This window comes from Molothrus aeneus, chromosome 24, assembly GCF_037042795.1.
Source record: "Molothrus aeneus isolate 106 chromosome 24, BPBGC_Maene_1.0, whole genome shotgun sequence".
In the NCBI taxonomy this organism is placed as follows: Eukaryota; Metazoa; Chordata; class Aves; order Passeriformes; family Icteridae; genus Molothrus; species Molothrus aeneus.
In genome coordinates this window covers 246,647-384,637 of record NC_089669.1, presented here as the reverse complement: position 1 = coordinate 384,637, position 137,991 = coordinate 246,647, and the positions used below count along the sequence as shown (strand labels likewise).

General features: G+C 52.0%; 8 protein-coding genes across 14 annotated transcripts in view; 5 read left to right on the top strand and 3 right to left on the bottom strand.

Annotated features, from left to right (window-relative positions):
• CTTNBP2NL (CTTNBP2 N-terminal like) overlaps positions 1-893 on the top strand; it is a 23,245-nt gene extending 22,352 nt beyond the window's left edge. For both annotated transcript variants that reach the window (XM_066565345.1, XM_066565346.1), the window contains exon 5: positions 1-893. This exon is cut by the window's left edge and continues 3,460 nt beyond it. The gene's annotated coding sequence lies outside the window, so the exon portion shown is untranslated.
• A 27,443-nt stretch (positions 894-28,336) lies between these two features.
• On the top strand, positions 28,337-44,336 carry WNT2B (Wnt family member 2B). The gene is made up of 5 exons (XM_066565193.1): positions 28,337-28,500; positions 40,441-40,661; positions 42,184-42,461; positions 42,810-43,074; positions 44,025-44,336. Exons 1-5 carry the CDS (start codon positions 28,337-28,339, stop codon positions 44,252-44,254), a joined length of 1,158 nt encoding a protein of 385 aa, XP_066421290.1. The 3' UTR covers positions 44,255-44,336.
• Positions 44,337-51,670: 7,334 nt separating this feature from the next.
• On the bottom strand, positions 51,671-72,874 carry ST7L (suppression of tumorigenicity 7 like). 2 transcript variants are annotated; one of them, XM_066565209.1, is made up of 16 exons: positions 72,673-72,874; positions 71,308-71,390; positions 70,213-70,372; positions 69,670-69,724; positions 69,029-69,144; positions 67,090-67,168; positions 66,486-66,640; positions 66,266-66,363; positions 65,742-65,856; positions 63,935-64,007; positions 63,123-63,225; positions 59,858-60,008; positions 59,626-59,718; positions 56,905-57,044; positions 52,474-52,543; positions 51,671-52,241 (listed from the first exon to the last, which is right to left on the bottom strand). In XM_066565209.1, exons 1-15 carry the CDS (start codon positions 72,872-72,874, stop codon positions 52,490-52,492), a joined length of 1,677 nt encoding a protein of 558 aa, XP_066421306.1. In that variant the 3' UTR covers positions 51,671-52,241; positions 52,474-52,489. The 2 variants fall into 2 exon arrangements, with proteins under 2 accessions (XP_066421306.1, XP_066421308.1); XM_066565211.1 differs by lacking the exon at positions 52,474-52,543.
• Positions 72,875-73,398: 524 nt separating this feature from the next.
• CAPZA1 (capping actin protein of muscle Z-line subunit alpha 1) lies at positions 73,399-83,854 on the top strand. Its single transcript, XM_066565299.1, has 10 exons — positions 73,399-73,469; positions 76,778-76,841; positions 77,097-77,148; positions 77,969-78,032; positions 79,390-79,596; positions 79,984-80,063; positions 80,490-80,568; positions 81,039-81,110; positions 81,700-81,762; positions 82,353-83,854. The coding sequence occupies exons 1-10, from the start codon at positions 73,431-73,433 to the stop codon at positions 82,491-82,493; spliced, it is 861 nt and encodes a 286-aa protein (XP_066421396.1). The 5' UTR covers positions 73,399-73,430; the 3' UTR covers positions 82,494-83,854.
• A 1,023-nt stretch (positions 83,855-84,877) lies between these two features.
• On the top strand, positions 84,878-91,391 carry MOV10 (Mov10 RNA helicase). Its single transcript, XM_066565321.1, has 22 exons — positions 84,878-85,011; positions 85,717-85,810; positions 85,900-86,033; positions 86,115-86,353; positions 86,434-86,674; positions 86,860-86,982; positions 87,071-87,224; positions 87,313-87,467; positions 87,588-87,764; positions 87,854-88,001; positions 88,087-88,248; positions 88,343-88,446; positions 88,679-88,776; positions 88,868-88,987; positions 89,076-89,178; positions 89,380-89,503; positions 89,583-89,774; positions 89,918-89,992; positions 90,104-90,229; positions 90,409-90,497; positions 90,648-90,769; positions 90,868-91,391. Exons 1-21 carry the CDS (start codon positions 84,878-84,880, stop codon positions 90,760-90,762), a joined length of 2,907 nt encoding a protein of 968 aa, XP_066421418.1. The 3' UTR covers positions 90,763-90,769; positions 90,868-91,391.
• Positions 91,392-91,783: 392 nt separating this feature from the next.
• RHOC (ras homolog family member C) lies at positions 91,784-99,972 on the bottom strand. Of its 2 annotated transcripts, none has more exons than XM_066565109.1 (6): positions 99,853-99,972; positions 98,290-98,554; positions 93,498-93,655; positions 93,130-93,250; positions 92,707-92,837; positions 91,784-92,567 (listed from the first exon to the last, which is right to left on the bottom strand). In XM_066565109.1, exons 2-6 carry the CDS (start codon positions 98,309-98,311, stop codon positions 92,394-92,396), a joined length of 606 nt encoding a protein of 201 aa, XP_066421206.1. In that variant the 5' UTR covers positions 98,312-98,554; positions 99,853-99,972; the 3' UTR covers positions 91,784-92,393. The 2 variants fall into 2 exon arrangements, with proteins under 2 accessions (XP_066421206.1, XP_066421207.1); XM_066565110.1 differs by having other exon boundaries at positions 98,330-98,554.
• A 1,709-nt stretch (positions 99,973-101,681) lies between these two features.
• Positions 101,682-110,429, bottom strand: PPM1J (protein phosphatase, Mg2+/Mn2+ dependent 1J). Its single transcript, XM_066565383.1, has 10 exons — positions 110,170-110,429; positions 108,786-108,912; positions 108,002-108,325; positions 107,458-107,570; positions 105,789-105,873; positions 104,348-104,466; positions 104,110-104,173; positions 103,835-103,942; positions 103,537-103,688; positions 101,682-103,273 (listed from the first exon to the last, which is right to left on the bottom strand). The coding sequence occupies exons 1-10, from the start codon at positions 110,427-110,429 to the stop codon at positions 103,126-103,128; spliced, it is 1,500 nt and encodes a 499-aa protein (XP_066421480.1). The 3' UTR covers positions 101,682-103,125.
• A 5,606-nt stretch (positions 110,430-116,035) lies between these two features.
• On the top strand, positions 116,036-130,921 carry TAFA3 (TAFA chemokine like family member 3). Of its 4 annotated transcripts, none has more exons than XM_066565374.1 (6): positions 116,036-116,135; positions 120,271-120,355; positions 120,478-120,741; positions 127,054-127,203; positions 128,169-128,293; positions 129,633-130,921. In XM_066565374.1, the coding sequence occupies exons 2-6, from the start codon at positions 120,322-120,324 to the stop codon at positions 129,642-129,644; spliced, it is 585 nt and encodes a 194-aa protein (XP_066421471.1). In that variant the 5' UTR covers positions 116,036-116,135; positions 120,271-120,321; the 3' UTR covers positions 129,645-130,921. The 4 variants fall into 4 exon arrangements, with proteins under 4 accessions (XP_066421471.1, XP_066421473.1, XP_066421474.1 ...); XM_066565376.1 differs by having other exon boundaries at positions 116,108-116,135; positions 120,623-120,741; XM_066565378.1 differs by lacking the exons at positions 116,036-116,135; positions 120,271-120,355 and having other exon boundaries at positions 120,532-120,551; positions 120,623-120,741.
• Positions 130,922-137,991: the final 7,070 nt, after the last annotated feature.

Here is a 137,991-nt window from a genome sequence, read left to right as displayed (position 1 = left end):
AGGGTTCCTTGGGCTCTGAGCTCGCTCTGCAGGACAGGGGAGCTCAGCGCTGCTCGGGTGGCTGCTGTTGCACTGACCCCACGCAGCCAGGGCAGGGGTTTAGAGGCTTGCACGGACCTTTTGGTAGCCTTTTAGGCAGTGGTATTATGGGCTGTTGTTCCTAATCCAGTGGAACGGTCTGTGCATTAACAGCAGGGACACAGAGGCAGCCAGAGCTGAATGGGCAGTGGCTCTCTTGGAAGCACATTTATTACTTTATTAACTAAGTGTCCACAGCAGATTTTTTAGCTCTTGCTGAGAGTAAAAATGGATGGGCAGATGGATTTTGGCCCATGTATCCCTTCTGACTGAAAAGTGAGGCTTTTGTATACACTGCTTTAATGAGTTTCTTTACTTTTACATTAATCTGACTGGTATTATCCCCCTTCTTTATTGATAGCTCTAGAGAGAGAGATACTATGATGAAGTCTAATAGGAAATGCACTGAGTACTGTTTCTTTTAAAATATAATATGGGAAGGGGTATGCAAAAGAATGTATTTTTGCTAGTAGACTAACTTCTGAAAGAAACTAAGCACAAGGGATTAAAATGGATCCAACTAATTCAGTAAGACATTTAGAGTTAGTATTTAACTGTTGATGTAGATTCTGTGTGAAAGCAACTAAATATTTCTTCTCTAACTCACATGTGTCCTAAGCAGACATTGTTGCAGAGTTTGTCACTGGCTAATGGAGTATAATGAAGTGCAAAACATATAACACTAGTATTAATTCATTAACACTTGTAAATTTGTAAAGCCAAATGTACCAAGCTAAAGTCTTTAATCATTTTTATAGCTGATGGCATTAAACATGTTAAACATTCATATTATCAATAAAGGATTTTATTTTTAAGATGTGCAAATTGCTTAAGGAAATGTTTGCAGTTGGGGCTGCCCAGTAGGAAACACTCCTGCTGATGGTGACTGGGCATCTGTGCCCACCTGGAACCTGGAGCTGTAATGGAAGCTCTGAAATGTCAGAAGAAAGAGAATTTCTTGTGAGCACAGTGGGTCCCGAGCAGTCTTGGCTGCTGCAGCCAGAGCACATTGCTCCTCCATCTCCACAACCTGGGTGCTGGAAGCTGGGAGGTGCCCTGGGGCAGCTTCAGGTGGCACAGCACACTCTGCAAGCCCCAGACAGCTCTGGCTTTTAGTACTTGTCAGTAAAAGCAGTTTTCCTGGAGTACCTGTTTGCCACAGTGTCAGGATTCTGAATGGATGGAGTTCGTATTAATGAACGCTCTGGGGCTTGGGCAAGGAGACGCCCCAGTCCCCTGCTGGTGTTCAGACAGGATGCATCTCATGGAAACTCCCTCTGCAGCCGAGGAGCGGCTCAGGTGTGTCACAGGACAGAGCTGGGAGCAGAGCCTGGCTGCAGGAAAAGCTGCTTTGCCTGGGACGCAGCAGGTCCAGGCACAGAGCCCTCACCCCCGTGCCCCGGGAGCTGGGGCTGCTGCGGGTGCCTCCCTGCCCTTGTGCAGGGCACAGCCGCAGCTCCCGCGCTGCCCTAATGTGCCTCCACGGTGCCCTGATTTCCTTATCTTTGCCTGATTGCCTGCTCAGTGGAACAGGTTTGGCAGCAGCTGGGAAGGAGCTCCTGGTTCCTCTCTGCAGGCTGGATAACATCCCGAGCTGGGCCAGGGCCGGCACCAGCCCAAAGCCACCAAACTGGTGCTGCTCCCCATGCGGGACAGCCGGGGGTGCGGAGCCCTGCCCGGGCAGGAACGGGAGCTCAGCCTCCGCCCCGACGGCTTTTACAGCAGCGGGTCCTTGCCCAGGCGGGGAATGCTGGCAAACCCTGGCTGCGCCCCTCCGAGCCGGCTCCCCGTGCCCCACCGCGCTGAGAGCCGGGCACGGCTGTTCCCGGCCCGGTACCAGTCCCGATCCTCCTCCTGCTGCCCGCTCGCAGCCGGCTCCTGGGACACCAGGCATTCCCGCAGCCCTAAAACGCATCCACGCCGCTCCGGCTTCCCGTGTGCGGGGCGAGGAGGGGACCCGGGGTTTGGGGGGCACAGAGAGGGGTCCCAGGTCTCCGCAGGGCAAGGAGGGAGCACAGGGGGCCTGGGGGTTTGCCACCCTCTGCACATGGGCTGCGGGCGCTGCCGGGTGTGGGGCTGTGGCTGGAAGCGTCCCGAGCCACCCCCGGTGACTCCCCTGCCTCCAGCGCTCCCGGGCCGGGCAGGGCAGCTCCGGGCAGCCCGGGAGAAGGACGGGGAGCCCAGGATAGGGCAGGGGAGCCCAGGAGCGGGCAGGGATGCTCAGAACAGGGCAGGGATGCTCAGAACAAGGCAGGGGAGCCCAGGAGCGGGCAAGGATGCTCAGGACAGGGCAGGGATGCTCAGAACAAGGCAGGGGAGCCGAGGAGCGGGCAGGGATGCTCAGGACAGGGCAGGGGAGCCCAGGAGCGCTCAGGGATGCCCATTGCAGCCCTCGACCCGCGCCCGGTGCGCTGCGCAGCGGGGCCGCTGGAGGGCGACCGGCGCCCGGGAACGGGAATGGGAACGGGAATGGGGACCCGGCCCGGGCCGCTCCGTGCGAGGCCCCTTTGGGCAGCGGCAGCACCGCAGCCCGGACGGGACACGGGCCCCGCCACTGGAGCCCACTGCCGCACCGCAGGCAGCCCGCACCGAGGGGCGGATCCGCCACAGCGCATCCCTGCTGCAGGGCACCCCCATCGCAGGGCATCCCCCGGGAAGCGTGGCTGCCCCCAAAAGCTGGGACCCACATTTCCGTCAGGAAAAGCCCTTTTGCCTTGGCGTGCCCTCAGCCCGAGCACCAGCTCCGGCCCGGTTTGTTTGCACAGCGCAGCCCTGGCTCTCCCTCCGCCGGGTGCTCGCCGCCAAGGAGGGCTTCAAGCGCTGAGTGTTGCTGTGAAGAGTTTTCATGCTGCGGGTTCAGCACAAGCAAACATGCCGAGAGGCTGAGCTCTGCTCACCCCACTTCCCTGCCCGCTAATTCCGCCTCGGCCACCGCCGCCGATAACCCCGGGGCAGCGCCCGGCGCCGCGCTCAGCCCTGCCCCGCCAGCCCGGGAGAGCCAGCCCGGCCTCCAGCAGCCGCTTAAAGCACCTGGGAAAATCCCTCTCATCATCATCATCACCTCTTTCGGGATGAAGATAGCGAAGGAAGCACACAGAGGGCTTGGTTTGGAGGTTGACACAACGCTTGTGCTTCAGCTGCAGCTCTCTGCTTCCAGTTTGTACATCCTCCTGGCATGTATCTGCTGGGCTAATTCCGCCTCGGCCACCGCCGCCGATAACCCCGGGGCAGCGCCCGGCGCCGCGCTCAGCCCTGCCCCGCCAGCCCGGGAGAGCCAGCCCGGCCTCCAGCAGCCGCTTAAAGCACCTGGGAAAATCCCTCTCATCATCATCATCACCTCTTTCGGGATGAAGATAGCGAAGGAAGCACACAGAGGGCTTGGTTTGGAGGTTGACACAACGCTTGTGCTTCAGCTGCAGCTCTCTGCTTCCAGTTTGTACATCCTCCTGGCATGTATCTGCTGGGCCTGGGCACAAACTGGCCTGGTGCCCCCGTGCCATGGGCAGAGACCCCTCCAGAGCCCCTGTGCTGCCCAGCAGTGCCCAGAGCTCCTGGCTTGCCCCCCGTCCTGGGATGATCTGGTGCTGCCAGCCCCTGCAGCCAGGTGCCAGAAATGGGAAAGTGGTGCCTGCTGGCTGTGAGCTGGTACAGCTGCAAACCCCAATAAACCCTGGTGGCTGCAGGGTGAAGAGTGGGGTCTCCGGGGTGTCCTGCAGCTGCCCACAGCCAGGTTTTGGCCCAGGCACAGCACTCAGGGTGTTTAATGCAAGGTCTCACAAAATAGACCCAGACAGAGATACGGCCTGGCGTGAGCGAGCAGCGGGCAGGTTAGGGTCAGGGTTAGGGTTAGTGCCACTCTGCCCTACAGCCCACAGCCACTTCCTGCGAATCCCTTGGTGTGCAGCCTGCCCAGACCACGCTGAGCCTTCTGAAGGCACCGGCTGGGGCAGCCCGTCCTTGCCGGGCACAGACAGAGGGACAGAGGCTCTGCCACAGCTGCCTCTCGTCTGCAGGAGCCTCACGGGCAGAGCGGCCTCGGCCGGTGATTAATCTTTTGTCACAGAGGAATCGGGAGAAGCAGCAATTAATAAACCCTGGCTGAGGCAGGGACACGGCTCAGGATGTGCCGGCGGCCGGGCACGGGCGCAGCGCAGATGTTCCCCAGGGAACCAGGGTCAGGACTGTTTGACGAGGAGGAATCACCAGCGGGAGGATGTTTGTTTTTGTAGCAGCTGGATGTGTCTCGGGGAGGGATGGGAACGTCTTCTGTCACTCGTGGGCCGGGAGGAGGCTGGCAGGGCAGGGATAAAGCTCCTGACAAGTTTGGACTAGCAGGCGAGTTGATTAGCTGAGAGATGAAAATTCACAGCTCGGCTCTTGCAGGGGCCGTGAGCTGCTGGAGAGATGTTTATGGGAGGGGAGAGCACCCCGTGCCCGCTGCCCCCGGCGCTGCTGAGCCGGCGGTGCCCGGGGGTCCCGCCCATGGATCTGCAGTGCTGAAAGCCGGGGCTGTGCGGGGCAGGCAGGGACAGGGGAGAGGAGGGGACGTGGGGCAGCCTTGAGGGTGCCCTGACTCCTCCACAGGCCACCGTGGCCACCTGAACACCTCCACGGTAGCCTGGGCATGCCCCGTGTCCCCCTGGCCGCGGGCACTGGGCTCTGCACACCAGGCACTGCCCCGGGCGTTAATTTGAGGGGAGGGTGACAAAGAAACCCGGCCTGGCAAGTGCAGGCAGTGTCAGCTGAGAGCCCGGGCTGGGCTGTGTCTGATGGGACCGATTACCCGATGATAGACAGAGATAAATGTGTACAGCTGCAGGCAGAATAAATCGATGCTATATGTTGTATAATTGTCTTGAAAATAAGGTAATGCCGGGCTCTTGGAATGCTTTGATCTTATCAGAAAGACAAGGAATACACTAATGGCTTTAATTAGACTTTGGGGATGAAATGAATTTGGCCTCCTGGGTGAGCTGGTTTCTGGAATTGACCACTGGTGGGGATAGAAAGGCTTTAATCAGATTTAGGCTCTTTAATACCCACAATAGTGCGTGTCTGCATGTGTGATACAGACCTGCTGCCCAGGGTGTTGTGGTGGGGGCTCTGAAGGCTGCAAGTTCTTGGGCTTCCAGTGACATTGAGAGCTGTCTTCAGTGCTCTTTTCCAGCTGAGTTTGAGCTCAGCAGAAGCTACTAGTTTTATTTATTGACTTCTAAGTTGAAAACAACTTGTCAAAAAGCAGTGGAAAGCTGGGAATCATTTAGTTTCCCAACAGGAGGATCATGGCAGCTGCTCCGGCAGCAAAGCAGCAGGCTGGTCAGGTATTTAATTGTTAATCACTGCAAATGCTGGCTACAGTCGAAGCAGGGGAAAAGCTTCTTGTCTCTCCAGGAGCAGATCTTTGTGTTGCCCTGTGAACACTCCAATAAGCAGCGTGTAGTGCTCCAAGGGTGAGCAAGGTCTGACTCAGCCGTGACTCAGCGGGTGAAGCCGTGGCTCGTCCCCCGGCCCATGCAGAGAGAGAGGGGTGGGGATGTCCCAGCTCTCGGGGGGCTCTGCCTCTGCTCCCCCACACCTGTGCCAGGCCGTGTCCCCAAGTGTCCCCTGAGCAGCCTCACACCGGCATCCCCGAGAGCCTGGGGGTTTGGCTGGGGTTTTTCAGAGCCTGCACCTGACGTTCCCTTGGTTATTTCCCAGCAGAACTGGAGCACTTGCCTGGCAGCAGCAGCCCAGATGCTGACGCTGAACAAGCTGCAGTTATTCCTCCTGGGCTGTGTTTATGCCTTCCCTGCTGTAACTACAGACTTGGATTATTTTGGTCGGCTGACATTATCTGTTGTGCTTCCCTTATGTTAATTTGCTGGGCTTAGATGAGCTCCTGAAAAGGATTTAATAGCAAGAGCTGCTGCCAATGAAAGCACAACCTTGCTCAGCAGCGCCTGTGCAGCCAAGCCGAGCCTCCAGGCGTGGTGTCACCTCCCTGGGAGCAGCTGAGGCTTCGTGTGAGCACAGCAAGAGCACAGCGAGGTCAGGGCTTCCCCCCCAGCTAAAGGGGGTGGGTCCCAGCCCTGCCAAGCCCTGAGCCCCCCAGGAGCACCCCAGTGGTGCTGGAGGCAGGGACAGCCCAGCTCAGCCTCATGCAGAGGGCACCAATATTTGGTGATTCTGGCCCAAATGGCAGGGCCGTGGCAGTGGCCCCCAAATTAGGGAGCAAGGGCGAGGCCCCTCCTTTCCCAGACCCCCGGGGATGCCCATTCCATACCCCTCATCCCAGAGGGGTGACCACACACCAGCGTGGTGAGGGACCCACCCTGGTCCCAGGGGAACACCCTCGTGGGTGCCACCCCACCAGCAGCCCTCTGGTGGGAGAGGAGGAGGCAGGAACAAGGGGAGGAAGGGCACGAGCTGCCAGGGACAGGCAGCACCAGGGACCTGTCCCCCCACAGCACCCCAGGGTGTGAGATGCCCCGTGTGTGTGGGAAAGCTCTTCACCTCAGCACAAACACACACATGCTTAGTAACATAATCTCTTAAAAGCAAAATCCCAGAAATTCCTTTTTCTTCGTGGAAAATGTTGCCTGGGGGAGAAGCTCATAATGAAGGATGAAAGCTTAATCCTTGAAGCAGAGCAGGACTGGGGGGGAAGAGTATAAACATGACAGTTGTTGCTCAGTGAGTCGGAAAAAAAAGGTGAAGGGATGAAAGTTGTGGTGGGGCAAGAGGGCGAGGGCTGTGGGGATGGGCTGTGGGAGCCCAGCAGCGCTTCCTCCCTGCCCGGGTCATATCCATCATCCCGTGCTGGCCCTGACAAATGCACAGGTGATTCTGGCAATTTCAGCAACAGAAAAATGCTCTGTGCTCTGCTGAGTGAAGGTGGGAGAGTAAATGATGCTCTGTGCTCGCGCAGTTCACTGCTGGGGACAGCCCTGGGTTACCAGGTGTCAGCGCTGGCAGCCCTGCAAAGGAGCTTTAATCAACGTCAGGCACTGAGCATTATGAAATAAAGCACCAGCGTGTGTCAGATTGGTTCTTCCACATTTTCTGAGCTGTCAGCACGGACACTGTGACCATGCTCAGAAGAAATGCACTGAAGGAAGCAGCTTTGCAGCCCCTCACTGCCATGCCTCAGTAACCACTGCTCTAACCTGCCTCCTGCAAAGCCACAGAAAACCTGTTTAAATCAAAGTGAACCCTTCTGCAGTGCTGCCTGATTGAGGCTGAACCTCCCTGCCAGCAGGCAGCGGGACAGGCAGGGCGGCGGCAGGAGGAGAACACAGCTGGGGACAAGGACATGGGGGCTGTGCACTGGTGGCCACGTTTATGGTAGGGGAAGGAGTTGGGCTGATGGTTTGGGGCAGAAATGGGAATTTTCCACAGTGGCTCTTGGCAGGTCCCAGCAAGCCAGGCCAGGTCAGAGCCATTGCATGTCCCAGGAGGTCCCCAAGACAAAAATCTGTGCAAGGGGTTTTCCTTGCAGGGCATCCCTAGCCTGAGAGGGAAAAACAAACAAGTTCCACTTCTGTATTTTTAATTGGCAGTGGAGCAGCAGAGGTGGGGTTACACTCTCCAGAGCCCAACCTGCTCTGTCTTTGCTCACTGCACAGCAACGCTGTTTATGGACTCAGATTCCAACCTTCTCCTCTCTCGAGGCTGTGAAGATGTATTTCCTCTTGTGCCATTTCTCCTTCTGGCAAGCAGGCTCCCAGGTGGGTCTGGAAAATGTCAAAGTGGGAAATAAAGTTGTTCGCTGAAAAAAAAAAAAAGAGAGAGAGAGAGAGAGAGAGAGAGAGAGAAGCAAATGGGAAAGACAAAAAGGAACAAGCCCCAGAGGAGGTGCAGGGTGAGGTCTGCTGGGAGGAGTGTGAGGACTCAGGCATGGGGCAGGATGGAATTCCCACTCTGTGCCACCGCTGCCATGTGCCAGCTCTGGGCACCACAGCTGAAGGCTCTGAACTTCTCATCCCTGGAGCAGGCTAAAAACACAGGGCAAGACAAAAAGGAATAAAAATAACCCAAAGCTGACCTCTCTGGCCTCTAAAGGACAGCAAGCAGCAGGCAGCAGGCACCTGCTCTGGTGATGGGTGCCCTGCACCACTTCTGCCTGAGGCACCCTCACCCTGCCCAGGCAGCGGGAGCCCCAGGCACGGAGGTGACAGGTGGCACCACCACAGTGTGGCCAGGCTGCTGGGGCAGGGCCACCTCCACCTGGAAAGCTCAACCTGCACATGGTTCTGCTCATGAGCCGGGGCAGAGCGGGCCAGGGCCGCCCGCAGCAGCGCCGGGGCTGGGCACAGATGCTGCAGATTAGAGAATTAGAGAAAAGCTGGGAGGTTTCTGCTGAAGACATTTTTCCATTCGTGAGGCCATGGGGTGGAGCGGGCGAGCGGGGGGGCAGCGCCTGCAGCAACAACAAAAGGCAGAGCAAGGGGGAGGGGAGCACGAGGGAGAGATTTTTGATTCATACTCAAAAATTACCCAAACTTTATTGCCAGAATGTCTTCATTTTTATGTGCTTAAGCACAGTGAGTTATGGAAATCTTAGAACAATGGAATGATCTCCTTCATTGCCCTCAACGCACTCAAAGTCACCACCCCTCCTCACCAAGAGCAATCTCTTCTTCTGTTTTACTGACTTACAAAAATGCCTCTGCTATCAACACCCTCCACGTGCATCTCATAAATACCAGGGTGGGACACGGGGCTATTGGTGGGTGTTTTTTATAAACTCATCTCTGCCCCAACCCTTCCTCAAGAAAGTTTTTATGGCATGTGGTTGATTTGGCAAATTTTCTGCTATAACCTGCCTGAACAAGAGGGGCTGCGAATTCCTTGATTCAGGTCCAAGCTCGGAGCTTTGTGGTTCCCTGCTCTTGTCTTTGCTCTGTGGGAGTCCCTTATCTGTCAGTCACATACTGATCTTATAAATCCTCTGCCTCTCCATGTGAGAGCATTGCAGGGCGTGCCTTACACGCTCCATCTGCCAGGTGAGGAGCAGCAGCACCAGCAATCCAGCTCCAGCACGTGCTTTGCAGCCCTGAACGTGCAGAATGAAGTAGGTTTGGGTGGGTTTTAGCTCTGTAGAGCAGGCATGGAGCAGAGCCCTTCATTCCTGGCAGCAGCAGGGAGCTGTGGATGCCCTCCCAGCCCATCCATCCTGGGCAGCAGCAGGGAGCTGTGGATGCCCTCCCAGCCCATCCATCCTGGGCAGCAGCAGGGAGCTGTGGATGCCCTCCCAGTGCATCCAGCCTGGGCAGCAGCAGGGAGCTGTGGATGCCCTCCCAGTGCATCCATCCCGGGCAGCAGCAGGGAGCTGTGGATGCCCTCCCAGCCCATCCATCCCGGGCAGCAGCAGGGAGCTGTGGATGCCCTCCCAGCCCATCCATCCCGGGCAGCAGCAGGGAGCTGTGGATGCCCTCCCAGCCCATCCATCCCGGGCAGCAGCAGGGAGCTGTGGATGCCCTCCCAGCCCATCCAGCCTGGGCACCCCCCAAGCAGGGATGCTCTCCTGCAGGGAAAAATCCTTCACACAGCAGCTGTGCCTGCAGGGAGGGGTAACAGAGCGTGTGTGCAGCAAGGGCCAGCAGAGAGCACACGCCAGGGTGGTTTCCTTTGCTGCCGAGATAATTCCTCCCCACCCGTCCAAAGCTGCGTCCTCCTGGGCTGCACAGCCGGCCACACAGGCCTGGGCTCTGATTTACAGCCTGCCAGCTGACGGAGCTGCAGGCAGAGAAAGTGCTGAGGTGGGAGAAAATGAGCGCCAGGCCAGGAGGGGCGGGCAGGGGGTGCTGGGGAGGCTTCGGGAGCCAGGCTCGTCCCACCTTGGCTGCGAGCACCGGCCGGGGCAGCCGCGCCTGGGGCTGTGCAGGGAGCAGGGAGCAGCTCCGCAGCCACCAGGGGAACGGAAACAGACGGGAAACCCCGATGTCTGCACGAACCCTTCTGATTTCCCTCATTTCCCAGGCTCATCCTGGCCATCCTGCCCTCGCTGGGGAGAGGGAAGCTGAGCGAGCCACTGGGAAACGTCTCCAGCCCCATAAACCCACACCATTGTTTATAATATTCCTAAGTGCCATTGCGTGATGATAGCTGTGCTCTGACAGAGAAAATTTACTTTTTTTCTTATTTTTTAAATAAAGTTTGGAAGTTGCAAGTCCCCCAGAAGATGCTTTGGCCATTATCCGGGGTTTGTTTGTTTTCCTGCTTGCCCTAAGTGACACGGGGAGGGCCATGTCCTGCTGCTGATGTTCTGGTACTGTCACAGCACCCACAGAATCCACAGCACGGTGCTGTGCTCAGCCTGAACCAGACAATCTGAATCCCTGCTGGTACCAGGCTGGCAGCCAAAATCCCAGGACTGAGGCTTCTACCAGCATCCATCCTTCCTTCCTTCCTTCCTTCCTTCCTTCCTTCCTTCCTTCCTTCCTTCCTTCCTTCCTTCCTTCCTTCCTTCCTTCCTTCCTTCCTTCCTTCCTTCCTTCCTTCCTTCCTTCCTTCCTTCCTTCCTTCCTTCCTTCCTTCCTTCCTTCCTTCCTTCCTTCCTTCCTTCCTTCCTTCCTTCCTTCCTTCCTTCCTTCCTTCCTTCCTTCCTTCCTTCCTTCCTTCCTTCCTTCCTTCCTTCCTTCCTTCCTTCCTTCCTTCCTTCCTTCCTTCCTTCCTTCCTTCCTTCCTTCCTTCCTTCCTTCCTTCCTTCCTTCCTTCCTTCCTTCCTTCCTTCCTTCCTTCCTTCCTTCCTTCCTTCCTTCCTTCCTTCCTTCCTTCCTTCCTTCCTTCCTTCCTTCCTTCCTTCCTTCCTTCCTTCCTTCCTTCCTTCCTTCCTTCCTTCCTTCCTTCCTTCCTTCCTTCCCTCCTTTCCAAAACCTCTGGAGCCACCACTGCTGCACTTCCTGGGAAAGTGGCTTGGATTTGAGGGATGAAAATCAAAAGCTGTTGATGCACTGGATGAAATGTATCAGTGCCCATTTCACATCCCTGGGGATGGAGCCATCACTTTTTGTCGTTGCTATTTGTGTGCAAACACTCCTCCATAGGAGTCGGCACTTTGCTGGGGGCACTGCAACTTCCTCCAACCTCCAGTTTGCTTATATTGCGCTAAAACCAAACAAACAATCCCTGGAAGGCAGCAAGAGCTGCAGGAATCTTCTAAAAAATTGCAGCAGGGATTTATCAGGGCTTCAGTGTGGGACACAGCAGGGATTCTGTGAAGACACTGAACCCCCTGATGGGCACCTGGCAGAGCACCCAGGGCTCTGGGTGTCAGCAGACGTGGCTGTTTCCATGGTCAGGGATGGGGCTGACACCTCACTGACCTGTCCTTCCATCAGCCGAGGCAAGACAAGTCACAGAATTATGGAATCACAGAACATGCTGAGTTGGAAGGAGCCCACAAGGGCCATCAAGTCCAGCTCCTGGTCCTGCACAGCACATCCCCAAAACAGGAAACAAGGGATAGGACATCTCTAAACACACTGAAGGTGGTTTAGGGAAAAAAGGTTTTATAAAAGCATCCTGATCACACTCCTTGGTCACCGTATGATTTTGATCATAAATAAGAAAACGAGCTGGAGAACTGAAGGGAAGGGAAAGGACAAGAGGGCAGTGGGTTGGTATAGAATCAGTATGGACATAAAAGTGAGTTTGTAACAGCAACCAAGCCATGTCTGATGCACAGTCAAGCACCTCAAAACTTGAACAAAGTAATTGCAGAACCCATAAACACTGAATACAGTGCAAGCATCATGAGTCTGACGCTTAGCTTCTCCTTGCTGAGCTGCTGGTCCAACAGCTCACAAGCCAGAAGTCAAGATTCCCTGTTCCTCTGTTTGATATGCATCATTCTCGTTTTTCCACGTTGTTGGACACAAGAAGGAAGGAACTCCCTGTGAATGAGCCGGCAGGGCGGGACTCTGGTTCTTTCCCAGCTCCTCCCTGAGGCACCCGCACCCAGCCCAGCAGGAAAACAGGACTGAGAGGGAAAATGCTGCAGTTTGGGGTGGATAAACAGGCTCTGGAAAGGCCCCAAATGTGAGTCCTCAGTCAAGAGCTGCCCGAGCTCTGTCGCCATCCCCGTGCCCAGAGCTCCCAGCCCCTCGTGGCTCCACATGCATGGGCTGACTTGGCAGGCATTTCTCTATCCATTACCAGTGAATGCAATGGAACTGGCTGACAATGGGCTCAGAGGCTGCCAAAATCCAACATGAGGGCTGCAGATGTCCCTGGGACCGGCAAACCCTGCTGGAAGATCCCTGTGGAATGAAAGGTTACCCTCAATTTGCTTCAGATGCTGCTCGCACCGTCCGACAGCCATCACCGGAGGAGGGGCCTCCATCGGAGAGAAAAGATAAATCCAGCTCTGTCTCCAGACTGTTATTGTCTCCTCTGGTTCAAATTAAGGGACTCGGGCCATTTTTTATATGTTGCCATTTGTCTTTTACCTGAGGGCACTGCAGAAAGGAAAAAAGAAAAGGTGAATCTAGCACGAAAGCAGGGAAGGAGCAGAGTCTTTAGCAGACAATTAACCGAACTGACATCGGGTTCTCCCTCAAACATCAAACTGGAGATTAAATGCAGGCAGACACAGCCAATTCCTTGCAGTGGGTCCAGTGATAAATCAGCACGGTGGCCATGGCTGCACAGCAGCACCCAGCCCTGACCCCAGGGATGTTCCTGTGAGTGCATCAGGGCAGCTGAGCTCCCCACAGAGCCCCATGGTGCCACAGCCCTGGGAATGCCCCGGCACAGGGAGAAAAAGCATTACCTTGCCATGAATTTTCCATGCAAAAACCAAAATAACTGTTTCATTGGAAATATGGAATGAAATTTAGACCTATGATCTGTGCTACTTTTATCAGAACACAAGCAACTCTGTCCCAAAGCAGTCTTAATGTATTTGGTGATTTAATTTAAAAAAAAAATATTTTCTCTTTGTCAAAAGCAAATTCATCTCATGTTTCCCCTGAAAGAAAATGTAAGCTTTTAGAAAACAACAGTTTGATGAAAATCTGTTACTCCTGCCCTGTTCGGAGCACTCAGGGAGAGCTCCATCCCCACACCCAGCACTCAACCTGGCTAACCACAAACCACACGCCTGCCTTGGGTCAGGCTCCTTTTTTCCAGCACTCTGATTATTTTTTCTCCTGGGGACAGGGCTGGGAAGGACTCAGCCTTCAGCTCAAGACAAATCCTGCCCTTTCAGTAAAGTGTAATAAACTTCTTCCCCTGACACATAGGAAAATGTTTTAAGGCAAGACTTTATAGAGAGCATCAATCACTTTGGAGGTGATGGAATTGCTGCAGAATTATAAGCAAGTCTGAAGTGTCTACAGAGGACTCTAAACACTGTCTTCTATTTATTCTCTGTGTCCTTTGTAAATGTAAACTTCTGTGGAGTTCAGAGGCCCTTCCGTCTCCACGGCCTGTCAATCCAGCACCTTTCACCACCGCTAAAATCACAATTAAAAAAAAGGAGGATTACAAAAACAAACACAGAGCTCGCGCGCGCGAGTGATGGCTGCAGACTGTTGTGGGAGCAGCGCTGGGATCCTGCCCTGGGCCCACATCTCCACAGCTCTGAAGGAACGGGAGCCCTGAGCCTCCTCCTGCCAGCCCTGGTGCAGGAACGGGAGCCCTGAGCCTCCTCCAGCCAGCCCTGCAGGAACGGGAGCCCTGAGCCTCCTCCTGCCAGCCCCAGCCCCAGCCCTGGTGCAGGAACGGGAGCCCTGAGCCTCCTCCTGCCAGCCCTGGTGCAGGAACGGGAGCCCTGAGCCTCCTCCTGCCAGCCCTGGAGCGGGAACAGGAGCCCTGAGCCTCCTCCTGCCAGCCCTGCAGGAACGGGAGCCCTGAGCCTCCTCCTGCCAGCCCCAGCCCCAGCCCTGGTGCAGGAACGGGAGCCCTGAGCCTCCTCCTGCCAGCCCCAGCCCTGGTGCAGGAACGGGAGCCCTGAGCCTCCTCCAGCCAGCCCTGGTGCAGGAACGGGAGCCCTGAGCCTCCTCCTGCCAGCCCTGGTGCAGGAACGGGAGCCCTGAGCCTCCTCCTGCCAGCCCTGCAGGAACGGGAGCCCTGAGCCTCCTCCAGCCAGCCCTGCAGGAACGGGAGCCCTGAGCCTCCTCCTGCCAGCCCCAGCCCCAGCCCTGGTGCAGGAACGGGAGCCCTGAGCCTCCTCCTGCCAGCCCTGCAGGAACGGGAGCCCTGAGCCTCCTCCTGCCAGCCCCAGCCCCAGCCCTGGTGCGGGAACAGGAGCCCTGAGCCTCCTCCTGCCAGCCCCAGCCCCAGCCCTGGTGCGGGAACAGGAGCCCTGAGCCTCCTCCTGCCAGCCCCAGCCCCAGCCCTGGTGCGGGAACGGGAGCCCTGAGCCTCCTCCTGCCCGCTCCCCTTGGGCAGTGGCACCTGTGACAGTGGGCAGGAGGCAAGGGACGAGCAGGAGTGAGGATGGAGGAGTGCTGGCCAGAGCACCCACAGCTGGGGGCTCTCTGTGAGCCCATCCCCACCTCTCAGAGGAACAGGAGAGGGAGGGAAAGACCAGGATGAAATTCCAGAGAAGACAAGGATGGAGACCCAGCTGGATGCAGGGAGTTTTGCCCCTTGCTGGGCGTGGGCAGGTTTTTATCTCCCCAGCCACAGGCAGCCAGGGAGGGTCCCGGTGCCCTCCTGCATAAACAGCCACCAGGGCTCTGGAGGGCTCGGGGAAGATCACGCAGAGGACAGTGCACTGACAGCAGGATGGAGCTGGGTGTGGGAGAGCCATCCCAGCTGGAACGCTGCTCAGGGGATCAAGTGGGAAGTGACTTTTTCTTCCACAGAATGAAAAAAGAGATAAAAGCTCTATAAAGTTAGAAGATAATCTATATTAAAAACTTCTCTTTGACAAAATAGCTGGGGAAATTACTTTATACATTGAAATATTCCACAGCTGCTCCAGGGGGAAAATAGTCTCATTTGAAAATCACCTTTAATGAGAGGCTTCCTCTGACCCTGGAGCATCCTGATCCCAGACTGTGGACACAGAGACTGCAGGGGGACAAGTTGCAGTGTTTTGCCCCTGCCCGTGAAGGGTCAGGAAAAAAACAACTGGGAGCCTTTTGGTTATTTGCAATAGCAAAGGTTTTGGTAGGTGCAAACAGCTCTGCACAAAACTGCACATCCACAAGCATCACTCTAACATCAAGTCAAAGAGGGAAATTCCTGCAAGGGTCAGTCCATGACCCCCCTTACCTGTGCCTGAGGGACTGTCCTCAGTCCCACTCCTGCCTTGCTGGGAATTTACTTTACCAGTTGATGTGGCACCGGTTCTTGCCAGCATCTCTAGTTCTCCCAAAAGCCCTTCTCTCCAAACTCACATCAAAACGCAATTGTTTCAGCAGAAAAGCAGCGTTTTGGAGGCTCCCCTGTAACACCCTCACTAAGTCATGCTGACAGAGCTCAGAAAGGCAAAGCGGGGCGAAGCGTGGAGAGGTCCCCACGCACCTCCTGATGCTCACCGGGATCCCCCATCCCCTGCAGGGCCGGGGCCTCAGAGCCGTGACTGGCGCATCTCCCGCAGGTGCGCGTCCCCCCCGGCACGGTGGCCCCGCGGACCGGAGCGGGCCGGGCCGGTACCACCGGGGCCCGTACGCGCCGGGCCGGAGCCAGCCGTGCCAGCCGTGCCAGCCGTGCCAGCCAGCCGGGCCGGTGCCAGCAGGTAGCGCTGCAGGTCCGTGCCTGGCCCCGGAGCGCCCTGCGGGGTCCGTCTGTCCGTCCCGACCCGCAGGAGCGGCCGCTGCCCCGGCGGGCACCGGGCAGGCGGTGCCGAGCGCTGCCCCCGGATCCCCGGGGCCGGGCCGTCCGTCCCGTCCGGGGCTCGTGCCGGGGTGCCCCGAGCGGGACCCGTCCCTGGGGCTCCCTGGGGTCCGGCTGCTGCCGGAGCTGCGCGGACCCGGAGCGGAGCGCGGCCGCCTCTGCAGCGGGTCTCGCTCCCGGCGTGCTCCAGAGCGCTGGGACATTCCAGCGGCGTTCCGCTGCCTCCTGGCTGCGCTGCAAACAGCTGATCCCTGTAGGATCGCACCCGCAGCCTTTCCCAGCGCTGACCTGCAGCATCCCTGCCTCCCCAGCCCACCCCGTGGCCTCCCGCCCTGCCTTCAGCTGGTTTGTTTGCGCTGAAGAGTTGCTGTAGCAGAAGTGCAATTCCAGCAAAAGCTGGCAGGGAATCCAGGGGCCAAGTCCGGAGTAAATTCTGATAATGCTGTGTTTACATCAGGAATTTCTTTGGCAGATAAATCACATGAATGAAGGAGCAGATGGGAACTGGCTGCAGACACTGTGAGGGAATTCCAGCGCAGGGCCAGGCTGGCAGCCCGGCCCTGGAAGCGCCACTGCCGGGACCAGGAAGCAGGCCTGAGGTCAAACAGGGATCAGGGCTCCAGAAAAGCAGCACCCAGAGGGGAACTCTCCTCCAAGAGCCACTCGAGGGCAGCCAGGGCAGCAGCTCGTCCCCTGGCACACGCCAGCCTGTCCTTCCCAGGCTCGTGGCATCCAAGAAATGATGGGTATCAAGGGCATGGCTTTAGGAGCGGTCTCATGCTCCTGCTGCCAGCCTCACCCTCACCACCTGCTGGTTCTGCCAGCTCCAGACTCAGGTTGCACTCGACTTTAAAAGTACACAAGGTCAGAATTCCCCAGGGAGCAGGTGACCAGCTGGGCACAGCCGCCTGTCAGTCAGTGCAGGGCACACACAGCCACCACCACGGCTGCCTTTTTATTTCCCAGCAGTTGGGATGCCAAACTTCTCCCAGACTGGGGAATTATTCCCAGAGCCAGGCACTCAGGAACGTGCCACGTGCCTGGTGAAGCAGCCATTTGCATCAGACTGTAGCTGTGCCTGTGTGCCTGCCTTGCCAGGTGCTGCCCCGAGGAGTGACAGGCTGCCCAGTCTGGTGCAGGGCAGGGGACGGAGCAGATATGCTGTGAGCAAGACCACAGGGCAGAGTGTGGGGAGCCTTCACTGGCCACAGAAGGCTGTGTGTGAGAGACAATGGTCTTCCTACGAGCTGCTCCTCCATTCAGAACTGTGCAGTCACCTTACAGTGCCTGTGTTTCCCCAGGGAGCTCCAAAGCCAGGCACCCGGGGGGGCAGCACCCGTGGGCAGATGTGGCAATGAGCAGCCAGGAGCACGGGTGCTTGGGGAGGATGGGGTCTGTCTGTGCTTCACATGGGTTTAACTGCACCCCAGGATCTCATAATCCCTCTTGCAGTAAAGCTGCACACGGATTTACTAAGCATGGTTTGTGAGAGCCAACGGGCTGTTTCAATGACACAGCAGCTTGCTGAGGAAACACCACTACTCCTGCTCCTGGGTCCTCCCAAAATGCTCCAAGAGACAGCCCCAAGTGAGGGACATCAATTAGATCACAACAGTCTCTTGCAGAGTAACAGATTCAGGTTAGCCAGGGTAGACTGGAGATACTTTGATCTCTTCATAAATCTTTCCAGTCTGGCTGAGTGCTGCCTGCAGAGCTCACCAGTGGCACTCACCCTGGAGCTGCCAATGCACACGTTGCCCATATTTCTGCCAAGCTCTGGGCTGCACCAACAGGCCACAGCAGGGCTCTGGCTGCCCCAGCAGGAGGGACACGTGCTCAGGTGTGCCCCGGCCCTGCTCCCTGCCCAGTTCCTGAGAGCCAGGCCTTGGAGCCAGCAAAGCTTCCTGCTCTGTGGCCAAAGGAGCAGCTCTGCCCTCGGGCTGCAGAGGCGAACATATGGGAGCCCTCAGCTGGGAGCACATAAAACTCAGCACTGCATTAGCCATCAGCTCCCTCGTGCTCCTTCCTCTGCTGGGGGACACGACTCTCGCAGCAGCGCCGACAACTGCTTGTGTTTCTGTCAGCTCCAATAAACAGCCGTGCTCAGTGCCACGAGGGGAGAGGGCCCGGGAGCTCCATCCAAAAATAACAACTTTTGAGCCTGAGATCCTGGCCAGCCCAATGGCTCCATCTCTCCACCAGTTTGCCAAGCAGCGCCGTGGGGAAGCAGGGTCTGAGGGCCAGGATGCCCCAGAGTGAATAAAGCTCTGCCCCCGTGCCCACTGCATTGCCGCATCGCCCGCTGCATGGCTGCATTGCCCGCTGCATGGCTGCATTGCCCGCTGCATGGCTGCATCGCCCGCTGCATGGCTGCATTGCCCGCTGCATGGCTGCATCACTGGCTGCATGGCTGCATCGCCTGCTGCATGGCTGCATTGCCCAGCATGGCTGCATTGCCCGCTGCATGGCTGCATCACTGGCTGCATGGCTGCATCGCCTGCTGCATGCTGCATGGCCACATTGCCTGCTGCATTGCTGCATTGCCCCCTGCGTGGCCGCACATGCTCCAGCTCCAGAGAGGGGAATCACACTCATTAACATTCCCACAGTGACATCTCCAAAATACTTCAGGGATAAATTGTTTGCTGGCTGATTTGCAAAGCATTTAGGCAAAGTTATCAGGAGGAAGGTTGGTGGGGAGCCAGGAGCAGGACCCCGAGGGAGGCTGCGTGCTTGTGGGTCGCTTGGATGCTCATCCCATGCCTTGGGAGCCCAGCCTGGGCCCCACAGGCTGACAGCCTCACACAGCAGCCAGTAAACGTGGTGTAACTCACCCTCATAAAGGGCCCTGGCGCTGCTGGATAAACAGGACCATTCTGAATGCACACAGTCACCTGGCAGGGCCCTGGAGGCATCTCAGCATCTTCACAGCAGTCACAGCATCTCCCTGTGACTGCGAGTGGCACCAGAGCCCAGTGCCCGCTGCCATCCCATTGCCTGCCCACAGCCCTGGTCACAGACAGGTGTTGGTGGGCAGCATTCCAACAGCCAAGGGGGAATTGGTCGTCAAAAAAAGCCAGGTAAGAAAGCAAAAAGCCCTCACCATGTTTTGCATAGCCACAACTCCACATACCCCGTACACACCAAAGCAGTGGCTAACAGCACCCATCAGTCTCCTCCAGCCCACCCTGTCTGGAGGTGATGTGGAGTTCTGGGCTGTTACAGGGCTGGAAAGCTGTGCCTGGAAAACCTGAGATAGGAAGAGAAATGTCGCCCCAAATTTATTGTATTTACTTTCTCCAGTGTTTTCAGAATTTTTTAGTCTTCAATAGTTTATATTATACACATTTATCAGCTTTCCTTCAGGCTTTTAACCCCAGATTCACTGTCTCAGGTTATAGTGGAAAGTGATGAAATGGGCATTCCTGGAGCATCTGCTCAACGGGAGGGCTGTGGCCAAATTTAATCAAATGGCCAAAATGAACCCGTGCAAGGCTGCTGCACAGTGAAACCTTCAGTATCCCTGGCACTGTGGGCTTCCCATGGATCTCCACACCCTCACAGCTGCCAGAAGAACCCACTCGTTTTATTACCAGCTCTATCCACATATTCTTACTCATCAGCACTGGAATTTTTTTTTTTTTCCGGTGGAGAAATACGCAAACCCACATGTTATCAAAAAATATTTGCAACTGAAATGGCCTTTTCTGTAGCAATCTTATTTTTAAAGAGCATTTTCAACACTCCAAGAAGCCAAGGCAGGCAGCAGTGACACCAAGCCCACCACGGTATGTCCTGCCTGCAAGACCCAGCCACGGCAGGAGGGCAATAGTCCTGGAAATAAGGGGAAATCACACAAATGAAGGGAGGACGTGAGCAAAAATGGCATTTAAATCCTGGCAAATGTATAGATAATGAGTAAATTAACTCCCTGGCTGTGATCTATTGACCAGCAGAGCCCCAAAAGCGGACAAAGGGATCAAAGGCGGAATTTGCCCGTGCTCGGGCCGGGGTGCCGGGCTGCGTGCCCGCCGTGCCCGGGGGCCCGGGCTGCTCAGCAGAGTTCAAAGGAGCCCACACAGCCTCGCACAATTCCCGGGTTTTGGGGTTTGCTTCCCGGGGGGAGCAGAGCGGGGCTGGCAGCGCTGCCCGGCCGGGGACAATGCCGCTCCCGCTGGCAGGATTAGCCATATAGCAGGACAGCTGAATCAGACGCTCAGCCCTTAACAGGATTACGCTCCCGGGAGCTCCAATGAAAATACAGACACCCTGCCCACGGGCAGCCCCCCTGCCCGCTGCGGCCCCGGGCTGGGAGCCTCCAGGGCTGTTAAAGCCGTGACAAAGCGTGGGGCTGAGCTCTCGTGGACCCGCAGGGAACGGGCTCCGCTTTCTGCCAGCCACAGGGGACTTACACACGGAGCAGTTTTAACTGAAAGAGCAAGATTTAGATTAGATGCTAGGAGGAGATTATTTGTGCAAAAATGCCCTGGCACGCGTTTCCCGGAGAAACTGTGGGTGCCCCATCCCTGGAAGTGTCCAGGGCCCGTCTGGACAGGGCTTAGAGCAAACTGGTCTAGTGGAAGGTGTCCCTGCCCACAGCAGGGCTCGGAAGGAGGTGAGCTTTAAGTTCCCTTCCAACACAAATCATTTGAAGATTTGTATGGCTCAGGCTCCTCGGTGTTCAAGCTGCCCCCAGCTTTGCAGCTGCCCCCAGCGCATCCCAGCGCATCCCAGCGCATCCCCTGCAGAAGGAGGCTGCAGCCACTGCAATGGCTGGAGCTAATTCAGCACCCTGCGTCAGCAGCAGAGCAGCACACGCTGCCCTCACCCTGACCACAGCAGCCTGACTTGCTGAAACCCCCCTGAGCCACAGCTGAGGTGTCCCCCTGGCAGCAGGGACAGCGTGGGGCAGTGCTGGTGGAGCCGGGATCCCCTCCCAGTGACACCAGGAGGGAGCTGGAGCCCACTGGGAGCACAGAGGCCGATGCTCTGGGATCTGCAGGGCGCTGGGCAGGGAAGGGGCGTCCATCAGGACAGCAGAGGGGCAGGAGAGGAGCTGGCGAGTCCTCTCCACTGCCAGGGCTGAGGGCTCTGCTACCAAGTGGGGGTCTTTTAATATTCTTCTTTTGGAAGGATCAAACCTTCCATTTCCATGGAAACACAAACCTTTAGGTGTCCAACCTCAGGGTCTTTGCATTCCTCCAGAGAGGCTGGATGCTTCTCAAGTCACACTCCTCACCACCAGGATTAACTGAATAACCAGGTCAAAAGCAGTGCCTGAATTCAGCTCAGCAAGGGGCCACTCTCATTACATCTCTATTTCCTTGAAAAGTGGATTTGCACCAGACCAGACATTTTTAAGGTATGGGGAAGCACCAAGCTAAAGAGAGATGTACATTTTCCAGATTAACAATGATTTTCACCTGCTCCAGCCTGGAATCACCACAATAGCTCTTGACAGCAGCACACAGGTTATCAGAGCAAAGGCTGAAAGCACAGCTTGCTGCCCTGACTCCTTGTTGGATTTCTGAGAGGCTGGCAGCTGAAAAGCTGATCCAATTTATCCACAGTTCATTATCCAACATAGCATGGCATTGGGACACTCACAGACATAATCCAGCTTCCTCCTGCCTTGCAAGATGTATTGACCAAAGGCAAGAAAACAGAGCATTAATAGCTCTCCACTGTGCAGCTGAATCTGGGCAGCAGCAATGAGATTCTTTGGGCTATTTCTATCCAATCTCACACAAGAGTAAATCAGAAGCTTCTACAGACTTTCATTAAATTTCTCCCCATTAATACCAACATAGCAGAGATCAGAATTTATGGGGTTTTTTATGCTTTTCTGATATTTTAAAAAATGCTAAAACTCTTCAGCTTCTAGCTGAGCTTAAGATAAAAGTTAACCTCTGAACCACAGCAGTACCTTTCATGTAAGGCACAATACAGAGAGGGCTTTTTACAGTGGGTTTCTCTCAGTAATATGTATTTCAGACTGTGTTTTCCCCCATCCTCACCTGACTGTGGGAGGCAGGGTACAAGGAACCACACAAGAGATTTCTGAAGGTGGCAAGAGGCACCGAGTGCCCATGGAATGAGACTGGCCAGGAGTGAGTGTGAACCTTGCTCCATTCCTGGAATTCTTCTAAGCCAGTCTGGACATGCCATGGAGCACCCTGTTCCAGTGGGAAGTGTCCCTGCCCATGGCAGGGCTCAGAACACGACGATCTCTGAGGTCCTTTCCAACCCAGCCATTCTGTGATTCTGTGATCAGTAAGAGGAGAAAGAGGCCCTGTTCTCTACCCCCTGACCACCTGAACCACACCTGAGAGACCATATTTTATGCTTCCCAGCCCTGGCTGCTGCCCTGGCAGATGCCCCAGGGCAGCACGAGGGCTTTGTAATAACCTGTTATCTGATCTGAGCTCTCTGGCCTTTCCTCTCTGGCAGACAGTCCTTCAAACCCATTCAGGGATGATGAGTCACTGAAGAAGCACTTAAAATCCATCCTGGATGATAAGGTTAGAGCTATGTGTGGTGCATTTCCTGCCCTAGTTTGGAGTTATGCTGGAGCTCTCCACACTTCCTCGCTTATTCCACTTTCTTTCTCCTTCCAAATCCCCCACCATGCTAAGCTGAAAAACCTCAAGCAGTTCAGTGGAGATTCATCAGGACTCAGTGACCGCACTGGGCTCCATCAGGGAGCAGGCAGCAAGGATGGACCAGGTTTGGGGAGGCACAGCATTACCTCTTCAAAGGGCAGAAAACACCTGTGGAACTTTGACCAGGAGAGCTGCTGCAGTGATGCCACCAGCCCAGGAGCTGCTCCTCGCTCGGCCGAACAAAGCAATAATCTCAGCCACTGTATGGCTCTTTCAGACCTTTCACCATGCTCATGTCCCTCATTTGGACAGTCTCTAACAGCTTCATAACTTTCCTGTACTGTGGTGCTCAGATGTGCCCCAGGACTTGAGGCGAGGCTGCATGAGCACGGTGGGTCACCTTTGCCCAGGTGGGTCACCTCCACCCAGAGAAGGTGACCCCTGTGCCCAGGAGCTGAGCGTGGGCTCATGACAGCAGCATTAAATCCTCATCTCTGCCAGGCACCCATCTGAGCCATGTCCCTGGCTCGCAGCATCCTCCTCACTATCAGCAGCGTAGGATAAGAAATTTGCCTCACATCAGTGAAATGATTATTTTTAATACTCAGACACTGATCATGTTCCTGAGGAAAAGGAAACATAAATCCCTCCCTGCAGTGACAGCAGCAGCCCGCATCCCTAGATAGGAGCAGCTAATTAAACCTGGTCACTCCAGCCAAAGCCTAGCCAGCGTGTTTGTGCAAGCTCTGCGGTCAAAGCACGTGAAGGATTTGGCCCAATTTCCCCATTTTCATTAATCACAGGGAAAATTCTCTACTTAGAAACAATGCTGGAGATATACCTGATAGGGCTTTTTTTCTCCCTTGGCCACTTCCCACTTGGCAACAGGGATGAAGTTCTGCCTTTGCAAAACATTTTGAAACCTGTTTCTGTTCCAATTCAGAATCACCCACCCCAAAGCTTTCCAGGTTATCTGTAAAATAAAACCTAGAAAAATTGATGGCTTGAAATACTTCAAACTGATAAACTCAAAATATATTATTTTAACTGTAATTTTGGTTTGCGTTATAAAGCAGAGTGAAAATGTTAAAGCCCATAGAAAATGGTTATAAAGCAGAAAATGTTAAAAAGCACAGAACAAATAGCCTTTGGAAAATGGGAAATGTTGTTTTGAAATTGAAGAAATAGAATGTTTTTGCCCTGGCGACCACCTTCCCTTTCCTCCAAAGCTTGACAGAGTTTCACAAAACATTTCAAGTTTGATGTGCTGTGTTTTGGGGGGAACTGAGCTGTGTGTGCTGGGGAGGGTAAGGAGAAACTCCAGGAGCAAAGAAAACAGCTGGAATCCAGACAAGGTGCCACAGTGGGATCAGTCCCTCCAGCTGGGCTCCAGGGCTGGTTTAGGTTTGGTTTTGGGTCCCCTGAGCCCCATTTTGGCTGCTCAGGAGTGTCCAGAGGAGGCAGAGGCGTGCAGGGGAAGGCAGAGCTGCTCCGGGATGAGGAGCAGGCAGCCCATGCTGCTCCACTCCTGTAAAAACCCACCCCAAAGCCTTCCCCGGTTATAAATAAAGCAGCCACTGACCTGGGAGATTAATCAGTGGGCTGGTGTCTCTGCGTGATGTCACGGCGTGTTTTTCCACAGGCCTGTGGAGTGTCAGCCCGTCTGAGGTGCGGATGGCAGCCGCGCGGGGCAGATTGATGGCCGCGCTCTCCCGCACGCACATGCACAGAGGCCTCTGCAGGATGATGGAAACCGGGGCTGCTCGGCGCACCGTGGGTATTTTTAGGTGTTATTGAACCATTGCTGGCCCTTGGTGACTGCCATGGCCAGCACATCTGGATTTGGGGTGATCCGTCCGAGCCTGGGTGCTCGGGCCTGTCGGTCTGGTGGGCAAGGAGGGGAGGGATGGAGTCAGGTCCAAGCTGATCCCACAGCGTGGGATGGATCTCGTGATGGGAAACCAGTTCTCTCCAGTGCACCACACCTGGCAAAGGCCTCGGGAAGGCACAAAAGGTCCTGGTTGGAAACCCAGGTCTGACATCAAGGTTTTAATTTCACTATTTGACCTTTACTCCTGCTTGCATTTGAACCTACAGCCTGATCCCGTCCCCATGTCTGCCAGGCAGGAGCTGCTCCGCTCCAACCAGTGGGCACAGCGTCCCCTCAATGTCTGTGCCCAGATGGCAACAGAGGCCAAGGGGTTGCACACACCACATGTCTGCGAGGCCAGGCACTGCATGTCCACACAGCAATTCATCAATGAATCTGAGAAGGAACCGGGCAATTAACACTGGGAGCAGGGGATAGACTAACTAAGCACATGCTGTCACTCTGCTAACAGGGCTGCCTGTGCCTGTTTGTTTGGCTCCTGTTTCTATGGAGGTGGGGGCCATGTCGAAGGGTCAGCTCATTGCTCTGGTTATTTGTATCTGCCCAAAATGCTTTCTTACCATCTCAGAGCCTGAGGAGATAGCCAGAGGCTAACTGGGGATTGCTCAGCCTTTGGGAGCTGTGTTCTTTTGGGGATAAAAGAACACAGCCTTCCAACCACAGCCACGTGCTGGAGTCACCAGGACTCAACATCGCCTTTGCTGGACCAGGCGCAGCTCGCAGAGGGCCCTGGGCTCCCATGGCCCTCATGTCCTAGAGCTGTGCCTCAGCAAGGAGCCCCTTACCCACCCCAGAAAGGAGCCCCTACCCCATCTCCTGACAGCTGGAAATGCTCCTGACCATCCTCCTTGGCACAACCTGGGGAACGTAGGGGTCCAGGGCCCGCTCTGCCAGCTGCAGACACCCCAGCATGGAGCAGGACTGCCTGTCTCAAGCCCACCTCTCTCCCGGGGCTCCACTGGTGCCACTGTACTGGGCAGTGACAATGTCCAGCACTGTGTCCCCTGTGTGCTGTGGCTGCAGAGGAAATGAGCTCGACAGAGGCTGCAGTCCCAGCAGCACACAGCCCCTCACCAGCCCCTTCTCTACGAGTCCAGGAGCTTGGTCCAGCTGCATTATCAACCCCAAAATAAGTTCCCAATAAATATGTCAATAAGAGGTCTCTGTTCGCTCAGAAAAAGGGCTTCCCATGAGGTGAGCCAGCCTGGCACTCAGGGTTATCCCAGGACAGTGATTTCTCCTCTGGCCGTGATTATGCAAGGCTCAGAGTTATTCCTGGGGCTGCCACGTGAGAGGTGAGCTCCTGGCAGGGAGGCACAGCAGCAATCCCAGCACCACCTCCACTGGCAGCCAGCACCTGTGCCTGCACAATGACAGCAGGAGCCCAGCCCAGGAGAGACAGCTGAGGAGGCAGGGGCGGGCGAGATCCCTGCCTTCAACTCCAGCAAAGATGGGGCGACTTCTGCAAGGGAAGGGGCAGACCTGGTACACACCCGTGGCTTGCAAACCCTGTCTGATGGTGCCTTGAGCGCACTGCAGGCTGGATGCCACCCATGGAGCAGCTCTTTGGAGCAGGGAATGCTGCAGACCAGTCTTGCCCATGCATTTACTTACCCTGTTCTCCTCCTGAGGCATAACACTGACCATGGACTGTTCCTGTGTCCCTCGCCACGGTTCTGTGTGTGACACCGACCCTGCAGCAGCTGCCCCAGCGCTCTGGCATGACCAGACACCACCTTCAGCACCCAGAGTAAGTCTGTGGAATGACCGACCTGCTAAGAAAATAGAGAGCCCGTTCCTTTGAAGTTAATGAATTGTGAAAGCCTTTGAAAGCAGAGCCTTGTTTATTTACTCACCACAGCTCATGTGGATGAAGCACCCAGTCACCCTGAGCGCTGCTAATTTGAATGGAAGATCAAACTTGAGGCTCTGCCCCGTTGGAGGAGTGAGAGCTGCCCTGGCCTCTTCACTGCCCAGTGCAGGGAGAGCCTCCTACAAACCCAGGGCAGTCCATGGGCTGTCAGGTGGGGTTTATGGAGAAAAGCACCAAATAAGCCACAAGGCTGACAGAGAAATTCAGAATCCTGGGTGCAAAGCTCTGGCACCCAGTCTGAGCATTTCACTTCAACACTAAAATTCAGCTGTGATCCCTCCTCCCCTCCCAGGGCTGGCACTGCTGCCTCTTGCTCTCATTCTGAGTTTCAGCCCCAGCCAGAGGTCCCTTGCCCAGCACCACATCACAGCCACGACCTGCACACTCACAGGAACATCGTGCTTGTCACCTCCTCCCTTTCCCTTCCCACGAGAGCAGGATACTCAGGCTCCCGTCTTTGTGTGGAAACAACCCAGTAACAGAGAAAAGAGCACAAAACCGGCCACAGCAGAGCATCCAGCATTCTGCCCACTGTGATGGGTCTTCTAAACAAATTCACAGCCTTCCACAGTCTATAAATATCATCCTTTTCATTGCCACCACTCTGGGGATAAGCTGTAATGCAATATTCTGTGTGGGCACTCGGACAAAAGGACAGCACCCCACCAGCACCAGCTTTCTGTCACTGCAGTTTTCTGAAGTATAATTGGATTATAACCATGTGTGAGCCTCTAGCCCCTGTTTCTCTCAGGCTGGGGAAGTCTCTCTCTGATCTGAACAACAGGAATAGGAAGGAAAGAGCAGAATGAGCTGAGCTGGCTCGTGGGGAGAGGGCAGTTGAGGGCTCTGGCAATGGGGAAAGGACTTTGGTGGATAATGGGGTTTACAATCACAGTAATTAATCAGGTATATCACCAAAGTGCTGACAATGAGAGGTGACCAAAATGCCTGCTCACCTCCCTGGTGTGGAAGGACCAGCCAGGGAAGAGGAAACTGCCAGGCAAGGTTGGTTTTCACAGCTGTCAGTCACCAGTTTTAGGGCGATGAAGGAAGGAAAGCTGAGAGCCCAGGGCAGCTCAGCCACTAGCTCTCCCTGTCCCACAGCCGCAGGTGACAGAGGCTCGTGGAGAAGGGAGTGCAAAGGGCTGTGTCTGAGCTTAGGCACTGGTACCCGCTGGCGGCTCTCGCTGCGGCCAGCACCATCGCGGGGAGTGTATCTGTGTCCCTGTCCCCAGACCGCTGCCTGCAGGTCCCCGGGCACCTGTGGGGTCCGCACCGCCTCCGCCCCATGCGGGGGACCCTCGCGGCCGCCCCGCCAGCCCCGGGCAGGGCGATCTCGGTGCGCTGCCCGCTCCTGCCCGCACCGGGCAGGCGCAGCCGCCGGCGGGCGCGGAGTCCCGCGGGGCCCAGCGGAGCGCGGCTCCCCCGCGGTTTCCCACCCAGCAGTGACACCTGGCGGGGGCAGCGCGGGCGGAGCCGGCCCCGGCCCCGCATCCCGCATCCCGCATCCCGCATCCCGCATCCCGCATCCCGCATCCCGCATCCCGCTGAGCCCCTTCCCCGGGCGGGGCCCGACGGGGCGGCCGCGAGCGGCGGCTCCCGGCGCATCCCCGCGGGTGCGGGCGCGGCGGTGGGAGCGGCCCCGGCGCGGGGCGGCGGCGGGGGCAGGAGCCCGGAGGGGGCTGTCCGCCGTGCCCTCGGGGAGGCGGGGGTCGGTCCGGCCGGAGCGGCGGCTCCGCGCCTCTGACTCTGCCCAATGAGAGCCCGCAGCACGGCGGGCGCCGGCAATATTTGGCCGCGGCCCCCGCGCTCCCATCCCCAGAGCGCCCTCGCCCTCCGCGCAAGGCCCTCCATGGCCCGGCCCGGCCCCGCCGCCGCCCGCCCCGCGCCGCTCGGGGGGCGCGGGCCCCGCTGAGCGCCCCCAGCCCCGCGGGGAGGGACCCCCGCCCGCCGCCCCCCGCGGCAGCATGAGCCCGGGCGCGGGGGCCCAGCCGGGGCTCGCTCAGCAGCGCGGAGCCGGCGGACGCGCCGCGGGGCCGTGACGGGCAGTGCCCCGAGGGGAGCGCGGGCAGGACCCCCTTCCCCGGTCATTTCTCCGTCTGGACCCCGCCCCGGAGAGATATGCTCAGCCCAAACCGCCTGGAAGCGTCTCCTGGGATTGCCGTGGCCCCCGGGCGTGCGGAGTGCGGAGCCTTCCCTCGGACGGCGGGCGCGGCCCCCCGGCTTTGCCTTCCCCTCGTCCTCCTCCTGCTGGCCCTGACGCCTCGCGCCGACTCCTCGTGGTGGTGAGTGAGTCCCCGCCACGGCGCCGCCGCCCCGACGGTCCCCGGGCACCGCGGGCGGGAGCCGCGCGGGGCGCGGCCGTGGGACGGGGATGGAGATGGAGACGGGGATGGAGATAGGGATGAGAACGAGAATGGCCGGGAACGGGGACAGGGCGGGGACGCGGATGGGGACGGGGATGGGGACGGGGAAGACCGACGAGGGGACGGGGCAGCGCCGGCGGGAGCGCAGCGAGCCCCGCAGCGCCCGACGTGCGGCCGTGGGAGCCGGCGGGACCGGCCGGGCCGTGCGGGCTCCCCGCGGCTCCACCTCCCGGAGCAGAGCGGAGCGGCCGGCGGCGGCCGGACCGGGGCCGGTACCGAGTCTCTCCCCGGGCCGCCGTCACCGCAGCCGTCACGGGCAGCCCGCGCCCCGAGAACGCCGCCGCTCCTTCCCTGGGGATGGAACTTGTCGCGGGGACCTCCGGGTCTGTCGGGGGGCCGAAGCCCGTGCGCTGTGCCGCCTCTGACAGCCTTCCCTCCCGGACACGGCGAGGAGGAGGAGGAGGATGAGCCCCTCGCTACGGTTTGGGCAGGGGAAGCGCCGGCGGCTCGGATCCCCTGATCCACCCTGGCCCCGCCGGAGCTCCCATCCCTGCCGGCTGCCGGGCTGCCGCGCAGTTATTTACTCTGCTCCTGGGAAGCGAAGAAAGTTGATGTCCCCCTTCCTTTAGATAAGATGAGGCTTTGTAAGAGACAGAAATGACGCCATAACAAAAACCTTCTGGAAATCAGTCCCCTCCTGCCCCGGTTCGTGTAACAATGAAAATTCATCTATGCAGAATGACAGTAATTAGGAAAACAAGGATCGAGAAGTTTTCCAAGTGACCCTGTGCTGTTTCAGTAGTTCAGCAACACTGGAGAAAAAAAATAGTTGGCTGCAGTAAAGTTCTCAGTGTCCCCCACCCTATAAAAGTCCTCTCTAATCTTCTGGAAAACAATGTTTTCCAAGCCAATCTCATCATCATTAACAGATCACGGTGGATGAGGCAAAACTTAATCAAATTCAACTCATCTGCCACTGAAAGAAAACGGTAGTTTCTGGAAATTCTCAGCTACCGTGGAGCACTCTGTAAGGGGCCGGGAGCACTTAATAGTCATGCAGATAGCACAAGTATTCCCGGTGTTTGAGAGCACGTCTGGGCGTGTGGCGGCCCTGGCCGGGCTGGCATCCCTGGGAGAGCGATTCCAGGGTGAGAGGGGCTGGTGGGAAAGCTGTGGGGCTAGGAGGGAGCGGGAGCTCAGGGGACAGGCTGCTCGGGCACCTGGTGGTAACCAAGCACAAAAGCAACTTCTTCAAGAGACCAGAAAATGCTCTGGGGGACAAATGGAAAGTGGAAAGAGCAAGGCTGTTCACAGCCATGCCTAGAGGAACTTTCCCGAAACCTGGTCAGCTGAGGGGAACTGGAATCACTGGGAGAGAAAATGAGTCACTGTTGGGGAGTCTCAGGTTGATACAAGCACTGACCTGGCTTCCAGAGCCAGCTCTGCCCCAACCCAGCAGGGCAGGTGAAGGCAGGATTGCTTCTGTGGGCAAGGTGAGGCTGCTAAAATGTGAAAAGCTGAGGAAGGAAGGAAGGGACAGTGGAGAAGTTGGATTATTTCCATTATCACAGAGGCTGGAGCAAGAGAGGTTCGTTAGAGCTGAGGAGTGGGTGCGTGGGATAACATGGCTGGGAAAAAAGGAGGAGCAGAGCAGTCGCAGCATCGTCTGCCCAGGGATGGGCAGTTCTGGTAACACACGTGGATGCTGCCTGAAGGGTGAAAATTCCCTCTTCAGGAGGAGCATTAAAGCCACCTATTTCCCGTGCTGCGCCCCGCTGCTCCCAGCGCGGCTCGCCGCGGGCTGCCCTCATTCCAGGCGCGTGTCCCTTCCCAGCAAGCGGGAGGAAAACCAGCCACGTTTAAAGCTCGGTAGCTGTGGCTTGTTTGGAGGAAGCTAGATTTAGCTCCCACAGCAGTTTGTGTTCTCAGCTTGCAGGCTGATCCCGGCTGGCAGCTCGAGGGGACAGGAGAGCCCAGGGAGCTGCGCTGGGAGCTGGGCAGCCCCAGGGCCCCAGTGCAGCCAGGCTCCACCACGCCTTTGGGCATTGTTACCAAGCAGTGCTGGTCCCAAGCACCTCAAATACATGACTTTTGAAACAAAAACGATTAGAAATGGAATATATAAAACTCTTAAAGGTTCACACTTTCAATTGAGCTTTCTCTTCTGGAAAGCAGAGCATTCCTAAGAAAAGCCTAAATTGAACCGAGCGCTGTTGTGCTGGACGTGTCAGTCCTGATAAAATAGCGTGTTTAGATGAAATTGCGTTTTACTGAAAATGGTTTCAGCCAGCTGTGGTTTGGGAAAAAAACTTATTCAGTGATTTGCATAGCTTTCCAAGCACATCTTTAACACCACTGATATTACAGTAAATGCATTTGGTGGTGCATCATCCTTCCTTATTTTAATTATTATTGCCAAATTCTTCTAGGGATTCACACACAATAAACTTGGGGAACTAGAGGAAATGTTTCTCATTTTCAGAGTCAACTTTTTAAGTAGTTTTATAGGAAAAATTGGGTCTCCTCTGATCATAGTACATGGAAAGGAAATATCAACCAAATGTTTCTTCTAAACAACTGCAAATTATTAATTTTCAGTGACGTCAGGCATGGCCCAACCGCTGCACATAAACGCCAGGAATTGGTGAACTTTGGCATCCAAAAGAGTGGCTGTGTGTGTGTGTGCACGTGCTCAGAGCACAGCAGAGGGGACAGGTTGGGGACAGTGTGGTTTTGGCCTGTGTGGTTGTGGCCGGGCTCTGTGACTAACGGTGACAGTGGGGTGGCTGTGGCTGTGGCGAGCAGCACCCTTGCACAAATGCTTCCAAACTCCAAAGTGTTACTTAGCAACAAAATACCAGCTGAAACACAGACAGAAATTAGGAAGGAATGCAACGGGAAAATCCCTAAATCCCGTTTACACTTGCATGCACTGGCAGGGAGAGCAGCATCGTCTGGGGGATGGCGCTGGCTGGGCTGTGCCCTGCGCCGCCAGAGCCCGCCAGGCCCCGAAAGCGGCCCCCGAAATTCCTTGGGAGAGATTTGGGAGATTAGACAAATGTTGCTTATAAACATAAACTGTGCAATAAACAAACTTGTTGTAAATAACTAAGTAGAGTTTACTCGTTATTGAGAGCCCGACGAGCCATTCTGGTGTGGAAAGCCATTCTAAAATTAAAGGTTTGGTTAAAGAAAAATGTACACAAAGCCCTGCATGCCCCCCTGCATCCCACCCTCACACACACCCACTCTCCTGCAACCCATACAGGACCCCCCCAGCTCCCCCAGCACACCAAATCCTTGTTAGCTAACTTGTTTATTGCTAACCACAGCCCTTGGAAACTACAAATATTTAATTTCATTTGGCATTGGAACAGATGGGAGGCATCAGGCTCCCAAAGAGATAAAACAAATCTGTGGAAGGAAGAGGATTGCAAGTTTGGGTGTGGGTTGGAGAGCGTGTGGGAACCTGGCAACCACATGGGACTACCCATGGTGCTGTCAGGATACGGGGGCTCCAAGAGAGCTGCTGCGTCCCGGGCTGTGATGCACATATGGGGATTTTGAGGGATGACCAGTCCAGAGCCAGGCAGCCCTCATGGTCCAGCTCCCTTCCTTGGCCGGGGAAGGAGGAGTGTGTTTATGGGCATGGAAAACACACCACGGGCAGATCATGAAGCAGGAGTGCCCGTGGCTCCCTCTGTGCCAGAGCAAGCCCTGGACGTGGCTCTGGCCAAGTGTTTGGCAAGGAGATCCCCCAGTGCAGATGGAGGAGACATTCCCACCAGGATGGGCTGCTGGCTGTGCTCCCACTGGTGCTCTCCTCCAGGATTTGCCTGCATTCCCACTGAGACACCAGTGCTCCAACTGCAGGATGGGCACGAGGAGTGATGGAAAAATGGAGCCACACGTATGTGTGGATACAGGATACAGGAGAGAGAAGCTCATTCAAGCAGGCATCATACTAAGGTGTGTGGGAGGGGAAATAGCATCAACAGGAATGTTTGAAATCAAGCCAAGGGAAAGACAGCTGCATGGATGGAGGAGCTGCACAGCCCGCGTGTGACCCTCTGGGGGCTGCTGCTCCTCCCCTCCGTGCCAGCCTCAGCTGGGCAGACCCACAGCAGCCCGGGGCCTTTGCTCACACAGGGTCTGGCAGGCTCTGTGGGGGCTCCAAGGGCTGTAGCTGTGATCCCATCCTGTGCCCTGCGGGAGCCTCTGCCACCAGTGCCGAGCAGCTCATCACCCTTTCAGTCTCGGCACTGCTGCAGGCACGATACAGAACCACAGAATCACAGAATGGTTGGAAGGGACCCTAAAGCATCCAATTCCAGCCCCTTTGCCACGGGCAGGGACAGGGACAAAGCTCCAGGAGCTGAACTTGCCACCTCCAAGGGGAGAGGACGTGCAGCCCTCGGGACACGGAGATCTGCGGTGCTGCCGGTTTGTTGTTGCAGAGCTCTCTGCATGGCAATAAAAGCAGGAGGTCAGTGACCAGGAAGTCTTTATCCTGAGGCGCTCCACAGCTCCGGCTGTCCAGACAGCCATGCTGTGAAAAATAAGTTTTAAAGTAATGTCAGGCTGATGGAGAATGAACCCCATGGCCTTTGCAGCAGCCCTGGTGTTCTTGGTTAGGGTGGATGGAACAGATGGGTTCTCTCAGTCACTCTGAACAGTTATAATAATCCTAACTGTGCTGCTCAGTCCATTTTTCATTAGGGTCACTTTCACCTATGGGAAATCGTTCTCAGAAAAAAATGCAGAAAGAAAAAAATCCTTCTGCTCTTCCAAACTCATTAGCTTTTGCTATTACCAAAAGTGATTTCAGCAGTGCCATGAGGAGATCTGTGCTGGGCCAGAGCCTATGGAATCACAGCTTCTTCTTGGAGCAGCTCACACCTAACACACAGGATATGCCACGGAAAAGAGAATTGTACATCCAGCTTTATCACCTGAGGCTGTCTTACCTCCCCACCTTTTAGCAAAGGACTTTGAGATTTGGGGAGAAAAAAAATTGGTTCTTAAGGGTAAAGCATATTTTTAATGAGCAAATTATTTTGTATTCATGCGCCAGCAACAACGTCCCTGAGGAACAGCTTTAACCTAGTGCTGACCAAAGTTTTCAAACCTCACTTTTCAGGTTACTGTTATGCAAGATGCCAACAGCAAAATCTCCCACATCTGCCCAGGGGACAAGAGACTGCAGCACCCATTTGCTCCATCTCCCCAGGAGCACAGTGCTTCAGTCCTCCTCACAGAAACTACATCCCAAAGATTGCACGGGGTGCAGGAAAGCCACAGAGAGGGGACTCTGAGCAGGATCTGAAGGCAGACAACTTTAAAAGAGGGATGCACAAGAAAGCGAAAGATGGTGCAGAAAATAAAAAATGTCCCCCGAGTGGCACTGCTAGTGGCTCAGCATTATGATATTAAAAATTATTGAAGTGAGACTAAGGCTCTCAACATGCAGAGTAGTGGCTGTAAGTGAGGAAATTAGGACTATTAATCACTCAAAGGCATTAACACTTCCAGCAGGCCAGGATGGCCCTGTTCCCAGTGGGGCTTAATAAAATACTCAGGGTTTGTAATACTAAAATAATATCTCAGATGTTTATAGCACCTTGCAGCCCAAAGTGCTTGGCAGTCGGCTGTAAATTGTCTGCCACGGCAGGGGGAGCAGAGGAAGGAAGGTGCAGCATCCTTGGGAAGTATGCAAAGAACTCGAGGAGGTGAGATGCTGCCAGGCGTGATGGAATTTGCTCTTTAGCAGGCAAAGAGGGATGTTGGATTTGATCCTATCTGCACAAGCTGTCTCCAATAGCTGCCATGGGCTTTCCAGCCTCCCTCCAAAATACAGATTTCATGAGGATCCAGTAGGATGGGAAGACACCAGAAGCCAGGGTAGTTACAGAGCAATGGGGAACTGAATCACTCTTCCCAGGGGATGGACTCCAACAGCCTCTGATGCCACAAAGAAGCCAAACCATGTTCTCTTCTCAGCCTCAGACCTCTCAGCAGACCTCAGAGACTGTCCAGAACCCCTGGGAGCAGCTGGGGGTAAAGCCGTGACAGTGGTTTTAATTAAGCTTAGCTTCTATTAATCTAATTTAAAACTGCGCCTTTAATGGTATTGGTGCAACCCGCAATAGGAATTTATGACATTTCAAGCAGCTGTTTTAATTCAGAGCACTAAAATGTAGATTTGTCTGAGAATGGCAATTCCAAAGATTTCCCTATTAAAATCAAGTCTTGTTCAAATAGATTTTCCAATGCCTTATGAAATGGCGAAAAATCAAGTCTTAGCTAAAGCAGTGTCTAGTATAAATTTCATTGGAAACTGAATTAGGGCACTCACTTTGCAGGAATATCTTCGTATTACAGAAGAGCAACAGGACAGTTTCCGATTCCATGTAATTTTCTGAATTCCCATTAAATTGATTTCTTTATTTCAAAACCTCGTTTTCCAAGAGACACTTCCCAGCTGATCTCTCGGGAGGAGCTGCTCAGACTGTCAGCAGAGCAGGGGGCAGAGGTGCCACGAGGGCCACAGGAGCTGAGGGTTGGTGTGGGAAGCGCAGGAGCTGGACTCGGAGCCCAGCCGTGGAGGGGCTAGCGCAGCCTGCACGCCACCAGCTAAAGAGATGCGTCTGCCTCTGATTTGCATGTTTATCTTAGAAGCAATTTAGGTTTCTCCTTGTTTACAAGAGCCAAAGCCAGCAGACTCTGCACAAGAACAACAGCTTGGAGGCAGCGCGTGACGGGAGTCTCCTGTTCCACTCGTGGATCTGGGATGGGCTCTGCATGCAGCTGCACCTCTGCATGCAGCCCTGCAGCTCGCAGGGAGGGACAGGAGGCCTTCACCTCGCAGGCTGCAGAAGCACCTGCCCTTGGAAGATAAGGTCTCCATCCTCAGCTGTCTGTGCTGCCTTGTGAGCAGCAGGGAAGGGAGGGAGGGAGGGAGGGAGAGGCGGCGCAGTTCCCACAGCACGGCCCCGCACACCAGCTCAGGGGAAAAGGGGAAATGCAACTCGGAAAAGCTCAGAATTGCACACCAATGGGCAGGAGGTGACCCTGCAGCACCCCCAATTGCACACCAATAGGCAGGAGGTGATCCTGCAGCACCCCCAGTTGCACAGTGATGGGCAGGGGGTGACCCTGCAGCACCCCCAGTTGCACAGTGATGGGCAGGGGGTGACACTGCAGCACCCCCAATTGCACACTGATGGGCAGGGGGTGACCCTGCAGCACCCCCAGTTGCACACCAATGGGCAGGGGGTGACCCTGCAGCACCCCCAGTTGCACAGTGATGGGCAGGGGGTGACCCTGCAGCACCCCCAATTGCACACTGATGGGCAGGGGGTGACCCTGCAGCACCCCCAGTTGCACACCAATGGGCAGGGGGTGACCCTGCAGCACCCCCAGTTGCACAGTGATGGGCAGGGGGTGACACTGCAGCACCCCCAGTTGCACAGTGATGGGCAGGGGGTGACCCTGCAGCACCCCCAGTTGCACAGTGATGGGCAGGAGGTGACCCTGCATCACTCCCAATTCTCCCAATTGCACACTGATGGGCAGGGGGTGACCCTGCAGCACCCCCAATTGCACACTGATGGGCACGGGGTGACCCTGCAGCACCCCCAGTTGCACAGTGATGGGCAGGGGGTGACCCTGCAGCACCCCCAATTGCACAGTGATGGGCAGGGGGTGACCCTGCAGCACCCCCAATTGCACACCAATGGGCAGGGGGTGACACTGCAGCACCCCCAATTGCACACCAATGGGCAGGGGGTGACCCTGTATCACTCCCAATTGCACACTGATGGGCAGGGGGTGACCCTGCAGCACCCCCAATTGCACACTGATGGGCAGGAGGTGACCCTGCAGCACCCCCAATTGCACACCAATGGGCAGGAGGTGACCCTGCAGCACCCCCAATTGCACACTGATGGGCAGGAGGTGACCCTGCAGCACCCCCAATTGCACACCAATGGGCAGGGGGTGACCCTGCAGCACCCCCAATTGCACACCAATGGGCAGGGGGTGACACTGCAGCACCCCCAATTGCACACTGATGGGCAGGAGGTGACACTGCAGCACCCCCAATTGCACACTGATGGGCAGGGGGTGACCCTGCAGCACCCCCAATTGCACACTGATGGGCAGGAGGTGACCCTGCATCACTCCCAATTCTCCCAATTGCACACTGATGGGCAGGGGGTGACACTGCAGCACCCCCAGTTGCACACCAATGGGCAGGGGGTGACACTGCAGCACTCCCAATTGCACAGTGATGGGCAGGGGGTGACCCTGCAGCACCCCCAGTTGCACACTGATGGGCAGGGGGTGACCCTGCAGCACCCCCAATTGCACAGTGATGGGCAGGGGGTGACCCTGCAGCACCCCCAGTTGCACACTGATGGGCAGGGGGTGACCCTGCAGCACCCCCAGTTGCACAGTGATGGGCAGGGGGTGACCCTGCATCACTCCCAATTCTCCCAATTGCACACTGATGGGCAGGGGGTGACACTGCAGCACTCCCAATTGCACAGTGATGGGCAGGGGGTGACCCTGCAGCACCCCCAGTTGCACACCGATGGGCAGGGGGTGACCCTGTATCACTCCCAATTGCACAGTGATGGGCAGGGGGTGACCCTGCAGCACCCCCAATTGCACAGTGATGGGCAGGGGGTGACACTGCAGCACCACGCAGCCCGGGATGGTCAGAGGGATTGTGCCAGCCCCTCACCCAAGCTGGGCAAAGAGCTCTGCACTTGGCAAGGGACAATGCCAGGGCTTCACACACCCTCAGGAGGCAGCAGCGTATGGAATCCTGTTGGACAGGGTGGGGGATTGTTATCCCGACGTGCACTTAATTATCCACTCCCTTTTCCCTGCCTCCCAGCTCCTCCTCACTGCAGGCTGTCCAGCTCCTGCCTCTCTCCTCCCAGCCCTGAAGTCCAGGCCTGAGTAGCCTCCAGCATCAGGAGAAGTTATCTCTCACAGACTTTTCTGAACTCAGGGCTTGGGTTTTGTGGGTTTTTCAGCTACAAAAATGCAGATTACCCCAGAGTACAACACTGCAGCAGTGTGCCACTTCCAGCACAGCTTCATTTGATTGAAAAGGAAGTTCTGATAAGGCAGCTGGGGACTTCTCGGAACATCCATTGTCTTTCTCGCTGCAGTATTTTTAAAATGTCACAGATTTTGAGAAATAAAATTGGAAGGGATGCTTTCATCTATCCAAAACAAATGTTTGGGTTTTTTCCCTCCCAAAACTCTGCTTGGCAGAATTTTCTGCTGTTCCTCGTCTTGCTCCATTTCAGAGTAACTGAACTCTACTGGAGCATTTCTCACCAAGTGGAAGCTTTCGTCTTTGCCGAGACAACCGCAGCCTTTCCAGGTCATGGGAGGAATTTTCCCTTTAGTTGTGTGTTAGATTTTAGTACATAAACTCTGATGGAGTCCTGTAGGTGCTGTGGTAAATGTGCTGCCACAGGCAAAGGGAGATGCAGCCACTGGCCCTTATGGGATGCTCATGGTGAGCTGCTACAGCAGCAGTTGGTGCCCTGCGCTCTGCTCTCCCTCCACTTTCTCCTGCTGATAATGTTTGCTCTGATCTGGGTATTTGGCAGGAGAATTAAGGAGAAGTAATTAGCTTCCAGTGTGAAAAAGGGAGTGCCTGGTGTTTATCTTGTCTGGAGGGTTTCCCTTGATCTCGGTCTCCCAGGGGATGGTGTTAGAGCTTTATCCATCACTCTCAATTCTGGGAGGCAGCTCTGCTGCCAGCTGCTGTGTCCCAGCCCGCTCTCAGCTGGGACTGGAGTGCTCCAGCCCCACAAGGTCCCTGGTGAGGTGGCCTGTCACAGAACATTTTACCTTTCCGAGCATCACTTTTCTCCAGCAAAGAGGAGCTTTGGCTACTTCTGAACTTCCATCGTGCAACGTGCTGCCTCGCAGCATCTCATCACTGCCTTGCAGCACAGGCAGGGGTAAGCCAGCCACCCCCATCCTTGCTGGGCAGAATGAATTCAGGGCTGGGGAGCTGAATTCATGCCTCTGGGGAGGAATTCTGCAGTCCCACTCCATGTCACAGTGCCACCATCCCACCACAGTGGGATGCTCCCCTGCCCTGTCCCCATGGGAAGGAAGGGGCTGCTCTCAGCCTGGCACGAGCAAGGCACTGAAACATCCCCAGTCAGCAGTGCTCGAGGAGCTCCTGTTGGCTTTTCCTTCCCAAACAGCTTCTGCCACTCCCCTGTTCCTCTGCTTCAGGATGAAAGGCTGGTGAGCATGCTTGTGACAATAAAGCTCACTGCCCCTTGGAGTCTGGGTTTGCAAAGCCGTGGGGAGCTGGGTTTATTATCCTCAGCTCCAGCCCGGGATGACCTTGTGCTTCTGCCAGCATTTAAACAAAATATTTTAAAAGAGGGAGCAGATCCCATTGCTTGCAGGGCTTTCCTGAGCCTGGGAGCTCTCTCTGGGGTGGATAGAACTGAGAGAACATGTCCAGAGACAGACAATGAAATATTGTCCAAGCTTATTGCTTTTTATTATTATTGAAGGAAGGTTTATGCTTCCAGTCTGGGTGGGGGTTAGAAAAAATCTGAATATCACCCAAACCTCATCCCTTCCAGCCAGAATCCCAGCTCTGTGCTCTGCAGCAAAAATCATCCTCAAGCACAAGCAGCCAGAGGGGTGAGCGGGTGGTGCAGGCGGGAGCCGACTGGGATGGAAAATTCCACGTTGCTGCCATTGTCCGGGATGGGGAGAGAGCGGGGCAGAGCTCAGGTCCCTCCCCCGTGGCTGTGGAAAGCTGCCCATGGGCTCAGCCAGGCTCTGGCAGGCTGCTCTTTGTGTCTTGTCTGTCTGCTCCGAGTTCTGCTCTCTCCCCACGGCTGCGGGGAGGGGAGCAGGGTACAGGTGGGATGCAGGGAAGACAGGAGCCACAGCAGAGTTCTGCCAGTTGTGGAGATTCAGGACACGAGAGTAAATGTCCAGGAGATGCACAGAGAGAAAGCGACAGCTGGGGGATGACAGTGTGTGTGAGGAGGGCAGCACCAACTGCTGCAGCCTGCTCCTCTTCCTCCCTCACCTGCGCATCCACAGGTGTCTGTGCCATGGACATTGCTGACAAATGCAGGCAGGAGAAAGGACAGAGGCTGCAGGAGCCACCCTGGGCTCAGCTGGGCTCCATCCTGCTGTGCTCAGCAGGGCTGGGTGACAGCACGGGGCTGGCATGTTGGGAAGAGGCTGGGAGGGAGGTTTTGCACATCAGCAAGTTTCTCTGCTGCTGCCCCAGGAGCTGACACAGGCCAGGCTTATGGGAGACATCCCATGACTCACAGCACCCAGAGCTGGCTGTCTGCTGGGGGAGATGGGCTCCACAGACTCCCTGCCCCTTCCTGCAGTGATGCACACACTGAGAAAAGCTCTGCTTGCTCCTGGCTCATGCACCTTGGGATTACTTTATTAAACAAAAAGACTCATTGGGGTCTGCAACTTTCTCCTGAGGGGTAGTGGAGGGGCAGCTCTGATCTCTGCTCTTGGTGACCAGGGACAGGAACCAAGGCAATGCCTGGAGCTGTGTCAGGGGAGGTTTGGGCTGGATATCAGGAAAAGGTTTTTCCAGAAGGTGGTGGGGCACTGAACAGGCTCCCCAGTGCAGTGGTCGTGGCCCTAAGGCTGCCAGAGCTCAAGAAGTGTTTAGCCAATGCTCCCAGTCCCAGGGTGGGATTTTGGGGGTGTCCTGTGCAAGGCCAGGAGTTGGACTGGATGATCCTTGTGGATCCCCTCCCCTCAGTGAGGCTGTGACTCCCCTGTGCAGGCGGGGCAGTAACGCGGCACCGTTCTCTCCCGCAGGTACATCGGGGCACTGGGCGCGAGGGTGATCTGTGACAACATCCCCGGGCTGGTGAACAAGCAGCGGCAGCTCTGCCAGAGGTACCCTGACATCATGCAGTCGGTTGGGGAGGGAGCCAAGGAGTGGATCCGGGAGTGCCAGCACCAATTCCGGCACCACCGCTGGAACTGCAGCACCCTGGACCGCGACCACACCGTCTTCGGCCGGGTCATGCTGAGAAGTAGGTCCTGCCCTGTCCCCTTGCCACCACCCTGAGACTTCTCTTCCTGGGAGAGTCTCTCCTCCCACTGGGCTGCCATGCCCGGTGGCTTGGATTACTCCCTGAGGAGAGCTTTGCCTTTCCTTGTAAATTAATCAAGTAGTAATGGGAGCAGAGCAGTGCGTTTGGAATAGCTGCACCAGATGAGATGGAGCAGGGGGAGCACTGGGGGAGAAGGGGGAAGGAGGAGACACCTCCGGAGAACAGGCGCATATGTAAACAGTAATGGGATATATAAATATTTGGAGAGCGGGGTTGGCCAGGACTCAGCAATTCACGTGGGAACTGGCTGTTCCCTCGCATGGCAAGGGAGGCAAGGCACAGATGCAGCTCCAGTCCCTGCTTCAGGCTCGGAGGTGTAGGAGGACCATGGCTGCGGGGCAGGTGCCAGCCCCGCACAAAGGACTGGGCACGGCCCTGATGGGAGAGACCTTCCCCCTCCAGGTGAGAGACGGATACAACACAAGGAGGGACACACCCAGGAAAGGCACCCAAGGAACAAAGAGGAAAGGCACGATGGGGACGGGGGTGAGGTGGTTCCAGAGCAGGAGCAGCATCACGGGCTCCAGCTGCCCAGGGAGTGCTCTGGGAGCAAACAGGCCCTGGGAGCCAGCACAAGGCAGCAGCACTGCAGGACAGATGCTGCTGCATCCCATGACGTGCTGGGAGCATCCAGCCATGTGGCCTCCGAATCAAAAGCGGCTGGGAGAGTCTTTCCACTCACAGCTCGTATGGAGGACACGTGAGTGCCACAGAAGGAGCCGGTGAGTGGGGGGGCTTGCTCCTCGCTGGCGGGGGGATGGAGCAGCTGCCCGTGGGGTGGACAAGCAGCAGAGCCACAAGCCAGATGCCTGACCAAACTGGAGGAAGGGGCCTGGAATGCTGAATGAAGCTTTCACCCCGCCATGCTGCAGCCTGCTGCTCAGCCTCTCTGTTCCCATCACAGCACCTTTTCTCCTGCTCGCATCCTCTCCTGGCAAAGGATGGGGAATGATGAAAGCTCCTCGCCACAGCCCCATCCTGCGAGGCCCAAAGAGAGCTCTGCTGCCTTTGAAGTTGCTTTCAAAGGCTCTCGAAATGAAGACTAACATGGTTTTGATTTGCAGCTTCTTTTACAGCATTATAAAACCAGCTGCGAACTTGAACCAGAGACACAGAATAGCAGCAGCAAGCTGTGCTGTGCAGGGGGAGCCGCGCCCGGCCCGAGGGAGGCAGGGAGGGAGGCAGGGAGGGAGGGCAGCCGCCCTGGCCCGAGGGTGCTGGCTGCTCTCACCACCCGTGGGCATCTACCCTGAGCACTGCAGTCAGCCTGAAGGGCTCCCGGGCAGCCGAGGCCAGACGCTGTGGTCAGCAGAGATGGTTGGGCTTGGCTTATCCACACACAGGATGGTGTCGCTCCCCAAGGCCCGGTTCTTCATGGGCTGCAGGCACTTGGCACAGCCTGGCATGCTCACTCCCCGTTCCTGTCTCTCTCCCGTGGCAGGCAGCAGGGAGGCCGCCTTCGTCTACGCCATCTCCTCGGCCGGGGTGGTCTATGCCATCACGCGGGCGTGCAGCCAGGGGGACCTCAAGGTCTGCAGCTGTGACCCGCTCAAGAGGGGCCGCTCCAAGGACGAGCGCGGGGAGTTCGACTGGGGCGGTTGCAGCGACAACATCAACTACGGCATCCGCTTTGCCAAAGCCTTCGTGGATGCCAAGGAGAAAAAGGTGAAGGATGCCCGGGCGCTGATGAACCTGCACAACAACCGCTGCGGGAGGATGGTGAGTGCAGCCCTGGGAGCTCTGGGACCTTCCCGAGGGACTGGGCAGCCAGAACAGCTTGGCCAGAGAAACGGGACCTTGGGCATCTTTGGAGGGCAGCTCCTGCTGTGGATAAGGCTGGATGCTGCCCTGCCTTGCCCTAGGGAATGGCAGGACCTCGCTCACCTTTGCCTCCTGTGTCCTTGCTGCTGCTGGCATTGGTGACCTCCATACACAGCCCTGTCTCCCATTAGGAGCCCCATCCCACATAGCCAGGGGCTGGTAAGCTGCACCAGCAATGAGTAGACACTGCTGCAGTATCTGATGCCCAGGGTGACCACTGGTCCTTACCCATCTCTCTTCCCACAGGCTGTGAAGCGCTTCCTGAAGCTGGAGTGCAAATGCCACGGGGTCAGTGGCTCCTGCACACTAAGGACTTGTTGGCTGGCAATGTCAGATTTTCGAAAAACAGGGGATTACCTAAGGAAGAAATACAATGGGGCCATCCAGGTGACGATGAATCAGGATGGCACTGGCTTCACCGTGGCCAACAAGAACTTCAGGAAGCCCACAAAAACAGATCTGGTGTATTTTGAGAACTCACCTGATTACTGCGTGATGGACAAGTCAGCAGGTAAAACCTGGAGCTCCAGTCATTACCCAAAAGCATCTCTTCCTCCCCAACAGGCCAGCAGCTCCCAGCTAGCCCAGCCTGGGGGCTCAGCTCCTCCACTCAGCCCCACTCTTTGGAGAGGGGGCTACCCAGACCCAAGACTCCCCACAGCACTCCACACCTGCACAGGCAGGACTGCATTGGTCCAAGATCCCCAGGCTTTACACCAAGGCCCCAAACCCCTCAGGCTTCTGATCATCACAGAAGTGGAGTGTATCCTCAGAGCCCATCTTCTGCAGAGCAAAGCTCCCTTGAACAAGCAACAAAGAGCCTGTTCCAGGCACAGGCTGCTCCTCTGAACGCAGCCTGAGGTTGGGATGAGAGCAGGGCAGAGGCATCAGGGCTGCTGGACTCCAGCAGAGATGATCAAGGGTTTCTCAGCCTGGAGCATTCCCAGTTTAGTTCACAGCAGCCATGGGAGTTCAGTGGGGAGCACATGGTCCTGCCATGCTCAGCCTAAGCAGAGAGGGCATTTTGAGCTTTGCCAGCTGCAAAACCTGGCTCGGTGGGCACACAGTGCTCCAGGGGTTCCCCAAGGCACAGAGAGGCTACAGATCCCCATCCCTGTCCCCTACTGCTCTTATGCTCTGGCAGCAGCAAACACAGGCTCTAGCAGTGGGCATGGGAAGGGGGCCATGCAGATTGCTATGGAAACCCAGAAGGTTTTGGGTTGAAAGGGATGTGAAAGATCGTCTCATTCCAACCGTCCATCATAGGGGACATGAGAGACACCAAAGCTGCATCCCTGGCCAGGCTTGTGGCATCCCACGTCCATAAAGCAGTCGCACCCAAGGTCCCCCCTGCAAATGGAGATGCCCAGGGTCCCCAGTAAGCCCTGGGGTGGGTGGGCGGGCAGGGAAGGGCTGGGACCCGGGGAGAAGGGCAGCCTGACGCGCTCTGTTCCCCCGCAGGCTCCCTGGGCACGGCGGGCCGGGTGTGCAGCAAGGCGTCGCGCGGCACGGACGGCTGCGAGGTGATGTGCTGCGGCCGCGGCTACGACACCACGCGCGTCACCCGCGTCACCAAGTGCGAGTGCAAGTTCCACTGGTGCTGCGCTGTGCGCTGCAAGGAGTGCGAGGACACTGTGGACGTGCACACGTGTAAAGCCCCCAAACGGGCCGAGTGGCTGGACCAGACCTGATGAGACAGGAGCACTGAGGGCAGAAGCCACTGCCACCCCCCCTTGCAATTTTTTTTTAAACCCCTGTGCCCTGAGGGCCACGATGTTCTGGGAGCTGTAGTTCAACTGCATGGCTTTTATTTAATTAATTCTACAAAGCACTAAGGAAAGGACTGCAGTTTCCAGGAGGTACTGTGGGCCCTTCGATGTGCTCAGCAAAACTAATCCCTGACCTAGCAGGAGGCTGCGATCCTTGCTTAAACTGTGAACCTGCAAAGGTTCTCTTGGCAAAGGGATGGTGCGACCAACAGAGACTCAGAGGACTGACTGTCAGGACGTGATGGCTGAGGAATCCTGCACCTCCCCAGAGAATCTGTTACAGTAAAGCTTCACCAGCGAAAAACCCTAGTTCAGAATAATCCACTCTTGCAAAAGCATTCTTGCTTTTTCTTTTTTGCAAGGCCAGAGGAAGGGTGTTGAGAATCCATAAGACAGTTCCATGATACCTGTGTTTCCCTCGAGCAGACCTGATACATCACTAACCCCACTGAGCAAGAGTCACCTCTGCACAAGGCTTGTCCCTGTGTCCCCAGCACAGGGAACAAGTGGAGCTGTAACCTGGAACTGAACTCTGAAGGACTGCACAGAGACAAAGGCCACCTCTAGACGCTGGTGGACACATGGGGCTTGAGAGAGCAAAGGAAACCTGTGAACTTACTGGTAGGTTCTGAAGTCAACCATACAACAGCATCTCTGTACAACTCACGTGTATGTTGTGTATACTGCTTATTATTTTAAGTCAAAATTAATTATAAACCTGTACCAGAAAATTATGTCCTTTGCTTTTTGAATTCCTACTCACTCAGCTGAGCACGTCCCCAGAGCAGGAACCAGCCCACAGCGTTTCTCTTCCCCGCTGTCTGCAGCTCCTGCTGTCCCAAAGCTTCCTACAGAGTCAAGCATCCAAAGCCCCAGGGAATCCTTTCTCAGCAGGATCACACTTCAGGATGCCCCATCCCCAAAAGTGTTCAAGGCCAGGCTGGACAGGGCTTGGACCAACCTGGTCAAGTGCAAGATGTCCCTGCCCATGGCAGGGGGTGGAACAAGAAAGGTTTTACAGTCCTGCACCACTCAAACCATTCCATGGCTCTATAGCACGGGGTCAAGCAGGAGATGCTAGATAAACTTACAACTCTTTCCCATTAAAAACCTCCAAACACTCAAAACATAAGCAGCTAAAATTGAAGCTGATGAGAGGAGGGGAAGGCAGCTACAGAGCTGCTGGTAGGTAAGTTACAGGGATCCACACATAACCTCTACAAATTTCCTCTTTTCTCCACCAATTTGAGCAAGCAGACATTACAAAAATGCTTTACTTAGTGTACAAATATTTTATAGAGTCTGGTCAAAAGGTCCCAATCCACACAAACAAATGCAATGTGTAACAGTTGAACCTGGAAACTAAACTGACCCAGGTAAAAAAGAAAAATTATCCTAATCATTGCAATTCCTGAGGCTGAGTGCTCCTCAGTTCCCCCACCAGAGCCAGGCTGCACATTGCCCCAGGCACGCAGTGCCCCCTCCCTTAGCCAGAAAAATGGGGTTAACTTTCCTAATACTGCTCAGCATTGTGCTGATGAGCAAGGATGTTCCACACAGAGGAAGTTTTCATGGAAGTTCCAAACTTGTAACAATAAGAGAGGCCAAGTCAGCAGGGACATTCACCTGCTTTTTGCTGGGGTCTGCTTTATGGCAGCCAGAGGCCACGCCAGAGGTCTCTGAGGAGCTGGGGTTTTCTCGGGAAGCAGTGAGATGTGTGGGCAAGGGAGCTGAGCAGCTACAAGAGCAAAGTCTGAAGGAAGGTCAAAGGAACAGGATGGGATTAAGGCAAAGAAGATTATTCTGGTCCTAAGCCACCCATCGGCTACTGCACCAAAAGCATCTCTGAACAGGGATCTTACTCAATGGCCCTAGGAAATAATAGTTTAAGTGGAGAGAGAAATCCACTTTAAAACCAGTTTTGATGGGGGAACTGCTCAAAGAATTAAAAGAGCCTGCCACGGGCTGGATTAAGCACCTTCCTCCATGCCAAACCCCTGAGAGTGCTCATGCAGAAAAAGGACCTTCAGCAGAGCTGCCGCAAAGCCACAGCCAAGCCAAAAGGTGACATTTTATTGGAGATCTTGAGAGAATTACAGGAATCCCACCTCCCCACTGCCTAAACTGTTTCTTACAGAATTAAACCAATTTCCTGACAGCACAAGAGGGCTGTGCAGCACCTTCCCTGCTCTTGCACTGGAGCTGGTGTTTACCCAGGAGACTTCTGGTCTTCCCCCAGGCCCTTCCAAGACCCTCCGAATTTCAGGGAGACAATTTTCCCATCCTGGCTGTACTGAGGAATGCTGGCAGGTGAGCAGGAGGTCTGAGGCAGGCCCAAGGCATCCCGAGCCAGTGCAGCATCCGTCAGCACAGGCTCATCAACCGGGAAGAGCCTCTCATTTATCTTCATTACTGCTCCACCTCCTCTCAATTTACGACAGACTTGAAAAAAACGCTGCCCCCTCAGCCATCAATCCAAGCCTCCCTCCCACAGCAGGACACACTCCCTGGGCTGGGAGGGACCCAGTGCCTGGGGACCCGGGGTCAGCCGTCAACAAACACTTCTTCTTTTGCAGAGGACCCTGGGGGGTGTCTGTAGGAGATCTGTGGGCCAGCTTGATGAATGACACCTTAATCAATGGCTGCTGCCTAAATATATCCTCCTCTTGAATGCAGAGGTTCATATTTTAAAACAAAGAGGGAAACTCCTGAGGATAGGTTGTCTTTGGTTTATTGGCTTCCCCTCTTCCTGGCTTCATCACGGAGATGCTGAAATTGGATGCCTCCAGTGCTCTGTAGAGTAACCACAGCTGAGACAGGAAACCTCCCTAGTTCTGCCAGGTCCACCTGTGCAGCTGCATTCCTCTGTCACAGCAGTAAATAAGAGGAGTAAAAATACTTGGATCAAGTGCAAGTGCTACAGCAGTACCTGGAGCAGTCCTGGGACAGCCCACCAAGCTCAAGTCCACCTGACAGAAGAAGTGACAGTTTCTTCTGCTAAGGACTACGCAAGGCTACACTCATTTATCAACAAGCAATTAGCAGAAAACCACAGAACTGGAACAGAAATACACCAGTCAGCCAGAGCAAACTCCCAGTGCTTGTACAAGGTCCCACTGCAGGCTAAAGGAAATTCAGACTGGTCAGTGCCCTACTGCAGATGAGCCCCATGGAAGTCCCCCTGAGCACCCTCATCCTTGGCAAGCAGCTGCTTTCCATCTCTCATTTCTGAAGGTTACAGTCTCATCAGGGAACACTCAGTCCCTCTTACAAACCCCTCTGAAGTAATCTGCCTAAAATGTGAAGGGAGCCTTTCATGCAAGTTCATCTTCAAATTATCTTCCAGTCAAAAGCATGGCTGCACTCAAGGACAAGGTGCAGAATTAATTCCTTATGAGCTTCTGAATATATTACCTTCTCTGAAGCAGCTGGACAGGATACACAGGAGGAGGCAGAAGGCATTGGAAACATGGAATCATGTGCAGGGCCAGGAATTGGACTTGACATCCAAATGTTCCTTCTGGGTCTCTTCCACTGTCCAGGAGATTCTGATTCTGATTTTCTCCACGTGGGTGAGAACAGGCCTTAGCCCAGGTGATACCACCATTTTTTGGGATGGAGGTAACGGCAAGATCTGTAAATTCTTGAGCTCAGCAATGCAGGTGAACACATTGCCAAGCTACATCCCAATCCCAACACGCCCTTGTCTCCCCACGGGCCTTTTCTGCTCTCCATTGGGTTCCTAAAGGCACAGAAGGCTTTGCTCAGGTACCTGTGACCAGTGTAATCCATGGGGGATTACAAACCTGCCATAACAGACCCAGCCCTCAGGGGCAGATTTATTGTGGCATTTGGACTAACATTCACACAGCCTGTCTGTGCAAGCTTTCACATCCCATACTCCCGAAGCCGAGTCACAGAGGGCTGCTCCAGCTAGCAGCAGGGGGGTCACTGCTCTGGAATCACAGCCAGTGAGTCAAGGCAGGAGAATGCAATAGTCACATACTGTGTCACCCTGTTTTATAACTGATGAAAGCCCACAGCCAAATTAGCAAAGAAATCAAGAGGCTGTTAAGAGAAGGGTCCAGCCGATGAGGCCGCACTGCGATTGCACAACCCAAAGCATCCAGAGTAAAAGGAAAATGCTGCTGGCCAGAAAGAACCAATAGGGGAAGATCCCAGCGGAGGAACACGCTCATCGTGGTGGATGCACCCTGAGCGATGCCGTCAGCAAGGGTGTGTTATCTCGCTCTCCCCGATGATCAGACTCACTGAAGGTCCCACCAAAGAGCACAACAGAGCAGTCGAGGCTGGCAATGAGGAGAATTCCAAGCACATGAGCAGCATCCCTGATCACGGCCTTGTCCCTCCAGTAAGGGCTGGGGCGTGCAGAGCACACCCTGCCAAGGAGGCTCCAGACAGGGAGGAGGCAGCCAGGAGACAGAGCTGGAAACGAAGCTGCCTTTACTCTTTATCCACCTTTACTGTAAGATGGGTGAATTCAGAGCACAGGACACTGAACACAGAAGCCCACTGTGATTGCTACTGTCATCCTGACTGATCTGTAGATATTTTTCCCCAAAGCAGGTGACAACAGCTCATCATCACCTCTGCAGCCATCCTAATGAAATGCAGACAAGAGGAGTCTGTCCCTCTTAACAGCAAAACAGGGCAAGCTGGGCACTGCTCAGAATCTGGTAGAGTAGGAATGCTGGACAAGAGGTTCAGGCTGGCTATCAGGAAAAGGTTCTTTCCCCAGAGGGTGGTCAGGCACTGAACAGGCTCCCCAGGGAATGGTCACGGCCCCTTGGCTGCCAGAGCTCCAGGAGCCTTTGGACAGTGCTCCTCAGGCACAGGGGGGATCACAGGGGTGTCCTGAGCACGGCCAGCAGCTGGACTTGAACTCTGCAGGTGCCTTCAGCTATTCCATGATTCCATGAACCCCACAGTGCCCTGTGCCAAGAGCACAGCCCAGCTCACACGTGCTCCTGGCCTGCACAGCTGGGCCCATTCTGACACCTCAGCACAGCCTCACTGGCTCCCAAACACACACCCAAACATTAGTGCTTGGGAGGTGCTGCTCCCCTCACTGTCTCCCCTCTGAGCAGGGGGAAGGGCAACAGTAATTTATGTCTGGCCGAGCCCCATACATACATCTCCTTCCCCTAAGGGAGTCTGCTCTCATATTTAACCTCTTCATTCTGCTGGCACTGGAGGTGGATGATGCAGCTTGTGGAGAGGTGCAGGCACTTCCCTCTCCCCCTCCTCCTGGAATCTTCCTCTCACTTGTGGTCCTTGGGATTCACCCAACGTTTCTCAGGAAAAAGAAAAAAAAAAGAGGACCTCTAGACAAGTATGCATTTAATAAGCAGTGAGACAAATAAGCTCCAGTTATCCCAGCAGAATTACAACACCAGAGAACAATTTTCTGCATTCCTCTGAAGGCCTGAAGGAACCCAATTGCATGCTCTCAGGCTAAATAGGTACCAGACACCAAGCGCTCCATAAGCAAACAGAGCCCCCAAAGTGCAAAAATGAAATAAGTAAAAAGCTTCACATTACATATAAACCAGCCGTTTGCACCTTGTTATTAATGGTCTCAACTATGACCTTTACACCCTGCCTTGCTCAGAGTCATGGATCTATGAGGCTTGGCACCCTCACAACAATTCCAGGATGAGGAGCAGGGAATAAACTTGCCTAGCCAGTGCTGGAGAGATGCAGGAAGGGAACTGGCCTGTGACAAATCTGGATGGAGAACCACTCCAGGGCCATCTCCATATGAATTTGTCCCCATAACCTCAGGGACCAAGGTGTCTGACAGCATGAAAAGTCCTTCTGCCACAGACATACATGCATAAAAGCTACTAATAGGCATCTATTCCAATTTTCAAAAATGAAGGGCTCCCAGCATGGTAAATACCTGTCAGAGATTACTCCCCAGAATTCTGATGTGATTTATACCCCACATGAACTAGGGCTGCAATGAACAGACCTTGTTACCCTGAAATATTTATTAGTCTGAACTGCCTCACCTCTGCCACATAAAGCCTTGTGGAAAAGCTATTGCCATCCCAATGGCTGTAAAGTCACCACAGCCCTTGTTTCAAAGAAGTTACATCAATATTCATCTTGTCCTGAGTAATAATTGTAATTTTGAATGCATATATGCATACAGATGTATATGTGTATATACACACACAATTGATATGGTATTGCTAAGGTATGGGTCATGTGTCTGCTCCTAAGTGGCAAAGGAACACTTCCCAAAAACATGGACAATCCTGCATAGACAGCACTCCTTCCTAGGATTGCTGGCACTTCTAGAGACAGGAAGATTTTCATTACACAGCCTGCTGCCAGCTCTCCTTTCAGAACAAGCCCATCCCCTTTCTGTTACTGTTATGTCAAGGGAGGACAGTGAGAGAAAGCAGCTCTTGGGATGATACATGGGAGGCAGAGCTTCATTTATAACCCCACACAACTGCTGGAAAAGGTTCAACTTTAAAAAGCATTAGGCTGGTTACCTTATGGGCCCCTGCAGACCACGAAGTGAAATCACATGAACACAACAGGCCTATTAATCACCACAGTGATTCCAAGGTGAGAAACAGCCCCAGTGACCAACTGGAAAAAAAGTTGAGAAAATTACATTCTAGTAGTTAGGTAAGTCTAAAAAGACTGGTAGTATCTTTCTGTAGGGCTTCCCTTTTGATTCCTTGATGAATTCAGTTAACCTGGATTTAAGTCCAGTCAACAGAAATATACAGTGGAGAGCAAACAATGGCATTTCTACCCAAGCAAGTATGTTTCCCTTCAGAGTTATAAATAAACTACATTTACATGAGATGCAGAGGTGACTTTCTGCTTCACAGAACTTGGTTTACAAAGTAAAGAAGGATTTGAAAACAAGCAAAAAGAAAAGTAATTAATTCTTCTTTTGCTCTAATGGGAGAGTAGAAATGGAAGTCACACCAATTACCTCAAACCACGTGGCTGCCACAGCCATCTTTTCACCTCTGCAGTAAGCAAACCCTCAGGGCTGCTCTGTATGTGAAGCAAATCCTTTGAAGAGTTTTCCACATCTCCGTTCTCTTCAAGTCTTCATAACAACACTGAAACTACTTTGGACTAACACTTGAAGGTTCAGCTCTCCCAACAGACTCCCCTGCAGATACCACAACACTTTGGGCAGTTTCAGAAGCCATCCTGTCTTTCAAAATGCCTTGTCTTAAAGAATAAAAGATGCACAATTAAATCTAAAGAAGTAGTGTGAAATAGAGGAGTTTACCATCTCCTTGAGTAATGCAAGCTCATAAGATAGAGAAGAAACAAATCTTTGTTTGCACATTGTAATCTATATTTAACAGACACTTAAGAAGTCAACAAATTCAATGCTTTAAGTAGCAACCTTTTAATAAAGAAAGCAGAACCATACTTTGCTGTTAACAAATATTTTGAAAAAGGCTTATGAAATTAAATCTAAGCCAAGTATCTGGTGCATCTGCAGCTGAGAAGGAAGCATCAGTACTCCCAACACCTGCTCAGTTTGTGTATTCTCCTTTCTTACAGAGGAAGTATGAGCTTCCAGTTGTCCAAGTGATTTAGAGAGCAATAAACTATTGTTCAACAAGAACTATTTTCTTAGATGATTACAGATTAAGGCCAAAGGAGAAATTCATATGTTAAGCACCATCAGCATGGAAGCCAGTCAAGGATATCAGTTTGAAGAGCCCAGATTTCTTCCTTGGCTCCCACAACTGGGAGGGAGGCTCATAAGAATAAAATCAAACTATCATGGAAAATACACGCCAGTCACACCAGTCAGCTGATGCCAGGGGCTGGACAGCAGCAGGTCCTCAATGTGTTCCAGAGTGAAGATGAAGGGTGAAAGAAGAGTCCCAAAGCACTGGAAGAAACAGAACACAACCATAAATCAGTTCAGTTTCCTAACCAACTTCCTTCTGCAGACTCAAGGTATGAGCAAAAACCACCCTGTGTCTTGCCCTCAGGGCAACAGAATTCCAACCCCTTCACTGCTGATGCCATGAAACAGGCTTGTTGCAAACATTAGAGATGAATGAAGACACACAGAAGGAGAAGCAGCCTCTGGAAGGCCCAGCTCCAGGCCATGCACTCACCCCTGGCGCAGTCCCTTCAGCTGGAGGCCAGAACACTGGGAGCACTCACTGGCCACAGCACCCGCAGCACCTGCGCAGAAGCACAAGGGTTAGCACGGCATTCCTCCACACCAGCACTCTGCCAGCTGCTCAGCACTGTGCCTTCAGGGCTCAGCAGACCAGGGAGCAGCGGACAGTGGATTTTCAGAGAATCACAGGAAGGCACCTTAAAGATCACCCAATTTTTTCAATATTCAGGCATAGATTATTTAGAGGTCACTGACCCAAATGGAACAGCCCATCCGCCAAGACCAGTCTGTGCTTCCAGATGGGATCCATATTCTAGATGCCATCTAAACAGTTCCAGAAGTAAGATTAGGCTAAAACAAATCGTGCAAACTCCCCTGCACCTTCTCAAACCATCCCCCAGATATTCTGCTGGCACTCAGGTTATCCTTGTGCAAATGCTCATTTCATGAGTTAGCAACAACAGGACTCATTTACTTTGAAAGTTTTACTTTGGCCCTCCTGGCTTCTATCATAACCTCAAATATTACATTAAAAAGGCTTTTAAAACATAACATTCACAGCAGTGTAGGTGCTTTTCCTTGCAGTGGGCTTCTTCCCTGCCTGTTAGCATGTGGCACCTTCACATTAAGTGCATGAGTTAAGATGTAGATTAGCAAGGCAAGAAACCTTTGCCCTTGGCATCGACACTCAGCTCTGACAGGAAACTTCAGGCTTTTTTTTCCCTACCAAGTGTAGAACCACTCATTACACATTGGCAGGGAAGTGCACATCTCCAAACTATACACATTTTCTCTTAGATAAGCAAAAGACTCAAGTGTTTATAAATATGAAAAGTTCAGCAGCTGGCTAAAAAGTTAATTCTCCAGTCTCACTTAATGAGCTTTGGGGAAAGTGGTAGGGGGATTTGTTCTTAAAGTAAAGCAGAGTGTCACATAAAGCAGGACTTGCCAGACACGGCTCTGCTTTGCCCTATTTTCTGTCCCTAGACGGCTGCCACAGACCAAATGGCAAGGAATCCTCCAACAGGGAGCTAGGGAACAGCCAGAATGAAGAATGTTTTCTCCTAATCTTGCAATCATAAAAATTAGCCAATTTTTAATTTAAATCCCATGACTTCTTTCTTTGTTGTGAAAGTATCAAGCGATCCATATAAAACCACTTTGGAAGAGGGACTGTCTTAGGATTTTGTCCAATTCCCTGAAAAATAAAGTTGTTTTCAGTAGGATACAGCAGGAACATTGCTGCACTATTTTTTCAGTACTTTAATAATAATTTACACTGGTCTATTCCAGTAACATAAAGTTCTGATGTAAAAAATGGGATTGACCTGCTTGGAATTGTCCAGAGCAGCTGTGGCTGCCCCATGCTTGGAAGCGCCCAAGGGCCAGGCTGGATGGAGCTTGGAGCACCCTGGGCTAGTGGAAGGTGTCCCTGGCCCTGGGCAGGAGGTGGAACTGGATGGGCTTTAAGGTCCCCTCCCACCAAACCATTCTGTGACTCTATGCAGGCATGTTCATTGTTTTCAGGAGCTTTTGAGATCTGTTTACAGTGCCTGCTATCACTCTGTGTCACTGGTGTTCTTGGTGTCTTTGTATTACAGAAGGAATTGTGCAACCTCACTTTTGCAAGATGATATACGTCCACCCAGTCCTCCATCTATGTAATTTTTAAAAAATAAAAATTCATACTGAATACAAAAACAATCAGACCCTTTTGTCTGCAATTTCGACAGAAGTTGTTTTATCTAGCAGCATTTTTCAGCTTGTTCAGACAGTTCAGATTATTGTCATTTGCATACCTTCCTACCTTCTGTCACTTACTGCAGCTACTTCAGAAACAGCTGTCTGATGATCAAGAACAGTGATTCTCCAAGAGATCAGAAATCTGAGTGAAACAAATAGTGAGGCCCAGGGAGCACCTGCTGGTACTGCAGCCCCTGTGGATCTTCTGCCATGGCCTGGCCTCACCAGCACCAACTCACACAGTTATCACAGAATCACAGAATAGTTTGGGTTGAAAGGGACCTTAAAGATCACCTAATTTCAACACCTTGTCAAGGGCAGGGACACCTTCCACCATCTGAGGTTGCTCCAAGCCCCATCCAAACTGGCCTTGGATTTGGCAGCCACAGCTGCTCTGAGCACCCTCACGGGCTCTCAGTGCATCAGCAAATGCTCCAGGTTCTGCCAGCAGCAGCCCCCAGCACCTGCAGAGCCCCGGGGCTGCAGGACAGCAGAAATCCCCGTGGCGCCGGCTCGCAGGGCCGGGGCGGCCGCGCTCCCGCTGCCAGCGCTCCGGCCGCGGCTGGATCGCGCTGTGTACATTGGAACCACTAAACGCTTCCTTGTGATTTTTGGCCACTTGGAATATTTTTAGCAATTTGCCAAGGTTTACCCTGTGATTTATTATGGAGGAAACAAACTCAAGCACTAACAAATGAAAATATGTAAACTCAGACTTTTCAAGTCCATAGAAAGGTATTCAACTTCTTAAACCCCTTCTGAGGCATTCAGCTGGCTGTGGATTCAACTGCTGGAAAAAGAGTTTGATTAAGAAGTAACTGAAATGTAATCTAAGGAGTCACTGCTTGGAGATTTACAGTGAAAAATTCCATATACACACAATACTTTCCAATTGCCATTCCTAAAACAGTGTTCTAGGTTTCTTGGAAATTCAAGAGTTGGAAATACATTTTGCATCGCTTTTATCTACAGCCAAAGCACTCCAGATATACCAGCTAGAACTTTATTATCTCAAATTACTATATTTAATAAGTTAAAGAACAGTAAGATGAAAAATACTTGAAGTAATGAAATACATAGGAAAAATAATTTTAAAAGTCGAAGTACTGGAATTACTTGAAGATATAATGCTCAATATAACAAATAATAATTGCTTTATTAGAGTACACTTGAGTGGAAAGGTTGGTATCATTAAATAGAAGATAATCTTCCATTTTTGGTATGAAAATTCAAGTAAATGCTACTACTACAGACCTCCAGAAGACAAGAAAGTATGTATAAAGTGTTAGCAGCCATCAAAGCATTATCTGTAGTAAAGCTATTGAAGATATCTACTAACGGAAATAGAATCACAGAATGGTTTGGGTTGGAAGGGACCTTTAAAGTCATCTAGTTGTAGGACCCCTGTTTGTGAGCAATAAAAACAGAAATGTTATTTTGATGTTGAGTACCATTGTTTCTTACAAGTTCAAGAAACCCAGCAGAGAGAACTTCACCAAGCAATTCTTTGTTAGCATAACATTTGACCTTGTATCTCTCTGGAAATCATACAGCTTTGCTAATGCAGCCCTTACAGAATTAATCAAACAAATAGTTAGCCCCTAGTTACTATGAACCCAGCCAATTATGAGCAGCACTGAAATTTGTCACTGGCATGTCCAACTACGTTTTCCAGCATAAAGATCAACACCACTGTGTGGAAATGAGGCCCCACTCTCCCACCTGCATGGCTTGGACACTAGACTGGGCTCACCAGTAAAGCCAACATTTCTTACAACAAAGTATTCTCAAAAAAGAAAGGCTTTCCTCCTGGGTCTCCATTACCTGTTGCATTAAACCAGCCAGGATGCAAATGTCTTTTGCCCTCTATTTTGACTAGCAAAGCCAGAATAAATGATTCCCTTAAGAGTTCAGAGCTCTTGATTTGCTACTCTGCTCTACTGCACAAGATCCACAGTTCAGTAAAGGCCAAACTTACTGCCTGGAGTAGTTTGAGAAGCTGGAGCTGGAAGCTGCCTATGCACTTTGTTTCTCAGCTTCCAGAATCCAGGGAAAGATGACGAGGTTACAGACAGCAGATGCTAACAAATAAGTAAGGCAAAGAAACCCTAAAAATAGATATACAACCACTGGCTGAGCTCCTGAAAGGTTAAGTGACAGCTAAACTCAGTTCTGAATTTGGTTTGAAGTCATCAGCTCCTTTACCTGTTCTCATCCATTCCACTTACATCATGCTGTGGGTTTTCAATGCTCACAGAGACCTGTTTCCTGCAGTTGAGTCTCTCTTTTACTCATTTTACTCATTTTGCTCATAATCTCCAGTCAACAAATTTATTTTTGAGGCTCTCCCACTGCAGTTGTGCACTTCCACGAGGATAAAATCCATACTCACCACAGTGCTCGGTGGAAAAATTTCTCTGGCGCTGAAATGCTGCTCTCTAACCATGACAGAGCAAATCAAAGCCATGGTATGTAGCAGTAATAGTTGATCTCTTGTCAAAGTAGACATTTTGCCCAAATTTCAACATGTGTTTGTCACTACCAAGATTCTTATAAAAGCAGATAAAATAAATTATGCTCCACAAGCATGAGATTGACTAGAGGCTACTTGGCCCTGGACCTCAAAATTCCCAAAAACCCACAAGATACCTTAGCAAGCCCCGTGACACACAGTACTTACAGCTTTTGCAAAAATGACCATCAGCTCAGGAAACTGGTGGGTAAGGAGGGCCAGCATGGCAGAAAAGGAACACAGGCCTGCTGTGAAATGGATGAAAAAGGGAAGTTCCTTCTGGGGGTAAACGGAGACTTCGTGAAATGCTGAAAGGAAGAAATGAAGAATGTTGACGTTTGATAATCAAGAACTGCTTTCTGAATTATTTATGGCCTTGTAACTAATTTCTGAACTTTCAGAAGGAAAGACTCCTGCTGCACATCTTAAGTTCCAGCACCTTAACTTCTTAAAAATTTTTCCACTACATCACATGCTTGTTTTCATTATGAAGAGTCTTCACATATTTGTTCTCATTATTAATATTCTCTTCCCAGGCTTCTTTTTCACTTGCGTGGGCTTTATTTTTGAAGTATTTAATCAGGCTCAGTTTTTGGTACCTACTTTTCTAACAGGACAGAGGAAACACCTGTAAAGTTCACAAGCTGTCAAAATTACCTGAACCAACTAAACAGTTCAGGTGTTTTCAACTCTCTAGAGCTCTAATCCTGTTACCTGAAAAGAACAACACATCTCCACACCCCATAAGAAGCTGAGCAAGTACAAAACAACCAGCATGCTGCATACACATATATTTCCTAGTACTTCTTGAAGACTTCTGGTTGTAGACTACAGTAAATCTGTTCAGAGCAGCTGACAGAGCAGACCTCAAAGAAAACAGTGCCAGGACAGGGTTATAAATTCTGTACATAGCAGTTCCTTGCAATTTCCAATCTCTGGTAACAAAATCCAAAGCAGGTGATTAGCCAGGCTAAGGGTGGCATGTGGAGCTTTCAGCACTCACAACACTACTACTGGTCACTCGCCGAGGACCTGCTGGCTGAATTTGCAATTACTGCCTCTGGATACCCAGCTCTGATTTCTATCTAATGATTTCAGAAAACTTTTAAAAGAAGAAAAAATAGTTTCTATAGACATAAGTAATCATAAAAGGACTGCCCTTCTTGACAAGCTGTTTTTAAAATCTAACACAAACCCAAAATTATAAATGAGCCTTTTTTTGTAAAATGAGAAAATACAATTGTATTCTTTCTTAAACTGAAGTCTGTGGAGGAAAAAGACACTTTACCCTCCCAGTTACTGCTTCTGAATTCTAAGACATTAAAGCACCATTAGAAGAGTAAACCCAGCAAAAGTGTCTTGTACTCTTGCAATTCATTAATGGCAAAGTACTCAGGGTTTGTTTTGGTTTTAATCATATGATTTTGGAGCACAATTACACAGACTATTTGGAGATCCATGTCTAACATCCATCAGAGATGTTAATGGTACCCAGAGATTTATATTATATAGAAACTCACCTCATTTCTAAAACATGGAGCAATAAAATTTAGTAAAGTGCTTAAAAAATAGCAATTAATTCTTTTTGCAGTAGCTTTTCCTACACTGGGAAATTAAAACCAAATTCAAGATAGGTAAAGACAACTAAAGCTAATTCTATACGTTCACAGACATTTGAGAAGTGTTACTCATCAGACCAATCCAGGTTTTTTGAATCAACGCTTTGGTCAACATTATTTTAAATAGATAATTTTTAAAAAAATTAAGTGTCAAGATTTCTCGAAGAAGTACGGCAATAAAAGTGTTAAGATGATTTTATTTATAGGTAGTTCTATATTTAAAACAAAACAGGAATGCGTGAGTGATCCTGTTGAAATATCTGCATGTGTTGGTGTTTAATTATGCTGGGAAGTCTACAATTTAGGGTTAGTTGCTAACCAAGGAATTCCTTGTGCAATATCCTGCATAAGTGAGAAATGAGTAATTTAAAGCAGTCTGGGGGCAAATTTAAATTACACATTTTAAATATAACTTCAGGCTTTTAAATAGAAACAGGTCTGTGCAGTTTTCCTTCCACAGCTGTGGTCTCTGTAGGGCTGCTGGTGCTTTTGCAGTAGCCCTTTCCAGTCCCAGGGGAACTGTGTTTCTTCAAGATATAGAAGTTCAACCCCAAAGGAATTCAATTAAGATGTATAATTAGCAGCTCAATTCTAATCTAAGTTAATGTTATTTTCCTAAATATCATGAGTACAGGCAGTAATGATATAGTCTATTTGTAGAAAAAAACCATGTAGGCCTATCACTGCATAAAGTAACGTTGAAGCAAAGAGCAGCTGGAAAAGACTTACTTTTCAGTATCAAATGTTAGTATAAACCCATAGAAATACATGTAGAAAAAGTTCCAGGAGGCAGCCAGCAGATCAATACAGACCACTGAATTAATGACAGAAAGCAACACATCTTCTATGAACCTACAGGTTACCCAAAGATTCTCTGCAAGGTCACAGGCAGCTTTTACTGGATACCCAATGCCGGACTGGAACCATGGATTGACTCCTTGCTACAACCAAATCCATGAATTCTTTTAAAAACAATTTTTAACAAATGGTCAACTTTGTTGTTCTCAAGGTTGGCCAGACTCAGTCTGAATGTACCACACACAGATTTAATCTCTGAAGGACTCAGGTTATTACTGCATCAAGCTGACATTTACCACACACACAAGTTAAGTGCTTCAGGATCTGCTGGGAGGGACATCAACAAATAGCTGAATCCCCTTCGCAGGAAGCTCAAACTAAAAAAATCACAGTAAGGTAAATACAAAATACCACAAACTGAACATGTCCTTAGCCTGTGTTTTATTATCATTACTGCTTAGAAACCACTTACTTGGCAACAGTTCTCTGTCTGCTGTTTCTGTGCAGCTCGGGTAGGGATAGAAAAGATGTCCTTTCTCTAATGGGTATGGGATCATCCTAAATGCTGCAAAAAGGGTGAGTGATATTAGATCTGAATCTAACCAGGCAACCAGCTTCTCACAAAGAGAACCAACCATGTCTGAGGGGGGTAAAGGCAGAGAGACTAGTCTACTGTACAGAAAAGAATAAAAGGAGATACTTACTGCCTTCCCATGTGCAGTGCAGTAGATTGAGAGCCCCTTCTATCCTCTTCCAGTGCTGGAGGTGAAAAAAAGCATATGCTACTGCCTCACTATCCCCCCGCTTCAGAATGTGCTCTGGAGGCAGCACTAGGCTCTTCATTTCTAGTAAATACTGAAAGGAAAAATGGAAAGTACACCTGGTTACACAGAATGTTCCAAAACCTTTGATTGTGAAACATAATTGATCATTTTAGGCGTAACTGAGTGCACAAGGGGCCAGGGCCAGCTTCTGTCACACAGCAGCCAGGCTGCACTAAGTGAGAAATGAAAAGCAGCAAAACACACTCCCTGTGTATATGACTCTTAAATTAGGCTTTCACACACACAAAAAAAAAAAAAAAAATCAAGAAAAACATACAGCTTCAGTAAGACAAATAAAAATACATTCTTGTGGAACAGACATTAAGTAAAATGCTGCAGGTGCAACACCAATGAGGGACAAATTTAGGCTGATAAAAAACCCCAAACCAGCAGTATTTTTGCTCATTACTTCATCTCTGAAAGTTTCAATGTAGGTGGTTGAGGACTTGTTAGCTCTGAAGTATGAGCAGCAAACCTGAAAGTGTCAGCGTGCTAACCAAAAGAAGAATAATAAACCAAACCCAGGAAAATCTTTCATGTGGTCTTACTGGGCTACCACAAAGTATCTTTGATTTCAGATTTTTTCAATTTCAGCCCTCTTCCTCCATCAGCAGAAAATATGATGCTCAGAGGGGTCAAAGAACACAAGGATTAATCATTTCCTATTTCTTTGCAACACAGAACATGCAATTTTTTTAATGTACCATGTTTTCTCATGGCACATTAAAAAAGTCAGGTATTCATTTGAACTTAGCTTTTAAAAACAGATGACTACTTTTTACAAGAATGAAATGACAGTTTCTGCTCTAGTATTTACCTGTGAGCTGTCCTCTCCTACCATGTAGTGTCTCATTCAATAACAGCCAAAGTTAATCCACATCTTTGATCAACGTAGCTGGCAATTCCTTGGAGTGTCCCCCAAAGTGTAAGAATGCAGCTAACTCACCGATTTATTTCAGCAGATGCCACAAACTATGAGATTATTTACTAATCCAGTTTGAGGGCTTAACTTTTCCCATTCAGACTCTTCAAGGAATGTAGGAGGGGTTGTGCCCCAGCCAAATAAAGCACATTTGCTGCCTGGCTAGGTTCTTCTCTCAGTGCCTTGGGCCTGCACTCCGGAGGGTAATATTCTTGCTAATCCTCTCTAATCCTCTTCATTTTATTTTTTTTTAACACAGTAAAGGATCACTCACACAGCACTGCTGTGGGAAAATGGTCTCAAATATCTGACCCCTGACCCAATCCTCATGCTCTCCACAGTGCCCACTTTTCCATTATGCTAACTGGGAATATAAACCCAGCAGTGGTGGTGAAGCTCCTCTGAAAGTATTGCCACAACACACCAATGCTCAACTCCAGGCTTTGGCTCTCCCGGAGCCCACGTTACCACATAAACAGAAAAATTCCAGTCTGGCAGGTTTTCACATCCATGTTTATGCATAAATCAGGGAAGGTGTCAGTACTGAAGGTGTCTCAGTACTGAACTGAAGGTTTTGAAGTCTTTATACACAATAAAAATCTCTAAGATATTCAGAAGATGACTGCAAAAGACTGTTTCATAAAGTACCACAATGCAGTTACAGATTTCTAATTTGTAATGGCTTAAGAGGACCACTTTTCTAGCTGGTTCTAACTTTCCAAACAAACCCCAATCTTGTAAAAGCAGGACAAAGAGAAACAATTTATTTTCCTTATGCAAAATGTTCTGAACAAAGACAATCACTTTCATCCAATGTGCGAACAGAGGGATTTCCTGCTTTACACACTCCTTTTTAGTCTGTGGGATAGAATAGAGTAGAAATTCAAAGATCAGATTTTCTTCTCCCTCTGTGATCCACTAGGCAAGCTGCTTCACTTCTCTGCCCTTATTCACTTGTTTGCTCTGACCATAAACATTTCAGAGTTCTAAACAGCCTGCACCAGTAAAATTCTGCTCTGTCATCTCACCAATTGGTGCCTCAAGGCAATGTTGTAATAAAAAACCCATGAAGAATGGATAGATGTACAATTAGAAGAGAAAATCAAGTTACTGAAACCTGGAATCAGTTTCTGCATGTGTCTGCAGAACTACAGACCATATTTTAACAACAGCCTGTTTGAAACCATCTCTGACTTCTTTAAAAGGTATATGAGGTTCCAGAAGCAACTGGAGGATACCCAAAACAAAAGAACTTTTAGATAATGATAATGCATTATAATCTTCTGCCCCTAAAGGCAGGGGCTAAAGAAAAATCTGTCTGAGACTGTCTGAAATGAACTTGCTACGCTCTTGATCAGTCATGCAAAGAAGCAGCAATTTCTCCCAGCAATTAGCTTCCTCAGTGCACATTCTATTGGATTGGACAGGCAGACAGAACGGAGCGGCTGGATCATTCCAGCCTCCCCAGCAGCAGCCACTGGGGCTCCAGCATCATTTGCAGAGGATTAGACCCTGCACTGAGCCAGCCTCCTGCTTCAAGGTTCATACTGCAAGCATCCCCAGTACAGTAAAAACCAATGCAAGACTTTATTTTCACCCAATGTTCTGTGCAATCTGCGTTTTGATGCCAGACATTAAATTACAGCCTGTGGTGATACAGACTCCTAATCTTGTTTACACGTGGATGAAGAAAATAAGTGACTGCAGATCTTTCAATAACCATGGAGCCATGGTTGGAAGCCCAGCAGAATAAAGGGGTTTGGAATACTAGAGTGATTATTGTTTGGAGAACTTAATTTGGCTTTAGGGACTTGGAAGCAGGGTCCTGGAATGAGATATCTTTAAGGTCCCTTCCAACACAAACCATTCTGTGATTATTTTATGACTTTAAGTATCTACATTTATATTTATTAATGTCCACCCTTATTGAGAGTAAAGGGCCTTTGGTAATACATTATTGGAATTTCCAATGAGTTAGGAAATTTGAAGTTTAAATTTTTGTGCAAAAAACCCTGTTTGAACATCAGCTATTATTTTAAAAAAATCTGGCCATAAAATATTTATTATATAAATACTAATGTTTTTAACAACTCCATAGCGGGAGTTATAACCAAATTCAAGAAAATATGGGGCTAGAAAGGCTCCAATAACAAAACTACATTATAATACGGTATTTTTCAGAATACATTACAAGTGGTCCGGTAGGAAATAAAATACTCTTACCTTTGGAACATGAGGGTTAAATTCCACAGCTCTGTGAATTGCTTCCACAGCATTAATTTCTGCTGTACTAAGTCCTCTCCTGGAGGCAGTTTCTGGGGAGAACCTGAAGGGAAAAAACCCACCTTGAACAAAAGTAATAAATAACAAATGCTAACCAGGCGTTTATTTGCACTGCAAGCTTAGAGTTCATTAAAAATTGGCTGATTTATCAAGAAAGATAAACAAACCCCTCTAGGAGAAAAATGTTCATGTTAAGTCCGGTATCTTGACTGCTACCCATGACATATGACACATGAAAATTCACGTTGATCCTGACTTGCAGCTCCCTGTTACAGCATCACCTGCTGGGAGGTGGGGCTGGGATCAGACCACAGTGAAATGCCAGCATCAACTACCACAATTATCCAAAACGCAAATCCCAAGCAAAACACTGGAAACAGAATTTACACAAAAATGGCCAATACACGGGCTTGTGAAAAACATCCTCCCCTGTACCAACTTCATGGATGCTTAAAGTAGTTTTAAATTGTATTTCATTACACACACAAATATATGTATATATATATAAATACACTCAACTTGCTCTTAGAAATGTAATTGCTACATAATTAGGCATAACCAGGGATGCAAAAAAAGACTAAAAATTTTAAATAATCCTAAAGACTAAATAATTTAAATAATCAAAGCAAAGACTTCTTTACAGATTAGAAGTAATTTTAAAACATCAAGGATTTAGACCTTTTTCCTTCATATTTTACATCAAACCCAAGATATAGGAACAAACCATTGTTTTCACACATGTCCTTGCTTACCTTTCTGAAACAGCTCTGGCTTTTAGCAGAGCTGCTGTGTAACATATTGCTGCTGATTTGGGAAGACTGATATCTGTGATAAAATAAAATAAGCAAGCTGTAAGATTCTAAGGCAATACAAACATTTTAAACCCACATCCTTTGAGTTAAAGATTTTTCCTTGGGTATGGGAGACAATGAATTTGACATCTGGAACATTTCAGCTGTGATTAGAAACTTTGAATTTCTTTTTTCTGACAGTCACCAGTCAGTCTCAGATTGAAAACTCAAAGTTGTATTTAGGTGATAGTCACCTTTTGTTTCTAAATGTACCAACACACTGAAACAGAATCCAAAGAGAAATGTGCATTTAAATACACTCAAGAACAGAATGCACTTCCTGCATTAACCCACAAAGATCTAAAGTCAGCTTCTGATCTTTACTTGATTTTGCAACTGTACATTAACACAGTTTTGTACAATACTGAGAGACTGACCAGAAGCTGACTGCAAAAAATTGCATTACAGACAGGTAGATGAATTTTAACAAAAACGCGATTTCCGTTCTCCTGCAGTTCCATGGGGGAAAATTCTGTTAGTTGTAGCTTTGTAGCATATCTGAAGCCAAGTTTGAGCTGACAATTACAGATTAGAAGGTTAGCACTCCACAGTGCAAGTTTACTTTAAAAGCAGACAAAGTCTGGGGTCTAATTCCCAAGTACCATGTTGTGTATAGTCAGAACGTTCTTGCTTTTTTTGTAAATCCCATCCTGGGCCTGTCCATCACTTACTACAAGTCTGGCTGTTGTGTCAAGCCAAACACAGGGGTGCTGCAGGGAGTTTGAAGCTTGTACTCATTTTTCCAGATGCTCAGAAAAAAATCAGCAATGCTTTCTTAAGAAAGTGTCACAATTCCTGGTGTTAACAGAAAGAAGCACTGGGCAAAGGGCAAATGGTTTTCATAAGCTAAAAAGAATCCACCCAGAAGAGGATCAAGGAATGGGAGCAGGGTGCTAGGCTGGCCATGTACAAGTGGCACAGGATTTGGGCAAAAATATGATACTTTTGATTCCCTGAGGTGATAAAGAATTGACATAAGAGAACTCAACAACTTCTGACAATAACTGTCATAAAATACTGCTATGTCCCCTCCATTCCAAAGGTGATTTAAGGCCCTCCTTTGACAGCAGCCTTTTGTACACTCATGAAGTGAGCACTATCCAGGTGGCAAAACTGAGGGTAATAAAAAATAAGTATATACTTTATCAACCTCTATTTAGACTTACACAATATCCGAAATCAAGACAGAAAGTGAAAGCAAGCAACACCATTTGATGCACACCAGTGATCTCTGGCAGCAGCATGTTTGCACACTGCTAATCCCTGACAAGCAACCTCAGTATTACAGAAGCACAAGGCCAAGCCTGGAAGATGACAAAAAGGAAAATGACCTTTTCCAGCTTATTTACATCAATTACTTACAGGGCTATGTGCTGGCTGAAAAAGGCTGATGAATTTAGGCATATCCAGGGATGTAGAAGAGATTAATTAAAATAATCCTTGAATTGAAGCAAGGATTTCTTTACAGATTAGCAGTAACTTAAAAACACAGAAAGTAATTCATATGCAATTTAGTTTGCCTAAATTTGACCTCAGCAGTCAAAAGGAGAACTTGACCTGCACTCCACAAGCACCCATTTGTTACTGAAGGGAGTCTGCTCACCTTGCTGAGGTCATGGTCACTCTTGCCTGTGGACAGACAGCCCCTGCCCATCTCACTTATTCTCTTATTCAAAAACACCCACATTTTCCAACAGGCATCACTTACCATCGTACTTGGCTAAAACTGCCTGGACATCTGCATAAGCCTGTAACTCTAGAAGGGCCTCCAGGAGGTTTTCATGGATATTCAGCATACTGAGAAGCGGAAACTCTTTCATCAACTGCAAATCAGTAAAGAGAAATAAATTACATGTAGAATTGCAGTTGAATAATTGAAATCCTTAATAGAAATCAGTACAATAATCTAGGGCTTTTTAATGTCCTTTTGTCTCAGAGCGTTAGAGGCTGGCACGGAAGCAGCGTGAAAAGAACTGCATTATTTCATAAAATCACAGAATGCTTTGGGTCGGAAGCAATCAAAGCTCATCTCATTCCAGCCCCATAGCTGAAGGACAGGGACATCTCCTACAAGACCAGGTTACAGAATGCCCCATTCAATCATGTGTGAACTCATGGGAAAATAATTCAATGAGATTAATTATGATGCCTAGAAATGAACTTAAACCCATCAATTAGAACAATGTGATTGAAAACAATTGTTAACTCAGTTTTTTTTTTACTTTTACTTACATCTCTCATCATTTTTACTGCTTCTCGTATTCTCCCAAGTTTCCTGGCACACATAGCTAGTCTCCTTTTCACATACACCAATACATTGGTGTCTCTTCCTGATTACAAAGACAAAAAGTATTAGTCTATCAGTTTCAATCCTTACCTCTCCTAATTATAACTTTATTTTTACATTTCTGCTCACACAAACCCAGGAGTTCATGTGATTCAAAGTCCTTACTCAGCTGTGCTTCATGCTGGGGGCTCTGGGAATGGCAGTTCTGAGATTTTCTGTAAATCATTTCTCCTGCTTTCAGAGCCTGCTTGAAATATTTCTCAGCATCCACAATAGTTGTTGCTTCTTCCTCAGCCAGGAGGACATATGCAGTAGCACAACTGAAATAAGAGAAATAACAACATAGCAAAGCATATCACAGTTATGGGTGAAATTCTTTGGTTTATGCTACAGAGTATTTTTAATTCCTTTACAGGAGTGGCATCTGTGAATTCCAAATACAGTTCTACCACGATACCACCCCTGAAATACATGATCTTATATCCAACTAGGACTGCTCCATAGCTGAATATGATTTCTCATTTGTTATTGCCACTAACACAGCGATTTAAGAAAAAAAAGCTGCACAAAAGATGTTTTTAGTAGAAGAGTTCAATATTCCAGGGCAATTTACAGCCCCATGTGCAATTCCCAGTCTGAAGAGTCTCCCTTAAGCATTCAGAACTTTGCTGTAAGTGAATTATTAGATGAAGAAACTGATAGTGTGCTCAGTATCCTTCCACTTAATCCTTCACAACAGGAAATACAGCAACTGAATGTACAAACTTACTCATTGTTCAACTCCAGAGCTTGATACGCTGCTTTAATCCGGGCCTGCGGGTTCCTCTCTCGCCACGCTTTCTGCATAACTGCAGAAAACACATGGAAAAGCTGTTAGGGACACAGACACCTGTGAAAGACCTGGGAGCCAGCAGAGGCAACACTGGCTGCTTGGAGCCAGCCCTAATTAACATTCCCTTCCAGTCTGAAAATTCCTGTTTGCTGTATGATTGTTATAAGGAAGAACAAACATGTGTTTGAATTTCAGCCTGTTCCTACCATAAGCATCAAATTCTTGCAACAGCTCATTACAGCCCAAATTTAGTTTGAGAAAGCAACACCACCAGGAAGATTCCTCACTGACCATTTCAGAACTCCTACACGGAGCACAGACACACCTTACATAACCAGGCAGATGTACAATTTCTAAATTGCTACAGATTTTTGGAAATGTTTCCCAAGACTTGTTGAAAGCTTGGCAGGAGCAATTGTTAAACACAGGTTCTTGCATAGACCTGCAAGGAACTTTAATTTAAGCTTTCAAACAGAACTTCAAAGGAAACAGTGATGGAGTAAGTGGTGTCTTGCACAGGTAGAGTTTTATACTTAAATTAAGCAGCTGTGGCTGCCCCTGGATCCCTGGAAGTGTCCAAGGCCAGACTGGACAATGGGGCTTAGAGCACCTGGGCTAGTGGAAGGTGTCCCTGCCAAGGCAGCAGGTGGAGCTGGATGAGCTTTAAGGTCCCTTCCAGCCCAAAATATTCTGGGATTCTGTTTCATGATTATTTTCCAACAACTGTCAGATCATGAAGGGTTAACAATTTATTTTTAAATTTACAAAGCACATTTGAGTGGCATCACAAGGCAAAGCCAATTCAAGATATACATTTATCAGTTTATTTGGTTTGGGAACAAGTAAAAAGGGTGAAATCTATTCAGAAGTGTCCTTTGAACTACAACTTGAATTCAAGATTATTTCAATGCAATGACTCTAAACCCCTCCTACCATGGTTCCATTTGGTAAAACTGGAAAACACAAACTGAAAACCAGCTTCAAGGAAAACAACACATTCAGAGCTACCACTTTCTATGCAGGATTATTAACTTTCACACTAAAAAACAGTCCTGAAAGAACTCCAAAACCTTACATTCATTGAGTTCTATATCTGGCCTATCTCAGGGACGATAAGAAAACTGAAGAATCTATACATGTTTCTTTTGGAACAAAACCTCCTGCTGTCCAGCAAGAATAACGTGGAAAAATATTTGAGTTTTCTTTCGGAAACAAAATATTAGTCTTGGCTCAGCAAGCGAGACAATTCACTCCCTTTTGTGAAATAAAAACACATCTTTCATATCAAACATGTCACAGCCAGCTGACAAGGAACACCTCTGGAATGTGACAAACTGACAATAATTCACACCCACTCTGACAATAACCAGGTAAAGAACATTTTCTGCACTGAACACGTGGAACACAAGGAAAAAAATCTGGAGACTGCACTATTCATTACTAAGGTTTAAATGAGACCACATTTTGGCTGTTGAGAATATAATCCAGGTTTGCAATATTGTGTTAATTATTTGAAATGCGTGCGATCTTAAAAAATATCAGGACTGTGACAGCACTAAAGCTGTAGAGAATGCACAACGTAAAACAACATCTTCCCACTAAGTTTCACTAAACACTAAATTTCAAGGGGCTTGGAGCAGCCTGGTCTAGTGGAAGGTGTCCTTGCCCATGGCAGAGGGTGGAACTGGATGGGCCTTAAGACCCCTCCCAACCCAAACCACTCTATGATCCTCTACATCTATTAAACCTCTTGACTAGCTGAGAAAGGCTGTAGTTTCAGGAAATATTTGACAACAACTTGCGCTACTTTCAAGTTCACTAAAAGCACACCCTTGACCCTGTCCAAGACTTCCACACCTTACACACACATCAGTACCTGTGTCTGAAGGCCGGAGGGCATCCGTGTCACATGTGAAAAAGGTCTGATGATCTTGAGCAGACAAATTCATGTCATAGTAAGTTAGAGGCTCCTTCCCAGTCACCCACATGTACCTGAAAGAACACATTGCAGTAAGAGGCATTCATAGCAATTAGCAATGCTGATATCAAGGTGATATCTGATGTGCCTAGTACAGAAAATCTATAATAAAAGACTAAAGCTTCCAACACAAAGTTTCAAGTACTACTGTTCAATAACCTGTAAAGTTCTAAACAACTTGGGAACTGGCTTCCTAGAAAGCAGCTTCTCCCATGAAGTAACACTAGGAAACTTTCAATATAGTTTAATAAAAGAGAATTTAGATTGATAATCACTGTCTCAACCTCTGAATAAAGGGTTTTTTCCCTACTTTACGCTCAAAAAGCCCTGATGTTGCAGTAATATTTTTGTTCTTAACATTGAAACTGCCAAAGCTTGGCTTGGTGCCTTTAAAATACAGAATTGGTATCAATCACCCCTATAATCTTGCAGGTCTCCAGCTGTCTCCTGACATTACCAGTGCAAGCTCTGTGAAGAAGTCACGTGCATGCCTCTGATTAAATTTAAAAATATGCAGTGGAAAGCAAGAAAATTAATACCTGCTATACTCTGCCCCTCTGAAAAGATTGAGAGGATTTCGCCACACTTTGCACTCTGAGGAATAACAAAATAAAAGTATTTTTTAAATTAAAAGCACAGGAAATACTACCTTGACATTAAAATGCAGTGATGCAAATCAGTTGTGTTTTCAAAAGCTGCTTTAATTTTATTATTATGCAATCATCATCTTCATAAACTTCTGCTATTCCATAAATATTTTTGCTCCCCAACATTGCTGGGGTACAAAAGCACAGAGCAAGAAGATTAAGCAATGCATGTACACTCATGCAATATTTATCTTTAGAACAGTAAATAACTAATGTTACTGAAACAGTTTTAGCTAAATGTATAACATTTTCTAAATCATATCTTTAACAATGAATGGTTTAGAGTGAAAAACCATTATTATTTAGTTTATTTTTAGCACTACTAACAAAACACTTTGTAAGATGTAGGTTTTGCCCATTTTGTACAAGCACTTGAAAGCCATTAAAAGCCAACTCAAAGCTTAAGGAAAGCTCCTGGGACACATCAGGAATCACCTGGCATGTTCTGCCTGCTGCTCTCACTCTCCCCGGCCGAGAAAGCTGCTGGGGCTGGGGGGCTGCTCTCTGCACCCCCAATGAGAGGCCTCAAGTGGCTCACAGAAACCTGCTCGATGAAAGATGTGCCATATTTTCGGAAGTGCCACCACTCAAACACCTGTCACAGGAGAAAAAAGCACCACAAAGTTCCTTAGGTGACGCCTTCCCAGCAGAGATGAGGGACGAAGAGCGATCGCACCGAGTCCATCCCCTTGCCAATGACCCGGGGTGGAACTTATCTGCACACAGAGGAACACCAATGATCTAGTTTGGCCTGCCTTGTCGTGCAGGATCACTCACATAAACATGAAAGAGATTGGAAAAAAACAGCAATATTTTAGTCAAACGTTCTGTTCCTCCCTCCCAAAGTCATTAGGATAACTCCAAAACCCTTTCAGAAGTACCTGTATAGGGAAACTGTGAACAGAGGCAAAAAACCATTATACCCTCTTTTCTGGTGAGGATATTTCAAGTTGCAGCCCTACCTGCAGTACCAAATTTGTAGTATTCAACAGTAGTGTATTTTTTTCATTTCACAAAAATAATCTCAAAGAATAAAGGATAAAATGGCCCATTAAACTGAGATGTTCTGCTAACCAGAAAGAGAGAGGCTAACAAAGAAACAAGGCTAAGTTAACAGCAATGACAGTCACTTAGCAGAAATTCTGGGCCAAAAATATTACCATCTCTTTTTGAGGCTATTAAAATACCAGCATATCACAAGCTCTCAAGGACGACAGCAAACTGTCAGCCCTGGACCAGCCTGGATCCTGTGCCTGTCTGCTCTCTCTGGTGAGCAGTGACAGGCCCCAGGGAGCAGCTGGAGCTGTGCAGGGCAGGTAAATCATTCCAGTATTCCACACAAGTCACCACCTCAGACTCATACAGTCCCAACACACAACGCACACAGCAAAAGAGCTGCAACAGTACATCAGAGAAGTTCCTTCCCAGCACAAAGGCACCCTCTAGAGTCTGATATTCACTCCCTTTACCCCTCATAAAGTCATCTGAGAGGTGGTAAAGTTGTTTAAAAACAAAGAAGTGGCTACTTACAAATATCAGTCCAGATATAAAAGATGAAGTTACTGTCAGGGCAAAGTAGAATTTTGGAGTCAAAGTGCTTAAGAACATGGTCACTGTTAAGAGAAACAAAACCAAAGACTTAATAAGTAGAATTGAAAAAGATAAATAGCTTGTCTATTAAAGAACGCCAAATATCATGCAAATACATAATACACTATAGCCCTAGCAGCTTTATAATGCTACACTTTTAGGGGAACCCTCACCATGTATTATTTTGTTTGTATCTACCTGTGATAGCCAATTTTTATATCCCACCAAAAAAAAAAAAAAAACACTGTACATTTCTAGATAGAGCATCTTACAGTTTCACCCATACAGTGGCTGGTGAACCACAAGAAGCCAATTTAATATATTATTTCATTTTAAGACAAATTCATCCTGTTCTAATACAAGTTTATATTCAGTGCTAACAAACATTTTGCACAGACCTCTCCCTCCTGCTATCGAGAGCACAGTGCAGAGAATGCAATTTTCCAGTGGTGCTCTGACCATGGTTTGGACTCAAACTGCCCATCAGCCTTGTCACCTGCCACCAGCGCAGGCTGGACAGGGACAGGGCAGGGCTCCAGCCTGACAGAGCCCCGGTGGGAGCACGCAGCAGCACCGGGGCAGTGCCTTGGCTGCTTTCAGCTGCCCCAGGACTGCCCAGTCCTCGGCCGTGTCCCTAACCCTGGGGTTAGGTGCAAGCTCAGTGCGCCACCGAGCGAAGGTGGGATGCACGACCTACCTGTAGGCACGGCTGGGACAGACCCACAGAACCAGAATATCAATTAGTTTGGAAACGACCTTATCGAGTCCAACCTGTGACCAATTTCCACCTTGCCAACAAGACCAGAGCACTGAGTGCCAGGTCCAGTTCTTCCCTGGGTACCACGATGGGTGGGGACTCCACCACCTCCCTGGGCAGCCGATGCCAAAGCCTGACCAATCTTTTCATGAAGAAATTCCCCCTGATGTCCAACCTGAACTTCCCCTGGCACAGCTGGAGGTCCTGTCCTGCTCCCTGGAGCACAGCCCGACCTGGCGCTGTGCAGAGCCACAAGGTCCCCCCTGAGCCTCCTTTTCTCCAGGCTGAGCCCCTTCCCAGCTCCCTCAGCCGCTCCTGCGGCTCCAGACCCGTTTCCTTCTCTGGGCAGACTCCAGCCCCGCAACGTTCCTTCTGAACGGGTCCCAGACGCGGGCACGGCAGGTGCGGAGCCGCCCGCCGATGCGCGGCACAGCGGGACAGTCCCTGCCCGGTGCCGCTGGACCGCCGACATAGCCCGGACACAGCTGGGGGCCCCACGGGCAGGGTCTGCCTCCCCCCGGCGCGCCGTTCCCCCCTGCCGCCCTCACCGGCCGCCAGGCCGTCCCGGAGCCGCACCGGCACCCGCAGCACCGCGTACAGGAGCCCGAGCCCGGCGGCCGCGGCCAGGAGCCCGCGGGCCCAGGGCGTCGCAGCCCGCCGCCGCAGCTGCTCCCAGCGCCGGAACGCCGAAGCCGCCCCGGGGCACGGCGGCCCCCGGCCGCTCGCACCGCCACCGCTGCCCTCCGCCATCACCGCCGGCGGGGCATGCCGGGACAGGGGCGGGACAGCACCGGGGCGGGGCTCCGCCAGCGCGGGCAGCCCGCTCACCGACCCCGTCGCTGCTGCTCCAGGGCGAAGCGCGGACCGATCGTCCCCCACACCACAGCTGGGAGTCCCGGAGGCTCCGGGGGTGCGGCAGGTCCGCTACCGCCGTGCTCCCAGGAGCGAGAAACCTGCCCGTTCCTGTGATGGTGCCAGCACGGCGTCTGCCCGCAGCTAATATGGCGGCGGCCGCACTTCCGGGCTACGGCTCCCGGCCGTCTCAGCCCGCGGGGCTCGCGTGGGCAGCCTGTTCGTCCAGTCCATCACCGCTGCTTCTCCCGAGCATATCCCACAGGATGACCGGGAGCCCCAAGGGCTCCGGGAGGCGGTGGTTCTGTCAGCCGGTACCGCGAGAACCCACCCGTTTCTACGATGGCGGCCACTTGGCGTCTGCCCGCAGTTAAGATGGCGCTGCCAGCGCGTTCGGTCCACCGCCCAGCGCTCCCGGCAGGCACTGCGCGGGGCCGGGCACACAGCTGCCAAGATGGCGGACCTGGAGGAGCGGGTGTCGGACGAGGAGAAGGTAAAGGAAGGGGGTGGCCGCCTCTCCGCCGTGGGCCTGCGCCGCTGCCCCCGGGAGGGCACTGGGTGGGGAGCGGCGGGCAAGCTCGCCTGGTGCCGGTGTGCCGGCCTGCGGGTGCTCTGGGGTGGGCGGGCTCCCGAGACCACCGGGCCGCCCCCGCCCGGCTGAAGGACCGGCTGTTCCTTACCAGCACTTTGCCTTCCGAATTCCTCATTGCTTTCCGAATTCCTCATTGCCTTCCCATTTCCTCATTGCCTTTCGATTTCCTTATTGCATCGGTGCAGCTGATGGGTCTCGGCCAGTCGTTTTGCATGAAAATGGACATAGTCTCAACCTAAACCTGGGGAGGTGTCGGTTGGACATCAGGAGGAGCTTCTTAACAGAAAGGACAATTAGATATTGGAAGGGGTTGCTCAGGGAGGTGGTGGAGTCCCTATCCCTGATCAAGGAAGGACCGGACGTGGCACCCAGTGCTCTGATCTTGCTGACAACGTGGGAGACAGTCACAGGTGGATTGCTTGGTGATCTTGAAGGTCTTTCCCAACCAAAATAATTTTGTGAAAATTTATTTTCTGTGTTGCTTTTCCCAAATCAGCCAAGTAACCAGCGTGTCTATAAGGTGCTTTGCAATCTCTTCACTTCCTAAACACTCTCTGAGTGTGCTGTTGCACTTTCTACTCACCCCAGCTGCTGACAGGAACTGCGATGTAGATCCTGAGAATTACGCTGGATGGAAAGGACTAAGTCAGAGCAAACAGAGCCATAATTATTTTAGGAAAGGGGGAAATGAGAAGTTTGTTCTTCTTGTGTAGGAATGCGGAGAAAGTTACATACTGCAAGTTCTCTGCTTGGTAATACGCTGTTGTCTGCACGCGGTAGTTTAAAAATGCACTGTTACTCTTGCTTACATCATAGAAGTGTTACACTTATTGCTTCCTTCATTTCTTAACATTCTGTAGGAGTTGTTCCGGCTCATGGATCTTCAAGGATCCTACAAGTCGGGCTGTTGCTTTCATTTTTCCTTTAAACTGCAATTTCAGCTTCATTTCAGTGACATCATTTGTGAAACAAGCAGGGCTTTAGAGGTGCAGTTCATCTGTTTGTCAGTATTTTAGGTGATGTTCTTTGAAATAAGTATTCCAGAGCAGAATTGATACAGGCCTTTAGAACATTCAATTTCAACTAACTCCAGGCCTCACACAGGCAGAGAAGGATAACCTCCAGGGAGGATCTGAAAGAGAAGCATGCAGCAAGGATTTTCTGTAGCATGTGACTATTCAGATGAGACGAGAACTTTATATATGTTAATTTTTTAAGTTTGAGCTTAGCGGTACTTTAAAGTAAAGGAAAAACCCAAAAACGTCAGTTGAGCAACAAAATTAATTCCTTCCATCCTCCAAGTTTCACTCCTTTATTCTCTTTGGGCGTATTTTAGGTAAGAGATCAATTTCTCAGACAGGCTGGGAGAGCTGGGGGTGTCAAGTCCAGAGAAAAGAACGCTCCAGGGAGACTTGAGATCCCCTTCCAGCACCTAAAGGGGCTCCAAGAGAGCTGGGGAGGGACTTGGGACAAGGCCTGGGGTGACTGGGGGGACAGGACAGGGGGGAATGGCTTGCCACTGCCAGAGGGCAGGGATGGATGGGAGATTGGGAATTAGGAATTGTTCCCTGGCAGGGTGGGCAGCCTGGATCCCTGGCAGTGCCCAAGGCCAGGCTGGACATTGGGGCTGGAGCAGCCTGGGACAGTGGGAGGTGTCCCTGCCATGGCAGGGGGGACACTGGAGGAGCTTTAAGGTCCTTTCCAACCCAACCAGTCTGTGATTCTGTGATTTTCTTATAAGTTCCTCCGAAATCTCCCATTTTGCTCAAGTTCATTCTGCTGCTGTTTTGCCAGTTCAAACTAACGGCTGAGCAGCTTCCCTTCCCCTCAGACACTTTCCCCATTTTAGAAGCAGGAAGTTGATGCTGCAGAGCTGAAATGACACCTGAAATGGCCCCGGGGGCCAGGAAATGGGGCAGATTGCAGAAAGTCCTATTTTGGTGTTTCTGCAGAGGAGCATCCTGACACTGCCCTCCAATCAACGGGCTCCGAAAACCAACAACCATTCAAGTGCTTGACATTTCAAACTAATCACTCCCCAGCCTGTTTCCCGCACTCCTGATTTCAATAGTTTGACTGAAATGTTTTCTATTTTATTGATCAATTACGCAAGATGCTGTCTTTTTAATGTTTTCTTTGTATTGCTTAATTTCTTCAGGCACCAGTAATATGTATCTATTTTTCAAAATCATTGCTAATTTGGAAGACAGTCTGTTTTTATCTGAAGCTCAGTCCAGTTAAGGCACAGTTGTTACTTGGTCCTGTTGGAATAAGGCAATTACCTTTTGTTTGGAAAGGTATTTATTTCTTTTCATGGCTTGCTTAAAATAATTATGTGACAAACAATACAAACAATTTCTAATTAAAACAGGGAAGACTATTGAGAGAAGTGAGTTATTTCCAGCTCTGGTGATAACTCAGGTGAAGCAGTTACATATATATACACAATTCTTTGTTTTGCTGCTCAGAATGAAAAGTAGAAAGTAATCAGAGTTCTAATGAACAATTCTGTAGTCACTTTCAATAAATGTCTTGTTAGACCAGAGAGGCTCATTGGTCAGCTTTGTTAGCTGGAAATGTTAGCTGTCAGAGGAAATGGGTCGTTTTTATTATTCTGAGGGAGAGTGGCATTTTGTGGCATTTCCTTTTTCATTTCTTCCAAGATCTTTCTATTCCCTTTGGTCCTGCAAAAGCTATAAAAGATTTTATAATGAAAACCATAAACTCTTACCAATTCCAACAGAACCAATACTTGAACCAGCTAAATTCTAACTGTGCAAGACATGTATATTGGATTTCGGAACACATTGCAGTTTTATTACACTTTTAGAAGAGACAGAGTTTTTCTTTTCCAGATTCAGAGTTTCTGGACATTGAAATTTGGCTTTCTCAGTTATTAATGCCTTCCTTCATCATCACGTGCCTTCATAGACACCCAGAATGGTTTGGGTTGAAAGGGACCTTGAAGATCATCCAGTTCCACCCCTTGCCATGGGCAAGGGCACTTTCCACTAGGTTGTTCCAAGCCCTGTCCAGCCTTGCTTTGATCAGTCGTACAAGACTATTTCTACCTTGACAATGCAATAGATTTCTCCCTAAATCTGCCACCTTCTGTCACTTCAGAGGTGGTTTTGTTGGTGAATTGCTTCAATATGTGTGAACTCAGTAAGTTATATTTTGTCTTTAATTACTTTTCTACTTCACTGTAGGTGCGTATAGCTGCAAAATTCATCACTCATGCTCCCCCTGGAGAGTTCAATGAAGTATTCAATGGTAAGCAATTAAGGAAAAAAATGATCTGTGGTGTTTTCTTCATGTTTTATTTATTATAAGAATCTAAGGCTGTGTCACACCATACTGCTTTTAAGGTTAAGTGGCCTGGGAAAGCATGCAGTTCTTCTGGACTATTTCTGCCTAATGAAATTATTTCATCTTTTAATGTTTGCATGTATACAGTTGAAAATAAAGTGCATAAAGAGAAACATTTGATAAAAATGCAGTAACACACCTGGACCCTTTCTTCTCCAGATGTCCGGTTATTGCTTAACAATGACAATCTTCTCAGGGAAGGAGCAGCACAGTAAGTACTGAGATTTCAAACACAAGTCACATTACCATCAGAGATCCTTCTGTTTTCTTATACCCATCATTCTGCGACAAAGAAAACCATTTGCTGCATTCAGAGCAATCTTATGTAATTCCTTAGCCCACCTAACAAAATACATAATGAAAGGTGTGGATGATTCTTTTTAAAAGCGCTAAATGGGAATTTGTGATGTATAAAACTGACAGGAAGGCATTCTGCCAAAAAGTTTGACTCTGCAGCAGCAGCAATGTCTGATCATGTTGAATCATCTGATTTATAAAGTTAGTGAAGCCTGAAATACTGATTAATCCATAGCCTCATTTAGAAAAAGAGCTGTCCTCAATAAAAACTTCTCAAAATTTGTTGTTTATTTCCACAGCTTCATCAGAAGGTGCTTAAAGATTACACATACACAAGCTTTTTGATGCTAAGATGTATTTCAAGCTAGGTGACATGTCAGTCAGCAAGTCTTTGCATAAGAAAATTGTTGTAAATATTCGTCTACTCATTTATTTACCTTGCTGCTGTCTAAATTGTAGCTTGGGTGTTCCTGTTTAGCCTTGGCTTGCTCACATTTCCCCGGGCTATCTCCTGTTCTACTTTTGAACTCTGTATTTTCCTGGCCATCACTAAACAAACATGCTTTTAGACCTGGGGTTTATAGCTATCTACAGCGAAAGGTATTGGAAAATCTTTTAACAGTGCTTGTGTGTATTGTTTGCCCAATTAAGTTGTTGTTTGCTGCAATATAATCCTTGAGTCAGAATAAATGTGCACATGCAGCTGAAGTTCATGTTCCTTTGGTGCTCCACAGTGCATTTGCACAGTACAACATGGATCAGTTCACCCCGGTGAAGATAGAAGGGTACGAGGATCAGGTAAGAGGAAACTTTGTACACTCCAGTGGTATTACTGCACTGTGAAAAAGCAATAAAAATGGTTTTCCATCAGGATGTTGGCTCACAAGCCAACATCACCATCAGCTGACTCACTCATTCTGCTCACAAGGTACCACTCCTCCTCCTTCCCCCACATATCACTATGACAAACTTTCTTTGATAAGAACAAAGCATAACCAGGACATTCTCTTTAAGTTCTGTGGTGTACTACTTAGCAAATCCAATTCATTGTTCCTTAAAGCTCCATGCTGAAGTCACTGGAATTTTACTTAAGAGTATGAGTGATTAAAGATTACTGTGTATTTAAAGCTCACTTAAAAATCCTTATGTTGATACTTGCTTACAGTTCCTACTGACAATTGATAATAGATTCTTAATAGTTTGTTTGGTTTATTTTCTGCAATTTTAATCCATTCCCAGCTACCCTAAAAAACAAACTTATCTTTATTTGTACCAAATCATTGATTTGGTGTAGTGATTATACCTAATACTATCCAGTCTGTGCTAGCAAAACAAGTTATTTCAGGGTTTTTTTTAATTCTTTTTTTTTTTTAGAACAAACAGCAAGTCATAGAGAAGCCAGAAAGCTTCCTGACCATCTGCTCTGTTCTCTGAGCCAAGCTCTGACCCAGCTTTTCTAGTGTCCCAGATATGTTTATGGGAGTATGGGAGGCATATATTAAGAGGGCTGTTCATAAAAATAGCTTTGATGAGAAAGTTACAGTACAACCTGCAAAAAAACCAAACAAACAAAAAAAAAAAACAAAAAAAAAAACAAAAACCCACCCCAATAAAGTCAATATTTGGGAAGCCAGAGAAGTAAGGTGAAAAAGGAAAAAGAAGAGAATGTGCAATGCTGCTTTGTGGTCTGCTTTAGTTGGTGTATTTTAGAAGTAGTCACATCTATGTATCCTTCTTGCCCAGAAGTAGAGCTATTGCAAAACATGGAGCATGGCAATAAATGGTAGATTTCAGAGTAAAAGTCTCTGTTTCCTTTAGAACCGAAGAAGGAATACAGCTAAAATAACTTTAAAGGAAAAGCAACCGGCTTCTATTGTAAGGATACCCAATTTTAGGCCAAATATATACATTATTATAGTTCAGTCTTTTCTGGGACAGAAATCTAAGTGCAGTACTGTGGAGAGCAGAGAGTTACCTTCAGCCTCACAACAACTACTAATTTAAATTATTAATATCGAAAACTCTTGATTTTCTTTATGTGACCTTATAGCTCAATGACAGAACCTATTGTAACACTGATATGCAAGGAGGGCAAAATGCAAAATGACACATCTATATCAGCCTAAATGTATCATCATTTCAACTTCTATTCCAGGTCTTAATCACAGAACATGGTGATCTGGGCAATGGCAGATTCTTAGACCCAAGAAACAAGCTTTCTTTTAAGTTTGATCACTTAAGGAAAGAAGCAAGTGATCCCCAGCCCGAGGACACAGAATCGGCTTTAAAACAATGGAGAGATGCCTGTGACAGTGCATTGAGAGCCTACGTCAAAGATCATTACCCCAATGGCTTCTGCACTGTTGAGTATCCATCTTGTTTCCCTGAAAGTGTATTGCTCTGAGTCCCTCAGTCCCAGAGCAGACTGTGCTGGGCAGAGCTGTTGGAATTCTCCATTCTCTAGCATTTTGGCTAACTTTGGAATGACATTTCCAAAGAGGGTGCAACTATCTTGGCATGCACACAGAGGTAAAGATGAATTAGACCTTTTTCATAGGCATGACTGCCAAGCACCTTCACACCTACCCATAGTAAGATGCCTGCCAGGGGAGGTGTTGGACGGTGTAACTCATGGTGCATGTTCCCAGTGAGGTACCACCACAGCAGCCTGCACCCTGCTGCCAAGAACACAGATTAAAAATGGCTTTCCTTAGCTCTTGGGCCTTTTTAACTCTTTTTCTAAATACAGGTTTATGGTAAATCTATAGATGGACAGCAGACAATTATTGCCTGTATTGAGAGCCACCAGTTTCAGCCCAAAAACTTCTGGTAAGACCATTTCAACATAGTGTGTTTTCTTCCTTTGCCTGGTTCCTCAAACCAACCCATCCTCTAGCTCTGACACAGTCTGAAGGACAGGGAGTTTTGGGCTTCCCAAGAAGTTCTTTTCCTTCTGTAGTGTGTTTTCCTTGCAGCCCCCTTGGGGGGGAAAACTCTTCCTGTGACCTCTCCAAAGGAAAAGGCCTTATCAGAGCTGGATAGATACTCCTTTACATCTCTGGAGCTTCTTTGTACTGAAGCTGCATTGTATTCAGCTTCAGGGCTGCAGAAATTTAACTCTATGCCATCTAAAGCACTAAATCCCCTGTGGTATTGGTGATAAGACAACATCAGAAACAACTTGGTCATTAATTTCATTCTTTTTGCTGTTAGAGCTTTTTGGAAATAGTTTTTTCATGCTTTGATTGCTTCTAGGAACGGGCGTTGGAGATCAGAATGGAAGTTTACTATCACACCACCAACAGCTCAAGTGGCTGCAGTGCTCAAAATCCAGGTGAGTTATTTTTCCTGGCAGTAACAGGAGGAGCTGCACTGTGCTTGTTTTACACAAATGCATTTGGCTCAGAGTGAGATGTCCTTCTCGAGTTATTAAACTAAACTAAACAATTCAAGAAAGTAATTCTTAAATCTAGCATTCTAGTAATAGTCTCAGATCTGGCCTGTGGTTTATTATGTAGCATTACCCTAAGACCTCCACTTTGCTTCACTTTATAGGGCTAAAACCTCTACCTTGAATCTTTTATAATTGCTCTTATCTCAGCTCTAGGCATTTACTGATTAACATAATCTTGAACAGTCTTGACAAAGAATGAAACCTTTTAGAAAATCCATCCTGCTTTTAGTCTCATGTAAGCAAAGAAGATGGGCATGATGCTCTGTTGTGCCATTTTAGTAGCATTTGGGGGCTCAGGAATTCTGGAGGGAGTGGTCATAATAAAACCTGTATTCTGTCTTTTTGTCCAGGTCCATTACTATGAAGATGGCAATGTCCAGCTGGTTAGTCACAAAGACATTCAGGACTCTGTACAGGTGTCAGTAAGTATGCTAAAAGATCTTTATGATAAGCAACTGTTTTCATTCCTTTAACAGCTCACAAAGCATGCTGCTATGACTGCATTCTCTTGACTTTAAAGTAATTTTAGGGTGAGCAGTCAGTGTGGTGTTTAGAGTCACGTAGGAATCCCATATTCCCAACTGCTTAAAATTCAGTCTTGTTAGAAAGTCTCTATTGGAAAGCTTCTCTTGGTAGTTAGGGTTAAAAAGGACAGAATATGCTTTTCTATCTCTGTCCAAGGGAAAGAAACAGTAAGAGACATATGCTAAGGCAAATTAAGAAATCCTCTAGTTTGGTAGAGGGAGCAACAGATGCAAAGTGACTCATTTTACCATGAAGGTTCACTTCCTTTTTGCTCACTAGGGTGCAGCTCTGTTCCAGTTCGGAGCAAGGTCTCTACCCAGTGTGTAGTAAGTGAAAGGAGCCCAGCTACAACCAGAAGGCACAAGCTGATGATGTTACCTACTTTATCTATACTCAGCCTATCATTTGAGAAGAAATCTATTGTGTAGCTTATGTAAGTTATGTAAGTTGCTCTTAAACATGCAAACTTTTTTTTTTCCTTTGCAGAGTGATGTTCAAACTGCTAAGGAATTTATTAAGATCATAGAAAATGCAGAAAACGAGTACCAGGTAAGATCAGTGGTAGTTAAACAAAACATAGAATCATATCAGTCTCCATTTGCAGTTAATAGAAACATGGAAAACTGACCTCTCATTCTGTTCCTAGCTGAATCTGGTATTGTCTGTAAGAATTACTTAGAAAAGGGCAGCAGTATTTGTTTAAAAAATATAGTTATAAATCTGTAAAGTTACAAAGCTGTGTTGTAATTAACTATCAGCTTTGCTGTACGGTTTTTTTAAAGGATTACAAATGATACCTGGAACAAACATGGGAGGGGAGTGGGTGAGTCAATGTATTTTCCTCTGTGACAGTTAAAAATTCTGAGGAGGAAACTTGTGCAACAACTTTTGCATTGTCCCAGCCTCTGTGCAAGGAGACTGGAAAGAGATAAGTCAGTGAAAGACCTAAGGGGATGCTGCTACATTACAGGGAAGGTGAATAAAAAGCCTTTGACTTGCACAACACTGATGACTGCTTTATTAATTTAGTTAATAGTGGGCCTTACACCTTACAGAAAGGAGTTTGTGGCTTTAACACTAAGTTGAGCTTTCTCATAGTGTTTTATGTGTGCCCTAACCAAATGTGCTTGCCCTTGCAGACAGCAATCAGTGAAAACTACCAGACGATGTCAGACACCACTTTCAAAGCCTTACGCCGGCAGCTGCCCGTCACCCGCACCAAGATTGACTGGAACAAAATCCTCAGCTACAAGATTGGCAAAGAAATGCAGAATGCTTAATGCAGAAACAAGGAGGTGTATGAAACAGTCGTGTGCAAAAAAAACAAATATGGTCCTATGCCAAGTAGATGGTTTTTAAACCGGAGCAGCATTTTTAGGGCTTTCAAAGTTAACAGGTTTTCTAGCCTGAGAGGGAACCGTGGAACAAATAGTTGTCTTTGTGTTTTGTGTTTCCTGCCACATAAACTTCCTGTTGTAGCTGCATTTAATAGGTCATTTAAATTCAGCCATTCATGGCTCAGAAGTATAGCTGTTTTCAGTCACTGGCTGGAAAACTTCCTAGCTGGAAAAGCCCTATTATTACCCCAGGAGAGGGTGCAGAGCGTTCCCTTCACCTGTATCCAGCACTCCAGGTATGCAGTAAGTTTGTCAAACCTGCCAAGAGCTCACGGCGCTGCAAGACACAGTAAGTGCAAGACAGTGAGTCCTCGTGTATCCTTATTCCTAACCTCCACAAAGCAGATGCCTGCAGGCTTAGATTTTGCTGTAGAAAATGAGTTTACAGGATCCTTTACAGAATTCCTTACTGACCCAGCTCTTCTGGGGACATAACTTTTTTTTAATCTGAAGATTTGAGCCATGTTCCCTAAAAGTGAACATTTTTCTTCTCCCTTCCCTCGTGTACGTACGGTTACCAGACATCTGCATTTTTACAGAACTACAAGATGAGTCACTGCTGATCCACAAGGGCTGGATGGTGATTAAAAATGCAAATGTCTACAAAATAATAGGTATGTTGTGCTTTAATGCTTTGTGGCAGGTTCATAGATTTGTATCGCAGGTGTATGGATGGATAGTGTACAAAATAAATAAACTTGCACCAAAGTGAAAGAAAAAATCCATTTGTCTCAGTTGTGGACAGTTTATTGTCATGCTCAGAGGGGATTTTGGAATTAATCTCTTCTACATGCTTGCTCTGCATTACTATTTTCCCCCCTCTAACATCAAACCTAGCAGTCATAACAGTTTCTCTGAAGGGGAGGATGAAGAGATAGACATTTGCCTTTCTCAGATCTTGGAACATAGATTCACTACAAAGTGAACCTCCTTTGGTGAACTCCCTTTGTTTTGTTTGCACTTGGTTATCACTGGGCGCCTTGCAAGTTCTGGTTTTTAAACTGGCTCATGTCTTCTTGTTTTAAAATACACAAAGGAAAAAGGGTTGGGAAGAGAGGGGTGGGGTTGCCTGTGCATTACACTTCAGGTGTTGCACAGTAACACCGCAAAATAAGTGTTTATCCTTGTGAGTTTTAACTAATTAAAATATATTTGTATTTGCTGCTGAGACTGACAATTCATCCCTCAGGCATCCTCTGTATCAACTAGTCTAGTGCAAATACACCAGTCTTTGTTTAAAGCCATTGTGTCTGTTCTTTCGTGGTCTCCTTTTAATTCCTGAAGTCTAGGAAATGGCATCACCATCCCGGAAAGTGTTCAAAAATGTGAATGTGGCACTTGAGGACCTGCTTTAGTGGTGATCACAGTGGTGGTGCTGGGTTGATGGTTGGACTTTAATGATCTCAAAGGTCTCTTCCAATCTTAACAGTTCCATGACTAAGGCAGGGATGGTATCAGTCCAAATGCCCTGGTATACAGACATGGGAACTGGAGGGCTGAGCTTCCCAACTAAAATAGAAACAATCACAGAGCTTTATTGCAGCTCCTCACTCTGGGAAAAAGGCAGCAAGGAGGTCATTCCACTCACTCTCAGTGTCTTACTTTAACCTACGTCAGACACTCCTGGTTGTATGCTGCACATCCAGTTTGTATCCTGGTTGTATCCTAACAGCCGGGCTTTTCGGAGGGTTCGCACAGCGCTCTCTCTGCAGGAGCTGCTCACGGGCAGTTGAAGAGGCTCCTGCCTGTGCAGCACCCACGGAAGATGAGAGGTTGTGTGAGTCTCAGGTGCTGTGGGCTGCGGCCCTGGACCATCCAGGAAATCGCTGCAGCAATTCCAAGAATGTGAAGCCGAAGCAGGGCGCAAGATAAGGCTCTGCACACAACACAGCTTTTATCTGCCTCAAGGCTAGTCTTCTGCTCCTTGGGCACACTGGGAGCAGTTCACCGCCAGTGCTCCAGCCTTAGGAGCGTTTCTATCTCTGTCCTTCTCCAAATCTTTAGCTAATCATCCTGCGGACTGCCTGGTTCCGTGCCTGCCTCCGGGCCCTTCTCCCCCCGGCTGCGGCCCCGGGCTGTGCCCTGCCAGCCCCGATCCGCCCCAGCCGGGCGGGCCCGCGGCCCCACGGCCTCTTTCGCTTTCGTTTCTCCCTGCGCGACAAGCCCTGGCTCAGCCCAGCCCAGCCCAGCCCAGCCCGGTTTAACCTGGCACTCCTGGACGCGGCACCATTTCGGCACGACACGGCTCGGCTCGGCTCGGCTCGACCATGCCGCGGTTCAGCGTGGCGGAGGCCAGTCTCTGGGGGTGTCAATTCGTGCAGTTCCTGCAGGACACGGGCCGGGAGCAGGCGAGCCTGCGGGAAACGCTGCGGACCATCTACAACCAGGAGTTCCGCGGCAGGTGAGAGCCCTCGGCCAGACCCGGGCGACATCACCTGGGACAGACCCGGGCCAGCATCCCCAGTGCCTGGCCAGCGTCACTGGTCCCCAGCATCATCACTGGGGTCCCCAAGCTCACCTGTCTCACCAAAGCCCTGCTGGGATGATCCCCAGCTCCATGGGCCCCCAGCAACTGCCTGGGGATGGCCTTGGACACCCACTGCCTACCATACTCCCCCACCTCACCCTGCTGACACCAATCACACTGGTCCTTGTGCAATGTCACCGCTGTTAATCATTGGCAAAGCTGGGGCTCGGTGCACCGGTGGGACTGGGAGGAGGTACCTGGGGAATCATCGCTGCTGGCAGCACGGTGGCTGTGCCTTAGCAAAGCCACCACCTGTGCCAGCTCAGCTCCTGAGCACTGGCATGGGCAGGGGCTGCGTGGCTGTCAGGGCCGGGCAGTGATGCAGTGGGATGGCTGGAATGGCTGTGGCATAGCTGGGACAGCAACGGCACAGCTGGAGCAGCCAGCAGGGATGTAAGGTTTGCACAGGCCAGTGGGAAGCCCCAGTCCTTCTTCCTCTCCTGGAGCAGAGGGGACCTGCTGAGAACCCCCTCACTGCAGCCTCAGTGTCCTGCTTCATCTTCCCCTTGCCTCACCCCAGCTGCCTGTGCCCCTGGCAGCCAAGCCACACTCTCCCACACAAACCCTCTCCCTCCGCAGGACTGAGGCAAAGACGCCCAATTTTTCCTGCATGTTGTTTGCGCTGAGGACAACCCACCAGGTTCAGGTGCGCGGAGAGGTGGTGAAATTCAAGGTGAGTTCATGCTGGGGCAGTGCCCACCAGGACTGGCCCCTCAGGAGCCCCCTGCAGAGTCCCACGCTGATTCTGGCCGCTCCTTGCAGGTGAAGAGACACGTGGTGGTGGCGGACCAGTACTGGCGACCCAGGAGGAATGCACAGACATCCGTGTCCACGTCTGCCTCAGGACAGCAGCTCAGCTCCACTCCACAAATGCCCCAGCGCTATGCTAAGCAGTGGTATGACCAGCAGCACCCACCTTGGCATGTGCCTTGGATCTCCCACCCCGGCTGGGAAAGCCTGACCCTCCCTCCCCACAGGGCTGAGCTCATTCGTGGGAAGCACGGGGTTGAGATCACCTCAGACAATGACCAGGGCAACGGGAATATTCGCTTCCCAGTGGTGCCGGGTGAGCCCCGGACAGTCACTGTCCTGGTGCAGAACCGTGGGACAGAGGTGGTGACACTGCAGCGGTTCCAGGCACAGCAGCAGGCACGGGAGCTCTCCTTCACCGATGAGCAAGGGGCAGTGCAGGGCCAGTCCCTGCTGCTACACCCAGGTAGGGTCTGTCCCATCCCCTGCCCCATGCCCTGCCCTGCACAGAAGATGCAGGACCCAGTCTCACCCTTCACCCCGCAGGTGGGATGTACCCCATCCAGGTGCGGTGCCTCACCACCTGCAATGGGCACTTCAGCGCTGTGGTGTCCTTCGAGTTCACCAAGGAGCCAGACAAGTCCTTCAGCATCTCACGCTACGTTGCTGCCATTGCTGAGAGCCAGCTGGCCAAGGACCTGGGGCCCTCAGCACCTTTCCAGCCCTACGAGGCCAGCCTCCAGCGCCATGTCACAGTCATCACCGAGGATGGCATCCCCCCTGGCAGGTATGTGATGAGCTCACCTGCTGCCATCCTGAGCAGAGGGCCCAGCCTGTTCTCCAGCCAGGACAAGGTTCAGCTCCTTGACTGCCTGGCACCACAGGACAGTGCTTCAACCCTGCTCCATGGCTGATGACAGTGGGGTTGGGGACACCACGTAGTCCCTGAAGCACTACTGTCCCTCCACCCAGCTCCCTGAAAAACGAACTGGAGAGGGAAATCCCCCTGGGCACCTACCAGTACCCAAAGAGCCTCAAGGACACAATCCTGCTTGGACCCAACACCAGTGCCAGCTCCAGCTGGGCTGCCATGCGGTGAGTGCCAAGGGCTGCGAGCAATGCTGAGATGTTCCTTGAGTGCCAAGGTGTCCCTGGGACACAATGACATTGCTGCTGCCCTCAGCTCGCTGCTGGAAGCACCTCTGCAGGCTGACAACTACTACCAGAAATTCCAGCTGCTGCTGCACCTGGAGGAGATTCAGATGGAGGTGGACATCCGTCGCTACGACATGCAGGACGTGACCATGGTGCAGGAGAGGGCACTGCTGGTTCTCGATGTGCGTGGGGGGCTGAGGGACGGGAGGGGTGCTGGCGTAACACTGGCACTCCCAGAGTGCCTGGCATCACACTGGCCCTTTGGCACAGGTGCCTGGCGTGGCCGAGAACCGCCCATCCCTGCTGAGAGGGGACCACCTGTTTGCCCACCTGAGCAGCGAGCGGGACCACTCCCCGCTCGTCCGCTACAAGGGCTACGTGCACAGCGTGGAGCTGGACAGGGTCAGGCTGGGCTTCTCCTCCAAGTGAGTGGTGTCTGGTCCCAGCAGCCTTTCTCAGAGATGCCAAAGGCCAGGAGTGGGTTGGAAAGGGCCAGGAGGGCATGGGAGAGTGCCCCGTGCCCTGCTCACACCATTCCTTCCCAGGCTGCAGAAGAAGTTTGTGAAGAACCTGAAGTTCGATGTGACCTTCACCTTCAGCCGGCTGCCACTGCAGGTCCAGCACCGGGCTGCAGTGCTGGCCATGCGCCGGGGCTTGTCCAGCCTCCTCTTTCCCTCCGCCTCCTGCCACAAATCCCTCTTCTCAGGGCCCTTCCAGCCGCGGTGAGTCCCAGTTCTGCAGGGTGGGAGGCTCGGAGGGGTGAGGGGATGGAGGCGATGGGGCTTGGGCAGCGCAGCCTCTGCTCCCACAGGTGGTTTAACCGCAAGCTGGAGACCAACGAGGAGCAGTGCAAAGCTGTGACCCACATCGTGACGGGGGTGTCCCGGCCAGCCCCATACCTCATCTTTGGCCCCCCTGGCACTGGCAAGACGGTCACTATGGTGGAGGCCATCAAGCAGGTGGGTGGCTGGTGCCCAAATCCAGCCCTGAGCATTGCTGCCCATTCTCATCCATGGGGCTCAGTGCTGTCACCTCCTCTTCCAGGTGTGGACATGCTTCAAGGATGCCCATATCTTGGCCTGTGCCCCCTCCAACAGTGCTGCAGACCTGCTGTGCCAGTGCATCATCAAGGACATTGCCCCTCAGAACGTCTACAGGATCATCGCCAGCTCCAGGAGCTATAGGGAGGTGCCCACTGATATCAGGGTAGGTCCCTGCCCCTCCACCCTGAAATCCTGACAGCACATCTGGGCTGGCATCCCCCAGGATAATGGGACCTCACCCAATGCATGTGCTCCAGCCCTGCTGCAACTGGGATGATGAGCAGAGCAGCTACGTGTACCCAAGCAAGGAGAGACTGAGGCACTACCGGATTATCATCACCACACTGGTGACAGCAGGAAGGTCAGAGGAGCTGGGATTGTCCCCAGCATCCGTGGCAGCTGGACCCAGGGCTGTCTTGCATCCAGGCTGTGAAGGCAGACCCTCTGGCACTCAGCAGGGAGGGCTTGGAGGAGGGCCGGCAGCAGGGGAGGAAATCCCTCCTCTGTGGGAGGGTGAGGGTGAAGGATGGGAGAGGAAGGATGGCCAGGTGGGGCAGGATGCTAAGAACAGCCTCTTTGCATCTCTCCTCCAGGCTGGTGTCAGCCAATTTCCCCCCTGGGTTTTTCTCCCACGTGTTCATCGACGAGTGTGGCCACGCGGTAGAGCCGGAGAGCGTCGTTGCCATCACGGGTGAGCAGTGCCCGCCTGCTGCCTCAAGGGCCGGCTTGTCTGCATGGCCTGGGGTCCCTCCCGTTCCCCGCTGAGCTCTCCCTGTTCCCAGGACTCCTGGCTCCCATGGATGAGGAGACCAACCCCAATGGGGGGCAGCTGGTGCTGGCAGGAGACCCCAAGCAGCTGGGCCCCGTCCTGACCTCACCGCTGGCAATCCAGTATGGTCTGGGTGAGTAGGGAGAGGAGTGGGAGTGCTGTGGGCGTCCCACAGGGGCTGAGTGTCCTTGTGGGGAGCCACAGGATATCACTGGGCACAGGCACCTCGCTGCTGGAGAGGCTGATGCTACACAACCCCTTGTACCAGAAGTCGAGTGGAGGATACGACCCACAGTTCATCACCAAACTGCTCTGGAACTACAGGTGGGGACAGGGATAGTGCAGGAAGGGGTCAAGCCAGGCAGGGATTGGTGAGCATGGCACTCCAGGATCTGTCCCCCAGAGCTTCAGAGTGCCCCAGCTGGTGTGGGAGATGGGAGTGCACCTGCTGTCCCGGGTGCACGGTGCCTGAGACGGCTCTGGACCCACATGGCACCCACCCTGGCATGGTCCTGCCTCTCCTAGGTCCCACGAGGCCATTCTCAGGATCCCCAACGAGCTCTTCTATGACAACGAGCTGAAGGTGTGCAGGAGCGACGGGCTTGACATCCGGAATCTGTTTTGTACCTGGGAGGAGCTTCCCAAAAAAGTGAGAGGCACAGGAGGGACTGACCTAGGGGGTTCCCCGAGGCACAGGCAGAGCAGAGCCAAATGTTCTCCATCCCCAGGGCTTCCCCATCATCTTCCATGGGGTTTGTGGGGAAGACCAGAGAGAGGCCAAGAGTCCCTCATTCTTCAACACGGCTGAAATTGAGGTCCTGGTCCACTACCTCAAGAAGCTGCTGCAGAGCCGGGGCAGGGGAAGCTGCCCCAGTGTGTCCCCCAAGGAGATCGGCATCATCTCTCCCTACAGGAAGCAGGTGAGGGACACAGCTCTGCAGGCAGGGCAGAGGCAGAGCAGAGACCTCCCAAGGGACAGGGAGCACTGGGATGGATGGGCAGCCCCAGGGCTGGCACAACATGGCCCTGTGGAGGCTGGATTTTGCCACATGCCTCCACTCAGGTAGAGAAGATCCGGAAAGCCATCACCTCCCTGGATCCCGATCTGCAGAAGCTGCCGGACATCAGCCAGTTGAAGGTAGGTCCTGGGCATGGAGGAGAGAGGAGCACACCATGCCACAGGAGGAGGGAGCCCTGGCAGCCCCAGCCCAGGGGTGCTCCTGGCCCTCACCTGTTGTCCCTGCCCCAGGTGGGCTCTGTGGAAGAGTTCCAGGGCCAGGAGCGGCAGGTGATCCTCATCTCCACCGTGCGCAGCAGCAGCACGTACCTCCAGTTCGACCAGACCTTCAGGCTGGGCTTCCTCAAGAACCCCAAGGTACCGCCAGCCCCGAGCAGACCCCCCTCCCTTGGCATCCCCCTCTTCCCCTGTGGTTCTCACAGGCACGTAGAGCTGCTCTGGGTGCTCATGCCACCAGAGCTGCCTGCACCCAGCTGGGGCTGCAGGACGATGAGAGGTGTTGCAGCAGGTAAAGCCCTCTTGCTTGTCCTCTTCAGAGGCTTAACGTGGCCATCACCAGGGCCAAGGCTCTGTTGATCGTAGTGGGTAATCCTACTGTGCTCAGCAAGGACCACCACTGGCTCAGGTGAGCTGCTCCTGGCCCCTGCCACTGGCAGTTCCCACCAGCACCTGCCCTTTCCTGCTGCCAGCACGTGGTGCCTGGCCGTGCCCATGCCACGGAACGGCCGGGCCGGTGCCACCTCGTGCCCACGCTCCCCTCCCTCTGCACCTGCAGGTTCCTCAGGTACTGCAAGGAACAGGGTGGCTACACCGGATACCCTTACGAGGATGAGGGCACAGCTGAGGACAGACTCGCCAACGACCTCCAGGCACTGCAGCTCAGTGTTTAGCACCCAGGTGAGCAGAGCTGGCAGCATGGCCAGGGCAACAGCTGGGGCACTAGGAGGCTTCTCCTGCCCCAAATCCAGCAGGACTTAAACCAGGTTTTTGCTTAGGCTTGCCTGTCTCCATCTCAAAGTCAGGAGCCAGCTCTACCATGAGGTTTCTCTGCAGGAAATGCACCTGGGAAGGGAGGAGAAGCCCCATGAAGGTACATCCCCCTCAGCCTGTCCCAAGCCTGCAGCAGCTCCTGCTTTTTCTGTCTCAGTCCCAGGGTGCTCCATGCATCTCTGCGGAGATGGGGCTGAACTCACAGGACCAGAAGGTGTTGCCAGCCTTTGCTGCCAGCCACGAAGCCCACACCAGCACCAGACTGGGACAACTCTCCATTTTAATAATTTTTTTTACATGGCTGTGGCAAAACTATTCTCTGTGACTGGTCTCACCATTCAGTGAAAGGCTTAAGCCTGGAGGCTCTGGCCTCCAAAGAGCATCACTGGGTGCACAGGGGAGCTCACTGCTGCTGTGATGCGTGACTGGGGAAGGCAGGAACCTGGTCTGGGACAGGTTGGCTCAGCTCTCCACTGGGCAGCTGCCTGGCCTGAGAGCTGGCATGGCTGTGCAGACACTCTATTTCCCTCGAATAAATGTTTAAAGAAAAGCAGTGTACTGTTGAGTCCTAGGTGGGCCTTGCTTACACAGACAGGGCTTCAGAGCAGCATCAGGCTCAGGACAGCAGCCCTGTCCTGACCTGCTTCAGAGGAAGGATGGCTCCAGCAGTGATGGCAGTGCCCATCACCCAGGGACTGGGTGCAGCTGGGAAGCTCCTGCCTGGCCCTTCCCATGTAAACTGCTTCCTGGCTCTTTTGCAAGTACAGGGTAGTGAGCCCTGATCCTCCAGCAGCAGCTAAAGCAACAGGGGCTGGGGGCCAGGCAAGTCCCCACCCTGCAGCACACAGCCCTGAGCCCAGGCAGGAGCCTGGAGCACTGAGAGGCACAAAGGAGAGCCAGAAGAACGCCACACAAGTGAAGTTACAATTACTAAAATACCAGTTTGCATTTATTCTCCCAATTATGCAGTTGGTGTAGTGCTGCCAAGCCCATGGCCGAGGCAGACTCGGAGGCGGCAGTGCCGGCAGAGCTGGGCACAGGTCCCAGAGGAGAGCTGCTGGCAGCAGCTGAGCCCAGCTCTGCTCAGACAGGGCTGAAACTGCCCGGGCAGGTCTGTAACACTGCTGTGTGCTGCCTGCACGCCCAGGGAGAGCAGGCACAGCACACCAAGGGCCTGGCACACCGCACATGTGAGCTGTGACCAGCACCTCCTGCTTCTGTGGCACCTGCCCAGAGCTGGGGAAAGAGAGGGAATACCCCAGCAATGCCCGTGGGAAAGGCAAAAGCAGGGAGCTCAGTACAAAACGGGGCAACACGGGGAGCAACACGAGCACCAGCCCACGGAGAGCAGCAGGTGCTGAAGGCACTGGCCCCTCATGGCCCTGGAATGTCACAGGGACACCCTGTGAGCGTGGGTGGCAGTCTGGTGCAAAGGGTTCGGGGCAGGTGGTGGCACCACGAGGCGCTGCGGGGGCTGTGTGCCAGCAGTGCCCCTGGGCAGGGCAGGCAGTGCTGCTGCCAGCAGGGCTGCTCACAGCAGCGGGCAGCCTCTGCGCTTCTTGTTCTTGCGCACCTGCAGCCCAGCTCGGGTGGCCATCTCAAACACCTCCCGCACCCCCTCCTTCGTCTTGGCCGAGCACTCGAGGTAGCCAAAGGCGTTGATCCTGTTGGCCATGTCCCTCCCCTCCTCTGGCTTCACCGGCTCCTAGGAAGCAGTAAAAACAGGGTTTGGAAACATTGCCAGAACACAACAGCAACTGCCCTTGGGGCATGCAGCCCTTCCAGCCAGGATCTGGTGTGGGCAGAAGTGTCTTGCTGGCTGGGGGACCCGGGGCTGTCCCCACCTGCTTCATCTTGGCCAGCTCCCGCCGCGTGTGCTCGTCATTGCGCAGGTCCTTCTTGTTCCCCACCAAGATGATGGGCACGTTGGGGCAGAAGTGCTTCACCTCCGGCGTCCACTTCTCAGGGATGTTCTCTACAACAGGCACACGTGGAATCCTATGAGCTGAGGAGCTGCTGCCCCACAGCCTCCTCACAGAAACCAGTCCCAAGGTTTTCCCGTTGGAGCAGGGAGAGCTCGCCCCACAGAACCCCCCTCTCCCACCACCTCTGCCCAGTCTGCAAGCTGCCAGCGTTTCCCTGCAGTGCACACAAGGCTGGGGGATGAAGGGAAGGCTCTGGCATCCTCGAGGGGCAGCTTGGGGGCTTCCCAGACCCCAGGGGGTTCAGTAGCAGCACCGAGTCCTGTGGGACCCCCAGGTCCCTACCGAGGCTATCGGGGCTGTCGATGGAGAAGCACATGAGGATGACATCTGTGTCCGGGTACGAGAGGGGCCGCAGCCTGTCATAGTCCTCCTGCCCCGCCGTGTCCCACAGGGCCAGCTCAACCTACAGGGGACAAGGACATGGCTCAGTGGCTCTGCAGGCCACGAGTGACAGATTTATCTTCCTCAGGTAGAGCTGTGCTCTTCCTCAAACTGGGCCAGGCTCAGGGCGACCCAGAAATGCCGGAGCCATGGGCTCCTCTGTGCGCTGCAGGTGCATCCGAGCACACAGAGCAATCCCAGCAGCACTGGGCAGTGGCACTGCAGCAGGGGACATGGAGCAAGGGGACAGGAATGACAACGGCCCTTACCTGCTTGCCATCCACCTCTATGTCAGCAATGTAGTTCTCAAACACCGTGGGCACGTAGACCTCGGGGAACTGGTCTTTGCTGAACACGATCAGCAGACACGTCTTCCCGCAGGCACCATCTCCCACGATCACCAGCTTCTTCCTGATGGCTGCCATCGCTGTGGGGACACGAGCAGGTGAGCAGGACAGAGCAGCACAGGCACTTCATGCTCCTGGCCCCCCAAACTCCTGCGCCCAACAGCCTGGGCGATACCAGACACAAGCACCTGGGCACATCCCACTGTGAGTAGCCAGTGACCGACAGGACAGAAGGTCCCAACGCTCTGCCAGACACCCCTCCAGCTCCCACACGCTTCACTCATGGGCACCACAGGAACTGGCCTGACTGGAACCATTTACACCCAGCACTGCTGCTGTGGCTGGGAGAGCCACCCCAGCCGTGGTCAGGGCTGGTGGCTGCACACAGGGGGAACCTTGTGGGAGGTGACAAACCACTCTGCCTTCCCCAGATATCCAACCCTCCCTGGGTTTGCTGTGCTACCACCCAGGTAACCAGGATTTTAGACAATCTCAGAGTTCCACGCGCATGCTGGGTTTATTTTAAATTATAAATTCTTCAGGGCAGAAACTGTGCTTTGGATTTCCCCCCAGCATGCTCACCAGACCCTAAATAATCTGATCAGCAGCTGGAACACACCAAGCCAAGCTCCTGGAGGTCTGGGCAAGCAGGACCTGTGTGCCTGGCACCCAGCACTGGGCTGGCCCCGTCCCAGCCTGTCTGAAAAAGGAGCCTTTGCCATGGAACCAAGAGAGCCGAACTGGCACTGGCAGGGGGAGAGGCTGCCAGTCATCACTCAGCAAACAGAGCTGAAACCCCACACAAAGCAAGCAACTTTCTGCCCCACGGGAAAAGGACGCAGTTCTGCAAGGAAAACTATGCCTTTGCATCCCTCACTTTCAAAAGGGGATTACAGCTGAGCCTGGGAACCGGCCAGGACAATGCCACAAAATGCCTGGCACAGCATCTGAACGAGGCATGAGAAAATCAGCCATAGTGGGGTCACATCCCTCCCCAACCTTGTGACCAAAATCTCTTTTCCATCCCCAGATTCTCAGTCCAAAGAGCCTGTCCTACTCCTCACATGCCTTCAGCACATCACCAGCTCCCTGTCCCTGCAGAGATCCTAGGAATGACACAGGCTGACATGTCAGGGTTTAATCCCTGAAAATTCACACTGCTCTGGGGGAAATTACAGGTGAGCAAGAAACCTCTCCTGAAGGCAGGGATGTTCCATGCTTTCCCCCTCAGCCCTGTCCCTCTCCAAATCCTCTGCCCAGGCAGCAGGGTGGGAAGGAGCCATTCATGCTGGGAGCACACAGCTCCCAGGAAAGGACCCCATGGGAAGGACACACACACCCCAATGCTGAGGCACTGGGCTGCAAGCCCTGGGAGTGGATCATGCTGGATCACTCCAGGATCACCTTGGGAAGGCCAGAACATCACAAGCCTGGCCTTTAACCAGGGCTCTCATGCTGAGCCTTACCAAAGGCCAGGAATCTGTCCCTGGCCCAGTGATCCCACCCTCACCCTGTGCCAACAGAAGAGGGAGGAAAAGGGTAAAGCAGGAGTCTGGCTGCATCACAATTAGCTGCAAGTAAAGGATTAGGAAATGAGCCTGAATGGCTGACTGGCATTCCAAAGGCAGGCTGCAGACCTGCTTGTCTCATCCATGTGCCTGGCAGGTCACCCCTGTCACACAAAGCCCAGGGAAACACCCCAGTTTCACAACTCACACTGCCCAATGGTTTGGGCAAAAGAGAATTTTTACCCATCCCAGACCAGACCCTGCTGTAGCCAAGATGAGCTTTAAGGATCTTTGTAGGTTCCAAGCATTCTGGCTCACAAGCTGAGGCAGGAATGGTTCATGGCTGCTGAGTGCTCTGGAGCTGTTAATAAAAATAGAAAGCTGGCACTTGTAAGGTGAGAAGAGTGAGAATCAAGAGCTGCATCCGGGAGAGGGGACATTCCTCAGCTGGGATCCTTGGTGTCAAGCACACATCCCAGTGGAGCAGCATGTCTACAGGAAGGTGAGCACATATGTGCAACACTGAAGTCAGAGAAAAAAAGAAAAAGGAGCTCCAAAGGGTCCCTATAAGGAACCAGGGGCACTTTTAGGGAGGCAAGTGCTGAGAATGGGGGGGAACAGCTCCTGTCCCTATTCCTCATGCTCTGCTGCTCCTGCCTGCCCAGCCTGGCCAGGCAAACCCACAGTCCCACAGAATCATAAAGGCTCCAAGATGTACAAGTCCAACCCTTGTTGCAAGCCATCCTTGTCTGACCAAAGGCTCGTCCTCTCTCCAGCAGCATGTCCACAGCACAGAAAACGGAGAGCTCAGGGAGAAAAAAGCCTGTTTACTTGGACACAAAGCTTCTTTGCCCACAGCAAAACATGATATGCTGCTTTGTGACTCCCTATCTCCAAGAGGAAAGGCAGTTTGGGCCGTGCCGGTATCTAACCCCAGCACAGGCAGCTGACAGCATCTGCAGCGTGAGCAGCAGGAGATGCCCAAGGACACAAACAGCCAGATGGACACCAGGATCTGCCCGTGCCCAGCCTGCAGGCACTGGGTTGGAACCGAAGCCAGCCCGAGTGGCCCTGCTCCTGCTCCTGCCCCAGTGCTGCCCTGAGAGGGGCACAGCAGCTGCCCCAGGCTGAGCACAGTTCCCCACCCAGGGCTCCTTCCCACGGCTCCAGTCCTGACCCGGCGCGGTGCCCAGTGGTGACTCAGAGGGCAGAGGCTGTCCCCACCCAAAATCTCAGCACAATTCATTCCATTACTCAGGAGAGCCATCCAGAAATAGCCCATTACTAATCCAGAGCTGGTGTGCAGAGGCGAGCAGGGCAAGGAGGCTGAAGAGCTGTGAGCCTGAGGGGTCGGCTGGGTGCCCCAGTCCTGCCCTGGACCCAGCAGCTGGCACAGCACCAGTACCAGATGCCAGCAGCTCTCTCTTCCAGGAGAGATGAGCTTCTTTGCCAGGGGATGCTCTTGGTGCTCAGCAGGATGAGGCTAAACCCTGGGATGAGGATTCTGTTTGCACTGTTGCCAGATTATGAGCAGATAAAAAGAGTGGAAAACATGAAGACAATTCCATGAAGACAAACAGGACAATCCCAAGTACAAATGCAGAAGAGTTAAGTGGGAGCAGCCCTGAGAGGAAGGACTTGGTGGTGCTGGTGGATGAGAAGCTCAACATGACACAGCAACGCCCCCGTGTGCAGGGCTGATCCCCCAGCGTGGGCAGCAAGGGAGGGGGGAGCCAAGCACCCCAAAATACAGCCAGCACTGCCCAGCCACGCTGGCAACCCACACTGGCAGCTCCTGGGTGTGAGCAGCACCCGCAGGGCCCCGCTGGAGATGCCTCCTGCTCATCCATGGAGAAAACAAAAGGGAGCAGCAGCTGTGTGCCAGCATTTCCCACTGCCAAGCCCCACAGGGCTCCCGTGCCCATCCCTGCACCTGCTGTGCAGCCGGGCTGGGCCCCCACAGGGAGCTCTGTGGGTTTAATCTGTGCCACCACTGCCAGCACCAGCCAAATCCTGAGCAGGCGTCTCCTTCAGCTCACCAAAAAGCTGCAACACGACCCCAGATTGCTCTGTTCTACTTTCCAAGCAACTATTCTAAGGCCATCACCATAAAATCAGCCAGGCTGCGGGGCAGCCCTTGTGTTGCTGGTCTCTCACAGCTTTGTGCCTCAAAACGTGCAGTTCCTGCTGAGCAGGATATAGGGAATTCCTCTGGCAGCAGATGTGTCCATCATCCAGTGTCTGCTAAGGGGACTCGGGAATAGCAGAGAAAGATGTGAATGCTTTGAAGGACTCCAACCAGGGACAGAAATCTTTCAATGAACCTCCTTGGCCAGACTCGACTTCCTAGAGGTAACAGAGGGGTTTTGTTCTAAAGCAGAAATTCCCAAGCACTGCCGAGGGCCCCACCCTGGTCAGACCGGTCACACCAGGGATCACAGCCCTGGCCAGAGGCACAGCTCTGAATTCTGGGCAGGGCAGGGGGGAGAGAGCTGTGCTGGGAGCAGCCCCTTGGCAGGGACACCCCCACAGGATACCCCCAGTGCTGTGGGGAAGTTCCACTGCAGAAATGCTTTTAGCAGTTTGGACTCACTGGTACAATGATAAAAGAAGTAAACTTCCAAATTAAAGCCCCACAGGAATGCCCACTGTGGGGAATTTCATTTGCTGAGACACCTAAGCCATGGCCAAGGTAGTACAGGACAAGTGTCTCAGCCACTGCTGCAAGCACCAGAGGGACTCTTACTACAGAATCATGGAATCATTAAGGTTGAAAGGCAGAAAAAATTCCCAAAAAGGGCTGGAAGGAAACAGTCATGCTAAGGGGAAGTGCAATGGGCAGGGCAGAGCGTGGGCTCCTGGATATAGACCTGCTGTAGATATAGACCTGCTATATCCAAACAAGTGATTGTCAAAATAGAGCTCAGCCCAGTGCTCAAGTTTAGACCTCACCCATTTTTTTGGACATATTCTTTGGGCACAGCCAAGCAGGCCGGGCTTAACACACACTCCAGTGGCAAAGGGCAACTGTCCAGACCCAGACCCAGAGCAGAGTGACCAGGCTGGCTCATTTTCATTGCTAAATCCCACAAAAAACATCCACAAGCAAAACAGAGAAAGGAACTTGGAACAGCAGAATTTGAAAGCCTAAACAAAGCTCAAACCACAAGTGTTTGAGCACTGAGGGAGAAGCTGCCTGCCCTTACCTCCTTTTCCAAAGGACATCATGCCATGTTCTTATTTTACCTCCTGCAGTAGTGACAGCCTTCCCAGCCTCACGGTAGCCAAGTGTCTTGCTGAAAGCTCCAAATGACACGCCACAATCTCAGCAGATGCCTGTGCTTGGGCAACGCCTGCCTGCCCCAGCGCCGATCAACATTTGCTAATACAGCTCCTTCTTTTCATGTCAATGCACCTCTCCCGTGCAAACGGCAAGGTGGGAGCTGAGCCTGGGTAAACACTCCTGAGAACCTGTTGGAAGACAGTGACTTGGCTTATTTTCCACTTACACGTTTCCCCAGAGAAGCTGTAGCTGTCAGGAATCTGGATGCAAGGGAAAATCCACAAAATCTCATGCAGTCTCTACCTGAGCTGAGGAGGAGGAGGAGGAGCTGGACATAAACTGAAACTGCTTGGACACCAAAAGCACTTAGCAAAATAGAAACAAAATGCAACTGGTCCCCATGACACACAGCCAGCCAATCCTGCAGCTCCAGTCTCCAGTTTCCCCTGGAACCCTTTCCCAGGGATGTCAGCCTGGGGGGCTCAGCCCGGCCCCTGCTGCCAGCCCCCAGGTGGATGCAGCCCCAGGATCACACAGGGATCTCACTCCTGTTCTCCTGGGGGCTGCTGAGAGGCTGGGCTGGGTTTAGGTCCCAGTCCCCCATGCAGATGCAGCCCAGGGATGTCACTCCCGTTCTCTGGGGCTGCTGAGAGGCTGGGCTGGGTTTAGGGAGGCTGGCGGCCACTGAGAGACTTGGCTGCCAGACTGCTAGCACTGGAAAAGGCCACGCAGTCATGCTTTTGGAATGCTCCCCTGCTCCTAAGACATTACACAATTATTTCCCCTCCCCACAAACCCCCCTAATATAAATGTTTAAGAATGAGCTCAGCAGTAAGGAAAGGGAACTTTTTTCCCTCTTTCTGAAGAAAACACAGAGTGGCCAGTCCATGGGCAAGGCTGTACATGGGGACACTGCTGGAGCGGGGGTTGTGGGGAGGGATGTGGGATGGGGCAGCAGCCCCCAGGCTCTCACCCCAGGTCAGACCCTGCCTGGGAGACAACTGCAAGTAGGGACCCACAGCCCAAGGCCACCTCAGGGAATGACAACCTGCCCTGACTGAGGCACAGCTGACCCATCCCCACACCCAGGGACCCCCACCCCACCCTAGGCACACCCACCGCACCCTGTCCCGCTGCACCCCACCCAGCAGCCCTGCCGGGCCACCCACCCCTGCACCGACCCCACCTCCGAGCCCACGCCTTACCAGAATCGGCAACCCCAGCTCCCACTGGCAACCCCAGATCTCAATCCCTCCAAACCCCACGAGTACACCCTGATCCCAGCTCCCCCAAGCCCCACCGGTAACCACAAAGCCCTGTTTTCTCCAGACTCCGCCAGTAACTCAGACCCCATCACAACCTGTAATGCAGACCTCAGCTCCGCCAGACCCCCGCTCCGGCCCCGCTCCTTACCAGCACCCCCCACCCCACCAGTGTCCCCCTCCCCAGCCGCCCCCTCCCCGCTCGGCTGCCCCAGACCCCGCACCTCTCTCCGCCGCTCTCCCGTCCCGCTCCGGCTCCGGCTCCGTCCCCGCGCGGCTCCGGGCACCGCCCCGGCCGGGGCCGCCCGCCGAGGGCGGAGCGGGGCCGTGCCGAGCCGAGCGGGGCCGTGCCGTGATGGGCTGTGCCGTGATGGGCTGTGCCGAGCCGAGCGGGGCCGTGCCGTGATGGGCTGTGCCGAGCCGAGCGGGGCCGTGCCGTGATGGGCTGTGCCGTGATGGGCTGTGCCGAGCCGAGCGGGGCCGTGCCGTGATGGGCTGTGCCGTGATGGGCTGTGCCGAGCCGAGCGGGGCCGTGCCGTGATGGGCTGTGCCGTGATGGGCTGTGCCGAGCCGAGCGGGGCCGTGCCGTGATGGGCTCTGCCGTGTTGGGCTCTGCCGAGCGGGGCCGTGCCGTGATGGGCTGTGCCGTGATGGGCTGTGCCGTGATGGGCTGTGCTGAGCCGAGCGGGGCCGTGCCGTGATGGGCTGTGCTGTGATGGGCTCTGCCGAGCCGAGCGGGGCCGTGCCGAGCCGAGCGGGGCCGTGCCGTGATGGGCTGTGCCGTGATGGGCTCTGCCGAGCCGAGCGGGGCCGTGCCGTGATGGGCTGTGCCGTGATGGGCTCTGCCGAGCGGGGCCGTGCCGAGCCGAGCCGAGCCCTTTCCAGCGCTGCCCCTGCCCGGCTCCGGGACCCGGAGCCCCCCGGTGTTTCCCCCGGCACCCGCGGGCGTTCCCCCCGCCCCGAGGGCGTTTTACCGCTTCAGGTTCCCGAGGCCAAGTGGGGAGAGGGCGACCCCAGCTGCCGGAGGGGCTGAGCTGCTGCCCTCAACCCCCCGTGCCAGGTAAGGCCGGCAGCAAAGCCCGCTGCCCACTGACACAGGCGGCCGAGGGACGCGCCTTGTCCCCAGGGTCCCCTCCCAGGGCACTGGCAGAGCGGGGCTGTGCCCGGCTGTGCCCGCATGAGGGTGACCCCGGTGCCCCTGGTGTGTCCCGGCTCCCCGTGCCCACCGTGGGACCCCAGGCGGCTGCTCCCGCCGGCGTCCAGCTGCAGGGCACAGCTCCCGTCCCTCCGCCGGGGAAAGGCAGCCCCAGGAGCCTGGCCCAGACCCAGGCTCATAAACCGCTGCTATTTTAAGGGCTTGCAGACTATTTTTCTTTATTTATCAAGCCCCAGGCCAGGAGCTGGTTCCAAAGGAAATGTTTCTTTAGTAAAAAAGGGAACCACAGAGGAAGCTTTAAATGCAGCAGCCACTGCCTCCTTGTCTTATCCAACAGCCGGGCAGTGACCTGGAAAAGCAGAGCCAGTTCTCAGCCACCAGCATGAAAAGGAATGTGCCAGGAACAGGGCTGGGCAAGCAAGTGTGAAGAGAGCATCAGGAGTACCAGGGGTACCAGGTGGCCCTCGGAGGGACGTGGGGATGTTTCCAGCGGGCAGCCCGCCCTCGAGGCAGAAGCAGCTGCTGCTTGAACTGCCGGGGAGGGACAGGCACATTCCTCAGCCTGCCCCGCTGCCTCCCCCGCAGCCAGGAAAACCATTGGCCTTTTCCCATTCCGTGTGTGGTGCTCCTGTTCCCACAGGACTGGCCATTCTGCTGCCTCCCAGCCAGACCCAGGGTCCAGGTCCCCCTGAGCACCGTACTGACACTGGCAGCACACCAGTGCCTCCCACTGCCTGCTGGACGGGCGCTGCATGGGCTCTGAGCAGCGCCAGGGGCAGATGGACAGCAGCACACATGGCTCTGCCTGTTTGCCTGCCTACATACATTAATCAGAGCTAATTGGCTTTTCGGTAAGCCGTCTTTGCAGGAGCTCTGCAAAGAAAGACTTTGAAGTAGGACTGCGAGTGGCAAAATCTTTATTTAAACACACAGTGCTACAGAAGGACAGGCTCCCGGCCCCAGCACCACTCCCTGCAGCAGGGGTGCCAACAGGTTCAAATCTCGTGTGTAGCTTTCACTTTCCATTGTGTGCACCCAGTTTATTTACATCTCGCTGGTTACAGGACACAAACAACATTCACTAGAGGTGACACTTGACAAGAGCTGGCTGCACCCAGTGACAGGATGGTGCCATGGAGCCTTTCCCAAGCAAGGGACCATGGCCCAGCTCTCCCCATCCCCACACTGCCAGGATGGGACAATCCCTCACAGTTCAGGACTCTGCAGAGGTCTGGGAAATGGATGCTCCAGGTTAGAGATGTGTGTGATGCAAAAATCCAGTGCAGAGATCAAGTGCTCAGCTCCCCTCTGCACCAGTTCTGAGACCATGAAGGAAAACATGGGAGCTGTCTTTCCCTGCCCTGGTCACACCAAGCTGCTTTTACTGTGGGTTCCCAGCCCTGGGCTAAGCAGATCCAGTGCAGTTAAGCTGTTAAGCTCACCTGAATAGGGCTGCTCTGTGTGAGGCTGCTAACCCAGAACCACTCCAAAATATAGACATACATTCATAGGCTCCCCACACCAAGAAAGGATTCAGACATTTTCCAGCTCAGCTCTCCAGTTAATAAATAATTGGCTCCAGAAGCACTGCAGTGAGCCAAGGCATGAGAGGACAGGGGTAGAACCTGTGGCACAGCCAGTGCTGGTGCAATTGCTTATCCCTGCTCAGGGCTCTGGGTGCACAGCAGGGCTTGGTCACTGCTCCACTCTCCCAGCCTGGAGACTGAGGCAAAGTCCATGACAAAATGAAGGTGTGAGGGGCTGAAAATTGGAAGCACAAGGCTGGGATGGCCACTGTGGGGCCACAACTGGACTTGTGCCAGGCTTAGCACTGCCCAGCTGCCTGTGGGGCTTTACTCCCAGCCACATCCCATCTGAGCCCCAGCTCCCTCCTGCAACAGCAGCTTCAGTGTCACTGGCCAGAGCGTCCCAGGGCAGGAGACAGGGGGTGACTGCAGCAGGTATGAGTGCCCCAGCAGCCCCATGGCTGTCACACAGGGCTGCAGCCAGCACAGCCATGGCAAGAGGCAAAGGACATGCTGAGGAGCCAAGGAGCCTTCAGGTTTTTCACAGCATTGAGAAAGTAGCAGCATGAAGACATCCCTCAACCCCAGTGTTCACACTCTATCCAAGGCCTCTCCATCTCCACCTGGGACTGGGATGCAAGCACGTGGAGGGGAAAGCTCTGGACAGGAGCACAGACTGAAGCTCCAGGTTTCTTGCTCTTCTTGCAGCTGGCTCAAAAACAAGTGCTTAGAGGAGATGTGGCCCTGAGGCAGCCTCAGTGTCCCACTGCACGGTGTCTCCATCCCCTGGTGAGCTGCCCCAGGCTCATTCAGTATCACGTGTAGTTGCCGGGGCCACCCAGGGGGATCACAAAAACAGAGATGTCATCACCAGAGCCCAGCTTGTCATTGGCCAGGCGCCAGCCACGCTCCTTCAGCACCCCCCGTGAGCGCACCACCAGCTCCTGGGCCACCATGGTGTACCTGGAGGCACAGCAGAGCACGGCTCAGCAGTGACCCCAGAGCCCTGATGCAGCATCCTGGCAAGGAGGGAGCAGCTGGAGCAGCTAGAGCTGCAGGAAGGGGTCCCATGGAGAGATGCAGGCTCAGATATGCACATCCAGGGGAGCAATGCACTCTGTGGAGCCCGGAGGGATGTGTGGCCACAGCACTGCTCCGAGGAGCCAGGCCAAGGGGAGGTGGTGGAGTGCACGGCATGCCCGGCCCCCTGCCCACCTGCAGCTCACCTGCACGGGTCGTTGGGCTCATAGCTGGTCAGCACCTCCATCACCACACCAGCCACCTCCTTGTCGTTCGTGACATCCCAGAGCCCATCGGTGCCCAGCACCAGGACATCGTCAGGGCAGTGCTCGTACTGCGTCAGGTCATAAACTCTGACCTGGCAGGCAACAGGGCAAGACACAAGGGTGAGAGGCAGAGGGGCAGAGGAGGCTCCTGCTGCCCTGATCATGGATCTGGGCCTGCTGAGTGGCTCTGGCCATTGCAGGGGCCCCTGGGTGGGAAGCTGCTGGCAGCCAGGCTTACCTCTGGGAAGCAGGACAGGAAAGGCTTGATGTGGATGTTGGAGTTGAACACCTTGAGGTCATGGTCTCCCAGGCCTCTCGTGACCCCGATCGTGGCCATCATCCGAGCCTGGAGAAGAGTGGAATCAAAAGAGAACTTTAGGCAGCTTTATTTCCAGTTACATTCCCAGCGGAGAATTGGGGGTGACAGCACTACCAAAAATGGGCTGAAATCCCCCAAAACAGTGAGAGCGGGCATGAAACAAGCCCTGCCAAACTTCTGCCACAGTACTTTACCTTTTTGCCTTCCCCAAAGATAAGTGGAAACTTCAGGTCATCCTCTTCTATCTTTTTGTAAGCCCTGGTTAAAATAAGCCAGAGACAAGGTGTCAGCAGGTGAAGCTTCCAGCACCTCCTCTGACCACCTGGGACCTGGGTGCCCAGTGTAACAGAGCCCCCTGCCCATGGGAGGGGATGCCAGAGACAAGCAGCCACCAGAGCAGGACCCCAGTGCCACTGGTGGGTTGGGGGTTACCAGCCATTCATGTTCTGGTCCCTGTAGAGCATCTTCTTCCCCAGCTCCTTGGGCTGGATCCTGCGGGGGAACTCCAGGTGGGTGAACTCCTTCCCCAGCAGCTCGGGCCTTAGCAGTGCCTGCAGGAAGGAGTGTTGGCTCAGCCACAGGTTGGGAGAGCAGAGCTGTGGATCCAGCCCTGCCCAGAGCAGGATCCACCATCCGCTGGGACTTTGGCTACAACATCCCGTGGTGGGATAACCTCGGCTGCTCTGGAGCCACTTGAATGGGTGCTGGTAAAGCAGCTTCAAACCATCCACCTGTGCTAAGCCAGAGGGGAAACTGGAGCTGAGGACAGCCATGCCAGCACTCAGCAAGAAGGTGAAGCTTTTGCATAGAGAGTTTTGGGAAAGAAAGGTCTCCAAAGGGGATCAAACAATCAAACCCCAGCAAATTCCAGGAGAAGCTGGAATTTGCTCAGAAGGAGTCATAGCTGCAAACCTCCCAGGATCCCGGGGTCCGTGCAGGGCATGGCACTCACCCCAGGAAAAGAGTGATGGGTCTTTTCTGAAACAGAGTCCCAGCTATGACCGTGACAAGGGACAAGCAGCAGCACAGAGCCCTACCCAGGGCAGCCCCAAGCCCTCATGGAGCACAGTGCGGAGGGGACCAGGAACAGGGAGTGCTGGAAAATGCTGAAGGGGAAGAAAAGCAGGAAGAGAAGAGGAGATCCCTTGGGAAGATGGGATGGCAGGGGATGGGGGCAGAGGCATGGAGACCCCCAGCCCACTCTGGGGGAGCCCTGACCACAGCCTCGGCATCACGCGGCAGAGCAGCCTGTGCCTGTCCCGAGGCTGTGCCCTGCCCCTCGCAGCCAGCTGGGGAGGATTCTGATCACAGCAGTTCCCTCCTCTCGGTCATTCAAAAACAGATTCCAGAAAAAAGGCCTCAGTGTTTTTCCAAGTACATTGCAAGCCAGGAAATTTCATCCAGCAAGACCTTCTCCAACACAAACTCCTCCTCCCCTGTGCTGCCCTCAGAGAGGTCTTTAAAACCTTAAAGAGTCTCCCTGGGTGGCACCAGGGGGTTCATCCAGGAGAGGGACAGGGAGCTTTCAGGGCCAAAGACAGAAACCCTTTGGCACACATCAGCTGTGACTATCCAGGGAGCAGCCAGGGAAGAAAGTAGGACTGAGCAGGAGCACTGCAGCTCCTCTGACACAGCAAACCAGGGCTCTGCCAGCCACAAGATGCCCCCATGCCAGCTCCCTGCATCCCAGGGCCTCTTCCCATCCCAGGAGGCAGTCTGGGATGGACAAGTGCCAGCAGCAGGTCCCAGCCATGGGGCTGCCCTCGGGTGCAGACCCCCACCATGGCAGCAGTCCAGCAGGCAGCACAGGGGACTGGGAAGAGGCCAGGAGGTGTTTCAGCAGGAATGAGGTTAGAAGAAAGGTCTTTCTTACTAAAAACTGCAGCCTCTGCCTCTCTGTCTCTGGAGTAAACTCCCTGGACATTGGAATGATTTCCCCATTACGGATGATAATGGCCCTGCAATGAAACATGGAAGGATGAGATTAGAGAGAAGGAGACTTGGTGGAGGAGCTGAGTCTGGCTCTCCAGGGCTGATTCCCAGGAGTGGTGCAACCCCTTCCCCTCTGCTGCCCCCCCTTTCCCAGCCTGAGGTGGGGGCTGCTTCCTGGATTCACTGCTGCCCCTGGGCAGGGCATGGCATCTCTCCCTCCTGGGCAGGAGAGGGGCAGGGAGGAAGGGGAAATGGGAGAGAAACACGGGGCAGAGGGGAATGAACAGACCAAATAAAAGGACAGAATACGGTCAGAAAAGGAGCAGCACAAAGGCTCCCTTCAGAGGGGAGCTGCACACAGCAGGGGCAGAAATTGCCTGCAGCAGGAGACAGGTACACGTGCTCATCCCACACCAGCACTGCCATTTGCTGCTGGGTCTGCTCTTACAGTTTAATGTCTCAAGAAAACATAAAGGTCTGATTATGAGATGTTTCTGGATGTCATGGTAGGCCCAAGGATCTCCAACACTGGTGGCTGCGAGTCTCCTGCAATGATGTAGGGCCAGGCTGGGCTCAGCTCTGGCAGTGTCTGATGCCTGGGAAGGCAGCTCAGGCTGTTCCCCAGAGGCACAGTCACAACCTCAGGACCCTGTGCATGCTGACATCCTGCATGGCTGGTGCCTGGCTGCTGCTGCCATGGAGGGGGACCTGCACCCAGAACGAGGGATCTCCTCCTTCTCTGTCCCAGAGCTGGAAGCACATCCAGCCTCAGAAAATTGACCAGAGCCTGTATTTGCTGGTCTGACATTGCTGAGGACAAGATAACCTGCAGTAAATACCCAGAGCAACTGTAGCTGCCCCGTTCTTGGAAACGTTCAAGGCCAGGTCAGACAGGGCTTGGGACAACCTGGTCTAGTGGAAGGTGTCTGAAATGGCAGGGGGTGGAACAAGATAAGCTTTAAGGTCCTTTCCTACCCAAACCGTTCTTTGATCCAGGGCAGTTCAAACCAGCTTCACCTGCAGTGCCACCTTTAGTGTCAGGTGGACCTTCTGCCATTGCTTGGGGCTGTGGGCACACTCAGGTGCAGTCAGAGTAGCCCAGCCTGGAAATACACATGGCAATTAAAATTGAAGTGCTTGGGCTACAAGTTACCACTGCACACAGATTTGTGTCCTTCTCCTGAAACAGGTCACTGGTATGAAGAGTACTCTAAAATGACTTCTTGCACATTTTGGAAAGATTCACTGAGTGCAATTTTCACTCTCCAACCTGCAGCCCAGGCCAGTGCCAGCAGCAGGGGCCAGGATCTCCAGAGCCATCTGGGTAGCAGAGAAGATGTTGTTAGGAAAGAAGGGAGCACATCCCAGATTTTGGGAGGCAATTCTACAGCCTTATCTGTGTACCTGGCAAACACAGAGATCACAGCAGAGCACATTGTCCCCAGGGCATGGAGCAGGCAGAGGATGACTGCCCAGTTCTGCCACCTCCACCCTCCCCTAGACAGGGGTGGAGCTGGGTGTTCCTCACCAGCATCGCTCCGGCACCACCCCACTCTCCTGGGGTGTCCCCAGTCCCTGAGCAGAGCTGAGGGCTGCCCTGTGGGCTGTACCTGCTGTCACCAGCGTTGGCCACGTAGAACTTGCCCATGAGGTAGACGGCAGCCAGGGCACAGCAGCCCCCTGGCAGGTGCTGGGACGCCCGCTCCCGCCTGATCTGCTCGTCCTGGGGAGACAGAGAGGGTAGGGGGCAGCCCCAGAGAGCACCTGATACCACAGCTCCAGCTGGGAAGCAGTGACCAGCCAGGGCACCTTTCCCCACACTGCCATGGAGTGGCTGTAGGGCTTGTGGGGCTTGTGGGGCAGCCAGGGATGTGGCTTCACTGGGGCAGGGAAGAGCAAGACTGGAGGCGAGCAGCTGGGCCTCCTGGGACAAAGTGTAGGGGAGCCTTCTGCACCACACAGGCCCGGAGCCCAAAGCCTCTGCATTCTGAAAGCTCAAAATGCAGAGCACCACAGAGACCACCATGCTTGGAGCCCTCCCTGCAGTCCCCAGAGCTGCCTTTTACCAGTGGGGTCAAGCTGATGCAGACACAGACAGCAAAGAGGGGCTCTCAGGGGATGCTCTAGATGATCCCACAGGCAGAGGACCCTCACCATGTGCTTGAAGGCATTCTCAATGGCACCAATCACCAGGCTCTCATGGGACACTGCTTTCTCCAGGTGAAACCGTGGCACAGCATCGTTCGGGACCTCCCCACGATCCTCTTCATTGGACATCTGGTTTGGGTCTGCAGAACCCGTCTGTGTGTCGTGTGGGAGGCAGATGGGAGGTGGGGAGGGGTCCTGCAGGATCTCCACGAGCTCCCGGAGCTGCTCACAGATGTGCAGGTGGAGCCTCTCGGATGCCATGACAGCAGCACCGCTGCCTGCATGGCCATCAAACAACGCCCAGTAGTGGAAATAAAAACCTTTCCTGCCCTGCAGGGAGAAGAGGGAAAGCTAAATGAGCCTGCAAGGAAGCAGATGGCACGGGGAATTCAGAGCAGCTGGCTACCAGCTGAGGACAGTGACATGAGTCTCCAGGTCTCAGTGCAGGCAGGAGCAGTGTGGGCAGCTGACCAAGGGTGCCTGGACACAGCTGAGCCCTGGCTGGAGCCCAGCCCTGCGTCAGACACCTCGCGCCCTTGGAGGCACCACAGTGCCAGCACAGCAGCCACCTCTGCTGCCCACCAGGGCACGTGGGGCACGGCTCTGCCTGGGCCAGCCCTGGTGTAGTCACATGGGGATGGACGATGGTGGGAGCAGGCAGAGAGAAGGGCCATGAACCAAGGGAATCCCCAGATCCCCAGTGTGCACACATTGCCAAGTGTCCCATCTCACGCCCTGCTGCTGGGCATCGTCCCTGTCATGTCCCTGCTTGTGAACCACCAGCTCTCACCCCATCCAGCTCCCCGCTGCCTTCCCTGGACGACAGGCAGCCCCTCGGGCTGGGCCTCTGCTCCACAAACACCACCTCACAGCATGCCTGGTCCTCATTGTGCTGGCTCTTCCCTGCATTTATCACCCTGCCAGGAGGAAAAAAGGTGTAAAGACCCTTTCTTTCACATCATGTTCCAGAAAATGCCATCCCCCAGCACCTCTTCCCCCCACCCCCACCCCTCCACTCATGCCCCCATGCCCCCAGAGATGCCAGGGATGCCCTGCACAGGTGCTCCTGTCCTGTCCCAGGTGTCTCAGACCAGTTGTGTGGGTTGACCTGGGGCCAGGAGCAGCACTGAGTCCCACCCACAGCTGGGTCCAGGGGGGAGCAGCTGTCCACACACCTACCAGGGAAGGTGACCAGAAATAAACTGGGTTTGCTGAAAGTCCCTAGCACTGCCCCAGGCAGAATAATTGCCCCAAAGCCTGTACCAGCCTCAGATATACACCCCTGGGACACATAGAGAGAATCAGAGCCTCACCCATGTCCCATCACCTCTTGAGGGGAGCAGGGGGCTCAGGGAAGGAGGGGAGAAGGTGATGGTGATGAAACCGACAGAACTTTTGCAAAAAGATTCACAGTGACTTTTCCCAGCCGGTGCTGACACAGCAGATTTCAGGTCTAGATTGCAGAACCTGCTCACAGGAAGAAGCTGTAAACACAGCAGGGTGATTTTTCTTCGGGCAGACTTCCCAAGTGGTTTGCAGAAAGAACTCTTGGGACACCGAAAAAAGGGACTTTTTCACTCTGGGTGCTCCTACCCCACTATCTCCGAGGGAAAATCAATATCCCATAAAGCTCTCTAGGATATTGGGAAGATCAGCTTGAGGAAAGGATTGTGGGAGTGGGCTGACAGCAATAAGCAGCGAAAGCCTTCAAAGTCTGACCTTCCCCCCCCGGTTAGGACTGAAACTCGCAGCTAGTGAAAGAAGAAGACAGTCAGGTCCTTGAAGGGGAAGTCTCAAGTAGTCTCACTCCCAAGAAATCCCCAGCTCCCTGCTCCCCATGAGTCCTGCCAGAGGCGCCGCAGCTTCCTCGCCCTCGGTACCCATCGGTGACAGCGGGTATCGTGCAGAAAGCGAAGAAAACAAAACGGGCAGAAGAACCTAAACCCCTCGGGGATCGGTAAGAGCACAGCCCCGGGCTGACGCTCTCCCATCACGGGCACCCACAGCGCCCGCTCCTCGCTGCTGCTGCTGCTGCTGCTGCTGCTGCTGCTGCTGGAAGAGGGACAGCCGCAGCTCACCGCCCGCCGCGACCCACTTTCGTGCCCGAGCTTCCGTGCCGAGCGGTGCCACCCCGCCCTCCCCAGGCTGCACACGCCGCTCCCGGCCCCGCTCACTCTGCGTATCCCGTGCTCCAGGGCAGCCGGCGGCGCCCGTCGCGGGGGCTCTGCACCGCCCGCCCGGTGTGGTCGTCGGCGCGGCGCAGCTCCTCGGGAGTCAGCTGCAGGAAGGCCGGCCGGCAGAACGCGGCTGGCGGCGGCGATTCCCGGGCGGCCCCGGCCCCGCCGCCCCGGGGTTCTGCGGGGGGCTGCGCGCCCGGCCCCGCGCCCAGCCCCGCCGCCAGCTGCGCCACGGCAGCGCGCACCCGCAGCAGCATCCCGAGCCGGGCCGAGCGGAGCCAAACCGAGCCGAGCCGAGCCGAGCCGAGCCGAGCCGAGCCCGCCGCCCCGCCCCGCCTCCCCCCGCCGCGGTACGGGGGGGGAAGCAGGCGCGGCAGCTCAGCCGCAGCGGGTACGCGCATCTCCCGCAGCCGGCGGGGAACGAGCCCTCCCGGGTCATGAACTCCCCGCCGTTATCCCGCAGCCCGGTGGAGGTGGAGGTGGAGCTCTCCCGGAGACAGACCCGGCACCCAGCCGGGAGCCCCGGGGACACGAGCCATCCCGGCGCAGGAAATGCCCTGGGAAAGTCTTTTCCCGGCTGGAGGTGGGGCTGCGCGGGGACAGGCTGGCCCTGTCCACGCGTTTTGCCCACAGGTGAGTTTCCTGACTGGATCGTCCCAAGATTCCAGCAGAGCCACCTACTCCGGGACAGCGTCCCCGTCCAGCGCCAGGCGCTCTGTCACCCCTGTCGCGCTCATCAGCCCACGCGGGGCCATCCCGGGCTATTAATAACCCGCAGCCTGCGGAGCAGCGGGGACGCACCGTGAGAGGGCTGAAAGCTGAACCTCTCCCTCCCTTTCACCCAGGATGCTGCGCTCCAGCGTGAGCAGGATGCGGATTTAGCTGATGCAGAACAACACATCCTCCCTGGCTGGGAGGGGAAGAGTCGCCAGCTTAAACACCATCGCTTGCACAGCCTGACCTTAGCACCACCCTGCCTCCTGTGACAGCAAAAAAAAAAAAAAAAAAAAAAAAAAAAAAAGAAAAAAAAGAATACTTGCCTACTGTAAAGGAAAATTGAGGCTGTTTCTTAAAATTCCTGTGCCCCAGTGCCTCAGTTTCACAGAGGAACCTCTGGTTCCTGTCAACACGGGGCTTTTGCATTGTAAGTTACAAACAGAAGCAGCACTGAGAAGCCCTCCAGGCTTTAGCCATCTTCAGCCAGAAATCTTCAAACTGTACCAGATTATTAGGATCACAGTACAGAAGTGGCTCAGTGGTACCTGTATTGCCACCTTCTCATCCCAAGATTTAAGGTCTTCAGTACACTTTAAAGCTCTTTCAGTACCCTTCAGGACCTGGTCTAGTGAGCAGCATCCCTGCCCACGGTGGGGTTTGGAACCAGGTTATCTTTAAGGTCCCTTCTGGGGGGGGGTTAAGGACCCTTCTGGATCTTTAAGGTCCCTTCCAAACCAACCCTTCCAGCCCGAGGCCAACACCCCTCCAGTTCCTCTCCAGCATTCATGGCTCCTCTCCTCAGCTCCTGATGCCTTCCCCTCACAGCATCCCTGCCCAGCTGCTGGTCATGCGTGAGGTGCTCTTAGATATTGAGTGCAATATCACCGCGTTATTAAGGCTGAAAATCACTGGATTCTCCAGGGAATGTGTCTCCCTGCTGTGGGACTGCCAATCTGCCCCATACTGCTGAGTCACCAGGATGCTTTCCTTGGAAAGAATGAATTGGCAGTTTCCAGACTGACTTCTGTGACCCTGCTTGGTATTTGTTGTTTCCGTTATGTGGAGCACAGCATGGAAAGAATGGTCTGACAAATAAACACGTTCCTGCAGGAATGCTCCCTGAAACAATGCAGTGTTAAAGACTGTTTTCCAAGAAAGAGGGCTCCATTTCCCCCTATTCATCCTGCCAGACAGATCCATGTAAAGTTTTCTCCTTATCTGCAGGCTGATATTCCACAAGGCTGCCTGGCACAAGGCCTGGGGATGCAGATGTTGTAGACTGAGTCAGACTAATGCCAATAAACAGCCACTTCAGGTGCCAGCAGCTCTGCCCTTCACTCTTCCCATCCCTCTGGGGGTCCTGCCTGGGGTGTTCATGCTTTCCCTGTCTCCCCATCTCACCCAAAGCTACCCCTGAGCAGGGGGGTGTCAGGTCCTCACCTTCCCTGGACACAGCTTCAGGTGGAGCACTCCAGCATGCTGCCATGAAAAACAGTGATTTAAAAATCAGTAACACAGGAATTGGTCTTAAATTATGCTATTTTAGTTAATTTCTCATGCAAGCTTAGCATCAAAAAAGCCTTTCTAAGTTTCATCTTTCATCTATGTTGCTGAGCCCCAGAGGAGGTAGGATGGAGCCAAGGATATTTCTTTGTGAAAGAATGACATGTTGGTTGCATTTAAGCCAGAACAGAAGTAAATTAAACATCTAGATCATAAAAGTACCAGAGGATGTTTTAAAACAGGCTCTTTGCAGCACTGCATTAGTTGACTGTAGAGCCTGACTGTGTAATGAGTAATATATTAATTTATAATTAGTATAGTACAGTGAAGCTCAGCAAATAGCTCTGTGCACTCTGGATAATTCATCAACAGAAGAAGTGGTTCTTAATGGTTTCCAAGGTTTGTATGTCCCCTGTAATTGGGAAGTTCAGCATTTATTGTTATTTCTTTGAAGGGATAATTTGATTGTAACCACACATCTTTATTCCCTGTCTGTTTCTGCGGGAGTGCAGAGAAGCCTTTGGAGCGTTGCTGCTCGGGTATCTCTGTGACCTCTCTGCAGGTGAGTACATCATTGTTTTGCAGTGCAGATGACCTGGATTTGGTGCAGATTCTCAGAGGGTTTTACCCTTTCCCTCCTGCAGAGTGGAGGGGGGAAGGGGGCACATTAACCTCCTTGGGTCACTTGGCTTTTCCCCCTCTGCAGCTTCAAAATCTTCCATACAATTTTCATATCTCTCAAGGGATCTTCATTCACAATTCTGCTCTCAAAGTCTTCAGGAGCCTCCTGGTCTCATTTAATATTACCTGACAGTAGGAATACAGAAGAAGAATAAGAAATGTATAACAGTAACACTTGCTGGAATTTACAGAGCCTTTGGGGAACTTACTTTTAAATTTGGAAGCTCAGACCCACATTCCAGAGGATGCAGGGAGCAGGACCTCCCCCTGCTTTTGCAGCAGTGCCCAGAGATCCTCTCCCTGGACTGCTGTTTTGACAGGCTGGGAATCTGCACTGAAATCCCCTGTTGTCAGCAAAACCTTTTGAAAAGGGAACAAAATCCTCAGATGCTGGTACTCGGTGCTGAGACAGCCTGGAGGCACTGGGGCCTCATCAGATGAAGTAAATAAATAAACTTAAACTGAATTAAGATCATAATTCAGTGATCCACTGAAAACAGGGTGTGATAAATCTTCCCCAAGAATAAAATGTCAGGAATTCTGCTTTTTCCAGCTTTAATAAAATAATTTGTACCCTTCTGCCTATTAGTAGCTGCAGATAAGGTGATTGCACTGAGCATTTGAAGTCTTCTGACATGCGCATCTCCCTTTGCATGACCATTTGCCCCTAACCCTTCTTGTAGCCCAAGCCCCAATCCATGTGTTTTCGTCCTGAAAAAGAAAAAAAAGCTGGTTGCTCACCTGGAAGGTACAGAAGGATTCCAGGCATGTGACAATTTTCTTACAGGGGAGCAGGATTTATCACTAAGGATACATCAGGAAATGTTGCTAGGGTTTTCTTGGGCAGTTCCTTTCCTTTCCAAACTTGGCTTGTTATGGATACTGGAAACTTGGGTGCCCTCATCCAGTAAAGTACTGGGCTCCTTGAGGAGTCACAGCCAGGGAAGAGAGCAGGCTGAAGGCTGCTGCTGGACACTCAGGAAGAAGTCAGGATGATGATGAGAAGGAATTTCTGTGTTCACTTCCAGCTGAATTTAAATTAAACCAGTTTTACTGAAGTCTTAATTCCTCCCCTGCATTTTAATGCTGTGATCTGGAAAGCAACAAGTTTATATTTATGTATCATACATCAATAAAGAGCTAGAGTTTTGTATGCTTCCTTATTAAATAATCTGGCCTAATTTAATTGGAATTTGGCTGGTGTGGAAAATAGCTCTGATTTAATTTGCTCTTGATTGTTCCACTAAAACTTTGTGATCTGAAAGGAGTGTGTTTGTATTTACTTATCGCAGCACTAGAGACCTGCATTGGCAGGCTCTCGATCAAATTACCTGATGAATATAAACAGCAGATTTAATTTCGTTTCATATTGATTTTTGTCATTATTATTAAAACCCTCTGATCTGAAGAATGAGATGCTTGTATTTCCTTAATATCTTATTACTGGGGTTTGGGTTAATCTTGTAGAGCTTTTCCTTTTTCTTTTGAGTAACCAAGTCTAACTAATTGGAATTTTAATATATGGCAATTTTGACTCTATAAAGGGGGAAAAGGAGCTCAGTATCCTAGGGCAAAATAGCAAAGTAACCTAATCTTGTCAGGGGCTGGGGTACTCTTCCCTGGATACCTGTGTGCCCTTTGGGGGTTGTGGGTGCCCCAGGAGCTAGTGGGTCATGTCAGGACCTCTGCCTTGCCATCTGTCTGGTGCCCACGTGGCACTGGGCAGGGACCCTTTCCAAGGGCTGGTTTCTGGGGAAGGGAGAGGGCATGCACAAAGGCTTTGGGATCCCATGGAAAGCAAACGGCTGGGAGACTTGCAAACTGCCCACATGTGAGTTGTCTGAAGAGCTGCTGCTCACCTGTAACTCAGCTTGGCCTTGGAAATGATTCCAGGCTTCCAGCTGAGCAGGAGGGTGGAAAGTCCAGGTGTAAGCAGTGAGCTGTCTTCAGAAACCAAAGGCTTTCATCGATGTGAAAATAGCTTTGAGCAAAGCAACAAAAATGAGTGCATGGAACTTCAGCCTCTCATCTCAGGTGTGCTGAGGTTGCAGGTCTAACTCTTGGCAACAACTGAAAATTCAACCTTTGCCCTTGCTGTTTGTTGGTGTTTTAAAGCCTGTTGCTGCCTGTTGCATGAGGAGCCATGCAAGCTCTGCCCTGGGGGCACCAGGAGAGGGATTCTGGACAAGCCTGGAGCTGCCTTGGGAAAGAACTGGCCCAGGCTGTTGTGGTCCCTGGTGTTGGACTCCCCTGTGTCAGTGAGAGTCTCCTGCAGAGCCTGACCCAGGCTGGTGATGCTATTTCAGTTCCAGGAAAGCTGAGTTTTGGTGGTTTGACACCAAAGACAGGCTCGCATTTTGAGGAGAAGAGGGCTGCAGGAGTGGGTCCATCTGTCTGTCTGTCCATCCCCACACCATCCAGCACCCCTCTGTGCTCACGGATCCATCACACCTTTTTTGTCAGGGAAAATTAGTTTTTGGGTAAATTAGCTCTGACCAGGCTCATCCTTTGAGGAGGAGAATGCCAGGGCCAGTTATCAGGCAGGCTGGCTGGCTGTCCGTCCATCTGTCCATCCCTGCACCTTTCCATATCCCTCGGAGCTCACGGGGCCATCACCCCTTCTTTGTTTTTTGGGGGGCGGGAGGGGATGGAAAGGGGTTGTGTGTGTAAAGAATTTTTCCCGTTAATTCTCTCTGCCTGTTCCTCCTCCCCGACAGCCTTGACGGGCACCGGGGCTGACCGGGGCGGGGCAGCGGCGAGCGGCTCGGTGCGCAGCCGGTGCCGGTGCCAGCCCGGGATCGCGGGCCGGTCCCCGGGCGGCAGCAGCAGCAGCAGCAGCAGCAGCAGGCGGCGCTGCGCCCCTTCCCGCCGGCACCGGCTCCGCCGGGCTCCGCTCGGCTCCGCGCCCGCCGCCCCCGCCCAGCCCCGCGCCGCCGCCGCCGCCCGGCGATGCCCGCGGCCCCCGGCGGCTGCGGCCCGCGGAGGCGGCGCTGACCCGGCGGAGCGGAGCGGCCCCGGCCATGGGCGGCGTCGGCCCCCGCCCGCCCCGAGGCCACCGGCAGGTACGTGCGGAAAGTTTGGCGGGGGGGAACGAGAGGGCGGCCCCGGGGCCGCTCCCGCCGCGGTGCCGAGCGCCGGCCCGGCGCCGCTCCGAGGGGACGCTGAGTCCCGCCGGGGAGCCGGGTCGGGAGCCGCCGGGATCGGTGTGCCGCTGGCACCGGGATGCCGGTCCAGGGCTCTGCCGTGGGGTCCGGCGCTCCCGGCTCCGCCCGGCCGCCGTGCGTCGCTTCTCGGTCCCCGCGTGTCCCGGTCCCCCGCCGCCCGCCGGGGCTCCCCGGTGCCGGTGCGGGGCTCGGGAGGGCCCCTGCAGTGAGTTTAACGGGGCCGGCTCTGCCCTGCGCCCCGTTACGGTGACTCCGGCAGCAGCGGCGGCCGCGGTCCCTGCGGGCTGTGGGGGGATTCGGAGCCGGTGGGGCCCGGTCCGGCCCCAGCTCGGGGAGTGGGCTCGTCGCGGATGCTGTTTTGCCAGCGCTGCGAAGCTACCCGCCTCTCTGGGAGGCAAAGCGCTGCTGGAGAGATCCCAGATTCTGCAGCCAAGGATGCTCCGTTGCTCTGGAAGGGCAGTGGCACTGAGAGCCAGCTGCCTCGTGGGGCGGCTCGAGGGGCACAGGATGGGTCAGATGGCCCCATCACCACGAGCAGAGGCTCAGGGGCTCACAGGAGGGCATGAGCTGTACCAGTCCCATTCTGGAGTCATGAGTTTGTCCATGCTGTGTGTGCCAAGGCAGGGAAGCAGCAGTCTCCTGCTCGTCAGCCATCCCTTTTGCTGCAGAGGGCTTGGGGGGCTGCCCATTAGCCTCATTAGCACCAAATGCTGTGGGGCACTGGGCTGTGCTCCAGCAAGCTGTGGACCCTGGCTGGAGGGGCACAGTTCCACATGTGGCGTTAACGGAGGAGGAGGAAAAGGTCCATAGCTCCTGTGACAGGCAGAGTGGTCGTTGTCTGGGAGGGCAGCAGGGAGCTGCTCCTGTAGTGCGTCTGTGCAGAAGAACCTCGATGAAGCTCCCATGTGGATGATGGCCCATGCCCACATGTGCCTACAGGGAGGGACGTGGACCCTCACAGAGGAACCATCATCTCTTGACACTCTGGTTGCAACTGAGATTGATAGTCTGAGTGATTGGGGAATTTGGCAGTTCTTTCAGGTCCCAGCTCAGACCCAAAAGGCAAAAGCAGCTAAAAAATGTTTGTGAAAAAATCCACAAAATTCTGAACAGCACATAACAGAATGGAGAATACCAAGATCTTCAATCAAAATTAAGTGTTGTGACATGCCAGAACACCACTCTTCATTTCACTGACATTCCAGGCTGAAAAATCTCAAGTCAGACCAAACATTCGTAGTCGTAATCTCACGACACTGGAGGTTGATAACTGTCAAAACAGCAATTTCTGTGGAGCTGTGTTTTCTAATGGGAGTTTGGGCATGAGTGGGAGCTCTGAGTGCCTCTGCCAGCATGGAGCACTGGGATGCACTGTGTCCTCCTGCTCCCCTGGACCACGTGTGCTCTCCTGGCCACCAGCGTGGCTCCTACTCAGCTCAGTGGTTTCCCTTTGGAGTGTGGCATGGACAGTGTGGATTGCATTATTGATAACACTGTAATTTATTTATGCTTCCTTGGCTATAGCAAACAGCTCAGCCTTTCTGAGCTAAATATACCTTGCATTGGGAGCGTGTTGATGTCCTCTGTGGGATGGAGTGGCCAGTGGAGCGCTTGGTTTTTGGTCCAGCTGAGAGGTTTAGGAAATGTCTCCTAGAAACTCACATGGCCTGGAGGGTCCCATGGGGATGGGCTCCTCCAGAAGGACTCTGGTGTGTGCTGTGGGGCTCAGGCCTGGGAGCTGGGCTGTGCTCCCTGCATGGAGCAGGAGCTGGAAACCAGGGTCTCCTGATGGGGACCTGGCTGCTCTGCTGGAAGGTGCATGGGAGGTTTGTTGGCACTGGGGACTCACTGTTGTAAAAATCGCAGTAGCATTGTGTCGGATGTTCTCACACCTGGGCTGCCAGCTGTGCCCCATCATGGGCCAAGTCAGCTGGGACACAGCTCCTGCTGTGTGCAGCATGGCTGGGCAGGGGTGGCCCCGGGTGTGGGGCAGGTGCCCCACTCCCTGCTGGATGCAGTGCTGTGGCACTGGCTGCCTCTGGATTCAGGTGAAGGACTGAGCAGCTCTGAGAGAGCTGTTTGCTTTGTCATTGAGCAAATAGTGCATGCTTTAAGCTGACATCCGTATTTACACAGTGGGCTGTCACCTCTCCAAAGGGACTCCAGCAGTACCAGCTGTTGTATGATCCCCCTCTGAGAAGCCTCATGCAGAGCATATTGTGCCAGAACATCAGAGATCACCTAAATATGAGTTTACAGGAGAGAGTCTTACAGTCCCACCACATCACCTCGAGGAGCAATGGTTTTCTTGCACATTGAGCCACACTGGATTCTTCCTGGCAATGGAGGGGCTGGAGCAGGGGCAGCCCCTCATCACCCAGCGGGCAGGGATGGAGTCAGGACGGCAAGTGGGATGCTGCCAGACACTTCAGTCTGTTCCTGTCCAAGCTGACCATCCCACAGCATTAATTATAAGTATTTCCTTACCTCTAAATTCTTTTTTAGCATAAAATATGTGGTTTTGTCAATATACCTCTGGTTTCTTCCTGCACAAATGTCAACACTTTTGATGACATTTTCTGATTTTTGTTTTCCAGATGGGAGAATCAAAGTGCAAAATATCACTTTAAATCACCAATTCGGAATGAAGCCTTTTTCATTTTGAAATGCCAGTTTAAAACAGGAAAATTCATTTTAAAATGCTTCCAAACAAGAAATGTCCTTTTTACCACTTCAAATCACTTCATTTTGATTAAAAATGTCAGCATACTGTGTCCTGGCTCTTCATTAGAGGAGTCTGTGGTTTCACTGTCTCATGGTCCAGAGCAGATAGAACTTTCAAACATGGTTGAAAATTGAAGATTTCTTCTCTGAGAGGTGTGGGTTTGTCCAGTGCACTGCCTGTGGAGGGGACTGTGGGTGCAAGGTTGGCACCGGGCAGGGGTACCCCTGGCACCTGCTGCTGGTCCTGGCAGCACTCCCCAGCCTCAGTGTCATCGCCACTTGTCTTTGTGGTATCTTGTTAGTAAGTTACGATCCAGCACTAAAATTTTATGGGGGACACAGTTGTTTGCTGGGCCTGCTGAGACCCCAGCAGGTGATAATGGAGGCTGGGAGGTCACCATGCCACCTGGCAGCTGCCAAGCAGTGACATGGCTGTTGGTGCTGCTGCCTGCAGAGTGCCAGAGCTGTTCCCATCTGAACATGTTTAAAGAACCCAGCAGTAAAATACAAAACCTTTTGGGATTTACATTTTTCTCTAGGGGCTTCAGATGATGTAAAACTTGGCTTCTTCCCAGCATGTGCTGCATGGAGTGGGAGTGGTGCCAGTGTGGTGCCAAGAGAGATTCTCAGTGTGTCCAGGGGTAGCTGATGCAGTTTTGAGTGTGTGGTTGCATGAATTTGGTGTCTGTGCTGGAAGGAGGAGCAGCCCCAGAGGAAGGTGATGCCTGGGAGAGCAGACTGCAGGTCCTGGCACTGCCATGGGCTCTGTGTATCCGACTGGCAGTCTGCAGCAACTCCTGCTTCCTGTGGGTGCTGGCCTCGGGACATCCAGCGGGATCAGCCCATCCTCCTGTTTGTCAGCAAGTGGTTTACAAGTGCCAAGCCTTGGGCATCACTGCAAGGGACCTCAGCGACACAAGGACAGTAACAGCACATAACCACGCACAGAAAAGGCAGAACCTGAAATGACTCGCTGCTGATCTGCTCTGGCTCTTCCCACACACACTGCCTGTGCATTTAGTGTTTGTCATCTGCTTTAATGACCTACTATAAAGGACCTGATTTTGTGCTCTCAGCAGTAAAAATCCGGAGCAGCTCTGCAGGTCCTGCTGTTCAAAGGGGTGAGCAGGGTTATGGACTGAGCTCCTGGAGAGGTTTCAGTGGTGCGATGGACACATTCTCATGCACCTGAGAGTGTGTCCTGAAGTGGGGCTGGTGAAATTCCCAGGTGTCCCCAGCCACTCCCAGGGACACAGTGGCCCATGCTGATGGCAGGTATCGCTGCCCATGTCCTTCTTTCTCCTTTCAGGTGCGCTGATGTCTGCTCCTTGCAAAGACCTGACCCACCTGAGGTTGGCAGATGCACAGATGTGACCGTGAATCACCAGTAAAAGGTAACCATCACTCACCTGTACTACTGCTGGTGGGATCTCTTTCTGTCCTGCTGAGATGGCCTATGCTGCTGATGAAGTCTGAGGTCATCTGAGGGTGGTGGGTGAATCCCTGCATCTCCCAGGGCCATGTCCCCACAGCCAGACACCCCAGTCCTCACAACGTTCAGGAGTCATACCACTGCGTGCAGGAGCATTGGTGAGTGGATCTGCACCTCCTAGCCCTCCTCAGTCCCTCTTCCTCCACATATCTCTTCTTGTTTTCGGTAGAATGAGTGAGAGAGATATACAGAGCCTGAGCAAATGGGTTTTCGTGCTCAGTCTCTGCCTTACCACGCTGTGGGGACGTCTGACGCTGGCCTCCACGCATCAGCACAGAAGCCATTCAGGTAGGGGAGCAAGACCCTTGCTGCATGTGTCACATGCTTGTGCAGTCATCTGGGTCCCCACGATAATGGCAGTACTTCGGGGTCTTCATGGGATGCCTGAGGTGGGGGTTACATGGGGACGAGCTGCTTGGTGGAGTTCTGTCTCACATTTCTTGATGGGGGAGTAGGAGTTCCAGGCTGTGGTGCATACCTGCAGCAGGCAGGCGTCTCTGGGGACCAAATGCTGACAGCCTCAAGGAGCTCAGTGTCCATCCCTTTTCCTGGGGTCTGGCCACAAGGATGAGCATGCCAAATGTGTGGGGCAGCATCCAGCAAACAGACACCAAGAGGCACAACACAGTGCCACTGTGACAGCTGTTGGTGTTTGGAGTGTCCACTGTGCAGGAAACTCCTGGGACTGCTCCTTCAAGATGGGTGGGAACATGCAGCCATAGCAGCTGCTGCCTGGAGTTAGAAGTTGTAAATACTCATTATGGGGCATTTAAAACTAGTGGCTTGGTGAGCTGGGGTGGTCTAAGGAGTTAAAGAAGGAATTTCTTCATGTCTGTAGCAAAATCTGAGACACATATGATGATCCATATGTAGATCTGATCCATCTATGTGAACCCATTGTTGCAGTAATTCCTGCTCTGTGGGCAGTGGATGTAAATCTTTCCACCCAAGTTGCTATGAGTATCACAAACCCCACTTGTTATGTGGTGGACACTCTCCACCCCACTCTCCACCCCACTCTCCACTTATTAGAAATAAAAATTTGTATCGCCCTGGTTGCAAAGATCATCTAGGAAGATGGAACAAGTGTAAAGTAATGTAGAACTGAAAGTCTTGGTGGAAAACATCATTGTGGCTCTGAGATGTTTATTTGTTATTCCCAGCTGTGAATTTGAGATTTCCTCTCTGAGCATTGGAGTGCTGCTCTGTGGCATGGATGTGATTTTTTTGGAGGGGTTATGTGAACCCATGGTTGAAGTTTGTGTCTGGAGAAGAGAAGCATCTGAGAAGTTGTGCTCAGCCCTTTGTGCCCATCCTCCCTTGTACAGGAGCCTGATGGTCCAGGGCTGGGGGCTTCTTGGAGCACAGTGGGAGGATGTAGGGGAGGTGGGTGCTGGTGGTGCTGGTGTTACTGGTGTTACTGGCGGAGCTGTGCACCTGGCAGCACAGGCAAACACTCGGATCCCAGGACAACCGCTGTCTGCTTCATATGCCTCTGCTTGGAAAGGGCATTTAGGGGTTAATTTGAAACCATTCACACTCTTGATTGACCCCACACCTCACCCTGTCCTATTTCTGTCATTTTTGCCTGACAGTTAAAGCAGTTCTAATCCTGTAATCCCCACCCGCATTGCTTAAAACCAAAACACATCTTCCAGAGTGCCTCCCTCACCCCATCAGGCAGCAGCTACCTGCCCTTCCCTCCTCCTAACCTTGGATACCCCATCCTTGGAAGTGTCCAAGGTCAGGCTGGACAGGGCTCTGAGCAACCTGGTCTAGTGGAAGGTGGCTCTGGTAGTGGCAGGCAGTAGAGCAAGATGAGCTTTAAGCTTCTTTCCAACCTAAACTATTCTGTGATTCTAACCGGGGGAAAACTCTTCACTTTTTTTTTGGGATGACTTTTTTGGCACTGAATCAGGTCTACCAGGGATATGGGCACTGCTGGCAGCTTAAATGCTCACTCGACCTGCCCTATCCCAGTGCCAGAAAGCCCTTCTCCTCCATGGTATTAATTTGTAGGGAGCTGCTTCTTTGAATTGTGTTTATTCACAGGTAAAACCACCTAAAATTATCAGCAGCAGAGGAAGGTCTTTAATTGTGACCTCAAACTTAAAAATTTCTTGAAGAGAGTCCACATGCAAACCCTCTGTTTGCTGTCCAGGGACACGTCTGACTGTGGCAAGCAGGTCTGATAATAGAATTATAAAATATCTCAAGTTGGAAGAGATCCACAAGGATCATTAAGTCCAACTCTTGTTGCACACAAATCATACCACGTGCCTGAGATCCTTTGTGCCCACCCAGCACATGGAGATGCTGCTTTGTCCAAGCAAAGTGCTGCTTCCTGCAGAATGTGGTTGGATTTAAGGAGCCACATGAATCAAGCACAGTCGTTAGGGAACAGAATAGGAGACTCCTTGGTGAAGAATATTCACCAGCAGTTTAATCCCCTGTGTAACATGGTGAGGTCTTCATGATGAACAAGGCTGGAATGTCTGGATCCAACTCCCACAAAGGCGGCCCCAGCACCTTCTAAAGCTGATAATCAAAGGGCTGTCTTTGCCTTTATGCTCATCACTCAACCTGAAGCAGAAGTAAAAAAGCATTTAAGTCAGCTGGGATTTTTTTCTTTTGGAAAATGAGGTTCTCTTGGCATTGCCTGACACTTACATGCATCCAATTTCTCTTCATTTTGTAGCTCTCCACCAGCAAGCAGTATTTTACACTGAACATGTGGGGTTGTGCCCACACTCCCTGAGATACTCAAAATGTGTCATTTCGGGTTATGCCATAAAAACCCCACGTTTTGCTGCTCATTTAAAGGTCAATCAGAGTAGGACAGCATTTTCATTTTATTTTTGCATGCAGGATTCAAAAGCTGTTTGCTCTTACAATTCTTCATGGTTCCATGAGATAAGCTGTGTCTTTTAAAAACGGGTTCCAGTGGGGAAATACCAGTTAAATGGGAGGGAGAAGCATGCCAGAAGCTCTGGAACTTATCCCAGGCTCTCGGGAGGTTTCCTGCTGTCGGTGTTAAACACACCATCCATCTGATACGCATTTTGTTCCAAGTTTCCTGCTGCTCAGCAAAAGGAGAAGCAGCTGCAGGGAGCTCTGGAGCCCGCTGCTCGCGCTGCACGTGGGCTCAGCCTCTCTGCTCTCACTTCCCAGGCACGGGACATGAAAACCCCGAGTGGCGGGGGTGGGAAAACAAGCGAATCTGGTGTGTAGGAGCTGAGGTGCATTTTGGCAGCTGGGATGGCCCCTACCTGGCGCCCCATGGGCTCAAATGCATGGCCTGGGAAAGGGATGCAGTGTCCTGCTGCCAGGACTGGGGCTGGCGCCTGGAGGGGGCAAATTTCCAGTGGCATCGTGTCCTAGGGCAGGGCAGGGTGCCAGATGGTCAAAAGAAAATGCAATGTGGAATGGTTTGAACTGGAAGGAGACAGGTTTTGGTTAGATGTTCAGAAGAAATTCTTCCCTGTGAGGGTAGTGAAGCCCTGGCTCAGACTGCCCTTGAACACAGTCCGGGAAGTGTTCAAGGCTGGGCTGGATGGGGCTTGGAGTAACCTAGCCTAGTGGAAGGTGTCTCTGCCCATGGCAGGGCGTGGGATAAGATGATTGTTAAGGTTCTTTCCAGCCCTAGCCAGGCTCTATTCTATAGTTCTAAGAGCTTCAGGCAAATGGGAGTGTTCTGTGTCCTGCGAGCTGGATGAGTCCCGGGGCTGCGTGCTGCTTCTTCGGCTCTGCCATCAGTAGGGCCCTTGCTGTGAGGCTGTGTGTGCCCCAAGGGGGCTGTGGGGCTGTGCCAGGGCAATGGGGTACCTGCCCCACACAGGTAGCTCTTCCTGGGCAAGGACTCTGAGCACTGCAATGCCCCACACTCAGGTGGCTGCCATAAGGCAGAGGGAGTCAAATTTCTCTTTATCTCTGAGCTGCACCTTTCTGAGCAAATTGAAAGGGCTTTGACACGTTAGCAAACTGCTATTGCATGGTTGTAATGACCAATTTCTCAGTTCTGCCTGGCTTTCCCTCGGCTGAACCTTTTAAAATTAGCTGGAAATGAGCAGCCGGAGAGCAGGACTGCAAGGGAGCAGAGGGCTCCTGGGCAGCCCTCCCGGGAAGAGCTCTGCTAATGAAGCTTTTGTGAAAATGAGTCAAAACCGTAACTACGTGTGAACACTGAGACTTGAGGGTGTAAAATTCCCTGGTGAGGTGCACGGGGTGGAAGAGTGACTCCTTGTGGTCCTGAACCGCAGTGTGAGAGGAATGTGGGCTCATAGGCAGCCCAAGCCAAGGATCTCTACTTCCTCCTCAGATTATTTGAAAAATACCATGCAGCATAAAGAAAGGGCAAAACGGTCATGTTTGTTCTGCAAAGAGTTGCTTTCCTTTTCACTTTCACCGAAGTCTACCATTTCTGTATACAAAAAGAATAGAATTCATTATTAAAGCTGAATTACTATGGCATTTCAAAGAGAAGATAAAATTTGTGGCCAGAGATATTATTACAAAATATTCCATATAATAATGGTGTAATTTTTATGGAAGAAATGAAAGTAAGGGTTCATTAAAAGAAAATGACCATGAAATAGCAATAAATGGAGTAAATTAAAGTCATGGTGATTGTGCAGCCCGTCCTGCCCGTGTGCGGTGGTGCCGGGCACAGGGCAGCTCCTCACCTCCTCTGGGGATGCTCTTTGTCTCCCACCCGGCTCTCAGGAGGGCAGGGAGTGCTTTGACTGGAAGCGGGTAGAGCCATGCCCAGCTGCCACAAGCCAGGCGTTCACACCCCGCAGAGCATTTCCGAGCAGGGATGTGAAAAAATGTCTGCAAGGCAAAGGGATTTCCCCCGCGGTGGGGGAGAGATCCCATTCCCCTCAGCTTTCCTTGGAGAGGCGGAGTGGCTGCGTTCCAAAAGCTGGGCAGCGTTTGTTGGTGAGGGTGGGCACCTGCCGAGGGGCACTCGCCATGCACAGGTCAGCTGCCCTGGACCCCCTGGCTTTGTGTCACTGGCGGGGATGGCATTGCCAGCAGGATGCTCCAGGGTGAGCTGGGAGCTGTGACAGCATGGGCAGGATGAGGCAAATGCAGGGTGGGCTGGAGCAGCTGCTGGAGCCTCATGAGCTGGGAGAGGGCTTGAGTGGGGGCTTGTGCTGACAGGGTCCTGCAGCAGCAGCACACACCGTTCCACGCAGCCCTGCATGCCCTGCTTGCACACACCGTTCCACGCAGCCCTGCATGCCCTGCTTGCACACATCGTTCCACGCAGCCCTGCATGCCCTGCTTGCACACACCGTTCCACGCAGCCCTGCATGCCCTGCTTGCACACACCGTTCCACGCAGCCCTGCATGCCCTGCTTGCACACACCTTCCACGCAGCCCTGCATGCCCTGCTTGCACACACCGTTCCACGCAGCCCTGCATGCCCTGCTTGCACACACCGTTCCACGCAGCCCTGCATGTCCTGCTTGCACACACCATTCCACACAGCCCTGCATGTCCTGCTTGCACACACCGTTCCACGCAGCCCTGCATGCCCTGCTTGCACCTCTCTCCAAGTCTTTCGTCTGGTGGCAGCTCCTGGGGGCTCTGCGCTCCAGAGTGTGGGAGGCATCCTGAGCCAATGGCATGGAGCAACCAGGAATGCCCTGATGCCTGCTTACCTGCATCCATTTTGGGATGCCACACTGCAGGAATGCAGCTTCCCTGTCCTCTACCCAGCTTGGCTCCTGTTTGCTAGGGAATAAAAGACTGTCCCCAGTGACCCACAGGACCCAAGACGTGCCCATGTGTGGCTCTGCACTGCTGCTCCAGTGCTCATTAAGCAGGACCTGCAGGCATCTCTGGGGTCGTGGGAATGAAGTCTCTCAGCCCTTTTTGGCTGATTTGTATTGTGCTTGTGTGGGCCATTACCCAGCCAAAGCACTGATTTGAGATGCTGACCAGCTCTAAACTCTGATCCCAGAGGTGATCAGCCAACACGGCAGTTTTCTATTTTCCTTAATATTTTAATGGCACTGGGAGGAGGAGCAGCAGAGCAGCTTGAATTGCTGATGAGCACCATGACATTTCTCTGCCTCTGCAGGGTGGAAACCTGATCCTCCTCCAGGGAGAGGGTGGGTGATGGCAAGGTGGAGGCACTGACTGTAGCTGTGGTCAGAAGGGATGCTGTTCTGCTTGAAGCCAAAAGCAGCACAATGCACCATCCTCTCTTGTAGGAAAGTGCATCTCATTATCAGCTGCAATTAGCTAATGTGCTCATTAGTTTCAATAAAGCTCTTGGCTTGGCTGTGGCAAGAGGGGATGCATTTTGGAGGGTACGATGGATGTGAGGGCCATTAGGAGCAAGAGCTGAGATATAAGAGGTGTGGGGCAGGAACCACCACTTTTCCTTACACGAGGGCTGGGAAGATGCTGTGCCCAGACACCAGCTGTACATCACCAGCAGCCCCAGGGGCGATTCCAGAGCCGGGACACCACTGCACATACTGGGCTCTCCTGTGCCTTGGTCACAGCTCGCAGCAGCAGCGCTGCCCAGGGCAGTGGGCAGGGGATGGCCTGAGCTCTCTGAGTCTCACGGGGCTGTTTCTCCTGCAGTGCACGTGGAGCCCGGCACGTGCGAGGTCATCGCGGCTCACCGGTGCTGCAACAAGAACAAGATCGAGGAGCGCTCCCAGACGGTGAAGTGCTCCTGCTTCCCAGGGCAGGTGGCAGGGACAACACGGGCAGCTCCCTCCTGCGTGGACGGTGAGTACCCATGGTGCAACCCCTTCCTTTTCAATCCCTGACCTCATCTTCATGGGTTAAACATGTGTGGGGTCTTCATGTCCCTGGCATTAGCAGAGGAGACCTGCCCTGGGATCCTGCAGCAGAGCAATGGGGAAGGGGCACGTTTTGGGGACGCTCCTTCATTGGACACTCACTGAGTTGTGTGGCTGTGATACTCCACTCTGTGCAGCCCTGGGCTATGTGCTGTGGGGGAGTTAGTGGGGTTCCAGCTTCACTGTGCTGGGGTCAGGTCTGCAGCACTGATCCCTGCACTTCTCCTCATCCTGCTGCCACAGCTGGAAGCAGGGATATGATTCCAGCCATGCAACACCTTTGCCTGTGAGGAGCACCAAGCATACAACCTGTATGTTTTATTGAATGCCATTATGTGCCATGACCAAGGAGCCATCAGGAGCACCACCAGCCCCTGCCAGCATGGTATTGATTTGCTTGACAACTAGTGGCCTGTGACTGCAGTTCTGTGCAACACCAAGTAATGCCAGAATAAATTGTTAGGGAAGGCTCTTGTTGTCCCCAGCTGCTCAGGACATATTGTTCCCAAATATAAGAGAGCCCACTCTGGTTGACCAGACTGGAGCCATGAATCACCAGACCCCAATAGAGCAGAGTGGTAGGAGACAATCCCTTTGCTCTGTAAGTGGAGCCTGAAACAGGTTCTTGAACAGCACTGCTCTCCCTGGGAGTGAGGACACTGGGCTTTTTTTCCCTTGGGTAGTGAGAGAAAACAGGGTGTTCTGGAGGCAGGTGGAGCAGCTGGGCCAGGTGAGGCCAGGCAGGTGAGGAGCAGCTCCTTGTCCAGGGCTCCCCAATGTGAGCTGTGCTGGAGAGAGGGGCTGTGTCTCCTGGTGTCACCCGAAGGTGGGCAGAGCTGGTCCTCCATGCCCTGTGCTGCAGCCTGGCTGCTGATCCCCTCCTCTCCCCAGCCTCCATCGTGCTGCAGAAGTGGTGGTGCCAGATGGAGCCGTGTCTGGACGGGGAGGAATGCAAAGTGCTGCCTGACCTGTCGGGATGGAGCTGCAGCAGTGGCAACAAAGTGAAGACGACCAAGGTACGTCCCCGCCAGGTGATGGGGGGAACCCAGGTGTGCCTTCCCCAGCCTGGGGCAAGCAAGCAACACTCAGGAGAGCACCCACAGCTCCGTGGGGAAGGAGAGAGCTCCAGCTCCTTCAGGGCACACACTGATAGGGACTCACCAGAGCAGAGCAGAGGGTCTGGGCTGTGCACTTGCCACTGGTGCTGGAGGGGCTGGCAGGCATGCCACAACCCTGAGTGCATCGCAGAGCTTTTCCAATTGATCATTCTTGCTGGAAGGCTTGGTGTTGGATGGCCCAGCCGCTGAGCAGACATCCTAGGTGTGTCTGTGTAACATCCCAGGGCTCCCAGGGTGTCCAGGTTGCTCCCCAGCACTACCCACTGCTCCGAGGCCACAGGTTGCCCTTCCCAACCCAGTGACACAGCCATGAATCTGTCCCTGTTCCCTGTCTGAGGCAATCATTTGTGACAGAGCACTACACGATTATTATTTTCATGGCTTGCTGAATACCCCAAAGAACAAGGTGTAATTAAAATTTTATCAAACTCATTAGTAATTACATATATGCCATGGTTAATCAGTTGCATAATTTTGTAATCATTGTTCATACTGTTGAGTGTAATTATTCCTTATGCTTTCGTTTTCCTCGCCCCACATCCCCCACCACAAAATTATCGTATTAAGCAATGTCAGGATTTTTTTCATTGCTGCTATTATTTTTGTGCACAGAAAGCACTTTCATGCTGAAGTGTTTTTATGGACATCCAAAAAGGTTCCTCCAGCCCAGAGCATCCATCACTGACCAGTACCTACAGCATTACATTGAGCTGGTTGTCTTTTTCCCCTCTTAGTGTTGTTTGGTTGGTTTCCCCCAGCAACTGACTTAGCACAAAGCCTCTGCTCTGGCTTTGCTGTCTTGAATTCTCACTGGGACCATTCCCATCTGGAATGGGAGTAGGACTTGGGAGCTTCTGCTCTCCTGCCTCATCCAGCAGACACCTCCATGGCCAACCTCCTTTTGGGTGCTGTGCCCCTCCTTAGGGAGGCAGCAGTTTGGGAACACAGACCTGTGTTTTTTAAAGGACTTCTGGTAACTTTGGATGACTTTAGTGACTTTGGAATGGTGCCAAAGGGCTGGATTTGCATCTCAGTCTCCTGTGCAGGCACACCTCCATGGGAGCTGCAGCCAGAGGACAAAAGTCACAAACCATCCTTAAGGTGACATTTGGAGTGGCCACTCCATTAAATGAAAGTAAAGAGCCAATCTTATTTGCACCTCTTGAGGCTGTTTGCTGATAATTCATGGATGGGGAATCAGCTGGATGCATTGGATAATTTCTCCTCTCCTCCACAGGTCACTCGATAGCCCCCGTGCAGGGTGGCACAGGCTGAGCAGCCTTGCCGTGGATCCTGGTGCTCCCGTGGGCAGCAGGATGTGGCCCTGCAGAGGGGGATGCTGCAGGGCTGCCAGGCTGCACCCGTCAGCAGGACTGTGACAGCTGCTGGATCAGAGCATCCTCTGCGCCCCAGCTTCCCTGGAGGCTGCAGGCAGGGATCCCAGCGCAGCTGCCAGCATCCCATCACTCCACGGTTTCCTCTTTTTCTGTGGACACGTTCACCAACCAAGAAATGGGCTCGTTTTCTAATCCTCCTAAATAAAATACTCCCACTATGTAAGAGCTGTTGACAATGCAGAGACAGACAGGCACAGGCCCCCAAAATGGGCTTTAATCGGAATAGCTGAAATCATTGCTGTGAGTCACCTTTCCCCCCAAGATGCTGAATCCAGGTTGCATTGGAATTGGGAAATCAGTGCTTATGTGAAACCCTTCCCCATGTGGCTCCTAGCCCTGGGGTTCCTGGGAGCAGCTGCTGAGCTCCATCCTGATCCTGAGTCACTGCAGGCTGCTCTGCCCTCGGAGCCTGGCCTTTCCCTGCCCCACCGCTATGACCACAGGCAGCAGATGTGGCAGCGTGGTCAGAGGGTGTCTGACACCCTGTTGGCTCCCAGGGATGGTGAGATGTCTCCATGGTGCATGCTGCTGGTTTCTCCTTCCTCAGTAATTGCATTATTCAGGTTGCAAATTTAGTATTTTCCACCATGCAAATCCCAGGCACTGAGTTTCTGCTTGTGTTTGCAATTGAATTTCAGACTTGTGTGAGGCGACCTCTCTGTCTGCGGCTCTGGGGTGTCTGGGGCATCAGAAAGGGCCTCTGACCAAGCTAGATTTTGTTGTAGTAATCCAAAATAAAGGAAAAATGTACTACCTTCCGGCCCTGAGCTCATGACCTTCTCCAGGACACACCATTTCCTGTGGTGTGGCAACTCAAGGTGGGGGACAACCTGAGCTCTGTGCCCCCAGTGTCAGAGGTGCTGGGGACCCTGGGGCTGTGGGACCAGCACCTCTAGCCCTGCTCTGTGACTGCTCTGGGACCCTGCAGGGGATGTGCTGGTGCAGGAGGGGCTGGAGATGGTGCGAGGACCATGGCAGTGAGGGGGTCCCTGCTGTGTTTGCTGCCACCTGCCTCCTACCACAGGACTCATTATTGAGATGTTTTTGTAATGGGGTATGTAATACCCTCTCCAGATGTGATGTAAATACCGGACTGTGAAATAATAAATTCATTTTAATCTCTGCAAAAGATCTTTTCACTTATCAGCAAAGGGAGGCTCTGGGAGTGCTTCTCATGCTGCTGAATCCGAAGTGAAGTGGCTTGGGACTCTGCCCTGGCCATTCCAGTCCCAACCAGCTTGTTCAATGATGGCTTTGGAGGAGAGCTGAAAGCCTGTTGTGGCCAGCAAAGGCTGAGTAGCTCATAGTGATCCTAAAGAAAAGCACATTAATTTCTACAGGATGCTTTGCTTAGAGCTTCTCTTATCCTGCTGCTTCCCTTTTGTGTGGCAGCTCCCACTGCTGCAGCGCTGTGCCCCCAAAGATGCTCCCCCTGCCAAAGGCCAGACTGAGATTTTAAAGGTCCCCACCTGCAGTCCTGTGCCCTCTGAGAACCTAGGCTGTCGGATGCAGAGTGGGAATCTGTTATTTCCAGTAGGAAACACCAGGCTGTAGATGGGAACTTCCCTGCTTGGCTGAGCATTTTCATAGCTGGCTCATAACGTGAAGGATCCACTCTGTGGAAGTGTTGAGCTTGACACCTACATTGATATAAAAACATTTTATTGTCTGCATAATAGGCACCCTTGAAGCTTATTTTTCACTTACTGCAGCCCACAGTTTAGTGAGGAAATAGCCCCTTGGTGTCTCTGCTGAGTGCTGACCTCGCTGCTATCACACCATCCGAGTACACAAATACTGCAAATTGCTGCTCCTCTCCTGGCAGGTAAATGTGTTTCCAAGGAGAACACTGCAGCCTGCAGGACTGCTGCTGTTACCTCTGACTCCTGAGCAGCCAGGGAAAGATGCTGCTGCCACAGCTTCTGGCCCTCTACCCTTCTTCCACTCACTGTATTTTCAGTGCTTTCCTTTGGCCAAGCAGACAAACAGTCCTAGCAGGAGCAATAAACCAAGGAGGAGGGTGATGGTGATGGGAACATCTCTGGGCTGAGACAAGGACTTTGATGCCCTGTCTCTTCACTGCCTCAGTGGGACAACGCCACCTGCACAGTCCCCAGCAGACACCCTGATCCCTTCTCTCTCTGTGTGACCACACTGCTGGTCCCTGAAGGACAAATCTGTAGGGGGATAGAATATTAGAAAATAAAGATAGTATAGAAAGTAATCTTACCCCTAAGGAGTTGCAGCTGGGCCCATTATCAAAGATTAGGAGCAGGTCTGACTTTAACAGTCCACAGGTATAACCAGTGAGAAGAAGAGTGCTATAAAAGAGTGGATGGTTGGTTAAGACGGGAGCTGGAGTCAGTTCCCTTTGTGTGTCTGCTTTGTGAAGAAGAGAGAGTCAGTGCTTGGAGGAGCTGCCCACAAGAAAACGCCAAGAAGGTATGAAACTTTTGTGGTAAGGAAACAACCGTATGGAACCCCTGCAATAAGATAACAACACAAATCAACCCCTGCAGCTGCATCAGCACCTTGGACATCCCAAGCTCTCATGCCAGGGTCCCAGATCCACCCTGCCCAAGTCCCCGTCTTTGTGGGGAAGTCTTGTGCCAAATTCCGTCGTGGCATGTCTGTGCAATATCTGACTGGGAGCTTGCACAGACAAGATTTGAAGTTGCCCAAGGGGTGATTAGTCAGATGAAACTGTCACAGTTAACGTACTTTCAACATCATCTCGCTGGGTATTATAATTACACCCCATTCAATTAGTCTTCAGGGAAAAAAAGTCTTTTGTATTAAGATTTGGTGGAGAATTATTAAAGAGTGAATTAAAAGACAAGGATTCCATTTTACCTACAAATACTAAAAGCATAATGCATAAAATACCCCCAAATTACAAGCTGACTAAATGTAGAGCTGTGCTAGGAGGTGAAATGAAAGGTAAAATGAAACCCTTTGAGCAGTACAAGGTGCAGTATTATCAAAGAAATAAGATGGAAACATAATTAACCACCCAGCATTATGCTGAAAGATGGCAAATTGAAATGGGAGACAAAATTAGGTGAAATTGCAGAGTAGGCTCATTTATTTCTGCTTTATAAATCAGTGCTACCTGTCAGCAGTGATGCCAGGCTATTCCAGAACAGGAGCTTTCCAAGGGAGGATGTTCACAGGGACCTCACCTTGTCCACGTTGGGGCTGCTGTGCTCTCCTGGATGGTGAACTCTGTGTCACTGTGGGAGCAGGTGATGCCTCCAAGGGTCACATCTTTGGTGCCCTTTCCTTCACCCAGCCATGGTGCATTCAGGCCACACCTGGTCTGTCCTCTTCCCCAAAGGCTGTTTCCCTTTCCCTGATGCTTCGCTGCTCTAACTAGTGCCACCCTTGTGACTTTTGCAAGTGCTGCTCCTATAGCATCCCACAGGGAACCTGCCATCAGTGGCCTCTTGCACTGGTGAGTGCAAGTCCAATTTAGGGCTGGAGGAACGTTTTCTTTAACTGTGCTGAATTTCCTCCTCTCGGCCTTAATTGGCTCCCATTCCCTATAACCCCTGCCCCCTCCACTCTCCTGCCATGGCTCTGCTTGCTCCTCTCTGCCCATTTGCTTTATTGCTGCTTTTCAATGAATTCAAACAAGAAAAGAATTGTCTTTTCCAGAAGTAGAGAGATTTTTGTTAGAATCACCTCAGCTATGCAGAAACACCCCTGTGCATCTCCCGTGCTGTGCTCAGGAATGGAGAAACCTGGAACTGGTTTATCAGATGAGAAGCAGAACCTGTCTCATCCAGCTTACAGGGTTCACAGAGGTGGCAGGTGCCCGTGGCTGTTCTGGCACTAGTGTATTTGGACGTGAGCACACGGGTCAGGTTTTTTTCTACTTTGCCAATACCTTTCACTAAGAACACTATTGTATTGCCCCCTCTGGCTTGTTTGTAAGTAGATATATCCCTGTTTTGGGGATGTGAACCAAGTGGCTTCAGCACCCAGGCATGCTGCCCCATCCCTCCCGCCCTCAGGACAGAAGCCAACAGCAGCCACAGCCCCACCACCAGGACATGGGGACATGTGGCCATAGGGACATGGGGCCGTGGGCACCTTCCCCACTGCCTTGCATGCCATGGGACTCCATTAGAATCACTAAAATAAAAATACAACAGCATAGTCTTTTCTCTGGTTAATACACTGTGATGGGGCTGTTGGAAGCATTAGATGGCTCTTCCAAAAATGCATCCTCATGTTTTATTCAACTGTGCATTTGTGAAGATGTTCTTAAGGGAATGAATAAAATATTCATTTAGATGCTCCTGTGCAATAAAGGCAGTCAGGGCAGAAACCATGCTGCTGGGTCAGGGCAGAGCTGGCCCTGGTGCAGGCAGCCCCAGGAGGATCCCTGGGGATCACAGAATCACAGAATATCCTGAGCTGGAAGGGACCCACAAGGATCATTGTGTCCAGCTGCTGGCCCTGCACAGGACATCCCCTGGAACCCCACCATGAGGGGCTGCACAGACATGGGTTCATCCTGGGCAGACTCTGCTTACTACCTGGATCAGGGATTAAGTAGAGGCTCATTTTTATAAAGGGATTTCTAGCCTTGTTTTCCTGCTGGGGCAGCTGCAGTGGCCACAGCAGAAAAAGAGCCATTGGCTGGGCCAGAGCAGAGAGGGAGGATGCAATTTAATTTGTGCATTTCCCAGTTTGTTAATCTCCTGATTTACTGCTGGTATTTGATTTCCGTAGCATTGCTTCATAATAAAGGGATTAGCCTGGACCCTAGGTCTGCTCTAATGCTCATCTACTAGGGATTAGAGAGAAATTTTGCAGTTAGTTCATGGGTCAAATAGGTAGAAATGAAAATATGTTTATGGTTTTGTTGACATTTGCAGGAGCACTCAGTCTGTGATTTAGCACTGGCTCTCCTGACCCATTCAGCATCCCCTGCTTCCTGATCCTCTTGCTTCCCATTTTACAGGGCTCCCAATACCCTGGTCCCTGCCTCACAGGGATCCCAATCCCCTCCTCCCCATGACAGGACAGTTTCAATCCCCTCTTCTCTGACTCATGGGCATCTCAGTCCCCTGTTCCCAGTCTCACAGGGGTCCCAGTCCTCTGCTGTTTGGCCCAGAGCCCCAGAGTCAGGAGACTCAGCATCTCTCCCTCGTCAGGGTGATGGATGCTGTGGTGGCAACAGCAGTACCTGCAGCTGCCAGTGCTGGGCATGGTCAGGAAGTGCCTTGGGCAGTGTGTAAAATCCCTGTGAATTGTGGTTTGATTTTTTTCCTGCGCACGTCTGTGGCACCAGAGGTTAATATATTACCAGGCTGACCTGGATATGAGCAAGTCAGACATCCTAATAAATGCGTGCTAACTGAAAACACAGACAAATTAGCACATGCTCCATTTCCTTCTAATGGTGTGCTTTTCTCTGCTCTCAGCTTCCCCATGTGTGCCAGGAGCCAGCTGCCCCTGGAGTCCTGTGGAGCAGGACTGGCCACCTCCCTTGTGTCACCTTCTCTGCAATGCTCCCAGCCCAGCCTGGTCCTCTGAGCCATCAGGAGTGAGATCTTACAGGCAGAGAGAAGCAAAATTGATTTATTGGTAACATGATATAGTGAACGGAGCCAGGATTAAGTAATGATCCAATTAAACACTCCTGGATGTATTCATATTAGTGAGCTCTACGTCAATCAATTATTTAAATACAATAATACTTAAATACACTGGGAATCCCGTGTTTATTACAGGGGCTGAGACCATGTTCATTAACAGCAATAATAAATATTTTGGATACTCAGTTCTGTAAAGGCTTTTTTCTCTATGAGTTGTGAAAACTGTGCAGGAACTGCTGTGGCCACTTACTCCGGTGTGAGCTGTTTCTGCACCTTCACCTCTCCTGCTAGCACCTATTTCCATTTGAGACCTCATCTGGAGCAAAGAATCCAGGACTCTTAAATGCAGCAAGGCTATTAATTAATATTTTAACTGCTTTGCTGGAATAAATTCAACTTTAATGAAATAAAATTAAACCAGTGGCCTGGTGGAAAATGAGCGCAAGGATGGAGCTTATGTCATATTGTAGTGTCCCAGTGGTGAGCTTTTAAAGGGAAGCTGCATTTCAGGCAGAGCTCTGGCTGTCAGATGGTTTTCCCTGTATCACTTCCAAATGCAGTACAGCTGCCTTGGAGCCAGGAGCTGGAGATGTGCCACCAGATGTTGGGAATTAAAGGGAACAAGCAAATCTGTGTCTTAAAAAAGAAGCCTCTGGTATTTGGGATGGAGCCATGGGACTTGACATCAGGTTCCCTCTTCTATTAATCAGTATTTGTGTTGGGTTTAATTAGCTTTGATTGCAGTTTACAGATGTAAATGTGTCTCTCATGGCATCTCCCTCACCCCCTGGGAATATGAAATGAGTGTTTAGTGTAGCAGCATTGGAGCGATGCACAGGAAGGAAAACAAACAGAAGAGCTTCATGTGCAGCCTCAGAGTTTCTGGTGATCTCCACCTCAGTCTGTGATAATAAATAGAAAAGAGAGAAGACCTCCAAAAAGAGAAGGGCAAGGAGAAAGGAGCCCCATCTGGATGCTCCTAGAAAGCAGTGTCTGATGCTCTGAGGAAAGGTCCCTGTGCCAGTGTGGAGTCTGCAGGAGTTATGCACCAAGTTGTGCTCCACAGGAGGAGCCACAGCAGTGAGGAGGAGCTGTGCTATGCACAGCCCAGCTGCGACCCTGAGGACACCTTGCATTAAGCTGCGAGGTCTCTTATGTCTGTCAGATGAAGAAAGAATTCCTCGCCAGGAGGTTATTGTGTTTGATTCACCCCCCACAGCAATATGAGCTTCCTTATTAGTGTTTGCCATTTTATTGTTTAATTAAGGTCACCCAGTGGGCCTGTAAATGACATCTTAATTAATAGCCTGCAATATCTGCCAACACCAGCCAGGCTTACTGTGGGTACCTCGGGAGGAGAGGTACATGAGGCACACCTGGAGCTCTCCCTCTGCAGGAAGAGGTTAGTGCTGATTCCAGAGTGCTCCTGGGTGTGACAGGAGCATCCCTGCTGGTTGCAGAGTGTGACAGGAGCATCCCTGCTGGTTTCAGAGTGTGACAGGAGCATCCCTGCTGATTCCAGAGTGCTCCTGGGTGTGACAGGAGCATCCCTGCTGGTTCCAGAGTGTGACAGGAGCATCCCTGCTGGTTTCATAGTGTGACAGGAGCATTGGTGCTGGTTCCAGAGCGCTGCTGGGTGTGACAGGAGCATCCCTGCTGGTTCCAGTGTGACAGGAGCATCCCTGCTGGTTCCAGAGTGTGACAGGAGCATCCCTGCTGGTTCCAGTGTGACAGGAGCATCCCTGCTGGTTCCAGAGTGTGACAGGAGCATTGGTGCTGGTTCCAGAGCGCTGCTGGGTGTGACAGGAGCATCGTGGCTCTGCCTGGGAGCTGCGTGTCCCCAAGGAAGGTGCTGTTTGATACTGGCATCCCAGATTTACACTGTGACATTTACTCCCAAACCATGAGACAGAGCAGAGGCCACCTCAACAGCCCATAAATCAGGATGTGTGTGATCTAAAACCTGCTTGTGACTCAGCAATGTACTCAGATCCATCTCTTGTGATTTACAACTCAGCTTGGTGACTTATTTCGAGTCAGTCAAGTTCAGAGGCAACCTATATCTCAGACTCATCACACATTCATCAGTGACACAGGACTTGGATAACTTGAGGATAACTTCAGAATTAATTGTGTTACTTATGATGTTGCTGACATGACTAATCAATTGCCACATGGTGAATAAATCAGCAAGACACCTGAGAAATACATCATCCTTTTTTTTTTTTAGTTAGAAACTTCACATGCCTTATAAATCAGATATTGTAATAGTTTGTTTTACATCAAACCCATACTTGGAAAATGGCCTTTTGGGGAGAATATACATTTATGGAATATCGGTCCTGAACTGGTTAAAAGAGTTAAAGAAAATGCGAGGGCAGTGGGTTGAACATTTTATTTTACAATCATTACCTGTGTGCAAGCAATGAACTAAGAACTTGCCACAGTCATGGCTCAGTGGTTTGGATCAGTGCAGGGCGTGGTGCTGTGTCAGGAGCAGAGGTGTGAGCCATCCCCTCTATCCCCACAGTCTCCACCATCCCCATGCCAGGGTGAGCTCCTGCTTTACCCCTGGGCTCTCCCTGAACTG

Coding starts and splice junctions, on each gene's coding strand:
- WNT2B (XM_066565193.1), top strand. CDS start 28,337: ATGCTCAGCCCAAACCGCCTGGAAGCGTCTCCTGGGATTGCCGTGGCC. Junction 40,662..42,183: donor CGGCCGGGTCATGCTGAGAA/GTAGGTCCTGCC, acceptor CTCCCGTGGCAG/GCAGCAGGGAGGCCGCCTTC. Junction 42,462..42,809: donor ACAACCGCTGCGGGAGGATG/GTGAGTGCAGCC, acceptor CTCTTCCCACAG/GCTGTGAAGCGCTTCCTGAA.
- ST7L (XM_066565211.1), bottom strand. CDS start 72,874: ATGGCGGAGGGCAGCGGTGGCGGTGCGAGCGGCCGGGGGCCGCCGTGC. Junction 63,226..63,934: donor GCCAGAGCTGTTTCAGAAAG/GTAAGCAAGGAC, acceptor TTTTCCCTTCAG/GTTCTCCCCAGAAACTGCCT. Junction 59,719..59,857: donor GCACTGCACATGGGAAGGCA/GTAAGTATCTCC, acceptor CCCTTTTTGCAG/CATTTAGGATGATCCCATAC.
- CAPZA1 (XM_066565299.1), top strand. CDS start 73,431: ATGGCGGACCTGGAGGAGCGGGTGTCGGACGAGGAGAAG. Junction 77,149..77,968: donor CTCAGGGAAGGAGCAGCACA/GTAAGTACTGAG, acceptor GGTGCTCCACAG/TGCATTTGCACAGTACAACA. Junction 81,763..82,352: donor ATGCAGAAAACGAGTACCAG/GTAAGATCAGTG, acceptor TTGCCCTTGCAG/ACAGCAATCAGTGAAAACTA.
- MOV10 (XM_066565321.1), top strand. CDS start 84,878: ATGCCGCGGTTCAGCGTGGCGGAGGCCAGTCTCTGGGGGTGTCAATTC. Junction 89,775..89,917: donor TCTCTCCCTACAGGAAGCAG/GTGAGGGACACA, acceptor GCCTCCACTCAG/GTAGAGAAGATCCGGAAAGC. Junction 90,230..90,408: donor GCTTCCTCAAGAACCCCAAG/GTACCGCCAGCC, acceptor TGTCCTCTTCAG/AGGCTTAACGTGGCCATCAC.
- RHOC (XM_066565109.1), bottom strand. CDS start 98,311: ATGATGTCCTTTGGAAAAGGAG. Junction 93,251..93,497: donor TAGAGGTGGATGGCAAGCAG/GTAAGGGCCGTT, acceptor TGTCCCCTGTAG/GTTGAGCTGGCCCTGTGGGA. Junction 92,838..93,129: donor CGACAGCCCCGATAGCCTCG/GTAGGGACCTGG, acceptor TGCCTGTTGTAG/AGAACATCCCTGAGAAGTGG.
- PPM1J (XM_066565383.1), bottom strand. CDS start 110,429: ATGCTGCTGCGGGTGCGCGCTGCCGTGGCGCAGCTGGCGGCGGGGCTG. Junction 103,689..103,834: donor TCCTGTCCTGCTTCCCAGAG/GTAAGCCTGGCT, acceptor GTTGCCTGCCAG/GTCAGAGTTTATGACCTGAC. Junction 103,274..103,536: donor GAGCCCAACGACCCGTGCAG/GTGAGCTGCAGG, acceptor CTGTGCCTCCAG/GTACACCATGGTGGCCCAGG.
- TAFA3 (XM_066565374.1), top strand. CDS start 120,322: ATGCACAGATGTGACCGTGAATCACCAGTAAAAG. Junction 120,356..120,477: donor CCGTGAATCACCAGTAAAAG/GTAACCATCACT, acceptor TGCATCTCCCAG/GGCCATGTCCCCACAGCCAG. Junction 120,742..127,053: donor TCAGCACAGAAGCCATTCAG/GTAGGGGAGCAA, acceptor TTTCTCCTGCAG/TGCACGTGGAGCCCGGCACG.